Source organism: Macaca nemestrina, chromosome 6, assembly GCF_043159975.1.
Source record: "Macaca nemestrina isolate mMacNem1 chromosome 6, mMacNem.hap1, whole genome shotgun sequence".
Classification (NCBI taxonomy): Eukaryota; Metazoa; Chordata; class Mammalia; order Primates; family Cercopithecidae; genus Macaca; species Macaca nemestrina.
Window position 1 is genome coordinate 118,230,521 of NC_092130.1, and position 144,179 is coordinate 118,374,699.

At 41.6% G+C, this 144,179-nt stretch overlaps 1 protein-coding gene, 1 long non-coding RNA gene and 1 pseudogene across 6 annotated transcripts; 1 reads left to right on the plus strand and 2 right to left on the minus strand.

Moving 5' to 3' along the window:
* Positions 1-1,685: 1,685 nt before the first annotated feature.
* Positions 1,686-89,947, minus strand: LOC105499412 (GC-rich promoter binding protein 1). 5 transcript variants are annotated; one of them, XM_011771970.2, is made up of 13 exons: positions 89,813-89,947; positions 87,338-88,289; positions 52,847-52,966; positions 35,072-35,195; positions 34,717-34,940; positions 30,522-30,588; positions 29,384-29,443; positions 20,423-20,607; positions 19,688-19,828; positions 17,343-17,510; positions 15,609-15,796; positions 5,082-5,184; positions 3,455-3,759 (listed from the first exon to the last, which is right to left on the minus strand). In XM_011771970.2, the coding sequence occupies exons 3-13, from the start codon at positions 52,907-52,909 to the stop codon at positions 3,601-3,603; spliced, it is 1,482 nt and encodes a 493-aa protein (XP_011770272.1). In that variant the 5' UTR covers positions 52,910-52,966; positions 87,338-88,289; positions 89,813-89,947; the 3' UTR covers positions 3,455-3,600. The 5 variants fall into 5 exon arrangements, with proteins under 5 accessions (XP_011770273.1, XP_011770275.1, XP_011770272.1 ...); XM_011771968.2 differs by lacking the exon at positions 89,813-89,947 and adding an exon at positions 89,529-89,697; XM_011771969.3 differs by lacking the exon at positions 89,813-89,947 and adding an exon at positions 89,426-89,697.
* On the minus strand, positions 64,184-70,725 carry LOC139363875 (putative uncharacterized protein encoded by LINC00596; annotated as a pseudogene).
* Positions 89,948-90,071: 124 nt separating the features above from the next.
* Positions 90,072-91,549, plus strand: LOC139363876 (uncharacterized). Its single transcript, XR_011624992.1, has 2 exons — positions 90,072-90,577; positions 91,200-91,549. It is a non-coding gene; the product is annotated as an uncharacterized lncRNA (long non-coding RNA).
* The last annotated feature ends 52,630 nt before the right edge of the window (positions 91,550-144,179 follow it).

Genomic DNA, 144,179 nt, shown 5'->3' on the forward strand with positions numbered 1-144,179 from the left:
CGAGTAGCTGGGATCAGAGGCATACACCACCACACCTAGCTAATTTTTGTATTTTTAGTACAGAGTGGGTCAGATGGGGTTTCACCATGTTGGTCAGGGTGGTCTTGAACTCCTGACCTTAGGTGATCCTCCCGCCTCAGCCTCCCAAAGTGCTGGGATTACAGGCGTGAGCCACCATGCCCGGCCCCCCAGTTAAATATTAAGTTCAAGCATTCAGCCCTGCCTAAAGAAAGGAAATAAAAAACAAACACCAGCATCTGAAGCATCTCTGCAGCATCTGGAGGCTTTCAGCGATTTTTCTATTGCTTGAAATGTCCTGTCATTCCCCTAACAGCCAAATCACTTTTATAACCTCAGGAAACATATCTGAAAGTTAAAATACCCAACTCTTAGTGATAATCATTTAAAAGCTCTAGTAACACATCCCTTATTGTGTAAGCCAAAACAAAAATCTCACTTTATAGAAATATTTCACGTGTGTATCCTTTTTTCCTTTCTACCCTAGTTATCTATTACTTTTATTTTATTTTTTTTGAGACGTAGTCTCACTCTGTTGCCCAGGCTGGAGCACAGTGGCACGATCTCAACTTACTGCAACCTCCAACTCCTGGGTTCAAGCGATTCTCCTGCCTCAGTATCCTGAGAGTAGCTGGGATTACATGTGTACGCCACCACACCTGGCTTATGTTTGTACTTTTTTTTTTTTTTTAAGTACAGACAGGGTTTCACCACGTTGGCCAGGCTGGTCTCCTGACCTCAGGTGATCCGCTGGCCTTGGCCTCCCAAAGTCCTGGGATTACAGGTAGGAGCTACCGCACCCGGCCTACCCTCATCACCTAGATTCAACTTAGTTTGCATGATTATGGAGCATGTATGTAGAATCTAATATCAGATTAGGGATGATGACGGATGGGGTGTTAGAACAAGTTATTTAACAGATTCCTAAAAGGTTTATATAACCACATTTTAACAGTATACATAAACACTAGCAAAAAAGGACAAAGTATTTTGGGGGGAACCAGATCCTTTAACATACTGAATTTTGTCTATATGAATCTGATTTTATTGTCAATCTGGTTTTTAGATTAACACACTATTTCAATTTTAATAGAAATTATCTGCAGAAATTAATATTCTAATCCTTATACTAAAATCAAGCAAATAGTTTTTGAAATGCTATTTTAAATCACCACCTTAAGAATTTTGCTCATGAATTACATTTTATAACAAAATAAAATAAGGGGGGGGGGGTAGAGAATTAGTAGTGACAGGGACTTAAAAGGAACCAAGAAATTCGGGGGAATAGATTATGTTCACTTAGTTGTAGGTCAAGACACTGTAAACTGTATGCTTTACCTGTGTGTTCAAGTCAATTTATACCTCAATAAAGTGTTAAAAAATATATAAAAAAGCTGCAGAAAAAATGAGTTTGAAATGGCCAAATTTGCTTTTCAGACTTCCATAGCCTAGTTCTGAGTTCAGCAATTCCACCTTAGATCTGTAACTAGTTTCTGTGTTTGTAGGCTGTCTTTACAACAATATGGTCCAAGCTGTTTACCAGCTGCCTGTTATTTAGACAGCAAGCTAAAACTATGTTAAACTTTATAACTGTTCTCTTAAATTATGTGTATGGCTCCAACCCCTCATAACCAAGCTTATTAATGTCATTAACTTAATGCATACAATAACCATACCACTGTACTTTACCATTTTTATAAAGAGTAAATTACTAAACACATTCCATATCACAATGCATTAAAGCACAATAAACATGAGTTAACTGCTGGTAAATGGGAATTAAGGCAGAAAAAATTGTCTGAGTATAAGACAGATGCCAAAAAACCAAAATTACAGAATCTTTTTTGAAAGTAGAAAACACAGTAAGGTAGATCTCAAATGTAAACCACGTTCCTCAGGTTCCTTCTAGCTTGTTTTTGAAAATACAGGTTGCATCTGACAGATTTCATTAATCTATTAAGCAAATAGTACAATCTAAGAGTCTCAAAGACATCAATATGTGATACCGATAGCTTTGTCAAAGCATGCTTTACATTCTCCTGTGGCTAATTCTAACTACATTTAACTTTAGCTGATTAGATTGAATTGTGACAAATCATATAGTAAAACCTCATTTTAAGTATAAGGTCTATTTAATATTTTATTACCATTCTAACTTCCTCAAGTTTTGTGGGAGTGTGCTAGTGTGTTGTTTTTAATTTCCCCATCACCACCAGTCTCAGTGGGAACAAAAAAAATACAGTTTCCGGTGAAAGCTAGGGAGTCCGGGTAGGGTATTTATGTAGAAATAGCAAAATACTGCAGCCATCTGAGAAAATACCGTTTTAAAAAACAACAAACACTTAGGAATAGATCTGACATAAAACCCCAAATATTTTTGCTCTAAGATTATGCTCTTTACAGTTAGAATATATTTAAACATGAGGGGGAGCTAAAAGGAAATGGGGGTAAACAAAACCAGAAAAATCAAAATACAAATATACACAGAGCCAAAATACTTTCAGTCAGCAGCAAAACAGAAACAATTCCAAAGTTAATGTGCAAATGAAAATAAAGTAGTTAACAGTCATTCATTTAATAAGCTTGTGTATTTGATAATGAAAAGGCTTAGCTTTCCTTTTCTCACCTCGGAAAGTAATCATCATCTTTAGTAAGGTATTACTTTTAAAAGTATGACTTTAACAAGTGAATAAAGCATGTTTAGAGTATGTTTATGTTTAGAAACAATACCTTGAACACTACAGAAAACAACAATATTCTGAAAATCCAGTTTATTTTCCATGTTGTGGACAGATCCAGTCAGTGTGATCAGTTTTTCTGCGTGTGTAATAATTTATCAAAATAAGTTTTCCCACAAGACTCTTTTCCATCAACTCTGAAAACCCTGGTCTGACAACATACCCCAATAAAGCTTTTGAAAATCACCTCTTAAAATTTGGAAGAAAATGTGGCAAGTCTTTTCCTGTAACATTTACTGCACTACAAATGGCTAAAGAGCAATTTATGTTTTAAAAGGTGAATAGTACAACAGCTGAGTTCAGGAAATTGTTTTAGTGCACTTTGCTCCAGTTTTAGCCAACATGCTACATTTTCCTTTTTGGTTTTTTTGTTTGTTTTTTGGGGGGAGGAGAGGGGGACCGCACAAAGTGGACTTAAGGATTTCCATTGTACGAAAAAGATATGACTCTGCAAGCAAAACAGTGTAAGCTGCCTTTTTTCTTAAGACCTGGACATTTTAAGACAGAAGCTTTGCAAAACATTACACAATTTTTTATTATTAAATGAGAAAATCTCATTTGTTACATCGTCACATTGCTAGTCAGAGAAATGTTGCAGTGATGAAGAAAGTCAATGTTGGACCAACCCAAGTCCTCATTCCTACAACATTCATTTACAAAGAAATAATGTTCAACACAGCCCAACAAAACATTCTTGGTTTTCTTCGTATTGAAGTCCCCCAAAAAATCCTCTTCTAAATGGGGTATTTCACTACATAAATTATAGTTCTTCATTTTTACAATTCACCCCAAACTGTATGAGAGATGTATCACACTAAGATTTCTAAAGCTGTTAGGAAATCCTTCACACATCGTCATCATCTGATGTGTCACTGCTACTTGTCTCTGTGTCATCATTCTCAGTTGTGGGTTTGAAAGTGCTGTTCTTCCAAGGTCCAAACTTGAAGTCACAGATCAGGCCGTTTTTCAAAATACCATTTTTTCTCAGACCATTCTTCTGTAACTAAAATGTTAAAGGCAAAATAAATAAATTATCCCTCAAGAGTTACAAACCTACTGTAATAAATATAAGCATGAATATAATAAAATTGTATCTTATCCCCAAAACTCCACAAGTAATATGTCTGAAAAAATCCTGGATCCGGACAAAGTAGATGTGAGTAATAATTGTCACATTGATTAAGGTACTAAACTTTTCCACATTTTTACTGCCTCAAGTGACAACTGTGATAAATACCTTCAGGGACTTCCCAGAATATAATCAGAAACTATTAACCTATATCTGTTATTTTTATTATTCTAACCTAAATTAATACACTCCCCCACAGTCTGCTTTGTTCATAGTTTGTAAAGTAGAATGAGGTATATAAAGTTACAAATCCCTTGCTTAACCGGAGATGAAGATACTAGAAAAAATATAGTTGTCTATTTCTGAAAATGAGAAATCATAACTAAAAGGTTAGTTGGTAATAAATAAGAATTGGGTCAAAAGATCATCAAAGAAGAAAAAAGATAGTTGGCCCAAATTAGAAACAATGTAAAGACAGAAAATAAGCCCAGTGTAGTGGCACAAGCCAGTAGTCCCAGCTGCTCAGGAAGCTGAGACAAGAGTATTGCTTGAGCCCAGAGATTTGGGGATGCAGTGAATTTAAGTGGCCACTGCACTCCAGTCTGGATGACAGAGTGAGACCCCAACTCTTTAAATAAACAAATAATGGATTTGAAAAAAGCATCTCAACTTTCCGATGCTCTAACAAAAATTCCCTAATACTCTTTCAGAAAGGTAACTAGGGAGACATTAAGCAAGATGTTTTAGAATATGAAATACTCTTGTGCAAGAAAAGGATAAAAGGTGAAGTTACTTATGAATCTACTAACACTCTCTACTTCTTATCACTCTTGCTCCTCCCCCAAAAAAGTCAAAAAAACAAAACAAAAAAGGTCCAGAAAATGACTAATCATAGACATCACTTACACTAATTCCTAACTATTGCACACCCAATAGTTTAAAGAAGCCACTATTGCAGATTTCTACAAAGTCAATTCAACCAGGTGCAGTGGTTCCTGCCTGTAGTCCCAGTTATTCCAGAGGCGAAGGTTGGAGGACCACTTGGAACCCAGGAGTTCTAGAGGCCAGCTGGACAACACAGCAAAAGCCTGTCTCCCTCTCTCTTTTTTTGTTTGTTTTAAAAGCAATTCTGACCTATCGTGATAAATTCCTAAATAAAACTTTTAAAATCTCCCCCATTCCATGCTTGCATATAATTATATTGTTCTAAATAAGGGCAATTTAAAAGTGAAGTTGTGTGATTCAGGTTTTCTCACCTGTTCACTAATAACTTGGAATTCTCTCATTTCATCCTCAGTTAAGGGAGCACATGTTTCATCATTTTCACTGTCTTCCTGCCAGCCCATTTCCTTTAACAATCTGAAAAGGAGAGGAAAGGAAGTTTAATTTAAAGCTTACCCTGTGCAGGACAGTTTCATTTTTATTATGTATAAGAAAACATGATCTAGGATCCATTATACAAAGACCCCAAGATACATCAAAAGGATTTTTGAGCTCAGGCTTTGAATATCTTTCTGAAAATGAATAAACAGGTAAGATTAACAAACTGATATTAAAATTAGAATGAACTCCTTGACTGCTTAATCTTTGGTGTCAAAGGCTCTTCAGGCTGGAAACTTTTAACAGACGGGAAGCAAATCTGCTAAATTCTTATACTAAAAGTAACAGCAATAGCACTCCTCTTTTTCTTCAGTACCACCATATTTCTGACTACTCATTAGGTTTTCTACTTGGGCAATCATAAACACTGTAGCAATAGCTACAGAATTTGATTGGGAAATCTCCAAGCTTGTTTCTTATATGGCCACGTATCTTGTATTGATATGAAAGGGTTTTTACAAAATGAAACCCCTAAGTACCTCTGTTACTCCTACAAGGAGTCTTCAAAAAGTTCATAAAAAAATGTATATCATGGAAAAACTATGCAAGAATTTCAAGAAAAAAAACTCTGCACCAAAATAAACTTGTGCTAACTTGTGATAACATGTTTCAACAGAATCTTGTTTAAGGCACCACAAAGGGTAAGATTTGGGAAAAGCCCCTATCAGATCAACATGAATTCTGCTAAAATTGGAGCAAGAACAAATACCAAATTTATAGTGAAACTTGGAAGAATAATGAAATCACTGATGCTTTACGAAAAGTTTATGGGAACAATACCCAATGGAAACCAACAATTTCAAATAGATAACTCATTTTAAGAAGAGATGAGGTGATTCTGAAGATGAAGCCCTCACAGAAGCAGCAGCAGACCATCCCCATCAATTGACAAGGAAAAAATTAATCCTGTTAGTGCCCTAACTGAAGAGGACTGACGATTAACAACAGAAACAGCCAACATCACAGACATCACACTTGGTTCAGCTTACTTAATTCTGTATGAAAAATAAAGCTGAATAAACTTTCCACTCAATGTGTGCCCAGATCATCTGCAGACAAAAACAGAGCTTTCAATGGAAAGTTTAAACAAGTGGGATCAAGATTCTGAAGCATTTCTTCAAAGAACTGCACATGGCTTTACCAGTATGATCCAGAAGACAAATCACAATCAAAGCACTAGCTACCAATAAGTGGAAGTGATCCGCTCAAAGCAAAAGAGGACCAGACAAGAGCAAAGGTCACGGCAACAGTTGTTTGGAAGGGATAAAGAACAGTAACAACTGCTTATTATGAGTGTTTTGAGAAGGCAACCTAAAGCTTTAGCGGAAAAATGCCTGGGAAAGCTTCACCAGAGAGTCCTTAAAACACAACAATACTCCTGCTCATTCCTCTCATCAAACAAGGGCACTTTTGCAAAGTTTCAATGGGAAATCATTAGGCATCCACCTTTCAGTCCTGATTTGGCTCCTTCCGACTTCCTCATTTCCTAACCTTAAATTTTAGAGTGGGCCCATTTTTCTTCAGTTATTGTAAAAAAGACAGCACTGATACGGTTAAACTGCCAGGGCCCTCAGTTCTTCAGGGATGGTCTAAAATGGTATCACTGCTTACAAAAGGGTCTTGAACTTGATGTAGTTATGTTGAAAAGCAGAGTTAACAGTTTTTATCATTTAATTATATTGTTCCACAAACTTTTAAGTCCCCTCTCATTTACACCTACTCATCTTTAACTTGCGCCTGCTACACATTAGCTGCTTATAGACTTTTAGACCTTTTTTCAAAGAGTCTCACAGAATATCTGAGACCTTGAATAAAACATTAATATGATATCCACATTTTGCAGATGAACAATAAAGATCACATAAGTAAAGTAACTTGCTTACTTGATGGCAAAGACAAATAGAATTTTGGTTTTCTGTCTTCCAAATCAGTATGTATTGCACAGCACCTTGCTGCTTTTGAACAAAAACGTCACAGTCAGCATTAATCATTTCTTCTTTCATTCCTTTTAGCCACGACTTCTTCCAATGCACTGTCTTTACTCTTTAATTTGGATGGCCTCCTTTTGAAATAGCATTTCCACTCACTTTTACCATTCAATGTCACCTAATACAGAGGCTATTAAATCTAGACCAGCAAAACAATCTGACTGCTCTTTTGCTGGATCTAAACTTTTACCTGTTTTACTTTTAAAAACTGAATCGTAACTAAGCAATGCAGGTGGAAAAAACTATCAACTATTATGAAAGAGAATATAACAGAAGGCAAGTATTTCTACTTCTCCACCAGAGGCTGTAGCTTTTAACTGTTCTTGAAATAGCTTTCAAAATAATCTAGTCGGGCGTGGTAGCTCATGCCTGTAATTCCAGCACTTTGAGAGACCGAGGTGGGAGGATCACTTGAGCCCAGGAGTAAGGCCAGGCTGGGCAACAAAGTGAGACCCCATTTCTACAAAAAATAATAAGAAAAATAAAAACAATCTGTGTTTCCCTTTCCCCCATAAACATACAAACATGTGCCACATAACTATATTTTGGTCAGATAACTGATGCATAATCCCATGAGACTGTAATACCATTTTCTTACTGTACCTTTGTATATGTTTAGATATGCTTAGATATACAAATACATACCACTGTATTATAATTACAAATACTGTACAATATTCAGTACAGTAATATGCTATATAGGTTTCTAGCCTAAAAATAAGAGTCTATACCATACAGCCTAGGTAGGTAGCAGGTTATACCATCTAGTTTGTGTAAGTACACTCTGAGTTTCACGCCATGACAAAATCACCTAACGACACATTTCTCAGAATATATCCCTGTCATTAAGCAAAGCATGACTGACTGTATTACCGTAACCCTCACCTGTACTTTGCATTTTCATTTAAATTATTCCTTCCCACTCTCCTTCAAACTATTGCCACATCATTCTGATACCAGTTTCACAATTACCATCTCTGATAAATATTTTCGGTGGTTTCTCACTTTCTAAAGAACAAACTCCTTAACTGTGTTTGTGCCATAGTCACAAATTCAAATTCCTCAGTAGAGGAAATCTAGGATTAGAAGTTAGAAGACCTGGGTCACAGTTCCTACTTTATCACAAACCAAGTATAAGACATCTCTAAAGTCCTGCCTTTTCAATATGATCGTTAACTTCAGGGAGTAAATTTCCCATTCCTGTCAAAATATTCCACTGAACACCCTTAAAACAAACTAGGTATATACACCATTCTAACCATGTCTTTACATCCCTTCTTTTTCCAAACTACTACCTAGCACGCTTGCCCTTATTTATGTCTAACCCTTTCAAGATTTAATTTAGGTCCCAATTAAAACTTCCTGACTAGGGCCAGGCGTGATGGTTCATGCCTGTAATCTCACCAATTCAATAGGCCAGCTAGGAGTTCAAGACCAGCCTGGGATATAGTGAGACCATGTCTCTAAAAAATAAATTTTTATACAAATAACTATTTTAAAAAGAAAGGAAAGGAAAGGAAAAGGAAAGGAAAAGAAAAAGAAACCTTTGACTTGTACCCAAGTCACAATGATCTCCATCCCCAAACCCTCTGAATTTCTTTGGCATTTACTTCCACTAATTCATTTGGTGCTTGCTTAAATAAGTTGACAACTGTATCCCTTTGATGTTGAGGCTACCCTCAATACTCTGATAAAGTTGCTAAAACTTGACAACTAAGAATGATTTACGTGCCTGAGTATTTAATATTTCTTATTTTAATATTTGAAAAGTATTATTAAAAAACCTATCACTGGCCAGGCACAGTGGCTCACGCCTGTAATCCCAGCACTTTGGGAGGCCAAGGCAGTGGTTCACCTGAGGTCAGGAGTTCGAGACCAGCCTGGCCAACATGGTGAAACCCCATCTCTACTAAAAATACAAAAAATTAGCCCGGCGTTGTGGCGGGTGCCTGTAATCCCAGCTATTCTGGGAGGCCAAGGCAGGAGAATCACTTGAATCCGGGAGGTGGAAGTTCCAGTGAGCAGAGGTCACGCCACTGTACTCCAGCCTGTGTGACAAGAGTGAAACTCCATCTCAATAAAAAAAAAAAACCACATACAAAACTATCACTGCCCTGTGATTATTAAATTCAACTAATATGAGTATTTATATGTATAAAACTTAAGAAGTCACAAAGTTTACAGAAAATATGAAGCAATGGAAAAGAAGTATCATTCCACTTTGACAGGAAAAAATAACCCTAAAATCTGAAAGAAGCCATGAACTCTCTTAGCTTAGAATGGGGAAAAGGGTATTGATATATGTCTTTGAAAAATTTACAAACACATATTCTACTTAAACAGTCAAGAAAACTGAAGCTAAGAAATTTAAATAAAAAAGTTCCATATCAAATAGCACCTTTACTCTTCTTCCCTTTTCTGTCTTAGGATCTTTTTTGCCTTGTGCAACATTTCTATAAAACTATCCCTCCATTCCAACTAGCTGCTACCAAATCTGATATCTTGAATCCACAATTTTATCATATTCTTTGCAAATAACAAAATGTTCTTATTGTTTGCCCCCTTCACCTTCATGTCCACACTAGAAAATGGTATTCCTATGCAAAACCAATTCTTTTTATAGTTTAAACTATATGGTTTAGGGGAAAAAAATTGGTTAAAACTTTTACAGTAACCTAAATATAAAAGAAAAGTATCCATTGTTTTAAAAAGACAAACACAATGTAATCTATAAAGTCTCAAAAAAAATTAAAACATATATACTAATCATTCAAGTAGTAATCATCAATCATTCACTGATACGATCTCTTCATGCAGTATCGGGTTTTTTCTTTCCCTCCCTCTACAGCTTACTCCAATTTAGGATGTTTTTGTATTTTTTATTTTTTACTTTTTGAGATGGAGTCTTGCTCTGTCATCCAGGCTAGAGCGCAGTGGTGCAATCTCAGCTCACTGCCACCTCACCTCCTGGGTTCCAGAGATTCTTGTGCTTCAGCCTCCTCAGCAGTTGAGAATACAGGCACATGCCACCACGCCTGCCTAATTTTTGTATTTTTAGTAGAGATGGGGTTTCGCCATGTTGGCCAGGCTGGTCTCAAACTCCTGGCCTCAAGTGACCCACCTGCCTCAGCCTCCCAAACTGCTGGGATTACAGGCGTGAGTCCCTGTCCCCAGCCGAATGTTTTCATCTTGATTTGCCTTAGTTTCTAAATCTCATCCTCTCCATTTTCTCCTGTTAGTAGTCACAGAGAACCAAATTCTGTCAAGTTATGAAACGAAAGTCTCTCTTTCATAAGTCTTCCTAAATGGAACAAGAAGCCACCAAAATGCTTCCTGCACTAAATATCTGCTCTGCAGATTAAAAAATAAAATAGTTAAAACATTCAATATGTCTGTTAGGGGTTATAAGAAATACTTTCTAAAGGTATGGGCCAACTTTTTTTTTTTTTTGCTACTAAAGTACTGAAGGGAAATCGGATGACAAGATATTAGGTGACAACTTTCTCACTATGGCCATTTCTCACTATGGCCTTAATGAATAGATTCTGTGAGTTAAAAAATCTTTTATCTGTATTCTTTTACTGCCTATGCTCTCTCTCTTTAAGAGATAACTCATCTTTTACAATCATTAGAATATCTGATATGTTTGTGTCATTATTCTCCTTTCTACACACAGGCCTTTTCCTTTTCTACCAATTGTGTGACTAGAAATATTTCAATCATTATTGGTGAGAGTGTAAATTACCAGAATGTTTTGGGATAACATGGCAGTAGCTGATTATTTTAAATATGTATGGCATCTGACCAATCAAATTCACTCCTGGTAATCTGTTACCTACACATTTATACAAATATTTAAGAATATAAATACAAGGATGCTGATAACAGCATTATTTGGAATAAGGGGGGGAAGAGGAAAGGAGAGGAAGAAGGGAGTAGAGGAAAGGGTAGAGAAAGGGAAAGAGAAGGGGAGACAAAAGAGAGAGGGGATGTGAACACACATAAATCTGGATCACAGGAAAATAGTTTCACAATTTATATCCATACTATAGAATAGTGGCTTCAAATGGCAGCAGGGGAAAAACAAGGTGATTCATTAGAATGATGGGAAAAAATCCTGAAATATCTATTTATGTTCATCTTTTTTAAAAAGAATTCATGTTTGCTAAATTTTTTCTATATTTGCCATTTCAGCCATCACTCAAGCCTATCAGTCACAAGTTGTAAACCGTATAGCGTGAAATTCCACAATTTGGGAGGCAATAAAAAGAGTGTGGTGACTTATTCATCCATTCACATTAAATGTACAATAAATTATATTTTGTCTAAACAAGTGAATTTAAAGATATTATCTGGCTAAATTAGTTATAAATTAATCTAGCTAAATTCTCAAATGCAATTATCAGCCCAATAAATTATTTTAGAAGAAAGTTAGGTACAAATACAAAAATTACTGGGTTTTTTTGTGTGTGGTTTTTGTTTTTGTTTTTTTTTGACAGTCTCGCTCTGTCGCCCAGGCTGGAGTGCAGTGGCACGATCTTGGCTCACTGCAACCTCTGCCTCCTGGACTCAAGTGATTCTCATGCCTCAGCCATCCGAATAGCTGGGATTACAGGCAGGCACCACCATGCCCGGCTAATTTTTGTATTTTCAGTAGAGACAGGGTTTCACCATGTTGGCCAAGCTGGTCTTCCATTCCTGACCTCAAGTGACCCACTCACCTTGGCCTTCCAAGGTGCTGGGATTACAGGCATGAGCCACCACGCCCAGCCTACAAAATTAAATGCCTACACATTCACATACAATAGTTACAGCCACATTTAAGAAGCAACACAGGACATGATTTGGAGAAGGGAAACAAAAATAATCACGAAGATAGTATGATTAAAGACAGAAAGATAAAGATTTATTCTGAAGGAGCAATCTAAGGGAAAAAAAGCGGGGGGCATCGGGCAAGGCTGGGCATGGCGGCTGTAATCCCAGCACTTCGGGAGGCCGAGACAGGAGGATCGCTTGAGCACAAGAGTTTGAGACCAGCCTGGGCAACACGGCAAAACCCCATCTCTACAAAAAAATACAAAAGTTAGCCAGGCACGGTGGTATGCACCCGTGGCTGAGGCAGGAGCATCACCGGAGTGCTATCAGTGAACTGTCACTGTGCCACTACACTCCAGGCTGGACAATGGAATAAGACCCTGCCTCAAAAAAAGAAAGAAAAGAACAAAAGACAATCCAGCCAGGTGTGGTGGCTCACGCCTCTACTCCCAGCACTCTGGGAGGCCAAGGCAGGAGTATCACTTGAGTCCAGGAGTTTAAGGAAAGCCTGGGAGGCCGGGCGCGGTGGCTCACGCCTGTAATCCCTGCACTTTGGGAGGCCGAGATGGGCGGATCACGAGGTCAGGAGATCGAGACCATACTGGCTAACACGGTGAAACCCCGTCTCTACTAAAATACAAAAAAAAAAAAATTAGCCGGGCGCAGTGGCGGGCGCCTGTAGTCCCAGCTACTCGGGAGGCTGAGGCAGGAGAATGGCGCGAACCCGGGAGGCGGAGCTTGCAGTGAGCCGAGATGGTGCCACTGCACTCCAGCCTGGGTGACAGAGTGAAGACTCCGCCTCAAAAAAAAAAAAAAAAAAAAAAAAGAAAAGCCTGGGAAACACACTGACATAGTGAGAGCTCATCTCTACGTTTTTCTTGTTTTAAGGGGGCGGGTATAACCTTTGGCAGGAGAAATATAAACTAAACTATTAAACATCTGAAAAAATTAGAAATAAAAAAATTAAAGTATTCCTCAAAATAAGTACAGATTTACAAAACAGAAAAATACTGCAATATTTACTTCACTCACTCATTCGACAAATTCAAGCAAAGTAATGTGCCAAGCACCATTCTAGGTGCTAGATACAATAGTGAACAAAATGGACAAAACGTTTGGCCTCATGTAGCTTATGTTCTTAATTGAAATAGAAGTTGAAATTATAAATAAATTCTACAAAAGTTATTAAAGAGGAGAGATAACCCAGTTTTCCACTGTCTTAGAATTAAATGAGGTTCTAGAAGAAACTGGGAAAAAGTAAAGTCAATCAACTGGGCTGTTAATAAATGTAACTTAGCCCTAAGCTTGTCTTAGAAGGTATTTTTAAGTTAAAAAAAAAATTCAGTTTATACAAAGCAATTACAGAATAATAATATAATCTAAGAGTATAAACTATTAACTTTCTTTGCTTTCGTAGTTTTTAAATCCTTTAGTTATGCCGAACCATGTGGTTATTTAAGGAATACAGTAAGGGTGTGTCATTTCTGCAAAAACACCTGCTTTTAACAACAAAAAACAAAAGTAAATTCTAGATATAAAGACTCTTCAATTCTAAGACTAAACCACTTAAGAGGTTACTATTTTTTAAAATGCTTAAGACTATACTGACGGAAGCAAAAAGTGCTGTTAAAGTTTACAACAGGCTCAGAGCAGTGGCTCACACCTGTTAATCCTAACACTTTGGGAGGCTGAGGCAGGTGGATCACTTGAGGTTAGGAATTCGAGACCAGCCTGGCCAACATGGTGAAACCCCATTTCCACTAAAAGACAAAAATTAGCCAGGTGTGGTGGCATGTGCCTGTATTCTCAACTACTGAGAAGGCACACAAATCTCTGGAACCCAGGAGGTGAGGTGGCAGTGAGCCAAGATCGCACCACTGCACTCCAGCCTGGGCGACAAAGCGAGACCTGTCCAAAAAAAAAATTTTACAATAAAAACTAAATTACAGGCTAGGCACTGTGGCTCATGCCTGTACTCCTAGCACTTTGGGAGGGCGAGGCAGGAGAATCACTTCAGCTCAGGAATTTGAGACTAGCGTATGCAACATAGTAAACCTTCATCTCTACAAAAAATACAAAAATTAGCTGGGTATGGTGGTGCACACCTGTGGTCCCAGCTACTTGGTAGGCTGAAGTGGGGGGATCACTTGAGCCTGGGAGACAGAGGTTACAGTGAGCTAGTATCGCACCACTGCACTCTAGCCTGGGTGACAGTGTGAGATACTGTCTCAAAAAATAAATCACATATTGGGACAATCCGCTATCCATGTGGGAAAGGATGAATTTGGACTCCTACCTCACATCATCCAGAAAACCTACATAAACCACGAGAGGAAAAAAAATGAACTAGATGAACCAGACTTCATCAAAATTAAAACTTTCTGCCCTTCAATAGGTACCACTGACGCCGTGCGTGGTGGTGCAAGCCTGTAATCCCAGCTACTCAGTAGGATCACTTGAGACCAGTCTGGGCAACACAGAAAGACCTCATCTCAAAAGGTGCCTGTGGGGTGGCGGTGGGGGCAGGGCAGAGGTGGGTGGGAGGTGGCTGTACTACTGAGAGAATGAAAAAACTCACAGGAGAAATTATCTGCCAATCATATACAACAGACTTATACACAAATATATAAAGAACTGTTACAACTTAGTAAGAAAATGTAATTTTAAAAGAGTAAAGTATTTATACAGTTATTTCTCTCCAAAGAGGATAAATGGCCAATAAGCACATAAAAAGACACTCAACACTATTAGTCATTAGGGAAATCATACTTCACACCCACTAGAATGACTTAATCAAAGAGAGATGGTACCAAGTATTGGTAAATCATACCACAAAAAGAAATCATACTTCAAACACACTAGAATGACTAATCAAAGATAGATGGCACCAAGTGTTGGTAAGAATATGGAGAAACTAGAACCTTCTATATTGCTGATGAGGAAGTAAAATGACATAGTCATTTTGGAAAATAGTTTGACAGTTTCTAAAAATGTGACACACAGAGCTATCATATGTCCCAGCAATTCAACTCCTAGGTATCTACCCAACAGAAATAAAAACATATCCACACAATAACTTATTTATGAATGTTCACAGCAGCATTATCCAAAACAGTCAAAAAGTAGACTGGACTAGAGCCTACTGTTTTAAAAAAAAAAAAAAAAAAAAAGAGGTACAAACAACTAATATTCATCAACTGATGAACAAAAAAGCAGTATAGTCACATAGTGTACTATTCAGCACTAAAAAAGGAATAAAATACTGACATGTGCTTACAATGCAAATAAACCTTGAAAATATTATACTTAGTGAAAGAAGTTAGACATCAAAAATCACATACTGTATTATTCCACTTATATAAAATACACAAGGCAAATCTATAGAAAGAATAGTAGCTGCCTAGGACAGAGTGCAAATGAAAAGTAAATGCAAATGAACAAAGGGCTACTTTGAATATATTAAAAATCATCTGTATATCATAATGGGTGAAATTTATGGCATTAGTTGTATCTCAAACCTGTTAAATCACACAAAAACTCTATAGTATTGAAATCTTGAATACAGAAAATGCTGAGGAAAAAGTAAAAACAAATACTAGCCTGTGTTCTGCCTCAAGTGAACTTGAAAGAACATCAGTTTGTGGGAAGGTTGAAGACCGAATGATCTGCTGGGAAATCACCGAGGCATTGCCATTCTCTTGAGGAATTTCATTTTCATCGAAGTTTCGGTTTATATCCCTTTCTTGGTGAGTACTATTGCTGTTATGTAAATTAAATGAGTCGTCATCCTGATTTTCAGAGAGTTAAAAAAAAAAAAAGATTGAGTTCTAAAGAATACAGTTATTAAAAACTTTTAATAGATCCTAACTAAGCTTCCACTGAAAATACATCAATGTGGCCGGGCGCAGTGGCTCACCCCTGTAATCCCAGCACTTTGGAAGGCCAAGGCAGGCGGATCATCTAAGGTCAGGAGTTCCAGACCCACCTGGCCAAATTGGTGAAACCCTGTCTCTACTAAAAATACAAAAAAATTAGCTGTGCGTGGTGATACACGCCTGTAGTCCCAGCTGCTTGGGAGGCTGTGGCAGGAGGATCGCTTGAACCTAGGAGGCGAAGGTTGCAGTGAGCCGAGATCATGCCATTGTACTCCAGACAAGAGCAAAACTCTTATCTCAAAAAAAACCAACAACCATAAATGTAATACTTATTAAATTAGGAATGAAAAATTAATTTTTCATATTTTTCATTCCTAATTTTGGATGGATATCCAAAGCTTTCTTACCCTAATTATTCCTATCTATACAACAAAGGTAAAACTAAAAGCATGAAGTCAGGCAAGATGAGAGAAGCACAAGAAAGCAGATATAAACAAGAACGCTTTTTAAATGTATTTTTCCACAGGAACTACAGAATGAAGTAAGTCTACTTTAGAAATGAAGTCATGGCTGGGCACAGTAGCTCACGCCTGTAATCCCAACACTTTGGGAGGCCAAGGCAGGTGGATCACCTGAAGTCAGGAGTTCAAGACCAGTCTGGCCAACATGGTGAAACCCCGTCTCTACAAAAAATGAAAAAATTAGCTAGACGTACAAAAATACAATAATTAGCCAGGTGTGGTGGCACACACCGATAGTCCAGCTACTAGGAAGGCTGAGGAACAAGAATCGCTTGAACCTGGGAAGTGGAGGTTGCAGCAGCCCAAGATGATGCCATGGCACTCCAGCTTGGGTGACAGAAAGAGACTTCATCTCAAACAAAGGGAGGGATGGGGGGAAGGAGAGAAGAGGAGGGGGAAGAGAAGGAGAGAAGAGGAGAGGGAAGAGGAGGAGAGAAGAGGAGGGGGAAGAGGAGGAGAGAAGAGGAGGGGGAAGAGGAGGAGAGAAGAGGAGGGGGAAGAGGAGGAGAGAAGAGGAGGGGGAAGAGAAGGAGAGAAGAGGAGGGGGAAGAGGAGGAGAGAAGAGGAGGGGGAAGAGGAGGAGAGAAGAGGGGGAAGAGGAGGAGAGAAGAGGAGGGGGAAGAGGAGGAGAGAAGAGGAGGGGGAAGAGGAGGGAGGAAGAGGAGGAGAGAAGAGGAGGAGAGAAGAGGAGGAGAGAAGAGGAGGGGGAAGAGGAGGAGAGAAGAGGAGGAGAGAAGAGGAGGAGAGAAGAGGAGGAGAGAAGAGGAGGGGGAAGACGAGGAGGAAGGGGAGGGGAGAACAGAGAAGTTATTATTTATGCACATGGCTTTCCAAGTTACTTTCCAAGGAGATGATTCAAATGTATTCCAAAGTCCTAACACATGCTCAAATATTTCAATGACACACCAATGTCAAATTAATTATTGCTATTCAATTACCTTCTCTGAGCCAGCACGGCTTTCATCTTCATGTTCCTCTTCTACTCTGTCTCTTTTCAATGCTTTCAAAAATTCACTCTTCTTATCAGTGCGCATTCGTGTCAGTTTGGTTAGACGAGGCTGCTGATTAAGTTTGTCAACAGGAGAAGAGGAATTTGAGCGATTACACTAAGAGGAAATTCAGAAATACTGATAAATATGTAGCCAAGGAATCAATGTCAACATAAAATTCATTACTACCACAGCTTCCTATTTTACCTTTATTTACAGAAAACAAAATTGATCACAATGTCTATGTTAAAGTCTAGTTCTCTCTATCCCTGTATTTTCCCCTACTCAATGAGTCAACAAAAGATTTTTCTTGTCCCACAAACAATGAAGGTCTAATAATACTCAGAACTACGATTCTAAATTAGGCGTCTAAATATTATTTTATAAATGCATCCTAGGATTGTTTAAACTTTTCTATAATACACAGAAGAGCAGCTTTTCAAACCGTGTTACACAGAGCTCTACAGTTCAGTAACAGCTCCAGTAAGATCTATTTTATAATTATTTATACACATACATAAGGTTTATCCGAGTGAATTTCACCCGGGAAATGTTTGAGAGACAGCAGGGAGGAGAGGAGAAAGAATCCTTTTGTTTTTGGTTCTTTGGTGTTTTGACAGTGGAACATAAAACAGAATGTTAAAACTCTGTGTCATATGGATTATCAGTCATGGAAACAAACCATAATAATGCTTACTTGTTGGCATTAATGTTTGTATAGCTAATCTTAGCAGAATTAACCAGCTAGGAATGCTAGTCCTTCCCTCAAAGTTCAAAAATTCTGTGTCTGAGATCATAAATAATAGTATATGAGGGGTTCCAATACAGTACACAAAGCAGTTTCAGGTATAATAAGTGTTATGGGTGTCCTCTGACACTAGACTGGTCAGAGAACTCCCTGTTCTGGGAGTTTCAAAACCTCGATCAAATGAGAAAGAAATACCTGAACTACCATCCTGGCTAACACGGTGAAACCCCGTCTCTACTAAAAAATACAAAAAACTAGCTGGGCGAGGTGGCGGGCGCCTGTAGTCCCAGCTACTCGGGAGGCTGAGGCAGGAGAATGGCGTGAACCCGGGAAGCAGAGCTTGCAGTGAGCCGACATCCGGCCACTGCAATCCAGCCCGGGCGACAGAGCGAGACTCCGTCTCAAAAAAAAAAAAAAAAAAAAAAAGAAATACCTGAACTACCAGGTACTCACAGTCAGTACAGTAACAATACGTACATTTCTCTCTTGTTCCTCCTTTCGCCCCACTATTAACAGTAATAAAACGTCCACCATCCCCAAAAGAAGACATTATACAATACAAATCCTCATTAGTTAAGTTCAATACTACAACGTAATTATCACAAGTATCAAATAACAATGCAATTTTCATAATTATTTTCTTAAAAATTACTCTTGGTCCAGGTGTGGTGGCTCATGCCTGTAATCCCAGGAACTGTGGGAAGCTGAGGAGAGAGGATCACTTGATGCCAGGAGTTTGAGACCAGCCTGGACAACATAACGAGATCCTCATCTCTACAAAAAATAAAAAATTAGCTGGCCCAGTGGCAAGCACCTGTAGCTGTAGTCCTAGACAATCAGGAGACTAAGATGGGAGGATTGCTTGAGCCCAGGAGGTCAAGGCTGCAGTGAGCCACAAATGAGCCACTGTACTCCAGCCTGAGCAACAGAGACCCTGTCCCTCCCACCACCCCCAAAAAAATTATTCTTTGTTTTTTAGGATGTTTGGAATTCCCCGCCCCCCACATCTCCAACCTGCCACCACCACTTTTGAGACAGGGTCTCACTCTGTTGCCCAGGCTTGAGTGCGGTGGCATAATCACAGCTTGCTGCAGCCTTGACATTCCCAGGCCCGGGTGTTCCTCCCACCTTAGCCTCCCAAGATCTGGGATCACAGGCACATACCACCATGCCCAGCTATATATATATATATATATATATATATATATTTTTTTTTTTTTTAAAGTAGAGACAGGGTTTCACATATTGCCCAGGCTGGTCTGAAATTCCTGGGCTCCAGTGATCCTCCTGTCCCACTTCCCAAAGTACTGGGATTATAGGCATGAGCTACCACACCCAGCTGGGAATTTTCATTTAAAATATTTTAAATGATTCCTACTTTCCCAAAGTGCAAAACTGGTTAACAAATGAAGTATATGAATCCAGTTTTCTGAAGGAATGAAACTCATTTTAATGTATTCATTTAATGAATGTCTACCTTTTATTCACTGTTAAATTATCAAAATTAAAATGTTACATTCCTCAAGAGTAATTTTTAATGTCATACCTCTTTCACTGAATTTGTTGATGGGCTAAAATTCTTGGCAGTTGATTTAAAAGCATTAAAGTTGCCAACACCATATGTGGACTCATGAGGGAAAGAAGTTCCAACTTTATTTTCTTTTGTTTGGCTTTTCCATTGTGTAGGCTAAAGAAAAACACACAAACATTAATGGCTATCAAAAACCGGTTATAGGAGAAAGACAAAAACCATCAATATTATAAAACAAGAAAGACTACACTAGGCTCATAAAAACAACTATTTTTGTATCACACTGCATTATTCCTACACAGTTCTCTGTTCCTTTTTCTACAAATAAAATCAAAACTGAGCATTTAGGTATCTAACTAATCTGCTATTTTTCCAAAGTTACATAAAGTTGGGTTTCTTTCACTTGAGAATAAGAAAACATGTAAGTTTCCAAAACCCAAAACTGAGCACCAGGTAAAACAGCATTATATATTATCATTAAGCAAATATATCACAAATACATCTAGCAAAAAAAAAAAAAAAAAAAAAATTTGTAGGTTTCACTTACTACTGCTAAAACAATAAAACCACACAAACGCACACACCACATCAAAGATAATTAAGAGCACATATGGGTCAATTCTTGCCACCTAGAACTCAGCACCCTACGAAGTACCTTCATACACATTTTAAATTCTTTAACATTTTCCCCCATAGTATATAAATTGGTTATCAACTCAAAATTTACATTTGTGGTAATTTAGAACTTACTTTTGTAGGTGGAGCAGCAGGTTTAGGGACTAAACCTTTATAAACACTTGGACCAGTTCCATTCTTAACTGGCTGCGACGGAAGATTTCCTACTACTGGGAATCCAGATAGCTGTAAGTCTTTTGTATTACCTTTCTTAATGACCAGCATCCTTGGGGCTCTAGATTTAGGATTCGGAGGATATTCTGCATAAATAAAGCACGAACAACAGTCACTCACAATTTCAAATTTTAGTATAGAATAAAACCACCAAAAGAACAGTATATTCCAAACTTTTTTTTTTTAAACTAACAGCTACCTCCTGGGTAAAATAACTAAACTAAGTAAGTATAAACTATATCCCAACTTAAGAAGTAAAGCTAAAACATTACCCCACAGAATATAGAAAGAACTGGGCAATGTCAAGTAACACAGATAAATTTTGCTAGACAGTGGCTCAGAATGTTAAAACCAAGACAAATTATATTCTAACATGTCTTGCATTAACTATAAAAAATTGCAAATTTCAACCTAATGACTCTTAAGATATAGAATTTAAAATACACTTCTATTTTCCCTTATCCGTTTGAAAAGAGAATTAAAATTTCAATTTTTTCATTTTACTCCACTTACAAAATTATTACCAATAAGAAATTACATTCCTTTTATTTCTAAATACTTCAGTTATGACTAAGAATTCTATTTCACAATATCAATTCATGTATTTATTGACCATTTATCTACATCCAATGCATTATATGAATGCAGAACAACCAACTCAATCCTGATTTCTGAAAATAAGTACTACGAATAATTGCTAAGGGCAGACTTTTCTCAAGACTACTACAGCTGCTAAAAATAAATATTATTTCTATAATCAATGTGTGTGTATAATCAAACAGACATTGCAATGAAGTCTTTCTATCCTTACAAAAACTTTGAAAACATCAGTTTCATAGCTGCAAAGTTTAGAATAAATAAAAATGAGTTCTGCACATTAAATAAGATCATGTGAATTAGTGAGTTGGGTAGATATTTGTAATGATTCCCTCCTCAAAAACTAAATCAAGCTTCCTCAAGGATCATCTCAAAACCCAAAACTAAATATGGACTCCTAGGGAAACCTGGAGGGACTCTTCAGTTCATGGGAGGGTTCAAGCTCTCCAAAAGATAAAGCCGGTATGGTGCTTCACCTATTGAAATGCTAAAGGATAAAAAGAACAAGGGCTTACAATAATCTGAGAAAAGGTTCATCTTTCCAAAAATTAAACACGTTGACTTAAGTAGGGTAAATATTCGAACTTCCTGACAGTCTAAAAAAAGCCCAATATGATGGGTTTTTTTCCTTCTGGCACACAAAAACACACAAAGTATTATCACCAAAGGATACACAATAAAGGTAACAGAACAAAAACAAATAAAGATCTCAAACAGGCCAGGCGTGGTGGCTTAAGCCTGTAATCCCTGCACTTTGGGAGGCCAAGGCGGGGAGACCATGAGGTCAGGAGTTCAAGACCAGCCTGGCCAGCATGGCGAAACCCAGTCTCTACTAAAAATACAAAAAAACTTAGCCGGGCATGTTGGCACGTGCCTATAATCCCAGCTACTCGGGAGGCTGAGGCAGGAGAATCTCTTGAACCCGGGAGGCAGAGGTTGCAGTAAGCCGAGATCACGCCACTGCACTCCAGCCTGGGCGACAAAGCAAGACTCCATCTCAAAGAAAAAAAAAAAAAGATCTCAAACAAAGAAGAGTAAATAATATTAGGAGTGTACTAACAATGTAAGATTTCCAATTATTTTTGGTAAGCAGATGATAATGGCATGGATAAAGGATAAAAAAAAGATTCTTGCTATTAATAAAATGTCAGAGAAAATCTTAGCATTTAACTCGAAATCTAAGTTAAGTAAAGCCCAGGAATCTGAGGAATGATCAGTGCTACAAAATGTAAAAGGTAATCTCATCCGAGAGGAATCCAGGTGTTAAAGCAGAGGGCAGTTCTACCACTATACCACAACTAAGTTTAAACATGGCTAACAGAGACTTCTAGTTCAATGTGGTTGACTAAGCACGTAAGTTTATTATCTTCTTCTAGATTCTTACATTAAAATTACTATAAGGGAGGAAATCAAACACAACTATATAAGATAGGAGTAGAGTCATCAGCAAGAAAATGATTTCAACACACATTTCTAGAGAAGTAAATAAAAAGTTTCAATTTAGAGTGTACACAAAAGAACCTAACAGCTGAGGAGGATCTAATCTACCAAGTAGAGCCTCAAAGAGATCGGGACTTGAAAATGCCAGATATGGCAGAGGGCAGAAATGCAACTTTGACAAATAAAAATAAAATAATTCAAGAAAAGATCCTTACTAATTCTAAAGAATGTACTTTAGGCAGACGGAAAATGATCCGATGTGGAAGGCTGAAGACATGAGAAGAAATAAAAATTTGTATAAATATGAATGTATCAGATCCAGGAAGTAGGCTGGGTATGGTGGCTCACGCCTGTAATCCCAGCACTTTGGAAGACCAGGGTGGGAGGACTGCTTGAGTCCAGGAGTCCAAGACCAGCCTGGGCAATACAATGAGTGAAACTACATCTCTACAAAAAATTTTTTTTAAATTAGTCAGACATAGTGATGAGCACCTGTAGTCTCAGCTACTTGGGGGGCTAACATAGGAGGATCCCTTGAGCTCAGGAGGTTAAGGCTGCAGTGAGCTGTGATGGCACCACTGTACTCCAGTCTGGGCCACAGAGTAGGACCCTGTCTCAAAACAAAAACAAAGAAGCAGAAGAGATAACAACTAGATAGGCAAGTAGATATACTGTCTTTAAGCCTCAATATAGTTCCTGAGTACAAATTTCACCTTTCCCAAAACTGGATTCCTAGACACCTAGGAGTAAGATATTCTGGCTAGTTCCTCAATGAGGTCTTCAGTACAAAGAATGATGAAATATCCTAAAAAGAAGAAAAGTGAAAGCTAAGAAATCACTCACAAAAGAGTAGGTGACAGAGTAAGAGATGACAAAAGTCCTTGAAGAAAGACGATAGAGACTGAGAGGGAAGGGGAGGGATATACCGTTATTGTGCTAAGAATTCGTATTAGGCCAGGCGCAGTGACTCATGCCTATAATCCCAGCATTTTTGGGAAGCCGAGGTGGGTGGATCACGAGGTCAGGAGTTCAAGGCCAGCCTGGCCAACATGGTGAAACCTTGTCTTTACTAAAAATACAAAAAATTAGCAGGTGTGGTGGCGGGCCCCTGTAATCCCAGCTACTCGGGAGGCCAAGGCAGGAGAATCACTTGAACCCGGGAGGCAGAGGTTGCAGTGAGATGAGATCACGCCATTGCACTCCAGTCCAGGTGACAGTGTGAGGCTCCATTTTTAAAAAATAGTAATAATTCATATTTAGGCCAGGCATTGTGGCTCAAACCTGTAATCCCAGCACTTTCAGAGGCCAAGGTGGGATGGATCACTTGAGCACAGGAGTTCAAGACCAGGTGGGGCAACATAATGAGACATCATCTCCACGAAAACATTTTAAAATGAGGCAGGAAGATCGCTTGAGCATAGGAGGTTGCGGCTGCAATGAGCCATGATCGCACCACTGCACTCACGCCTGGGGGACAGAGCAAGACCCTGACTCGAAAACCACAAAAAGAATTCACATTTAAATACTACACAAGAATATGTACTTTTGTACCAGATTTATCAGAATTTGAATACTAGTTTCAATCTTACCAGTTGTATCATCTTATATAAGTTACTTAATCTGTCACCTATAAAATGAAAAACAATAGCTCGTCTGGGATTTACTGTGAAATGTTTCATATTCAAATAACTACTAGAAAAAAATACAGAAAAGCTATACACTGTCACTAGCATAGGATTCCAATTACAATTCAAAATTAAAGGTGCCCTTTTGCAAGAATTTCAGGTTACTTAACCTGGAATTAGATAGCAGGGGGAAAAAAGAATTTTAGGTTGACACGTAAGAGTAAGAAAAAGAAAAACTTAAGATAGACATGATAAAACCAATCTATGTCCTGTGTAACAACTCTGAATAATCGACATAAACCTGCTTATTTAAGAAAAAGAAGTGTTCTTAATGGTAACTATAACCTCTAAGTAATGGAAGAAGTGAAGTGGCACTAAAAGGCAAGAATTAATTTGCGTCATGTATCCCCATTTTATATTATTTAAAAATTGGCTCATCTATTCATAGATTTTATCCACAAATTCTCCTAGGAAAACCTTGCTAAGTAGTTAAGCTCTTAGAGTCAAACATTATCCAATGTTTGCTTTGTGACTTGGTTAACTATATGAATAAGACCCCAAATATTTACCTTTTAAAAGAGAAAACATATATTGACGAAAGACCTTAACGCCTATATAAAAGAATGAGAAAGTAAGTGACTACCTTCTGTAAGTTTCATGTGCTTATTACCTCAACCTCACCTACACAGGTATTCTCATGTTCAAATTTAAGTTCAGAACAACTGAAGGCAAGTATGACCTTTGGATTTTCTTAACATTATTTCCCTCTATCCTCGCAAATAACTGTAGCCTGACAATAACTGACCTTTTTATTTTTGTAGAGACAAGGTCTCACTATGCTGCCCAGGCTGGTCTCAATCCCTTGGCTTCAAGTTATCTTGCCACCTTAGCCTCCCAAAGTGCTAGGATTACAGACCTGAGCCACGAATCCTGGCCCTATAATTGACTTTATCATTTTTACTGTCTTGTTATTCATGCTCTCCCCATACCTATGAATGTAAGAACTAGTCTTCTATAAATGCAGTGATGACGGGGAACTGGCCCAATTCTCAGGAAGACAAATTAGAACCAAAATACTGCCACATATAATACAAAGTAAATTGGCCACACAGATAATTCAAAGCTGACGTTTCAATTCCTCACCTCTTTTCTTTCACTACAATCTCCATATAGCTACCTTCTACATACATGAAGTTTCTGACTCAATGACTACATTTAACTACTTCATTCTTTGGCCCACTACCTAGAAATTCATTTTTGCCTTCTAACAAATCTACGAGAATCTCCTTCATTTATTGGATTTGAACAACATAATTAGCTGACATTTATTAAACACCTGTGACATGACCAAAGATTTTTACACAGTAGACAATTTAACCTTAACAGTGCTTTTCTTTGTTTTTTTGCGGGGTAGACAGAGTTTCGCTCTTGTTGCCCAGGCTGGAGTGCAATGGCGCGATTTTAGCTCACCACAACCTCCGCCTGCCTCAGCCTCCTGAGTAGCAGGAATTATAGGCATGCGCCACCACACCCAGCTAAATTTGTATTTTTAGTAGAGACAGGGTTTCTCCATGTTGGTCAGGCTGGTCTTGAACTCCCCACCTCAGGTGATCCACCTGCCTCGGCCTCCCAAAGTGCTGGGATTACAGGTGTGAGCCACCGTGCCCGGCCCAACAGTGCTTTTCTCATTATAATTTTTGTGGTCATCCTCACCTCACAAATGAATAAATTCAATCAGATTAAGAAATCTGCCCAAAATCTAAATAATCAATAAGCAAAAGATCTAATGTTAGAGCCACATCTGATTCTGAACTCAATACTCTCCCACTATTATCTTAATGAAGCAAATGGAAATTGTTCCCGTGGCAGGTTTTCAAAATGCTTACCAATCCAACTCCAATAGTAAACCTACACTGAATGGTTGGGATAAGAGGCTTGCAAGTCTGCACTATACCAAGTGACGTCAAGAGTCATCATCACATTGATGCCAGTTAATAATTTAGTTTCCTATTATTTTGACAGAAGCAGCAAATTTAATGTATAAACAAAAGCATGTAGCCAAGTGAAGGGTAATTATTAATCAAGTTTTCTTTTTGTTTCTTTCTTTGGAGAAAGGGTCTTGCTCTGCTGCCCAGGCTGAAGTGCAGTGGCACAATCATAGCTCAATGCAACCTGGAAATCATGGGCTCAAGCAATCCTCCCACCTCAGCCTCCCAAGTAGCTAAGACTACAGGCGCACAAAACCACGTCCAGTTTATTTATTTTTTACTTTTTTGTAGAGACAAGGGTCTCTTCTGTGCGAGCTCCCGGCCTCAAGTGACCCCTGCATCCTATGCTCCAAAAATGCTGGGATTACAGGCATGAGCCACTGCACCCAGTAAGCTTTCCAATTAATTTGAAGAGAAAACTTGACACTAAGTTTTGATCACTAAGACAATAGTATATACACAGACCAAATGCAAAGACTCTATAACACAGCAATTTCAACAAATTCCTATTATGAACACTAATTTCAATACCAAAAAAATATGTTAAAGATCATTTTTATAACAATCGGTGCTGTTTGAATTTTGTTGGTTTTTAATGTTTGTTTGTTTGGAGATGCAGTGTCTCTTTGTCGCCCAGGCTGGAGTGCAGTGGCGCGATCTTGGCTCACTGCAACCTCTGCCTCCCCGGTTCAAGCAAATTCTTGTGCCTCAGCCTCCCAAGTAGCTGGGATTACAGGCACACAGCACCATGCCCAGCTAATTTTTGTATTTTTAGTAGAAACAGGTTTCACCATGTTGGCCAGGCTGGTCTTGAACTCCTGACTTCTGATGATCAGCCCACCTTGGCCTCCCAAAGTGCTGGGATTACAGGCACGAGCAACCACACCCAGCTGATTAACATCTTTATTAACAAATCTATTTTGGTTTATAATACTATGAGTTTTAGTCAAATGAGTTTCACTAACTGTGATAACTTATATCAACACCAATCGATATGGTATTTCCCTTTAATGGGGGCTCTCAACATTGTTCATATAAAGAACATGCTTAAAGATACGCACTTCACAAATATCAACAATTTCCATGGTGAACAAGTAATTCAGACCAAATAAAATGTACTTGGGTCAAGCTGTATCAAGCTGTCTACTCGAATCCTATTAATTTTCCCTTTTCAACCTTGAACATGTGTTGCACTACTTTTTTCTTAAAACACTATAATTTTAACAACTGTTTTCATGTTAAGACAGATACTCAAAAGTCATTTCAACACACAAAGCAATTCATCAACAGAATACTGTCAAAAAAATTCAATGAAGAATTTTCCCTTCCCTTAATTCTGTTTATCAAAGTTCCTATTAATAAAATCAATCCCGTTGGCTTTCATCATAATTTACCTCACTGAATGCAATGATGTCAACCTGTATGCTTGTGGCAAATATTGGAATTATCTAGAAAACAACCCATTTATATTAACTGGTCACTAATTTGCTTCGATTTAGAATGCTCAACGAACCAAAAGAACTCTGAGCAATGAACCTTTATGTTCTTAAGTAGCATATCAAATATGAGCTAAAATCAAGAAAGCTCATCAAATACCAAGGAGCTGAAAAAAATATATAAATGCTGAGTTGGAAGAAGACCATGCTTAAGCTAATTACTAGTCACTGAAATTTCTCATTATTTAATATCTTAAGTAAATGTTAAGCTCTGCCAATAATATGTTGCTGACATAGTCACTGACACAAAAACAGTCCTCCATAGAACTTCTGAAAACACACGATCAGTAGCCACTAACTTTTTTATTATTTTTATTTTTTGAGACGGAGTTTCACTCTTTGTTGCTCAGGCTAGAGTGCAATGGCGTGACCTCGGCTCACTGCAACTTCTGCCTCCCAGGTTCAAGCAATTCTCCTGCCTCAGCCTCCCGAGTAGCTGGATTACAGCCATGCGCCACCACATCCGGCTAATTCTTTATATTTAGTAGAGACAGGGTTTCTCCATGTTGGTCAGGTTGGTCTCGAACTACCAACCTCAGGTGATACGCCCGCCCTGGCCTCCCAAAGTGCTAGGATTACAGGAATGAGCCATTGTGCCTGGTCGCCACTAATTATTAATGCAACTCAACTCAATTGCACACTAACACTTGAACATACACCACTCTTTCTTCCTCACTCACCAAAGAAATCAAACAATTGTATTATTTTTAAATTCTCACAGGCAGCTTGAATTCCTGTTTTACTTTTAAATTATTAAGAGCATGGAGATAGAATATTTAATAACCATTAATTTCATGTAACAAACCGCTACAATCCTGGTTAAGATAAAAACACTACTGAAGTCACAGATATAAGCTGCAAGAAGGTGTTTCCAGTAAAGCCAACTAGGTTCTAAGCAGAATTCAATTTATGTAGTTATATTACAAATGGCTTAATTACCTTCCCCGCAGGGTATCCCTCAAATTGGGGCATCATGTTTAAGTCTGCCAGTTTTTGATCTACAAAATTATAGTTTCAGGGACAAATTGCTTTTTCTTTTTATAAATATTATATTTTTGTTAGTAAATTTTTACTTACCTGGAAGGAAGTAGCACTAGAAAAGTTCTATTGAAGTCTTTCCTAAAATTCTCTTGTCTTCCTCAGGAACATAGCTATTTTAAGTGTTGCAATAGGGAAAACAATACTTGGGAACCCAGGGGGGAAAGTGAGAGAGGAATAGTAAAGTGTGATACAATGAGAGTTTCATTGTATTCCTATGGGAAGTACTGGGAATTTAACAATTAACCATTCCACAATTAACCATTTTCTTTTTTTGTTTATGCAGACACATTTTCTTAGTTTACCTAAACACAGTAAAGAGTACATCTTCCTTTTGAACATCTTTTCAACTAGTACTCAAAATCCTTAGACCAACCCTGAAACAGTAGAACCAAAATCTTTATATTAATACATTTTACTCTCATTATTTTCAAATATGTCTTTGTCTCTAAATCATTTCTAAGATTATTAAATCAACCCAGGATCAGTACCAATAGTATCTATAGTTTTATATGACAAACGCTCACTGGCATTCTTGACTTTTTAAATTTACTTTCATTCTAATCAAATCCAAATTATTCCTAACTTCTTAGAGATTCTATTTAACACCTTCCAGGTGGTTCTATATTCTTATGCAATCAGTTGTTCCCAGAAAAACTGAATAATAAGGAAACATACCTAAGAGAGGAGCTTGGGAGATTTTTTTGGTTGGGTATGTGTGTGTCTGGGCGTGTAGGCCTGGGGAGAGTGGTAGAAATACTAATTTGCAATACAGAAAAAACAATGCCATTCACATGGTTCTAACAAAAGTGTCTGACCACCCCCACCCCCACCCTCAAAAAGCCCTTAAATAAAGAGGGAGATCAAAAGAAAACAAAATAATTCCCGAATTTCACCTCATACATACAATACAGCACAGGAAGTGGCAAAGTTTAAAATAATGCCTTTACTGTTAGGACTAGTATGCAGTCATAAGCCACAATCCTTTTGTTTTAGTGAGTTGATTTTCAATAGAAAAATACAAATGAACATGTGTTTAAGTTCCAACATGGATTGAGCACCTCTGAATTTAGTATCAAATAATTAAATTTATTTTTCAGATGTCAAATCTTAGTATTATAAAATTTTCCATTATTTTAAACTTCACTTGAATCTTTAAAAAGCTGTCTAAATTGTACTATATGAGTTCAGTTTAATCTTCTGTAAAATTCTATCAAATTGAACTGTCAGCAGTCTTTTAAAAAAAAATGGGGGCTGGGTTATTACTAGAAGAACTCTCATTAAGCTTTGAAAATCAGAAATCAGAGACAAGTAATTTCAAATATAGACTAGCTCCACAAGCAAATTTATACAATTATCTGTGACAGTCTACACATATATGTGTGTATATATATACATAACCATTTTCATAGGTAAAAATATTAACTTCATGTCACACTATGATCAGAAGTACTTTCACAGTTAACTTTGAACAACTAAAAATTAATTTAAACTCAGTTTTTGTTTCTTTACATTATCCAGCTGCTCTCAAAATTGTTTCAATTCATTACACTATTACCATTTAAGTCATATTCAAGTTGAGTATGTTTAATGATACTAGCATGTGCAAATCAACTACTTCAAATCAAACTCTTCTATTCCAAAACTCCTTTTTAAAGATGAATGTTACCTTTTTTGTAGCTAAGTACATCAAAAACAAATATTTTAAAAAGAAAGTTTTATTCTAGCCTGCTCTCTATTTTAAAAAACGCAAAAAGTGAAACCTATAAATATCAACATTTTTGTGCCCCTCAAATATAGATAAAAAATTACTTACCCCACACACCTGCAGCTAAAGATTTATTGTGGTTTGGTTCTCTCTCATATTCAGGATTTAAAGATGGCTGGAAGAAAGTTGGAATAAACATTTCACATTTTAAAAATAAATCCTTTGAAAGCAATCTCAGAATCATACATGTTGTAACTGATGAATCAAATATGACCAACTCTTAGCTACAGGTTGAATAACCCTAATCTGAAAAGCTATAAAATCTGAAACTTTTTGAGTGCCAGTGTAACGCTCTGTCTACTCATTGAAGCACTTGGATTTTGGATTTTCAGAAAAAGGATGCTGAACTACTAAATGTAAAATCCGAAAAAATCCAAAATCCAAAACACTTCTGGTCCCAAGCATTTCAGATAAAGGACATTGAGCCTGTATTAAAGATGAATTACTCATAAACCTTACTCTCAGCTTACTCTGCTAGCCATTAAAATAGTTACTATCTATACTAATTGCTGGTCAGAGAAAACAAGAGTGTGTTTAAGTTTCATTATCCATAACTAAGAAAAAAATCAGGATTAAAAAACAGGCTACTCTGCCTATGGAGTAGTCATTCTCTTATTCCTTTACTTTCTTAATAAACTTGCTTTCATTTAAAACAAAACAAAGAAAAACTCAAGAGAATGTCTTTGCATCAATCTAAGAAATAATCCCTCCTTAGCATAAGGTTGAGATCAGAGAAGAGGAAAATCAGACTAATTTTTTAAAAAATAATTTAATCTTTTTTGTTGTTGTTGTTTTGTTTTTTGAGATACAGTGTTGCTCTATCACCCAGGCTGGAGTGAAGTGGTATGATCTCAGCTCACTGGAACCTCTGTCTCCAGGGTTCAAGTGATTCTCCTGTCTCAGTCTCCCAAGTAGCTGGGATTCCAGGTGAGCAGCACCATGACCAGCTAATTTTTGTATTTTTAGTAGAGATGGAGTTTCACCATGTTGGCCAGGCTGATCTCGAACTCTTGGCCTCAAGGGATCCACCTGCCTAAGCCTCCCAAAGTGCTGGGATTACAGGAGTGAGACATCACATCTGGACTAAAAATAATTTTAACTTTTTAATAAAAACTCTGTAAATAATGGGTCTTGCTATGTTGCCCAGGTTGGTCTCAAAATTCGTGGCCTCACTTGAACCTCCCACTTCAGCCTCCCAAAGTGCTGGGAAAACAGGCATAAGCCACTGAACCCAGCCTCCAATTCTTAAAGTTGTCATCACTAGTTAACACACTCACTATCAAAGCCAAGTTCAAATCTGTATTTCAACAAGTGATGTTCAGGATTATTAAAAACAAAAGTGAGATAAGCATTGAATGAGTACTCTAAAGCTAATGTTGGTAGATGCATTTATCCTCTAAAATCCTAAATTTCCAGTATTCTTTCAGGTATTTTTCATATTCCTAGCACACAAACTGCCTTATTTAAAGAAGGTACTTAATATATATTAAATAAAATGAATTTTAATATAAATATTTTAATCACCTAAAAAAATGAATGATTACTAACATTGTACTGAGATTACTGTAAAGCAAATATGCATGCATATCACCATGATTCCTTCAGAGATACAAACTAAGCAGAATTAAGATTTTGGCAGTGATTATGTGTGCATAGCATCTTTAAAGTATACTATTAGAAATAATACTCTGCCAAATCTAGGATTATCATAGTCAATGACAACCACATCTTGAGAATGGGGGTGGGATATGACAGTACTATTACCATTCCCAGAGTTTGTTTATACAGTTGATCCTTGAACAACACAGGTTTCAACTATGCAAATCCACTTATATCTAGATTTTCTTCCATCTGTGCCACCTGAGACAGCAAGACCAACTCCTTCTCTTCCTCTTCAGCCAACTCAACATGAAGACAAGAATCAAGACCTTTATGATGACCCACTTCCACTTAATCAATAGTAAATATATTTCCTCTTATGACTTTAGTAGCAGTTTTTCTCTAGCTTATTGTAAGAATACAGTATACAATACATATACAAAATATGTGTTAACTGTTTATATTATCATCAAGAGTTTGGTCAGCAGTAGGCTACTAGTAGTTAAGTTTTTGGGGGAGTCAAAAGTTATAAGCAAATTTGACATCAAGGGGGGATCAGTACTACTAACCTCTGTGTTATTCAAGGGTCAACTATACTGTAAAATTTCAATGTTATGATTATTAAGTGGAAAAAACAGATCACCAACATGAGAATACAGAGTAATTACAAAGTTACTTGGTAACAGGACCTAAGAGTAATCTTTTATTTTTCTATTTCCCTCACCACTCCCTGCCCTAAATTCAATCTATCAAAGTTTTCCTCTTACTGAAACCTTCCATCCAAAATACTTCCATATGATATCCAAAAACTATTTTCATTTATCTCAACTACCCAGTTCAAGCCATCATTTTCTCCTGAACTATTCTCTTTTGCTATAACCCGTTCAAGACCTAAGAAGTGTAAAAACTAACATCGCATCACATGACTCCTCTCTAAACAAGCTTCTCATTAACCTTGTAATTAAACCAAAATTCTGTACTTGACCTGCAAAAATTCCATTTGATTTAAATCCTTTCCTCTCTCTCTAACCTTGTCTAATACTAACTACTCTTTACCCATACTAGCCTAACTTTTATCCCTTAAACATAACAAGATTGGCTGGGTATGATGACTCATGCCTATGTTAGAAATGCTTGTTCTTTGGTGCCATAAAGAAATAGCACTTGAACATAAATTTAATTTCCTCAGCAAGGAAATTTTTACTTTCTGCAGAAAGGGTACACTCGCCAGCAGTTTTGCCACGAGAGTACACCGAACAAAGGAGACAGAGTCATTTATAACTTGACACATCTACTTTACTGCTGTGTCCAGTTTCTACTGGCTGAAACAGGACTTCATATTCTGTATTTGTCCTGATTGGCTAGCAACTTAAAACTTTTTAAAAGTTTTTAAACTTTTTAAAAGAGGCAAAGGCAGAGGAGAACAAAGGAAGGAGGAAGTAACTTCTGGAATGCTGAGAAAGGTAAAAACACCTCCAAATAAGGAAGAACAGGCTATGACTTAACGCCTGCTTGGACTAGTATAAGCATGCCAAGGCAAATATTTAGGCTAAATTGTAGGAGCTAAGAACATAAAGTACATTGATTTATTACGGCTAGCAGATAAATTAAGAATGTTAGCACAAGTGTTTGAATAAATTCTGCTTCTAAGAGAAGTTACTAATTATTCCTAATTAGACAAGGAAGAAAGTCTCTTTGAAGAACCTCTACTTTACTTTTTACACCTATAATCCCAGCCCTTCGGGAGGCTGAGGTCGGAGGATTACTTGAGGCCGGAAGTTCAAGACCAACCAGGCCAACATAGTAAGCTGGGTGTGGTGGTGTGCATCTGTAGTCCTAGAGCTAGCTACTCAAGAGGCTGAAACAAAACAGGACTGCCTGAGCCCAGAAGTTTGAAGATGCAGTGAGATATGATTGGGCAACTGCACTCCAGTCTAGGCAAAAGAGTGAGGCCCTGTCTCAATACCACCACCAACCCCCACCCGGATACACATGAACATGAAAAAAATAAGATAAACCAAGGATGATCGCATCTTGGCATGAGCTCTCCCTCTCTTCCTTTCAGTCTTAACAAAAGTTCGCTCCTTATCAAGTATGTCCCAAATTAAATGTCACTTCCTATCTAAATTCACTACAAAATATTACTTGCTTAGAGAACACAAACTTGGTAAGAGTAAGGGCTTTGCCTATCTCAATCCAGTACGTATTGTGTGTGCCAAGAACACCAGCTGACTCAGTGACTCATATACTGAATAAGAATTGACAATGAATATATAAAAAAGTAAAGTACAAATTCTACCTAGCTTTTAAATTATCAAGAATGAATCAAAAGAACTAGATAAATGTGACTGTACACTAGGTCAGTTTTTCTGTAATTTAAGAAATACAGTATTTTGGCCGGGCGCAGTGGCTCACACCTGTAATCCCAGCACTTTGGGAGGCTGAGGCAGGCGGATTACCTGAGGTCAAGAGTTCAAACCAGCCTGGCCAACGTGGTGAAACCCAGTCTCTACAAAAATATAAAAATTAGCAGGCCTGGTGGTGGGTGCCTGTAATCCCAGCTACTGGGAAGGCTGAGGCAGGAGAATCACTTAAAATAGCACTTATAGAAGCTTCATTTGTATAAAAGTTATAAAAAACTTACAAAATCCTCAGCTTCAAACTGTTTACGTTCTCTCTTGTCCTCTTTCCTCCCGGTTTCATTGTCAGGTATGTTGTTTTCATGTAGTCCTTGGCTTTTTCCAGAATGGAAAATACTGCTACGAGAACGGGAACTTCCACCATGGTATCCACCTCGATGATTTATGTTTTCTGTACCATTTCTTCCATGCGTACGCCATCCATTTTTTTCTTTCCTTCCAAAGTTACCTTTATTTGATAATAGTAAAGTAATATAAATTAAAAGAAGAGAGTTAGGCTTAAAAATCGAATCACATCAAAACATTCTTTAAAAATCATAAAGAAAATTAGTCATCACACCATTCCTTAGCAAATTTTACCTCCATTAGGACGTCCAATAGCAGAATCAAAGCCATCTGAAGAGTTGTGTCGTCGACGATTCACATCATAACGATTCTCTGTCCATGCAAAGTTTTCAGAATGCTTCTCAAAATTCAATGACGACTGAAACAAATTATAAAAATACAGGTAAATATTTATGAAACCTAAATATAACTTAAAAACTAGTAATACTCCAACTTATTCCCAATAATTTTAAATGGTTAAGAAACACATATTGCAGTTATTTTCAAGGTTTTTCAAGGTATTTGATAATTGGGTAACTCTATGTATAATGGATTCACCAATGGTCCATTTTCTTCTATCTAATGGAAACAAGCACACGTTCTTAGAGTTCAACATCTTTTTTTCCAAAAAATATAAAAGGCAAAGTGCTATTGTATGGAAAACAAGTTAAAATATGATATGTTTCTTGTATAATGAAACATTAAGTCTGTATCATACATTACCTGATATAAACGTTTTCACTACAGCTCAGTTTCCTTCTACATCAGAGAAAAACTGTCAAATGAATCTTCAGTTTTAAGTCCCTTAAATTTATTTCCATATTCCTCTTCCCCAAACCAAGTGTTTTTTTAAAAGATCAAAATAAAAGAATGTACAATAACTATTCCAAAAAATTAGAAACACAGAAAAGTTCTAACAATGTATAAAAGTCACTAGCCCCAAATATATTAATCTACTAATCAGATAAAACCACAATCAAAACTTCCAACAGTTTTTTTTAAAGAATTTAATTTTGGGCCAGGCGTGGTGGCTCACACCCGTAATCTCCAGCACTTTCAGAGGCTGAGGCAAGCGGATCATCTAAGGTTGGGAGTTCGAGACCAGCCTGACCAACATGGAGAAACCCCCGTCTCTACTAAAAATACAAAAAAATTAGCCGGGCATGGTGGCGCATGCTTGTAATCCCAGCTATTCGGGAGGCTGAGGTAAGAGAATCGCTTGAACCCAGGAGGTGAAGGCTGCGGAGAGGGGAGAGGGGAGAGGGGAGAGGGGAGAGGGGAGAGGAGAGAGGAGAGGGGAGAGGGGACAGGGGAGAGGGGAGAGGGGAGAGGGGAGAGGGGAAGGGAGAGGGGAGAGGGGAGAGGGGACAGGAGAGGGGAGAGGGGAGAGGGGAGAGGAGAGAGGAAGGGAGAGGGGAGAGGGGAGAGGGGAGAGGGGAGAGAATTTTAACAGGTGGTCTCAGTAATCTAAAAAGAAAATGCATGAAAATTATCAAAAAATGTTTGGTGAAAAAGGCCAGGCATGGTGGTTCACACCTGTAATCCCAGCGCTTTGGGGTACCGAGGTGAGCAGATCACCTGAGGTCAGGAGTTCGAGACCAGCCTGGCCAATATAGTGAAACTCCATCTCTACAAAAAATACAAAATTAGCCGTGTGTGGTGGCACACGCCTGTAGTCCCAGCTACTTGAGAGACTGAGTCAGGATAATTGTTTGAACTCGGGAGGCAGAGGTTGCAGTTGCAGTGAGCTGAGATCACACAACTGTACTCAAGCCTGGACGAGACAGAGTGAGACTGCGTCTCAAAAAAAAAAAAAAAAGAAAAAAAGAAAAAGAAATAGAGCTCTGTAAGTCAATATAAATAAGGACAACCCAATAGGGGAAAAATGAGCAAAAAGCCAGTTCTCAAAAACATGAAGAGCCACAAATCACATGAAAACACAGCCAGGTTCTCTTGTAATCAAAATGGAAGATTAGAATGAAGCTGACACTTCTTGCCCATTGGCCAAAATATAATGACAGTAAGGGTTGAGAAGACAGACAACTCTTTTTTTTTTTTCTTTTTTCTTTTGAGATGGAGTCTCGTTCTGTTGCTCAGGCTGGAGTGCAGTGGCACGATCCTGGCTCACTGCAACCTTCACCTCCTGGGTTCCAGTGATTATCCTGCCTCAGCCTAGTGAGCAGCTGGGATTACAGGCACCCACCACCATGCCCGGTTAATTTTTATAATTTTAGTAGAAACAGGGTTTGGCCATATTGGCCAGGCTGGTCTTCAATTCCTGACTTCAAGTGATCCACCTGCCTTGGCCTCCCAAAGTGCTGAGATTATAGGCGTGAGCCACTGCACCTGGCCCAGACAATTATTTATTACTGGGTTAGAAAACATACACATACATATATGCTTACTTATTTATCTCAGTAGGGAGAGAAATGCACATGTGTATCTGTACTTATATTTGTCATCTTTAAAGTCTTTATAGTTTTTTTTAGTCTTGCATGTATTTCAATAGATTTATTCCAGCACCTTACAGTATTTTTAACTTTTTTTGTATTATGCCCCAGAACTGAGCAGATGCCATTTATACTGCAAATATTTTTCCACAGCTTAATTTTTTTTTTTTAATTTCCTTAAAAAAAAATTTCCCCCACTGAAATCTGGGTAAAATAAAGAATGGGGGGATCTTTTTCCCCCTTAGAGACAGGATCTATGTTGCCCAGGCCAGACTCGAACTCCTGGCCTCAAATGAAGCTCCTGCCTCAGCCTCCTGAGTAGCTGAGACTGTTCACCACTGTGCCCAGCTTTGAGATACAGATATAGATATAGTTGGTTTTTTTTTTTTTTTTGAGACAGAGTCTCACTCTGTCACCCAGGCTGGAGTGCAATGGTGCAATCTCAGCTCACTGCAACCTCTGTCTCCAAGGTTCAAGTGATTCTCCTGCCTCAGCCTCCCGAGTAGCTGGGACTACAGGCACCCGCCACCACACCTGGCTAATTTTTGTATTTTCAGTAGAGACAGGTTTTCACCATATTGGCCAGGCTGGTCTCGAACTCCCAACCTTGTGATCTGCCCGCCTTGGGTTCTCAAAGTGCTGGGATTACAGGCGTGAGCCACTGCACCAAACCAGCTTTGATATTCTTAAAAAGACTATATTGGTGGTTTTAATGAAGTATTTAAACATACAAAGAAATAAACAGGCCCAGTGCTTGTTACTATTTTAAATCATATTTTTTAAAGCCTTCTTAAGTCTTTGTTGCACTTACAATTCTATCTTGTTTTAGTCTTTTATCTAGCAACTTTATTTCTAGTAACCTTAATTCTTACTTTGTAGCATATCTGTTGGGATTTTATATGGACAGTTACTTTTCATAAATAATACCAATTTTCTATCTTGCTCTTTAGTCCTGTTACCTGTATTTCTTACTCGTACTTTACTGTGCTGGCTATATGTCAGAGTCTTTCAAGAGTCTGGGATTTTATCATCTCTGCAAGTTATGAGCTAGCCTGGATACTGTTTTATGTATGCTGGCAAAAGAAATGAGACAAAAAGACTTTACTACTCATGGCACAGCAAGCAGCATAAGCATGATGTTAGCACTGGTTCTGTACAGCTCCCAAAGACCTCTGGGGCTTGACATGGAGGGGGCCTAGGTGGATGCTGCCCTTGCACTGAGTTTGGCAAATCAACCACATTTATAAAGAGCTTGGTCTTTGTCCCTCAATGTTGCTTACTACAACCAATCAAGAAATGGCCCATGCAAAGTGTAGTCAAGATCTTGCATACAAGCAAGAAGGTGCAGGGGGCTGGGTGCAGTGGCTCATGGCCATAATCCCAGCACTTTGGGAGGTTGAGGCAGGTGGATCACTTGAGGTCAGGAGCTCGAAACCAGCCTGGTCAATACAGTGAAACTCCGACTCTACGAAAAATACAAAAATTAGTCCAGGCGTGGCGGTTCACGCCTGTAATCCCAGTACTTTGGGAGGGTGAGGTGGGCAGATCACCTGAGGTCAGGAGTTCGAGATCAGCCTGGCCAAAATGGTGAAATAGCTCACTAAATACACTAAATTCACTAAAAGTACAAAAATTAGCAGGGTGTGGTGGCGGGTGCCTGTAATCCCAGCTACTCAGGAGGCTGAGGTAGGAGAACTGCTTAAACCTGGGAGGTGGAGGTTGTGGTGAGCCAAGATTGCACCACTGACTCCAGTCTGGGCAACAGAACGAGACTCCATCTCCAAAAGTTAAAGAATAATTTCAGAAGAATACAGGCCGGGCGCGGTGGCTCACGCCTGTAATCCCAGCACTTTGGGATTTTGGGAGGCCAAGGCGGGAGGATCACGAGGTCAGGAGATCGAGACCATCCTGGCTGACACGGTAAAACCCTGTCTCTACTAAAAATACAAAAAATGAGCCGGGTGCAGTGGTGGGCGCCTGTAGTCCCAGCTACTTGGGAGGTTGAGGCAGGACAATGGCGTGAACCCAGGAGGCGGAACTTGCAGTGAGCAGAGATTGCGCCACCGCACTCTAGCATGGGCGACAGAGCAAAACTCTGTCTCAAAAAATATATATATATATATATTAGCCAGGCGTGGTGGTGCACACCTGTAATCCCAGTGATTTGGGAGGCTGAAGCATAAGAATTGCCTGAACCCGGGAGGCAGAGGCTGCAGTGACCTGAGATCGCGCCACTGCACTCTGGCCTGACAGAGCAAGACTCAATCTCAAAAAAAAAAAAAAAAAGCAAAAATGCTCAGAGCCCAGGATGAATTGCCTCTCTCAATGATCTACACATCAGCCCTATACATTCTTGGCTGAATCTGAATTTTCCCATCATTATTCCACTGTCAGTAACTCATATTAATCTTCCTGACAGAGACTAGAAGCAAATTAATTTAACTGGTCTTATACAGCATTTCATGAAGTCTATTATCAACATCTCAAGTGAGGTCAGGACCCAGCCAACTGAATAAACCCTGGAAGAAGGAACACTGGTGAATGTTGGGGACCACCAATAAATAATTTTGCCAGAATATGGTCTATGGCCATGATTATCCATTACAGTTCATTAACAGGAATTTAAACTGACCTGATTGTTGGTGTCACTCTAACAATTACAGGGACAACAAATGGGCCAAAAGTTACCCCTCATTGTCAATAGAGACCTCCTGTATCTCATTCTCTCTCACATAAAAGCTAGCCACCCCAAGGGACACAGGTCACTCCAAGATCTGCTGTTAAACTTGATTTGGATTACTGTTAATAGCTTAGTTCAGAAACATGAACGATGTCTCAAAGTAACTGGAGCCTCAGTTGCTACACATGTCGTAACTATTCAGGTATCTGGATAAGCATATGAATTGTTATCGATCATAATGAAACAAGGTTGTATGGATCTGAGTGTTCAAATGCAGATTCAGGAGCTGCCATTGATGGCATCAGGAATAGCAGGATAGTTGACTGCCCACGTCCACATGAATTTTTCCAAGTTCAAAGTATGTGGACAGAGGTGGCAAATCTAGCAGTGTGTCAGTGTCAACTCCTCCAGCTACTGTTTGACTCAGGCAGTGATGCTGGTTCAGCGTACAGAGAGGGCATTAATTGTTCACCTTTCTGCACCTCCTTGGGTAACATGTTCCTCAAGTGTTGGGGTATGTTTGCTCTCCTCCACCGCCATGAAATTGGTTAGTCTTGTGTCTAAGCAATCTTAATTCTTACTTTGTAGGATCTGTTGTTTTTTCTTTTTGTTTTTTATGGACAGTTAATTGTTCACAGACATCAGTTTTCTTTCCTTTTTTTTTTTGAGACGGAGTCTCGCTATCTCCCAGGCTGGAGTGCAGTGGAGCGATCTCTGCTCACTGCAAGCTCCGCCTCCCGGCTTCACGCCATTCTCCTGCCTCAGCCTCCTGAGTAGCTGGGAGTACAGGCGCCCGCCACCACGCCTGGCTAATTTTTTGTATTTTTAGTAGAGACAGGGTTTCACCATGTTAGCCAGGATGGTCTCGATCTCCTGACCTCGTGATCCATCTACCTCAGCCTCCTAAAGTGCTGGGATTACAGGTGTAAGCCACTGCTCCCGGCCAAATAATACCAGTTTTCTATCTTCCTTTTTAGTACTACTGTATTTCTTACTCATATTTTACCGTGCTGGCTATATGTCAGTCTTTAAAGTACAAGAGCTGTGACTTCACTTAAGAAAAAAAGAAAATCTCCTACTTGAACCTAGACTTTTCACCTGGGGGGGTAAGATGTTAATGAGATGGGGGCATTTTTATGTAATTTGTAGTGATCCACTGTGTCCCCTACCTTGGTCCTCAATGGATTCTGTAGGGGGAGACTAGGTGAGCAGTTCACTCAAGCAAATGGTCATTGTCTTCATGATCTAGGATGTCAACCCAAGAGAATCTAGTAAGTTAGAATTACTTAGATTCCATTTTGGCCACATTATCACCCTGGGGTATGGCCCGGACTTTACTCTTAGAGGAAAGCAATGTCATGTCCAAGGACGGTCAGGTCATAATCCCAAATTTTAAAACTATAAACTGGGTACGGTGGCTCTTGCCTATAATCCCAGTGCTTTGGGAGGCCATGAGTTCAAGACCAGTCTTGGCAACATAGCAAGACCCCATCTCTACAAAAAAACTAGCTGGGCATGGTGGTGTGCACCTTTAGTCCCAGCTACTTGGAAGGCTGACTAGAGATGATCACTTGAGGACGGGCACGGTGGCTCATGTCTGTAATCCCAGCACTTTGGGAGGCTGAGGCAGGTGGATCCTCTGAGGTCAGGAGCTCAAGATCAGCCTGACCAATATGGTGAAATCCCGTCTCTACTAAAAATACAAAAATTAGTGGGGCGTGGTGGCGTGTGACTGTAGTCCCAGCTACTTGGGAGGTTGGAACAGAAATGCTTGAACCTGGGAGGCAAAGGTTGCAGTGAGCCGAGATTGTGCCACTGCACTCCAGCCTGGGCAAGAGAGAGAGACTTAGTCTCAAAAAAAACACAAAAATAAAAAAAAAAAAGAGGATCACTTGTGCCCAGGAGTTCCAGGTTGCACCAAGCTATGATCACGCCACTGTACTCCAGCCTGGGCCATAGTCTGAGACCCTGTCTCTAGAAAAAAAAATTTTAATTAAAAATATAATTTTAAAAATATATATATAATTAAAATGTCTACATTCTCACAATTTCTCATTTATTTTATACCAATTATACCCAGGAAGTGACTATGAAGAGGTTTTAGTTATGCTGTATTCAATGACCAAACAGCCTCACGGAGGTGTGAGGAGGTAAGGAAGGTAGAGTTTTAACTTGTTTTGAGCTGAATTTTGAGGATGTTCTTCTAGTACTTCACAATACCAGATGTCTATGGATGGTAGAGAGCATGGAATGTCCACTGATTATACTGAATATTGACCCTGCAAGGCATTCTTGAAAAAGTTTCAACCATAGTAAGGTACCATTGATAGCACCAAGAATTGGAGCTCATCTGACAAACTTCTGGCAAGAGTATAAAGAAAATAGTTATAGAGGCCGGGCATGTTGGCTCACACCTGTAATCCCAGCACTTTGGGAGGCCGAGGTGGGAGGATCAGGGGGTCAGGAGACAGAGACCATCCTGGCTAACACAGTGAAACCTGTCTCTACTAAAAACACAAAAAATTAGCTGGGCATGGTGGCACACGAGTGTAGTCCTGGCTACTCAGGAAGCCAAGGCAGGAAAATCACTTGAACCTGGGAGGCAGAGGTTGCAGTGAGCCAAGATCGTGCCACTGCACTCCAGCCTGGGCGACAGAGTGAGACTCTGTCTCAAAAAAAAAAAAAAAGAAAAAGAAAAAAAGAAAATAGTTACAGATAGCATATGGAGTAAAAATTAGACCACCACAAGGGAAAGAATGTGGCAATATCTAATCAAGTCCCAGCAATTTTACTTCTAACTATAGCTTAGAGTACTGCTATTCATAACGTAGTCCACAGACAGGCAGCATCAGCATCACTTGGAGGTTTATTAGAATTTGGGACCCTACCAAAGACCTACTGAATCAGAAACTTAATTTTAACAAAATCCCAGGTTGTCTTAATACCTATAAAAAGTTTTGAGAAGCAGTAGCCTTAAAAATTCTTACACATATGGACAAGGAGAAATTACAAAAGCATTCAATGCAGTACTGTCATAGCCAAAAGTTATAAACAATCTAAGGCTAAATAGACAAACAAAATGTGGTGAGTGGACACAAAATAGAATATTAGTCAACGTTCAAGATAACTACACTAAACCTATAGATATCAACATGAAAAAAATTTCAGACATAATGAATATAAAACATGTAGACATTTAAATAATCATTTATGTAAATTTTAAAACATATAATACTATCTATTGGCATTTACACATATAGTAATAAGAATATGCATTGAGAATACCCGTGGGAAAAAAATAAAAATGGAAACAGGATTGTGAATAGTGGACTCTGTATATGTAATACTCTTATTTCCAAAAAGAAATATAAAGCAAATATAGTGAAATGTTTAAGATATAACTATGTTGAGTGGTAAAATTTTTTTTTTTTTGAGACAGAGTCTCGCTCTGTTGCCCAGACTGGAGTGCAGTGGTACGATTTCTGGCTCACTGCAATCTCTTCCTCCCGGGTTTGAGTGATTCTCCTGCCTCAGCCTCCTGAGTAGCTGGGATTTACAGGCACGTACCATCATGCCCAGCTAATTTTTGTATTTTTAGTAGAGACAGGGTTTCACCATGTTGGCCAGGCTGCTCTTGAACTCCTGACCTCAGCTGATCCGCCTGCCTCAGCCTCCCAAAGTGCTGGGATTACAGGCATGAGCTACCTACCATACCTGGCCTAAATTTTTTTGTTTGTTTGAGACAGGGTTTTACTCTGTTGTCCAGCTCTACTAGCACACTCATAGCTCAATGCAGCCTCAAACAACTTCTGGGCTCAAGTGATCCTACTGCCTTAGCCTCCAGAGTAGCTGGGACTACAGGTGCAAGCCACCATGCCTGGCTAATCATTTTTAATTATTTTGTATAGACGAGATCTCATCAGGTTGCCAAGACTGGTCTTGAATTTCTACCCTCAAGCGATCCTCCTACCTCAGCCTCCCAAAGCACTGAGATTACAGAAGCGAACCATTGCACCTGGCCTACTTAATTACCAGGGTGGTTAGTAAGTGTTTACTTACTTCTTTGTACATTTAAATACTTCATTAAAACCTTCTACATAGTGTAGAACTATGTACAACTGGGTACAGTAGTGTGCACCTATAGTCCCAGCTACTCAGGAAGCTGAGGCAGGAGCATCACTCGAGGCCAGGAGTTCAAGACCAGCCAACACAGTGAGACCCTGTCTCTAAGGGGGAAAAATTTTAAGGAAATTTTTAAAATATCAAACAAGCTGTAGAAAAACATTTGCAATATAAATGGCATCTGCTTAGTTCTGGGGTGCCATACGAAAAAAAATTTTAAATAAAAAATATAGTCAAACATAACCCAATATGAAAGGAGCTATAAGTCACTAAGAAATAGACTACATAAGCAATTCTGAGAAAAAATTTCTAACATAAAAATATGCTCAATCGTAATTAAGTGATGCAAATCAAAACAAAGTATTATCTTTTCATCTAATTTCACAAAAACGTAAAAATGAAAACATCCAGTATCTCCGAGACTGAAAAGCTGCCTCCCTTCCCATAAAACTGTAACGGGATTATAAGTAGATGAGAACTTTTTGGAGAGGAGTTAAGCATTATCTACCAAAATATACACACCTTCTGACCCAGCAATTCTGCTAGAAATTTACCTTACCATTATATTCAAGAAATGCCCAGGTATTTCTACAGTCTAATCCATTAATAGGTAATTACATAATTCACGTAGATCCACTCAACAAAAGTTTATACAGCCAAAAGAGATGAATTTCCTATGACTGACTATAGGAAGATACTAGAGATGGTATCCTTGAAAAAAAGGGAAAAAACAATTATTTCATGTTTCTCCAAACTGGGATAAAAACATATTTTGGTGTATGCATAAAAGTATCCTATTATTTCTCTTCTGAAACCTAGTCTACTATCCTAATAATCACGAAAAGAAAGTTATTAAACGGATGAATTTTAAAGTCTGATACATACGGCTTCCTATTCCAGCTCTAGTACGTCTCAGCAAATTAATCTCAACCTGAGTTCCCTCATCTGTAAATGGTGGGGCAGGGGGAGATAAGAGTGTCTACCATCTTAAGATTTTTGTTACCTTTATATAAAGTGTTTTATTACAACAAGTAAAGCAGAGCCCATCTCCATCCATTTCCTCTTACACTGCCTTTATTTCTGGACTGTTTTTAAAAATAGTTTTAAGGCCAGGTACAGTCGCTCAAGCCTATAATCCCAGCACTGATTTCAAGACCAGCCTGGGCAACATAGTGAGACCCTGTCTCTAGAAAAATTAAAAAAATAAAAATAAAAATAAAAAAATTTTTTAAAAAGTTTCATTTAAAATTTTCTCTAAATCCCAGAATACCTAAATAAACAATAAACCAAAAAAATCTACACAGTAAACCTTCTCCATAGAAGTTTCAATGAACTCTGCCTATGTGCCTTCAGAACAGCAAAAATCAAAATAAAAGTTTCAATGAACTCGACTAGCAGTCTGATTGAATTTTCTGATCCTTTCAGCCTAAAAGTATAAATAGCCTACATTTTCATCGCAAGCTGACATTGCTTACGTTGTCAAAGGAAAGTTTTGGTACAGTAATACTAATCTTTTTAACACTGCCATAAAAGAATCAAAAAATATTACTATTATACACTAGTTATAGAGATAACTACAGATTATTGAATACAGATATGAAAATGTATTCATCATAGTAAAGTTCCACCATAACACATTTATTTTGTTTAAAAAGAAAAAAATTCTCCAACTTTGTTTCTATTTCATACCATTCATCTACCCTTTTAATACCACAGCCCTGAAATCTTTCATCAAACAATTACGAAGATACAGCATCCTGTTTACAGGGATTGTTTTGTCATCCTTCCTAGCATAACAAACAGAATTTGCTAGTTATCTAAGTTTTTCAGTATCTGTTCAACATTCATTCAGTAATACTTTCAAACTGCTGGTCAGGACCTATTAACAAATGATGAGATCAGTCACAATTAGCATTTTTTAATGGAATTTTTAAAAAACCAGAAAACTACAGAAGAAAACATTAGTGTGCCATAGATATATGAAATTTATTTGTTATATCTACGTGGAAATGAAAAGAGTGTGTAAAATATCCTTCTCACTACAGGTCACAACTAACACTCCAAAAGTCACTGCCCTAAATAAGAGAGTTATACTCAGCCACATGCAGTTTAAATTTTTACCACATGATGGGGCTAAAGTTCTACACATTTCAAAACTACTGCCACACAGTTCTGAAAACATTTTTACCCTTAATTCAAATCTTCATGTCATCTTTTCAAACAAAAAATAAATACTGTCATTTACTTTAAATAGAGAATGCAATACTAAATGTATGTTCCACTTACTCAGAACAATATTAAAAAGAGAAAAATGATGTGGGTAAACAAAAGACAATGGCAGAAAACAAGAGGTTAATTACAAATAGAATTCATAAATGAGGATCTGACAGAGGGAAGAATAAGACAGAGAAGGTATAATAAAAGTATCACTAGAAGGTATTTTGTTTGTCAAAACCACTATAGGCAAAGAAACAAATCTCAAATACTGCTAGGTGAGAGTTTAAATTGGGTGGGGTGCAGTGGCTCATGCCTGTAATCCCAGCACTTTGGGAGGCCAAGTCAGGTGGATCACCTGAGGTCAGGAGTTTGAGGCCAGCCTGGACAATATGGTGAAACCCCATCTCCACTAAAAATATAAAAATCAGGTGGGTGTGTTGGCAGGAACCTATAATCCCAACTACTCAGGAGGCTGAGGCAGGAGAATCGTTTGAACCCGGGAGGCGGGGGTTGCAGTGAGCAGAGATCACACGACTGCATTCCAGCTTGGGTGACACGAGTGAGACTCCATCTCAAAAAACAAAAACAAAAACAAGTTTAAATTGTCAACTATTTTCTAAAGCTAATTTTCAATTAGAAGAATTCAGAATTTAGAATTGGCATTCCAAATTCTAAAAATCAAAATCATCATCATTATGAGGGCCTATACAAATTAATCCAGAGTCACGTCCCAAAAAGCATTAAGAATTTCAATGCATGATAACAATTATCAGCCAGGCTCAATGGCTCACATCTGTAATCACATTTTGGGAGGCTAAGACGGAAGGATCTCCTGAGCTCAGCAGTTCAAGACCAGCCTGGGCGAGATAGTGAGACCCTGTCTCTATTTTTTTAATTTTTTAAAGTACCAATCTTAACTTCAAGTTAACATTTAAATGAAGACAAAAAATATTTACAAGTTTTTTTTTTTAATGTTTTGTTTATTCCAGATTTTTTTTTTTTTTTTTGAGACAGGGTCTCACTCTTGTTGCCCAGGCACGATCTCAGCTCACCACAACCTCCACCTTCCGGGTTCAAGCAATTCTTCTGCCTGAAGCCTCCCAAGTAGCTAGGATTACAGGCATGCGCCACCAAGCCCAGCTAATTTTGTATTTTTAGTAGAGACGGGGTTTTTCCACAATGGTCAGGCTGGTCTCAAATTGACCTCAGGTGATCCGCCTGCTTCGGCCTCCCAAAGTGCTGGGATTACAGGCATGAGCCACCGCACCCGGCCCAGATGCTAATTTTTATTACTGTGCTTTATGTTAGCTATGAAATCGCTTAAAAATTACAAGAAGTCTTACATTTATTTCAGAGAAAGTGACAAAAAAAGGAAAAGTAAACAAAGACAAAAGCAGGAAACCCATATGCATCCAGGCAGGACTGGGGAAAATGCTGACTTAAAAGACAAATGAGAGCAGCTCGGCTGGGATGAATTCCAGGGACCCACACAAGAATGAGAAGGTGGCAGTCAGTAACAACTAGTGATTTCAGTGGCTTAATCAATAGAGGTCTCCATTCCCCAACAATTTCAAGTACCTTTTTTTTTATTTTAATTATTTGTTTTGTGTGTGTGTGTGTTTGTTTGAGACAGTCTCACTCTGTCATCCTTGTTTGTTTGTTTGTTTGAGACAGAGTCTCACTCTGTCACCCAGGCTGGAGTGTAGTGGTGGGATCTGGGCTCACTGCAACCTCTGCCTCCCGGGTTCAAGTGATTCTCCTCCCTCAGCCTCGCCTCCTGAGTAGCTGGGACTACAGGTACGTGCTACCACACTTGGCCAATTTTTGTATTTTTAGTAGAGACGGGGTTTCACCATGTTGGCCAGGCTGGTCTCGAACTACTGACCTCAGGTGAACCACTAGCCTTGGCCTCCTAAAATGCTGAGATTATAGGCGTGAGCCACCACACCCGGCCTCAAGTCCCTTTTTTACAGTCAATGAAATTTTTACTCATTTTACAGAATTCCAAAATGAGTCCTATAGAAAGACCGCAGAATAGCAGATGCATCCTGGATTCCAATCTAGGCTCACACTAATCAGCAATGTGAAGGCAATTCAACTAACCTTCCAAAATCTGTATAAGGTTTAGATGATCACTAAGATCCATCTTCAAACCCCAAAATTACAATCTATAGGAAAATTCTGTAATTTCAATGTATCTTTTTCAACACATATGGCAAATTTATTAAGACCTGGTAAGTCCTTATGGGAGAAGAAAATTCCAAATTATAAAATTGTTTCCGGGCCGAGTGTGGTGGCTCATGCCTGTTACCCAGCACTCTGGAAGGTAGAGGCAGGCGGATCACTTGAGGTGAAACCAAGTTATCAGGTCCCTGTGATAACTCAAGTTTATGTTAATGGTCACTTAGACTGGGGACCCCCAACAGTCTCAGCATAGGGCAACAGCAAAAATCAAGTGATTAGAGAGTATGAACTTTCAGCCCCACCCACAGACCAACAATTGCTGAACACATGAAACTGCTGGGAGGGTAGTATACCCAGACAGGACATCGAAGCTCCACACACCACCTCTCCATACCTCACCATTATCAATCTATTCACCTGTATCCTTTATAATAAATCAGCAAATGTGTTCCCCTGAATTCTTTGAGCCATCCTAGGAAATGGTTCAGACCCGACGGGGGTGGTTGCAGAAACCCTGCTTTGTAACCAGTGAGAAGTACTGGTGACTGGGACTGGCTATTGGCATCTGAAGTGAAGGCAGTCTTGTGGGACTGAACACTCAACCTGTGGGATCTGACACTATCCCAAGCAGACAGTGTCAGAACTGAAATGCATTATAGTATACCCAGGTAGTGTCTGCTAGAAAACTGCTTTGAGGGGGAGAATCCAAAATATGTGGTTATAGAAGTGTTCTGTGTTGAGAGTAGAAAGGAAAAATAGTTTTTTGTTTTGTTTTATTTTGTTTTCTTTTACACAGATCTTAGAGTCTAGAAAAGCCATAACACCTAAAGGAATTACTTTCCATCAAAATGAACACAACTTGGCTGAACCAAAAGTATACATTACTATAAAAAATTTCATAAGTGATAAGAAATTAACTAGTATTCATGAGAAAGATATTTTTAAATAAACTCTTAAATCTGTGTGAAAATTTTCATTTATTTACTTTTGTAGAGAGGCAGGGTTTCACCATGTTGCCCAGGCTGCTCTCAAACTCCTGGCCTCAAGAGATTCTCCAGCCTCAGCGCCCCCATAGTGCTGGGATTACAGGTGTGAGCCACCACGTCTGGCCCAAGAGAATCAACGTGCTTTTTCTGAAAATGGTTATATTCTTAATTATACCAGCTCTTTGCATTTGCATTGTCTCATTATTTAGAGGCAAGTATTTAGACAGTTACAGGTGGATCTTTGACCACTTACAGTTTTGTGTGTGTGTGTGTTTTGAGACAGCATTTCACTGTTCTTGCCCAGGCTGGAGTGCAACGGCACAACCTCCGTCTCCCAGTTCAAGCGATTCTCAGCCTGGATTAAGGCATGCAACACCAAACCCTGCTAATTTTGTATTTTTAGTAAAGACGGGGTTTCTCCATGTTGGTCAGATTGCTCTCAAACTCCTGACCTCAGGTGATCCACCCGCCTCAGCCTCCCAAAGTGCTGGGATTGTAGGCGTGAGCCACTGCACCCGGGCCGTAGTTGTTTTATGTCTACACACTAGATCGTGCTGGAAGAAAGGCCCATCAAAAAGCTCCCCTAACACAATAACTTGACCAAAAAATGTGTATTATGACTTTTTGTCAGAATATGCCGCTATTTTCCACTTTGCAGACTATTAAATCACTATCTTTTTTTTACATAATCTATCAAAAAAGCCCATTTCTAGCATCTGCTTCAAAAATTTATTCTTAGCACATCTTAAAAACAATTTTAATAATTTGCAATCTCCTTGAATGTCTGTAAATGTATCTGTAAAAAACTATTCTATTTTTATTTATATAAGTTAAATGAACATTCCTTAGTGAGTCCTAATGTATAATGATATTGCAAAGTTCACATTATTCCTGAAATTTTAGTCATGAGCCATTCGAAAGTCGTATTTATGTGGGGAAAAAAAAGGGTTCCAGATATACGAAAAGGCTTTGAAAAAATGTTTATAAGGAAAAAGCAGGTTATCAGAAGAATAGTACAGAAACACAAAGTTTTCAGATTTTCTTGAATAAATGTTTCTTCATTTGCTATGTGCCCTTAGAATAATTTTCACACTTTTAGTGTTTTGTTTTGTTTTGTTTTGTTTTTAAGACAGAGTCTCGCTCCTTCACCCAGGCTGGACTGCAGTGGCGCGATCTCAGCTCCCTGCAACCTCATGCCACCCCACCTGGCTAATTTTTGTATTTTTAGTAGAGACGGGGTTTGGCCATGTTGGCTAGGCTGGTCTTGAATTCTTGACCTCAAGTGATCTGCCCGCCTGTGCCTCCCAAAGTGCTGGGATTACAGGTGTGAGCCACCACACCCAGCCACAGTGTTTTGTTTTTTAATTGTTTTTCCCAGTTATACTTGTTCAAACTAAAACTCAATTATTTAAGAGTCCGCAGCACTTGAGCTACAACCAACTACCCCTCCTGCATCCAATCTGGGCAGCTATAATCAAGAGAAGACAGGTTTCTTCCCCCGTCTCATCTCCTAAACAAGGGGTACACCTTACTGGGAGAGGCAGACTGCCAACATTTCTCACCCGCTCCAACTCGAATTGAAGAAGTTAAATTCCTGATAACTCCAGTCAAGAAATCTGAGGCTCCTTTATTCCACCCAACCCCCACTCACAGAATGAAGGCTCTAACCCAGGTTCATCAGCCCAAGAAAACTGAGCCCTAATTGCTCTTGCTCCAGCTATCTAACAGGGCAGTAGTTTCACTCTGGAAAAACAAATTGAGAAGATTCAGGCTATTGCTCCACCTAGCATGAGGAGTAATGACTCAAAGATTTTGCCAAGGGTAAGAAGCAATCTCTCAAAGGAACTAACTTTATTCAACACTAACAGCCCTCTCAGAAACAATGGAAATACTGGTAGTAATAAGAGGCTGGTAGCTCCTCTCCATGAAGAGCAATAAGCTGAATCACAGGCCAGTTAGTTCTGAATGAATCTGAGAAAGAGATACGTTAAGGAGAGCCCTACTACGGTCAGAACCAACCTCAGGAGGCTGGGCCTCAAAACTACACCTGCCATAACTAAATTGGATCAGAGCATGGATCATAATGTAGGCCCCCACAGGCATTAATGAAAACAATAGAGCAATTAGCTGGGAATTAATGGAGCCTGACAGATGGGTTTGATACCAAATGAGACAAACAGTTTTACAGAAAGATGGGGAAAGACACAGAGAACTCAGATAAATCGTCCTCATCCCAAAGTGACTGTGCACAAACGCTTTTCTCTGCACCTCAATGATTTTACTTTCCCTCATAGAAAAAGGAGATCAATATTTAAAATGAGTACAGCAGGGACTAAGAATAATTCTAAATCACCACATTCATGGAATTATGAACAAATTACATAATGTTCAGAAAAGCACTTTGCAAACTGAAGTACACCACGTCTGGTGGGTATCATTATGAACAAGTCAACCTATGTAACAGTAAAAAACAGTATAGAAAAAGATGCTCTGTTCAACATATCTGACTAGTAAGAATTAAAATTTTTGAAACTGATTACTACAAAAGACAACTTTGAAATAAATGGCTTAGTGCACTGATGGTATAATAAAAACTGACTTGTTAACTAATAGAACAGGCAGGGCATGGTGGCGCATGCCTGTAATCCCAGCAATTTGGGAGACCGAGGCAGGCAGATCACTTGACGTCAGGCATTAGAGACCATCCTAGCGAACATGGCAAAAACCTCACCTCTACTATTAATAAAAATATAGAAATTAGTCAGGCATAGTGACCCACCCCTGTAATCCCAAATACTCAGGAGGCTGAGGCAGAAGAATCGCTTGAACCCAGGAAGCGTAGGCTACAATAAGCCAAGATCATGCCACTGCAATCCAGCCTGGGTGACAGAGCAACGCTCCGTCTCAAAAAAAAAAAAAAAAAAAAATTAATACAGCCAACAAATTAGATAACTTAGATGGTAATATAAACGTTTTGGGTTTTTGTTTTTGTTTAGTTTTGAGACAGTTTTGCTCTTGTTGCCCAGGCTGGAATGCAATGGTGCGATCTTGGCTCACCACAACCTCCACCTCCTGGGTTCAAGCAATTCTCCTGCCACAGTCTCTTGAGTAAATGGGATTACAGGCATGCACTACCACGCCTAGCTAATTTTGTATTTTCAGTAGAGACAGGGTTTCTCCATGTTGGTCAGGCTGGTCTCGAACTCCCGACCTCAGGTGATCCACCCACCTCGGCCTCCCAAAGTGCTGAGATTACAAGGGGTGAGCCACCATGCCCGGCCACAAATGTACTTCTCTGCAAAGATATTATTACTTCTCCATGACTTAATTACATCTGTGTAAAAAACGAATGCAAGAGAAGCAGACAGAAAGAGAGATGCAGAAAGAATACCTTTGTTGATGATGGTGGAGTAGGGAAATTAAGCCAGGCTGGAGCAAAGTCATGCTGCGCCATTTAGGTCCAGTCTCTCCAACTCAGTGAAACAAGGCTTCAACACCTCATGGCAAGTCCCTGTCATATAAAAATGGAAGGAATTAGACCTGCAGCTCCTGGCCAAAATTTATCGCCTTTATATTACAATGATCTTACTACTTACTACTATAGGATTCTATTTATAATGAAAATCCAGAAAAGACAAAACTACGGTGATAGAAAATAGATCAACTTGGAAGGGGGATGACTGCAAGAAACAAGAGGGAATTTTCTGGGTAACTGAGTATTATCTTGATTACGGTGGTTATTACTACAGTACACATTTGTCAAACCTCAAATTATAAACTTAAAACTGATTTTTTCATAAAGTATACCTCAGTATAGCTTTTTTAAAAAAATCAAATAGATAACTAGACATCAAGTGTTTCCTGACATAACCCAAAATGAAATACGGAGTACCATCTATGACATAGTCTTGTGCCCACCTAAAATAAAATTAGAAATCTGATTTAACTACCAATTAGCAGGACATTCAAGATGGAGAACAAGTTAAAGGACATCTGGGGGAAGTAATAAGTCAAATCCAGATCATGGGATAATTTAAAGGTTAAATGAGCTGGTTTCTACAACAAACAGTGGCTTTTAATGGGCAGATGAACTAAGAATCCTTTATGTGAACAAATCAACCTTAAAAAAAAAGAAAGAAAGAAAATTATGAAACAATCAAAACTTTGAACACAAGCTGGATATTATTAAATGGCACTAAGGAATAATCACTTTAGATGTGATAATGGTATGGTGGTTATGTTTTAGAAGGAAGACAGGCCAGGCGCAGTGGCTCATGCCTGTCATCCCAGCACTCTGGGAAGCCAAGGTGGGAGATCACCTGAAGTCAGGAGTTCGGAACCAGCCTAGACAACATGGTGAAACCCCATCTCTACTAAAATAAAAAATTAGCTGGGCATGATGGCGGGTGCCTGTAATCCCAGCTACTTGAGAGGCTGAGGCGGGAAAATCACTTGAACCTGGGAGGCAGAGGTTGCAGTGAGCTGAGATCATGCCACTGCACTCCAGCCTGGGCAACAGAGCAAGGCTCCCTCTCAAAATAATAATAAATAAAAAAGACATATACTCAAATCTTTACAACTAAATTGATGATACATCTGGACTGTTTTTAAACCAGGGAATGGGCCTGGCACAGTGGCTCACGTCTATAATCCCACCACTTTGTGGTGCTGAGGTGGGCAGGTGGATCACTTGAGGTCAGGAGTTCAAGACCAGCCTGGCCAGCATAGAGAAACCTGTCTCTACCAAAAATACAAAAAAAAATTAGCCAGGTGTGGTGGCATGCGCCTGTAATCCCAACTGCTCAGGAGGCTGAGGCAAGAGAATTGCTTGAACCTGGCCCGGGAGATAGAGATTGCAGTGAGCCGAGACAGTCACTGCACTCCAGCCTGTGCAACAAAAGCAAAACTGTCTCAAAAAAGAAAAGAAAAGAAAAGAAAGGTTAAGAGTAACCAGATATAAAAAGCAAATACAACTAGTTAAAACTGACAATGTAAGCGAAAATGTTTAAATGCTCATATTGGCTGAGGGAGAAAAACTCTGATACAACTTGAAAACCTTAAGAGGAATTCCAATAAAACACTCATGAAACAAAATACAGGTTTTGAGACTGTCTAACCAAAATATAGTGCACATCACAAAAATCCAGGTATTCAGAATCCTATTTATTTCTATTTGCATTAAATTTCAAAGTCTTGTGGAATAACAATGAAAACTAACGTGTTTTAAAATTTATAAAAGATTTTTTTCTTTTAACATGAAGTTAAATGCTAAATGGTGCTTTGTGATACACACTTTTCCAACAACTCTGTTGAAAACTCTTAAAATTGTAGTTTCAGTAACTCAGTGGGAATGAAAAGCTTGTACCAAATAAAAATTCGTAAGAAACTTCAGAGAACTGAACCAAAAACTGGCAGGGCTCACGCCTACAAAAAAATTTTAAAAATAGCTGAGTGTGGTGGTCTATGCCTGTAGTTTCAGCTACTAGGGAGCCTGAGGGAAGAGGATTGCTTGAGACCAGAAGTTTGAGGCTGCAGTGAGCTATGATCATGCCACTGTACTTCAGCCCAGGTGACAGAGAAGATCCTATCTTAAAAAATAGAAGTTAACTCATGTTCTGAAAAAAGCTTTAAAAAAAAAAAAAAAAAAGCAGTATTGTTATGGCAGTTACACAAGTATATAAAGGTTAATTAAAGTTTCACAAGTTCCACACCACTCATCTTAACTGCATTGTGCCATCTGATTTTGTCTCATCTTCCTTTCCCTGTGTATGTTATGGGTTGAACTGTGTCCCCCCAACCAATAAGACGTATGTTGAAGTCATAGCCCCCAATACCTTAAATGTAGCAATATTTGAAGATAAGGTCTTTAAAGAAGTGACTAACTGCAAATGAGGCAATTAGAGTGGGTTCTATTCCTACAAGACTGTGCCCTTATAAGAAATTTGGACACATGCACAGATAAAAGGACCATGTGAAGAGGCAGCAAGCAGACAGTCATTTGCAAACCAAGGAGAGAGGTCTCAGAAGCAATCAACCCTCTGCTGATGCCTCTATCCTGAACTTATAACTCCCAAAACTGAGAAAATAATTTTCTGTTGTTTAAGCCACCCAGTCTGCAGTATGCCCTAGTAAACTAATGGCAGCCGTAGTAAACTAATACAAACAACTTTAGAAATAGACCAACTAAAATGTTTATGTATTATTTCCTTTACACATACACAACCACCAAGTACATACAGAAGACAACTACCCTCCCCCCCAAAAAAGGCAAATCAACAGTCCTACTAACAATCCAGGAGTCAGCATTCCACAACTCATTAGAAATCTTCCACTGGCCCCCCACTGGTAAATTTGACTGGCTTAAGAAAAAACTATTTTTTAAGAAATCTACTGGATTCTGTTATATGTGAAGGTCCCACGTGGACATAAAGAGTTTAAGATACACAAACAGGTCTGGCACGGTAGATCCCGCCTGTAATACCAGCACTTTGGGAGGCCGAGACGGGCAGATCATGAGGTCAGGAGATCAAGACCATCCTGGCTAACATGGTGAAACCCCATCTCTACTAAAAATACAAAAAAATTAGCCGGGCGTGGTGGTGAGCGCCCGTAGTCCCAGCTACTCCAGTGGCCGAGGCAGGAGAATGGAGTGAACCTGGGAGGCGGAGCTTGCAGTGAACCGAGATTGCGCCACTGCACTCCAGCCTGGGCTACAGAGCGGGGCTACAGAGCAAGACTCTGTCTCAAAAAAAAAAAAAAAAAAAAAAAAAAAAGATACACAAACACTGCTAGTATGAAAACCCTAATTTTTTTTTCTCTGTCACCAAATTTACAATTTATTCACGACATCCATGTAGAATACAAATTTCCCCAGGAGAAAGCTGGTTCTGAAAAAAATAAAACCTAAGTGTACATCTTTAAGTGCACATGCCTGACTTTAATTTTTTAAAAAAGATTATTCTTCAGACTGAAAAATAATACACTTTGGCAAAAAATACACAAATAGATGAAACTTTTTCTCTTTTTTGTTATGTTTTATTTCTGACCCTACCAAATTTGTGCTGTTTTCAAAGAAAAACTTACTCAAATTGATTCCGTCAGAATAACAAACTTAGTCTTTAAAATGATTTCGGAAAACTTTAAGCTTTAAAATCACAAAGACCATCAAAAACACCCAAAATCAACCAATAGCTAAGGAATTCTAACTACAACCAGAGTAGAGTAAAAATCCTCAACAAAATACCAGTAAACCAAATCTAGCAGCATATAAAAAGGATCAAACACCGTACAAAGTAGTATTTTCCCAGGAATGCAAGAGTGACTCAACATACAAAAATCAATCAAAAATACACCACACTAATAACATGAAAGAAAAATACCAAATGATCATCTTAATTGATGCAGAAAAAGCATTTGACAAAATCTAGCACCCTTTAATTATAAAAATACTCAACAAACTGGAAACAAGAAGGAAACTTGCTCAACCTGATAAACAGCATCTATTAAAAAAAAACCCACAGCAAAGCATCCTCAACTGTGAAAGACTGAAAGCTTTCCCCTTAAGATCAGGAACAAGACAAGAATGCCCTGCTTTCACAAGCTCTATTCAACACTGTAGCAGATGTTCTAACCATAGTAACTAGGCAAGAAGAGAAATGAAAGCCATCCTGAGCCAGCACAGTGCAAAGCACCTTTAGTCCCAGATACGTGGGAGCCTGGGACAGGAGAAGTGCTAGAGCCCCGCAGTTCGAGGCTGTAGAGTACTATAACGGCACCTGTGAAAAGCACTACACTGCAGCCTGGGGAACATAGTGAGACAGCGCAAATTTTTTTAAAAGCATCCAAATTGGAAGGAAGAAGTAAAATTATTCCTATTCACACATTACATGATCTTATACAAATTCTAAAGAGTCCAAAAAATATGTATTAGAGCTAATTAAATTCAGAAAACCTGCAAGATACAAGACCAACACACAAAAATAGCTGTGTGTATATACACTATTAACAATCCAAAAAAGAAATTAAGAAAACTCAATTTGCAGTAAAATCCAAAAGCATAAAATACCTATAATAAACATAATGAAGAAAATGTGACACTTGTACACCAAAAACTATTAAGACAATGCTGAAAGAAATGTTAAAAGACCTAAACAGACATTCCTGGCCGGGCACAGTGGCTCAAGCCTGTAATCCCAGCACTTTGGGAGGCTGAGGCAGGTGGGTCACGTGAGATCAGGAGTTTGAGACAAGGCTGACCAACATGGTGAAACCCCATCTCTACTAAAACAAACAAACAAACAAAAAAATTAGCTGGGTGTGGACGCAGGCGCCTGTAATCCCAGCTACTTGGAAGGCTGAGGTAGGAGAATCGCTAGAACCCAGGAGGCGGCGGTTGCAGTGAGCCGAGATCACGCCATTGCACTCCAGCCTGGGAGACAGGGCGAGACTCTGCGTCTCAAAAAAAAAAGAAAAAGAAAAAGACAAGACAGACAGCCCTGAGGAATGGGAAACTTAACATTGTTAAGACAGCAATACTACCCAATCATCATCTACAGATTCAACGCAATCTCTATTAAAATTCCAACACTCAGCCAGGCACAGTGGTTCACGCCTATAATCCCAGCACTTTGGGAGGACGAGGGGAGGAGACTGCTTGAGCTCAGTGGCTCAGAACCAGCCTGGGCAACATGGCGAACCTCGTCTCTACCAAAAATAAAAAAATTAGCCAGGCATGGTGGCTCGTACCTGTGGTCCCAGCTACTTCGGACAATGAGGCGGAAGGATCGCTTGAGCCCGGAAGCAGAGGATGCAGTGAGCCAAGATCACACCACTGCACTCCAGCCTGAGCGACAAAGTGAGACCCTATTGATACGGAAGGAGAAAAGGAAGTGCTGGGAAGAAAAGGGCATGATCCCTGGCTAGGGCTCCACCTCCATGAGATCCCTGGCTAGGGCTTCACCCCCCTGAGAAAGAGTAACACCACACTGATATGGAAGTGGGCAGACAAGTGCTGGAAAGGGAAGGGCATGGTCCCTTGCTAGGGCTCCATCCCCGGGTCTGTGCCCACGGCATTTCTGTTTTCCTGCCCAAATGCTGCATTTCCCAAGACCACTCTGCCAGTCACACCCCCAACGTGTGCCTATAAAACCCTCCGAGACTAGTAGGCAGACATACAAGTGGCTGGACGTCATTAAGAGAGACATATCGGCAAAAGAACACACAAACAGCTGGACGTCGAGGGGAGCATGCCAGTGGAAGACCACACGTCAGTGGAAGACCACATGCCGGTGGAAGACCACACTGACAGAGAGCGGGCTGGCAGGCCATCGACCAGTGGAAGGGCTCGAAGTTTCGCTGAGTTTGGCAGGTGCAGTCAGAGGAGAGCCCAGGTCGCTGAGCTGCAGGACTCCAGGAGAAAACCACCCTCCCACTCCATCTCCCTCCTGGCTTCCCATCCATCTGCTGAAAACTTCCACTCAATAAAACCTTGCACTCATTCTCCAAGCCCAAGTGTGATTCGATTCTTCCCATACAGCAAGGCAAGAAAGCCCTCTGCCCTTGCGATAAAGCAGGGCATCTAACTGAGCTAATACAAGCCGCCTACGGATGGCTAGACTGAAAGGGCACCCTGTAACACATGCCCACTGAGGCTTCAGGAACTGTAAACATTCACCCCAGGTGCTGTAGTGGGGTCGGAGTCCCACAGCCTGCCCTGTCTGCATGCTCTGCATAGAGATTTGAGCAGCGGGGTGCCAAAGAAGCAAGCCACACCCCCATCACACGCCCTGCAAGGGGGATAAGAGAACTTTTCCATAAGTTTCACTATTTCAAAAAAGAAAAAGTCCAACACACTCTTTCGTGCAGAAATAGAAAAGGCCATTCTCAATTTCCTTTGGAAGTGCAAGGGGCCCTAAACATCCAAAAACAATGCAGAAAAAGAATAAAGTTACAGAACTCACACTTCCCTATTTCGAAACTTACTGCAAAGTAATAGTGAGCTGGCCATTTGTAGATCTTCTTAGGAAAAATATTCAAGTCCTTTGCCCATTTTGATTATTTATTTTTTGAGACGAAGTCTCACTCTATCACCCAGGCTGGAGTACAGTGGCACTACCATGACTCAATGCAGCCTCCACCGCCTGGGTGCAAACAACCCTACCACCTCAGCCTCCCAAGTGGCTCAGAATATAGGCATGCCCCAACACACCCAACTAATTTTAAAAATATTTTTCATAGAGATGGGGTCTCACTATGTTGCCCAGGTTGGTATCCAACTCCTGGAATCAAACAATCCTCCCACCTCGGCCATAGTGATCAAAGCAGTGTACTACGGCCTAAGAACAGACATATAAACCAAAAATAAGCCCACACATCTATACCCAAGTTATTTTCAACAACACTGCTAAGATCATTCAATACGGAACTGTCTTTTCAAAAAACAGACTGGGACAACTAAATAGCCACTGGACCCCCCCTACCCAAACCACATACAAAAATAAACTCAGCTGGGTGCAGTAGCTCACGTCTGTAATCTCAGCACTTTGGGAGGCCAAAGCAAGTGGATCGCTTGAGGTCAGGAGTTCAAGACCAGCCTGGCCAACATGGCAAAATCCAACATGGCACGGTGGTAGGTGCCTGTAATCCCAGCTCCTTGGGAGGCTGAGGCAGGACAATAGCTTGAACCCAGGAGGCAGAGGTTGCAATGAGCTGGAATCGCACCACTACACTCCAGCCTGGGTAACAGAGCAAGACTCTGTCTCAAAAATAAATAAAATAAACTCAAAATAAAGCAAATACCTAAATATAAAAGCAAAAACTATAAAACTCTTAGAACAGGGAGATATAGCTTCTTGACCTTGGATTTAGCAATGAATTCTTAAATATGACACCAAAACCAAGAGTATTAAAAAAAAAAAAAAAAAAAACTTCATGAACATTTAAAACACGTGCAAAGAATATTATCTATAAAGTAAAAAGACAACTGACAGAATAGAAGAAAATATATGCACCTCATATCTAATAAGGTCTAGTATCCAGAATACATAAAGAATTCTTCCAACTCAACAACAAAAAGACAACTCAATTTTAAAATGTACAAAGGACCAAACGCAGTGGCTTGTGCCTGTAATCCCAGCACTGTGGGAGGCCAAGGCAGGAGGATCACTTGACCCAGGAGTTTCAGACTAACCTGGGCAACAGAGTCCTCATCTCTACAAAAAATTTTTTAAAACTTAGCCAGGTGTGGTGGGGCACACCTGTATTCCCAGCCACTCAAGAGGCTGAGGTTGGAGGACTGCCTGTGACCAGGAGGTGAGGACTACAGTGAGCCTTGATAGTGCCAGTGCACTATAGCCTGGGGAGCAGAACAAGATCCTGTCTCAAAAATAAATAAATAAAATAAGTAACAAAATAAAAATGGGCAAAGTACTTGAATATTTTCCCAAGATAAACAAATGACCAATAAGCACATAAAATATACTGAATATCATTAGGGAAATGCAAACCAAAACCACAATGAAATACTACTTTGCTCCCACTAAAATGGCTATACTCAAAAAAAGAAAAAAACAGAAAATAAATGTTACCAAAGACATGGAAAAACTAGAACCCCTGTATATTGTTGGCGTGAAGGTAAAAGGGTTCAACAACTATAAAAGTTTGGCAATTCCTTAAAAAGTCAAACACACGATTACCACATGACTCAGCAATACCATTACTAGGTATATATACAGAAGAACTGAAAAAGGGTGCTCAAATTCTTGTACACCAGTGTTCAAAACAGCACTACTCACAGTAGCCAAAAGGAAGAAACACCCCAAACGTCCATCAATAGAAAATGAACAAAATGTGGCATATACAATGAAATCGTAACGATAAAAAGGAATGAATTACTAATACATGCTGAGTATAAACATCAAAAACAAAGAGAAGCCAGACACAAAAGATCACGTTGTATGCCTCAAGTTGTAAGAAGTATCCATAACAGGTAAATTCATAAAGGCAAAAAGCAGATTAGTGGCCGGGCGCGGTGGCTCAAGCCTGTAATCCCAGCACTTTGGGAGGCCGAGACGGGCGGATCACGAGTTCAGGAGATCGAGACCATCATGGCTAACACGGTGAAACCCCGTCTCTACTAAAATACAAAAAAAATTAGCCGGGCGAGGTGGCGGGCGCCTGTACTCCCAGCTACTCGGGAGGCTGAGGCAGGAGAATGGCGTGAACCCGGGAGGCGGGGCTTGCAGTGAGCTGAGATCCGGCCACTGCACTCCAGCCTGGGCAACAGAGCTAGACTCCGTCTCAAAAAAAAAAAAAAAAAAAAAAAAAAAAAAAAAAAAAAAAAAAAAAAAGCAGATTAGTGTTACCAGAGACTGTTGGGAGGGTGGAATGGGGGTGACTGCTTAGAGACAGTTCTCTTTCGGGTTGATGAAAACATTCCAGAACTTGACAGAGGTGGAGGTTTGAAAACACTATGAATGTACTAAATGCCAATGAATTGTATACTTTAAATGATTAACTTTATGTGATGTTATTTTTACTTTAATAAAAATAAGTAGAGTACTATATTATAATCTCTTGAATAAATTAAAAAATCGTAAGTCCAGATAAATACAAATAAACGAATGTAAATTTAAGAAAGAGGCTTTTCTATAATTTCTAAGTACCTCATCCCCCCAAAAAATTAACTGCAGCTTTGCAGTGAAATAGCCTGGCAAATGTGCCCTTAATTGACACATCAACATCAGTGACAGAACGAACTGATAGTGTGCCTGAACAAGCGCCACTTACTTCCGTAATATTCTAGACCAAATAACCTGAATCTAAACATAAGAAAAGCCAAACCTGAGAGACATACTAATAAAACTGCCCCCAAATTTTCAAAAGTGTCAGGTTTAAATTCAAGGAAAATAATTTTTAAAAACCAATCAAGTCAGGCAAAGTGGCTCATGCCTACAATCCCAGCACTTTGGGAGGCCCAGGTCGGGGGATCGCCTGAGCTCAGGAGTGTGAGACCAACCTGGTCAACGTGGCAAAATCCAATCTCTACCAAAAAAATACAAAAATTAGCCAGGTGTGGTGGTGCAGGCCTGTTGTCCCAGCTACTCAGGAGGCTGAGGCGGGAGGATGGTTTGGGCCTGGGAAGTGGAAGTTGCAGTGAGCCAAGACTCAAGATTCAACCACTGTACTTCAGCCTGGGCAACAGAGCCAGACTGACCAAAAAAAAAAAAGGTGTAAAACATATTTATTCTATTTTTGAGTCATGGTTTTAACTTTAAAAAACTATGACATTTTTATTCCACTGAACTGTTTGCTTCGGTTTTAACATAACGAAACTTTATTAATATTTAGTAGACATCTACTGCAAGCACAGTCATCTACAGACTTCCCTTGTTGATTCTCATTCAGTGGTACTTAAGCATTGCACAGAACTCTTTTAAATAAATACTAAGAGTTACGGGTCATCAGATAAGGATGGTAAATGCCCTACTACTCAAAGAAGAAAACACCTAAGGAACATGGCCTCTACAGGTAGCAAAAATTGCCGCTTCCCTATTTTTTAGATGTTTGGTCCCGAAAGAAGTATCCAATGTCTTATCTGTTATCAAGCTATCTGTTTACAGATCAGATCAGATGATCTGAAACATGAAACTGCATTCATAAATTTTTAAGAAATCTGGGTTATTAGAAAGTCCCAACATTTGAAAACTTCCATTTTAATGTTCCTCTTATCTGAAATTTGTTAGACTCCATCCTCTTCAGTTTACCTCTTAAGCTGTCAGCACCTTTCAATGCTTTTTCTTTTTTGTTGTTGTTGAGACAGAATCTTGCTCTGTCACCTAGGCTGGAGTACAGTGGTACAATCTTGGGTCACTGCAACATCCCCCTCTTGGGTTCAAGCAGTTCTCATGTCTCAGCCTCCCAAGTAGCTGGGATTACAGGTGTGTACCACCACGTGGGCCTGGATAATTTTTTTTTTTTTTTTGGTATTTTTAGTAAAGACAGGGTTTTGCCATGTTGCCCAGGCTGGTCTCGAACTTCTGCCCTCAAGTGATCTGCCCGTCTCAGCCTCCCAAAGTACGAGGAGTACAGGTGGGAGCCACAGCGCCAGACCCTTTCTATGCTTTACTTGCATTTTTATCATAAAAATCAAAACAGGAAGCTATAAAAATTATATTTGTTAAATTATTCCATATGAAAATTGCTATACATGTATTTAAGTACATACATATACATAAATATGGTGCATTCAGCCTCCTAAAAACAAATAAGGTGAAAAAAGCATTATATTCTGGAAACAAGATGCTTTTAATTCTCAATTTTTGAGACGTATTAAAGACGCAACACACAAAATATAATTGAACTTGAAAACTTACAAAGAACTTTTATATAAACTTCACTACCACAAGAAAATAAGCTTTACTCTCCATAAGGTAAACAAATTTCTACTTACTGAGCTTCTCTTTCCTCACAAACTGAAACCAACTGAATAATCACTGAAATTTATTCTAACAGCCTATGGAATCCTTTTTTGTTTTAAAGATTGGCAAGTTTTAATTTATAAATATATTGCAAACAGTATGAACTCATTGGGATAAAATTTAACTTAAATCAACTCATTTATTTATTTATTTTTTTTTTTAATTTTTATTTTTTTTTTTTTTGAGACGGAGTCTCGCTCTGTCACCCGGGCTGGAGTGCAGTAGCCAGATCTCAGCTCACTGCAAGCTCCGCCTCCCGGGTTCACGCCATTCTCCTGCCTCAGCCTCCCGAGTAGCTGGGACTACAGGCGCCCGCCACCTCGCCCAGCTAGCTTTTTGTATTTTTTAGTAGAGACGGGGTTTCACCGTGTTAGCCAGGATGGTCTCGATCTCCTGACCTTGTGATCCGCCCATCTCAGCCTCCCAAAGTGCTGGGATTACAGGCTTGAGCCACCGCGCCCGGCTCAACTCATTTATTGAACAACTATTAATAATATGAGCAATATGGCCTAAGCACTGGAAGATATGAGGCATAAGAGAGGGCAGTCCTGCCTCTAACAGCTTACAATCTAATAGCATTAACAAATAACTGTAATACAAGGCTGCTGCCTCAAATCCTCTTAGAAGTGTAGACACAAGCAATTTTTTCTCTGAAATATTTACCAAAAAGTGTCATCACTTCGAGTGTTCAAATGATAGATAAGCTTTTTTAAAAAAAGTATGCTGCTGGGCATGGTGGCTCACGCCTGCAATCTCAGCACTTTGGGAGGCCGAGGAGGCTGATCACTGCAGGTCAGGAGTTCGAGACCAGCCTGGCCAACATGGTGAAACCCCATCTCTACTAAAAATATAAAAATTAGCCAAGTGTGGTGGCATGCGCCTATAATCCCAGCTATACTCAGGACACTGAGGCAGGTGAATCACTTCAACCTGGGAGGTGAAGGTTGCAGTGAGCCAAGATCAGGCCATTTGCACTCCAGCCTGGTGACAAGAGTGAAATTCCAACTCAAAAAACAAAAACAAAAACAACGCTGGAGCCAGGCCCAGTGGTTCACGCCCTTTGGGAGGCCAAGGCAGACCGACTGCTTAGGCCCAGAAGTTTGAGATCAGCCTGGTCAACATGGTGAAACCTCGCCTCTACAAAAACTAGCCAAGTGTAGTGGCATGCACCAGTAGTCCCAGCTACTAGGGAGGCTGAGGTGGCAAGATCACCTGAGCCTGGGAAGTCAAGGCTACAGTGAGCAATGATCGCTCCACTACACCCTAGTCTAAGCAACTGAGACTCCATCTCAAAAAAAAAAAAAAAAAAAAAAAAGGCCAGATTATCTTACATGAAAAAAAAAGGCAGAATTATAAAAGATTTAAGTAATTTGCCCCTAGGCTACAAGAGCCAATAAATGACAGAAGCTAAGCAATGTGAACCCAGGTCCCCCTGCCTCAAAAGCCCACTCTTTCACTACAGTATCGCTAACTTTCCCACAGCAATTATTGAATGTTAACAAACCCATTCTCCTAAGACATTTTTTAGAAAGTAACCAAATAACCTGTCTTCAAGACCTGTTTAACAAGTTAATGAAAGGTCTGCATTGCACTACAATATCCATGTGTTTTAATATAAAAAAGAATGTTTACTGTCAAGTAAAATAACCTTACAGCAAGCGGCTACCTTAGGTGTCGGCTACCCTAGGTGTTTCTTAAGCAATTTATATTTAAAAACACTGCTGAACTATGTAAAATTCTAGAGATGGCTTAGTCCAACATGAACAAAAACAAGGCTACATGACTACAGTATTATCAAAAAGAACTATCTGGCCAGATGCAGTGGCTCACGCCTGTAATCCCAGCACTTAGGAGTTCAAGACCAGCCTGGGTGACACAGTGAAACATCATCTCTACTAAAAAGTTTTTTAAATTAGGAGATCGATTTGAGTAATAACTCCATCTCCCACGTGGCATGGGCAGCAATGCATGAATTAAAGTCTGTCTTTACTGGGAAAAAATTAGCTGCACATGGTAGCACACACTTGTAGTCCCAGTTTCTCAGGGGGCTGAGGCAGAAGGATCGCGAGCCTGAGCAACAGAACAAGGCCCTGACTCAAAAAAAGAGAGAAATACCTGACAATTACCTCATATGATACAGAATTTAACTTTTTAAAAAATAAGGTTCGGCCAGGCGCGGAGGCTCAAGCCTGTAATCCCAGCACTTTGGGAGGCCGTGACGGGCGGATCACGAGGTCAGGAGATGGAGACCATCCTGGCGAACACGGTGAAACCCCGTCTCTACTAAAAAATACAAAAAGCTAGCCGGGCGAGGTGGCGGGCGCCTGTAGTCCCAGCTACTCAGGAGGCTGAGGCAGGAGAATGGTGTGAACCCGGGAGGCGGAGCTTGCAGTGAGCTGAGATCTGGCCGCTGCACTGCAGCCCGGGCGACAGAGCTAGACTCCGTCTCAAAAAAAAATAAAATAAAATAAGGTTTATGGCCAAGCGCAGTGGCTCATGCCTGTAATCCCAGCACTTTGGGAAGCCAAGGAGGGAATATTACCCGAGATCAGGAGTTCGAGACCAGCCTGGCCAAGATGGTGAAACCCCGTCTCTACTAAAAATACAAAACTTAGCCAGGAACAGTGGTGGCCACCTGTAATCCCAGCTACTCAGGAAGTTGAGAAGAATAGCCTGAGCCCAGGGGGTGGAGATTGCAGTGAGCCGAGATCACGCCACTGCACTCCAGTTGGGCAACAAGAGTGAGACTCTGTCTCAAAAACACAAAACAAAAAACAGGCTTCATACACTAGAATCAATAATTATCAAGGAGCTGCTAATGTACCATACCTTAAAATACAAAGGTAGGTTTTGTTATTTAAAGTTTTCAGGCCAGGCGCACTGGCTCACGCCTGTAATCTCAGCACTTTGGGAGGCCGAGGTGGGCGAATCACAAGGTCAGGAGTTCAAGGCCAGCCTGGCCAACTTGGTGAAACCCCGTCTCTACTAAAGATACAAAAAATTAGCCAGTCATGGTGGCGCATGCCTGTAATCCCAGCTACTCGGGAGGCTGAGGCAGGAGAATCACTTGAACCCAGGAGGCAGAGGTGGCAGTGAGCACAGATTGTGCCACTGCACTCCAGTCTGGGAGACAGTATGATACTCTGTCTTTAAAAAAAAAAAAAAAAAAAAAAAAAAAAAAAACTTATTTACTCAAGACACAAACACTACAATGCTTTATATTTTGTTTTAATTACGTAGAAAATGAAATTACCTTCTCAAGCACTAACATAGAAAGAACATGGAATTTATCAGTTTCTCCCTGCCTGCGTCCATGCCTTGGCCAGCAGCATAATTCTAAAACGAAAGAAAGAAAAGGAAGGAGAGGAAGGAAAGGGAAGGAAGTGGGGTGAGGGGGAGGCAAGGCAACAAAGTCACTTTAAGAATTTCAAGTAAGGGCTGGGAGCAGTGGCTCACTCCTGTAATCTCAGCACTTTGCGGTGGCTAGATCACTTGAAGTCAAGAGTTCCAAAAGAAAGAAAAAAAAAAAAAAATGTTACAAATACATCTGGAACCACCAGGTCTAGTCGACCAAACACCACTTAATATATTCCAGGTACACCTAAATTCAAGTAGTATGGGGACAGTAGGAGGTCTTGAACAGCACACAGCAGTATGAGAAATCAGCACTTAATCCAGCAGGTAAGGGAAGTATTAAAAGCAAGTTTTAAAGTGACAATTACATGTCTGGAAGTATGCTTTCAGAAAATAAATCTCGTAGCAACGTGTAAAAGGAAGGGGAAGAGTCACCTTTCAATTCTTATCTCCTTCAGCCACCTTCCTTTCCAGGGCTAACCCAATACACGACATTACTGGTTTCCCCTGTATTCCTATGGCTACTCCTCCTCAGTCTCATCAGGTTCCACCCATCCCTAATGTTCATATATCCCAATGTCTAGCCCTAGTTCTAATATTAGTAATATAAAACTGAAAGTTAAAAACTATAAAAAAATAGTCAGAAACTAAATACTATGACACTGCTGACTTTTGTTGTATCTACCAAACAGGAATATCACTAGTTTTACTTCACAGGAGTATGATTACATACAAGTATTTTGTATGTTAAAAGAACATAAATATTGTGGAATTGATATAGTATTCTGAAAGAACACAGAAAAGAACTGTACTAAGCGTACCCTGCCATTGTAAATGTACTCTTTGATTTTGTTTGAGAAATATTTATTGGAGTCCAAATCATGATTAATTCATATTAAATCCCACTTTATCATGAGATATAGTAAGATTTTTCCTGTTTAACAGATGCCTATTACCTAAAGAAACAAATTTTAAGCATAAAATTATTGCAACTGCAAAGCCAAACAATATATTCATAACTGGAAAAAAACAAAATGTGAAGCAAATGACATTTGGAGTACCAAAAAGTTAAATAATTACTAATAAACATTTATTTAGAGATAGTCTCACTCTGTCACCCAGGCTGCAACCTCCGCCTCCCAGGTTCAAGCAATTCTCCTGCCTCAGCCTCTCGAGTAGCTGGATTACAGGCATGTGCCACCATACCTGGTTAATATTTGTATTTTTAATAGAGACAAGGTTGTACCATGTTGGCCAGCTGGTCTCGAACTCCTGACCTCAAGCAATCTGCCTGTCTCAGCCTCCCAAAGTGCTGAGAATACAGGCATGACCACGGCCGGCCTAATAAATATTTATTTATTTTTTATTTTTTTTTTTTTGTTGAGATGGAGTCTGGCTCTGTCGCCCAGGCTGGAGTGCAATGGCCGGATCTCAGCTCACTGCAAGCTCCGCCTCCCGGGTTTACGCCATTCTCCTGCCTCAGCCTCCTGAGTAGCTGGGACTACAGGCACCCGCCACCTCGCCCGGCTAGTCTTTTTGTATTTTTTAGTAGAGACGGGGTTTCACCGTGTTCGCCAGGATGGTCTCGATCTCCTGACCTCGTGATCCGCCCGTCTCGGCCTCCCAAAGTGCTGGGATTACAGGCTTGAGCCACCGCGCCCGGCCTTAAATATTTATAAAGAACAATAGAAAACTAAGAAACTATGATAATCACTACCATAACAGAAATATAAAAATACTCAATTTACACAAGATACTGAACTTGTTTATTCTGTTCATTAGTACCCATTACAAATACAACAGGATTTCAAATTCATGATGGCATCGTGACTTCAAAGATCCTATTTAAAAGGCAAAAAAGAACAAAGGAGTTGAAGAACAATAAAGGAATAAAACTGTGATAATGAAAAGGCCATGAGCCACTTCATGAAATTTTTGGAATGACATAAATGCAAGCATAATAACTGATGAAACAAGACAATGAAAGCCAAGGCCTAAAAGACATGTGGAAGGTAGAATACAGTGGGAAGCTGATCTGCTCCCCAGAATGCTGAAATGGTTTAGGATTACAAAACTGCAGATACAAAGGAGGGCAGAGCGGGAAATGGGACTGAAAAGAAGTAGCTGAAAAACCTGAATGCACAATTGTCTACATGAATATAAGCAAACACAATAACATAACGATGACACCAAAACAAAAAGGAAAGGTAGATTCTCTCAAACACAAATAAGGAGCTAATATGGGTTCTGGCACCAAAAGATATTTGGCTTTTCAGGGTCCTACAACATTGACAGCTGTTCAATAAGCACTGCTAACATACACATTAACTCTCAAACAACTTTTTATTGCCTCATTCTTAAATATGAACTAATAATCATCAAACATTTTAAGCAAAGTAGCAAGTGAAAGAGATCATTAAAAAAAACTATCAACAAAAAGGAAACAAAGAATTTAAGAGATAACTAGCAAGATAAATGAATTTTTCAGAACCAAGGACAAACAACAACTTCTAGAAGGAAAACAATACCTGCCTGCAAATGAAGAAAAAAATGAGACATTAAGCAAAAAAATTTTTAAAGCAAAAAAAACTGAAGCAGGCCGGGCGTGATGGCTCACGCCTGTAATCCCAGGACTTTGAGAGGCTGACATGGGTGGATCACCTGAGGTCAGGAGTTCTAGACCAGCCTGGCCAACATGGCAACCCCATCTCTACTAAAAATACAAAAACTTAGCTGGGCATGGTGGTGGGCGACTGTAATCCCAGTTACTTGGGAGGCTGAGGCAGGAGAATTGCTTAAACCAGGAGGTGGAGGTTGCAGTGAGCTGAGGTCGTGCCACTGCACTCCAGCATGAGCGACAGAGCAAGACTCTGTCAAAAAAAAAAAGAAGCAAAAGATTTTCTTTTACAATTCTGGGAAGCCTAGGGACTGCTTCAGGAGAGTTCCTGCTCTGAGCATGGAAATAAAGATTCTATAACAATTCTTCTCCTCAAATGGAGGAGGAGAATATGTAAGAAAGTCTTGTAAACTGTAAACTACTATATAAATTACTTAAAAAAAAAAAAAAAAAACGGGCTAGGCGTGATGGCCAGGCAGGAGGATCACTTGAGGTCAGGAATTTAAGATCAGCCCGGGCAAGAGAGAGAAACCCCGTCTCTATTAAAATTCAAAACAGGCCAGACGTGGTGGTTCACGCCTATATCCCAGCACTGTGGGAGGCTGAGGCAGGTGAATCACTTGAGGCCAGGAGTTTGAGACTAGCCTAGCCGACGTGGTGAAATCCCATCTCCACTAAAAATAAAAAAAATTAGCCAGGTGTGGTGGCGCACACCTGTAATCCCAGCTACTTGGGAAGCTGAGGCAGGAGAACTGGATGAACCCAGGAGGCAGAGGTTGCAGTGAGCCAATGTCATGCCACTGCACTCCAGCATGGGCAACACAGCAAGATTCCGTCTCAAAAAAATATATAAAATAATAAAATAAAATTCAAAACAATTAGCCAGGCTTGGTGGCACATGCCTGTGGTACCGGCTACTTGCGGGGGGGGGGGGGGGGGGCTGAGGCAGGACAATGGCTTGAGCCCAGCAAGTCGAGGTTGCAGTGAGCCCTGATTGTTCCACTGTACCACTCCAGCCTGGGCAACAGAGCGAGACCTTGTCTCCAAAAATAAAAATTAATAAATAAAAAGATTATGACAATTGCATTTAAATCCTAGTTCTTCTAGCACCATGAAAGCAAATTTGTTCAGTGGTTATTTGCCATTTATAGCATCTGATGCTATACAACACAAAATAGGTGGAAAACAAAGGTGCACTAAGGTAATGCTTATCCTGAAATTACCAAATGTGAAATCCACCAGACTAAATTTCTCTACTATTAATTTGATAACAAATTAATTTCATATCTGGTTACTTTGTGTTGAAACTCCACATCAGTAAAGAACAGTCAAAAGAAGTCTTGACTCTGAGGCCACACATGGTGGCTTACACCTGTAATCTCAACACTTTTGGGGAACTCAAGATGGGAGGATCACTTGAGGCCAGGAGTTCCAGACCAGCCTGGGCAAATAGAATCTAGTCCTTGGCTCTACAAAATATTAAGAAAATAAAAAAATAAATCTTGACTTTAAAAACTGAAAGTAACTAGGCAGAGATAGAAAACGCTGACAAAAAGTAACCATCATATAGAAGGAAAAGGAAATACTGAGAGACTATGTGCAGATATCATACTGACTTTTACATATCTTAACCACTGCAAAAAAAAAAAAAATTTTTTTTTTTTTTTTTTTTTTTGAGATAGAGTTTCGCTCTGTCACCCAGGCTGGAGTGCACTGGCGCAATCTCAGCTCACTACAACCTCCACCTCTCCGGTTCAAGAGACTCTTCTGCCTCAGCTTCCCAAGTAGCTGGGACTACAGGTGCACGCCACCATACCCAGCTAATTTTTGTATTTTTAGTAGAGACGAGGTTTCACCACATTGGCCAGGAGGGTCACAAACTCCTGACCTCAGGTGATTCGCCCGCCTCGGCCTCCCCAAGTGTTGGGATTACAGGTCCTCATGAGCCACTGCACCCAACCAAAAAACTTATTTTAATATTCATTTCACAAATAAAAAACTTTTGGGCTTAAAAAGGTTGTCCCTAAGTCATCACAGCTAGCTCCTAATGAGCTTCAAATACAAGCAAATACATCTTACTCCAATGTTTTTTCATCTACATTATGGTACAGAATTCAGTTTCAAAACTGTAACTTCAGTAACTACAACAAAATAGGCTTTATAATTTGCATGTTTCAGGCTAATCAACTTCCTAGAATTAGAAAGTAAATAATTAAACAAAATGTTAAGAATAAAATTTCTAGGTCAGACGTGGTACACTTTGGGAAGTCAAGGCAGAAAGACCATTTACGCCCAAGTTGGAGACCAGCCTGGGCAACACAGGAAGACCCCATCTCCACAAAATATACAGGCATGGTGGCATGTGCCTGTAGTCCCAGCTACTTAAGAGGCTGACATGGGAGGATCACTTGGGCCCGGGAGGTCAAAGCTGCAGTGAGCTGTGATTGTGCCACTGCACTCTAGCCTGGGCAATAAACTCTGTCTCAAAAAGAAAAAAGAACTCAATAGAAAAATCAGCAAAGGATATAAACAAAGTTCAAAGAAACTAATCTTATACATGGAAAATTTTTATTCTCGTTGCAAAAAAAAAAAAAAAAACCCCATCCTCAAAAACCTAAAACCAGAACTACCATATGATTCAGCAAGGCCACTGCTGGGGATGTATCCAAAAGAAAGGAAATCAGTATATGGAAAAGATATCTGTATTCGTATGTTTACTGCAGTAATATTCACAACAGCCAAGATACGGAATCAACCTTACTGTCAATCAATGGATGAATGGATACAGAAAACATGGTATGTACATGGCTATGGAATATTATTCAGCCATAAAAAAAGAACAAAATCCCGTCGTTTCCAACAAGGATGGAACTGGAGGACAGTATGTTAAATGAAATAACAGAAAAATAAATACTGCCACATTCTCTTGTGTGGGAGGTTAAAATGAACTCACAGAGATAAAGGAGAATGATGGTTACTAGACGCTGGGGAGTGGGAAGGTTGGGGAGATAAAGAGCGGATAGTTAGTGGGTACAAAAACAGGAGGAGTAAAATCCAGTATTTGGTAGCACAATAGGGCAACCACAACCACAGTTAACAATAATTATATATTTCAAAGTAACTAAAATGGAGTTGGAATGTTCCTAAGACAAAAAATTACAAATGCTTGAAGTGATATTCCCACTACCCTGATTTGATCATTACACACTGTATGTACCAAAATATCATGAGCTCCTTAAATAAGTGTAACCATTATGTATCCATAAGCAGAAATATATATTTTTTTTACACAAGGCAAAAATGCCCAAGAAAAAAGTCTGATACACCTCATTAACACTAGAAATTTACATTGGTACACCTATATGGAGAACAACTAGGCATTATCCCAAATTACACTCAGAAATTCACTTACAGGAATTTGCCTTATATTTACGAGAACTACTCACTAGTGCTACTCATAATAGCAAAAAAGAAACAAAAACAAGAAACAGCCTAATGTACGTTAATAGAGGTCTAGTTATACTACCATGCAGCCAATAAAAAGAATGAGGTAACTTTACACATATTAACATGCAATAATGTTCTAAGTTCATTAAGTAAAAAAAGACTGCACAGCAGGGTAGACATGATGCTACTCCTTGTATTAGAAAGCAAAAGAATGTGGTTTTATACACATCTCTAAAATACATAAGAAACTAACAGCGGTTTCCCCAGAGGGGAACTGCTGAGAAACAGGATTAAAGGGGTGACTTTCCTCTAAACCTCTTGTGGTACACACCTTTTGTAATTTGTGTGCATAAATTCAAAACAATTTTAAATCTTTTTTAGTCTGACTCAATTTTACTGTTTCCTGAATAAAGTTTTTTTAAAAAAAATCCTTAAACTCTTAATCCATTTTTTTTTTTTTTTCCTGAAACTGAGTTAGGCTGAAGACCAATCATCCCAAGCACAGGAAACAAGTTCCAACAAATTAATTTTTTAAATGAGCCCAACCTATGAACCAGATAGCACTAACAAAGAATACTTTCCATATATATATATTTTTTGAGACAGGGTCTCACTCTATTGCCCAGGCTTGAGTGCAGTGGCATGATCTTGGCTTACTGCAACATCTACCTCCTGGGCTCAAGCGATCTTCCCACCTCAGTCCCCCAAATAGGTGGAACTACAGGTGCAAGCCACCATGCCCAGGTAGTTTTTCTATTTTTTTGTGGAGATGGGGTTTCACCATGTTGCCCAAGCTGGTCTCAAATTCCTGAACTCAAGTGATCTCCTACCTTGACCTCCCAAAATGCTGGATTACAGAGTGAGCCATGGCACTCGGCCCAGGCTGTTTCTTTTTGAGGCGGAGTTTCACCCTTGTCACCCAGGCTAGAGCACAATGGCTCGATCTCAGCTCACTGCAACCTCAGCCTCCCAGTTCAAGCAATTCTCCTGCCTCAGCCTCCTGAGTATCTGGGATTACAGGCACCCGTCACCACGCCCAGCTAATTTTTGTATTTTTAGTCAAGACAGGGTTTCACCATGTTGGCCAGGCTGGTCTTGAACTCTTGACCTTAGGTGATCCACCCGCTTTAACCTCCCAAAGTGCTGGGATTACAGGCCATGAGACACCGTGCCTGGCCAGCAGTTTCTTTAGATTTCATCTCATTTAGTCCTCATCCCATCCCCAGAAGGCTGGTGTTACCTTCTTTTCAAAACAAGAAAAATAAGTGTTCATATAGATGAGAAGTCCATTTTAAAGTTCCCAAGGTCAAGTACTAGACAGTAGTAGCTGAATTAACCACTCTGGATACGCATACATACTATAAGTAACATAGGATACATCAAGCAGAGATCTTACCTAATACAAAACATTAGCCTTCACAATAGACATAAGTAACTCCTTTTTTTTTTTTTTTTTTTTTTTGAGATGGAGTTTCGCTCTTGTTGCCCAGACTGGAGTGCTATGGCATGATCTCAGCTCACCGCAACCTCTGCCTCCCGGGTTCAAGCGATTCTCCTGCCTCAGCCTCCTGAGTAGCTGGGCTTACAGGCATTCACCATCACGCTGGGCTAATTTTGTATTTTTAGTAGAGATGGAGCTTTCCCATGGTGGTCAAGCTGGTCTTGAACTCCCGACCTTAGGTGATCCACCTACCTCAACCTCCCAAAGTGCTGGGATTACAGGCGTGAGCCACCACGCCCAGCCAACTCCTAAATTTTAAGTTTTACTCAGGCACTGTCTTACTACTGCTATGTCAAAAAGTACAAAATACAGATCTCGATCACATAGACAAGTAAAAGATGAGCAGTTTGAGCTATCACTGCAATCTAGCGCTATCCCCAGACTACTGTCCTCTCAGCAAATTAAGTACTCGAAGTACTGAACAGGAAGAACCAAAGTGAAAACATTTTCATTCACTTTTCACCATTTCCATTTGTCCTTACAAAAGGAACTCATTTCAACCAGAGACACAAGAATAATTCATGTAAAAAATGTGAAACCACCAGTCAAGTTAAAAGAAAAAAATTAAGGAACCCTGCTCAGGTGAGTGCATTTTTCAAGTAGTTTTCAAGCCAGTGTTCCAGAAACAATTTCATCACTCTCCTGAGGATACTCACCTGTAACAGCCTCAAGTTTAGCATCCTTCTAAGAGCTTTAGTAAACAAGGTCCTTGCAAGGGATCTATTAACATGCTTTTCTTACACAGAACGAAAACAAGATCACACAGGTAAACTTTGTACCGACAAAAATAATTTAAGTTCTGTGGATATTTATCTGCATTAGTTTCCTCCTCAAATAAAGACACTACAAATGAACTATCATGGCCTGATTTCTGAAAATGAGAAGTCTTAAATTCTGCTGATAAATTTCAAAGCCACTCCTTAAAACCTAGATAGGCTGGTGTGGTGGCTCACGCCTGTAATCCCAGCACTTTGGGAGGCAGAGGCGGGCGGATCGCGAGGTCAAGAGATTGAGACCATCCTGGCCAACACGGTGAAACCCCATCTCTACTAAAAATACAAAAATTAGCTGGGTGTGGTGGTGTGCGCCTGCTCAATCGCTTGAACCCCGGAGCCGGAGGATGCAGTGAGCCGAGATCACACTACTGCACTCCAGGCTGGTGACAGAGAGACACTCGGTCTCAAACAAATAAACCCCTAAAGATAAATGTATTTTGTTTCTTTGAACCTGAGAGCAAAAATAACCTAGGTTTCAAGCCTTCTGACTCAACAGTTCAAAATTGGGGAAATTTTTAAAGGCAAGGGTCATAGTAAACAAATCTTGATGAGATGAGGCAGTCCCTTCAAAAAGCTAAGAGCAAGGCTGGGCGCGGCGGCTCACACGTGTAATTTAAGCACTTTGGACAGCAGAAGCAGGCGGACCACTTGAGGTCTAGAGTTTGAGACCAGCCTGGCCAACATGGCGAAACCCACCTCTACTAAAAATACAAAAATTAGCTCAATTAGCTGGTCACGACAGCAAGTGCCTGTAATTCCAGCTACTTGGGAGGCTGAGGTACAAGAATCACTTGAACCAAGAAGGCAGAGGTTGCAGTAAGCCAAGGTCGTGCCATTGCACTCCAGCCTGGGTGACGAAGTGAGAATGCCACAAAAAAAAAAAACAAAGAAAAGAAAAGAAAAAAAGAAAAAACAGCTAAGACCAGCCAGGCACAATGGCTCACACCTGTAACCCCAGCACTTGGGGAGGCCAAGGCGGGCAGATCACTTGAACCCCAGAGTTCGAGACCAGTCTAGGCAACATGGCAAAACCCTGTCTCTACCAAAAAAATACAAAAATTAGCCAGAGATGGGGTACGCACCTGTAGTCCCAGCTACTCGGAAGGCTGAAGCGGGAAGACTGCTTGAGCCCAGGAGGTCAAGGCTGCAGTGAGCTGTAATCACGGACCACACTCTAGCCTGGGTGACAGAGCAAGACCTTGTCTCAGGGGAAAAAAAAGGCTAATAGCAAATCCAAAGCCAGTCTTGAATCTAGTGGACAAAAATCTCATATAACAAATTATTTTAGCTTGAATAAATAGGTAGCTGGTGGAGCCATACTGAAATGAGAAATAGAGAGAGTATGAGGCTAGGAAGTAAGACTGCAGTTTGCCTTTTATTTTTTGAGACGGAGTCTCGCTCAGTTGCCCAGGTTGGAGTGCAGTGCCACAATCTTGGCTCACTACAACCTCCGCCTGCCGTGTTTAAGCGATTCTCATGCCTCAGCCTCCTGAGTAGCTGGGGATTACAAGCACCTACCACCATGCCCGGCTAATTTCTGTATTTCTTTTAGTAGAGACAGAATTTTGCCATGCTGCCCAGGCTGGTCTCAAACTCCCAAGCCATCCACCTGCCTCAGCTTTCCAAAGTGCTTGGATTACAGGCATGTGCCTCCATGTCCAGCCTGAGTGTAGCTTTGAACGTTAAACTTGACATGTAGAGAAGTCAAGGTGGCAGTTAAGTTATAAGCCTAGAATACGGGGAGAAGATCTGAACTGGAAATTTAAACTTGGGATCATTTGCATAAATATACCTTTTAAAGCTATGATATCGTATCACAAATTACACAAATATTATCCTGAGAGTGGAATGCATGTGCTTCAACAATTTTTTTTTTTTTTTTTTTGAGACACAGTCTCGCTCTGTGGCCCAGGCTGGAGCAGTGGTGCAATCTCAGCTCACTGCAACGTCCACTTCCTGAGTTCATGCGACTCTCACACCTTAGCCTCCTGAGTAGCTGGGACTACAGGCATGCACAATCATGCCCGGCTAATTTTTGTACTTTTTGGTAGAGACGGGGTTTCACTATGTTGACCAGGCTGGTTTCAAACTCCTGACCTCAAGTGATCCAGCCGCCTCAGCCTCCCAAAGTGCTGAGATTACAGGCGTGAGCCACCGAGCCCAGCCTCAATAATTTTAAATGTCATATATACACATATGTATTACATACACACAAATACATTATATGTACATAGATACATATATATCTTTGTTGTGTGTGTATATATGTGTATCTCATTTCTGCTGCTTCTGTCCCTTCAATGTATACTTACCTATGTCCTCCAATTCACAATCTCTCCCTCCTGGTTGATCATACGGTCTTCAACCACTACCACCTGTGACCAGCCACACCACCATTGTCTATATTTTACAATTTCAAAGCATTTAGCATTCATTTTTTCACTTGACTTTAATAGCAACAACTCTGTGAGGCACTATTTTATACAGCAAGAATTAAGTCATAAAGACTATGTTGGTCAATATCACATAGCTATTATATAATGTAACAGATGGCATGAAACCATAATTCAAAGTCAAGGACTCTTTTTATCCTGTATTCACAGAACTTCACAGCAAACTACATGGACAGAGGAATCTTACATTTTTGCCTTGTTCACTAGAAAATCCCAGCACCAATGATACCATAGGCATTCAAACATTTCCTGAGGCAAAGGAAATCTCCAGCACATAATTAGCACTCAAGAGAGAAGAGTCCCAAATCTACTGTTGAGATAATATATTATAGTAAATAAGTTGATACTTTTACATCCTACTTTCTTATTTCCAGTATAGAAATGTTGTCATTTTCTAAGTATGCTCAAGTATGAATTAGATACCTAACATTTCAAGCCACTTAAAAGATTGATACACGAATTCAAGATGTCATTATTTTGCAACAGGTTTTACTTCACACACCCACAAAAACAATTTCCTTATTACTCTAAATTTCCTATAAAAGATTTTTTAAAATGTAAGACATCCAATGTTAAAGCAGAAAGAAAAATCAAATACTATTTTATTTATGGACTAGTATTCCATGGAATCAGCATAATACATACACACACACACACGCACACATCTCCCTCTCAATGAGTCCAGAAATAGACACACATAATTTGATTTTCATCATAGAAATTTCAAGGTGATTCAATGGGAAACAAAATCTTTTCAACAAATGAAACTTGCACAACTGGACATTTATATGGAAAAAAAATGGGGGGTGGTCACCGTAGCTCTCGCCTGTAATCCCAATACTTCGGGAGGCCAATGCAGGAGGATCCCATGAGTCCAGGAATTTGAGACCAGTCTGGGCAACACAGTGCAACTCCGTTTCCACAAAAAAATTTAAAAATTAGCCAGGTGTGGTGGCACACACCTGTAGTCTCAACTACTCAGGAGGTTGAGGCAGGAGGATTGTTCCAGTCCATGAAGTCAAGGTTGCAGGGAGCTGTAATTACGCCACTGCACTCCAGTCTGGGCGACAGAGCAAGATCCTGTGTACCCCACCCCCCAAAAATTGGACATTTTTTTTATCACACCACATGCAAAAAATTCAAAATGAATCAAAGACCTAAAACGTTAAGAACGAAATTACAAAACTTCTACAAGATAGGAGAAAACCCTATGACCTTGGGTTAGGCAATGATTTCTTAGGACACAAAAGCACAAACCATGAAAGAAAAAAAAAAATTTTTTTTTTTTTTTTAAGAGGTAAGGTCCCGCTCTGTCACCCAGACCAGGGTACAATGCTGCAATCATAGCTCACTACAGCCTTGAACTCCTGGGCTCAAGCAAACCTGCCACCTCGGTCTCTCAAGTAGCTGAGGTATGCCACCATGCCCACTTGATTTAAATTGTTTGGAGAATAAGCATCTTAGTATGTTGCCCAGGCTGGTCTTGAACTTCCAGCATAAAAGGATTCTCCAGTCTCAGCCTCCTGAAGTACTGAGACTAAAGGCATGAGCTACCAGGCATTTTATTTCAGTATTTAAAATTTTTGCTCTTCAGAAGACACTGTATTAAGAAAATGAAAACAAACCACAGTCTGAGAGAAATTATTTGCAAAACATGGATCCAAAATACATAAAGAATTCTTACAATTCATTAAAACAACCCAATTTTTTTTTTTTTTTTTTTAAGACAAGGTTCACTCTCATTGCCCAGGCTGGAGTGTAATGGCTTCATCTCCACTCACTGCAACCTCTACTCCTGGGCTCAAGCCTCCAGAGTAGCTGGGACTGCAGGGGGCATGCCACTGTGCCAGGCTTACTTTTATACTTTTTATAGTATATTACTTCTATGATTTTGGAAACACTTTTTGTAGTGCCACCATGTTGCCCAAGCTGGTCTCAAATCTCTGGGCTCAAGCAATTCACCCACCTTGGCCTCCCAAAGTGCTGGCATTACAGGCATGAGGACCGCGCTTGGGCCCCCGTTTTTGTTTAAACAGGCAAAATATTTGAACAGACACTTCACCAAAACACACGAAAAGATGCTATCATTATTAGGGAAATGCAAATTAAAGACACAATACTAATTCCAACTATACACAATGGTTAAAATTTAAAAGACATAACCAGCCGGGCGTAGTGGCTCATGCCTGTAATTTAAACACTTTGGGAGGCTGAGGTGGGCGGATCACCTGAGGTCAGGAGTCCCAGACCAGCCTGACCAATATGATGAAACTCCGTTTCTACTAAAAATACAAAAATTAGCCAGGCATGGTGGCATGTGCCTGTAATCTGAGCTACTCAGACGCTGAGACAGAAGAATCACTTGAACCCGGTAGGTGGAGGCTGCGGTGAGCCGAGATCGTGCCATTGCATTCCAGCCTGCGTAACAAGAGCAAAACTCTTGTCATTAAAAAAAAAAAAAAAAAGACCAAAGATGGTTGCCAAAACAAATTTTAAAGAGTGCTGGTGATAACAACATCCATTGCTAGTGGGAAGGCACACAATTCACATGACCCGGGCAGTTCTGCTAGAGATTTTCATATGAGAAATTAAAACTTAAGTCCACACACCCCGTATCAAAAATAAGAATTAAAAAGAAGAAGCCGGATGCGGTGGCTCATGCCTGTAATCCCAGCACTTTGGGAGGCCAAGGAGGGTGGATCACAAGGTCAGGGGTTTCAGACCAGCCTGGCCAACATGGTAAAACCTCATCTCTACTAAAAATACAAAAATCAGCTGGGTATGGTGCCGGGCACCTGTAATCCCACCTACTCGGGAGGCTGAGGCAGAAGAATCACTCGAACCTGGGAGTTGGAGGTTGCAGTGAGCCGAGATCGAGCCACTGCACCCCAGCCTGGGCAACAGTGTGAGACTCCATCTCACCAAAAAAAAAAAAAAAAAAAAAGGCCAGGCACAGAGGCTCATGGCTGTTATCCCAGCACTTTGGGAGGCTGAGGCAGGCAGACAGCTTCAGGTCAGGAGTTCGAGACCAGCCTGGCCAACATGGTAAAACCCCATCTCTACAAAAATACAAAACTTGGCCAGGCCTGATGGCAGTTGCCTCTAATCTCAGCTACTAGGGAGGCTGAAGCAGAAGAAGCGCTTGAACTTGGGAGGCAGAGGTTGCAGTGAGCTGATATCATGCCACTGCACTCCAGCCTGGGCAAGAGGGAGACTCCATTTCAAAAAATAAAATAATTAAAGGGAAGAAAATGGAAAGACCAAAAACACTGCACCCACCAAGCTGTGAACAAAAGAATAACTAAAGAACAAGAAACTAAATGACATATCTTGTACATAGAAAGATGCAGAAACTAGCAATTATTTGCAGGGTTATACGGCAAATCTGTTAACTATTCTGATGGGTGGGACAGCTGACAAAATGGGAAAAGCAAGCAGGTAAAACTGAAATACAGAGTCACAACCACAAAACAGTTTACCAGTAACTATGAACATCTTGTTTTTCAACATTTCTGTTGAAGGTAATGGACCTACTTTCCAGAAAAATGCACTGAAATGCCCACAAAAGTATCAATTTCGGAGAATTCTCAGAAACCACCGTCTCGGCCTGGCATGGTGGCTCACATCTGTAATTCCAGCACTTTGGGAGGCCAAGGTGGGTGGATCACCTGAGGTCAGGATTTTGAAAAGAGATGTATTCCCTGGCCCCCCCAACCCCCAACTTTTTATTTATTTATTTTTTCTTTATGTTCCCTAGGCTGGTTTCAAACTCCTGGGCTCCAGCGAGCCTTGTGCCTCAGGCTCCCAAAGTGTTAGGATAACAGGCATGAGCTACCATGCCCTGCCCCCTCACCCCTTTTTTAAACAGTATTTTATATGTCAGAGGTTTTTTTTTTGTTTTTGTTTTTTTGAGATAGTCTTGTTCTGTCGCCCCGGGCTGGAGTGCAGTGGCGAGGAAAAACACCGAGGCGCCTGGCCTCTTCTCTTTAATTCTTATTCATTTAAGAGACAGGGTGTCACTCTGCCACCCAGGCTGGAGTGCAGTGGTGTAATCACGGCTCTCTGGCGTCTCTACCTCCTGGGCTCAAGCAGTCCTCCCGCCTCAGCCTCCCAAGTAGCTGGGACTACAGGCACATGTCACCATGCTTGGCTAATTTTTTTTATGTTTTGTAGAGAGAGTCTTGTTACGTTTCCCAGGCTAGTCTCGAACTCCTAGTCTCAAATGTTCCTCCTGCCTTGGCCTCCCAAACTGTTGGGATTACAGGCATGAGACACTGCGGCCTGCCCCCTTTAATTCTTAATTCAGTTTTCAAATTATACTTTAAAGCCATATTTAAATTTCTGTCGAGGTAGGTGGATCACCTGAGGTCAGGAGCCTTGCAGACCACACTAACCAACATGGGGAAACCCCATCTCCAATAAAAACACAAAAATTAGCTGGGCATGGTGGTGGGCACCTGTAATCCCAGCTACTTGAGAGGCAGAGGCAGGAGAATCACTTAGACCCAGGAAGCGGAGATTGCAGTGAGCTAAGACTGCGCCATTGCATTCCAGCATGAGCGACAGAGCGAGACTGTCTCAAAAAAAAAAAAAAAAAAAAATCTTTACATCTGTATTACACTTCACAATTTACAAAAACCCTCCGTACACATTTCCATCAGTTTAATGAAGAAACTATGGCCAAAAAAAGTTAGGTGAACATACAGTCACACAGGCATTTTTCTAGATATTCCATAACCTAAACCAAGTTCCCTTCCAAAGTCTCAGCCATGACCCTTTTTCTACATCACCACCTTACCTGGATCTAAACTGTTACCTAAACATTGATAGATCTAAATACTGTTATCTAAACATTTTTATCAAAAAAGAAACAAAAAAGATGGTTTGGTTAAACAAAGTTAAATAATCTGACCAGGTGCAGTGGCTCACGCCTATAATCCCAGCACTTCCCAAGGCTGAGGCAGGTGATCACCTGAGGTCAGGAGTTCGAGACCAGACTGGCCAACATGACGAAACCCCATCTCTACTAAAAATACAAAAAATTAGCTGGACGTTGCGGTGGGGACCTGTAATCCCAGTTACTCGGGAGGCTAAGGCATAAGAATCACTTGAACCCGGGATGTGGATGTCACAGTGAGCGGAGATTGTGCCACTGCATTCCAGCCTGGGTGACAGCAAGACTCTCTCTCAAAAAAAAAGAAGTTAAATAATCTGGTCTGGTTTTAAGATCTATCCTCACTTGCTTATTTTACCTTCAGATTAGAAGTCCTCCTCTATCCCTTTCTTGAAACTCTCCCCATTTTTTTTTCTGTTCACTCTTCCTGTTCTTTCTCCATTACTCTTCTCCCTTCCTCAATTTTAATGTATCAGCAGCTTCTACCATAAAAATTCATGTAACTATTTTAATTCAAAAACAAAGACAAGGGGCTGGGCCCAGTGGCTCACTCCCATAATCCTAGCACTTTGGGAGGGGGAGGCGAGCAGACATCTGAGGTCAGGAGTTCAAGAACAGTCTGACCAACATGGTGAAATCCTGTCTTCTAAAAATACAGTATCAGCCAGGCCTGGTGGCACATGCCTGTTATCCCAGCTACTCAGGAGGCTGAGGCAGGAGAATCGCTTGAACTGGGGAGGCAGAGGTTGCAGTGAGCCGAGTTCATGCCATTGCACTCCAGCCTGGGCAACAAGTACAAAACTCTGTCTCAAAAATACCCAAAAAACAAAAACAAAAAGACTAGGTAAAACAAAGCTATGCATTTAGCTCCATGCCTGTGGAAAGAGGTTACGGGTGAAAGAAAAATACAAGGCCAGGCACTTGTGGCTCACACCTATAATCCCAGCACTTTGGGAGGCCAAGACAGGAGGAACCCTTGACCCCAGGAGTTCGAGGTTGCCTGAGCTACAATCCCACCATTACACTCCAATCTGGGTGAGAGAGCAAGACCCTGTCTCAAACACACACACACAATTTAATTTTAGCTAACCAAAGATATCACTCAAATAGTTACTAGCAAATAGCAAAACAGTAGTATCTCTTAGTTTATTACCAAACTCCATCAGTAGTCTGTAATCGACATCAACCAGAGAGAAGCAGTACATGAAAAGAAAAACAAAAATATCAAAGATAATGTTCAAATAAATGAATTAGCAAAGTAAAATCCCCAAGAAAGCAGTGTAAGTATGGCATAGTGCTGAGTATGTGCTCTGGAGTCAGACTGCTTGAACATTTATTTGGTCAAGATTACAATTCTAACAAAGTAACTTTCTCCCAGTCTCAGCCTCCCTAAATCCTAATTTTCTCATCAGTACCACAGTGACTATAATAGTACTTTCCTTACGGGATTAAGAATTAACTAAAATATGCCACATAAATTACACAGCAAAACATATGACACCATCATCATCTATAAATGTTAGCCACTATGATTATTATTTTTAGAACTACAGTTTACAAAGGGAGAAAAAAGGAAAATATAAAGAGTAGGAAAGAAAAGGAAAAGTGGTGTAACTTCTGGGGAAAAATCAGCAGTCCAGCAATAGTTCCAATTACCAACGGGTGGAATTACTTATTTCAATCTCCAGAAAATAAAATACTGAAGATATCTGTCAAAATGTTCAAGTAAATCTATCCTTGAAGAACTGCTGTAAGCTAAGTTCACAAATGTTAAGACTATTCACAGATTAAAGTTAATTGTTAAAAACTCTGATCTCTGGAGTAATCTTTATTCTGACATTACTGCTTAGGGGTAACAATACCAATAACGGCAATTTAGAAGAAAACAAGGCTGGACGCAGTGGTTCATGCCTGTAATTCCAGCAGGAGTTCAAGGCCAGCCTGACCAACATGGTGAAACCCTGTCCCTACTAAAAATACAAAAAATTAGCCGGGCGTGGTGGTGGGCGCCTGTAATCCAAGCTACTTGGTAGGCTGAGGCAGAATCGCTTGAACCCAGGAGCGGAGGTTGCAGTGAGCTGAGATTGTGCCAATGCACTCCAGCCTGGGCACACGACAGAGCAAGACTGTCTCAAAAAAAAAAAAAAAAGAAAAGAAAAAAATAATCACGAATAAATATTATACAGTTTTCTAGGAATAATGATCGTCTGACTCCAGCTCAACTTCTTAATCATATTTAAGATGTATATTCTTAAGTAACTTGAGAAGTCACTGAATTGAGGAATGAACAAAATACAGGCTCTCCCAGGTGAAAAGGTGTGGAATGTTCTCACCAATTTTATAAATCAAGGTAGACAATTAGAACTACTACACACAGGTCTGACCGAAAACACATATAACCTAATCTACTATGACAAAGGGAATTACTGAACTCTCTAACATCAATTTCAAGGGGAAAAAAAACTGTATTTTTTACTACCACTTTTGCTCCATGGGGACTAGCAGGATTCAACAGTTTAAGCAAAAAAAAAAAAAAAAAAAATTCGTTCAAAATAAGCAACTGACAAGTTATTAGGTTAGGCCATTCTGGTAAAGGGTTCAAAAATTACAATTTCGGCCTGGCACATGGGCTCAGGCCTGTAATCCCAGCACTTTGGGAGGCCAAGGCACAAGGATCACCTGAGGTCAGGGGTTCGAGGCCAGCCTGACCAACATGGTGAAAACCTGTCTCTATAAAAACAAAAACAAAAAATTAGTCGAGCCTGGTGGCGGGCTTCTAAATTGCCGTTACTGATATTGTTATTCCTAAGCAGTAGTGTCAGAATAATCCCAGCTACTTGGGAGGCTGAGGCAGGAGAATCGCTTGAACCCGGGAGGCGGAGGCTGCGGTGAGCCAAGACCATGCCATTGCACTCCATCCTTGGCAACAAGAGCAAAACTCCGTCTCAAAAAAAAAAAAAAATTGGCCGGGCGCGGTGGCTCAAGCCTGTAATCCCAGCACTTTGGGAGGCCGAGACGGGCGGATCACGAGGTCAGGAGATCGAGACCATCCTGGCTAACACGGTGAAACCCCGTCTCTACTAAAAAAAAAAAAAAATACAAAAAACTAGCCGGCGAGGTGGCGGGTGCCTGTAGTCCCAGCTACTCGGGAGGCTGAGGCAGGAGAATGGCGTAAACCCGGGAGGCGGAGCTTGCAGTGAGCTGAGATCCGGCCACTGCACTCCAGCCTGGACCACAAAGCGAGACTCCGTCTCAAAAAAAAAAAAAAAAAAAAAAATAGTCTTTCGTCTCAGAAAGACAATTGAAATAACCCTCTAATTTGAGTTATACTCATGTGTTCACTAATATTAATTGCCTAAAAATTAAATTTTGTCAGTAGTCAAAGAGGAAAAAAATTAAATTTTAGTGTATCTCTTTAAAAAACACTAAATGCCTGTGATTCACTGAAAAATTAAACGTAGTAACTAATGGTAACTAAAAACACCATTTAATCCTGAAAAATACAAACATTAAAAGATAACTCTCCCACCTGTCAAAACAATTTCTATTATAGCAATTAATATTCACAACATTTTTTTAAAAAAAAGCTTTATTTATAAACTTAGGCCAGCATAACATCGAGTGAAAAAAAAGTATACTCATATTTTCTTAAGTTACTTAAAGGTTCTTAATTCAGCTTGCTCAGTTCCTCTGAGCTGCTGGTCCTGGTAATACCCTCCTTTTTTGAAAGTAAAGTCTTAATTAAGAAATAATCTGAAATACAAAACCATTTCAACAAAACTATTTCAAAAACGTAATTTCTATAACGGATTAATATGTTAGGAACAGTTATGCCTTAAAACAAGCTAGTTCATGAAATACATTAAAAACTACTACCTGTAATATAACCAAACTATGTAACCCCAAATGCAACACTAAACAGCAGTTCGAATGCAGTCTAAACTCACATTTGAAAAGTAAACTGGCTATCAAGGCACATGCATTTAGAATGCAAACTGGCTAAAAAGGCACGTGGTGAATTATTTGTTGCATTTTTTCCTACCTTTCTACCACTATGAATGAATCCTCAAAGCCTAAAGCAATACATACTGGCCAGACGAATTTAGCTTTTTACTTAAAAAGCACAAAAACCTGTAGCTCAGGACTGTTTGAATCTGAAAAATTCCTAAGCTTTAAAGGTTTTTTCTGAATTTCAGTTTACTCAGACAATGGTTAATAGCTGTTTTCAGACTGTCAAGGAAACTGAAACCAAGCACTATTACTGCAAGAAACTGAAAGGCTTCCAAGAATAACATAGGATAAACTCGACTCCCATTACAGTTTACAAACGAACATTTCATTTGCTCACCATAAAAGTACTTACAAATTCCAACAGGACTGCACAGGAAGGTGTTGGTTTTTTCTTTGTAATCTTTGTTTTCCAGTTTGTATTTTTATTTTGTATCCTCTGAAATAATATCGAAGTTCTTTGAAGATACTTAACCTATGACTATTTGACATAGAGTTACTTCAAGTCAGCTACCCATACTTCTGTTTTAAAGTTTTCATATGGCTATCTCCCGAATTAGCCAAGTTCTTTAGATTTAAGATCAAAGTCTTCTTTATTATTCCATGTACTTGCCACTGTTGTACTTGTCCACTCCAGATGAAATATCCAATTTACGAGCCAAAAAGCAAAAACAAAAAGAAAATTTCACATCTGAAGAGCATTCCTAAATATCAGCATATACAGACACACATAGCTATCTCAACACTACCATGCTGCCGGGAAACTGCAACATCTTAAATTTCTACGTAAATAAAAGATAAAAGGAAAAAAATTCGGTATTCTTTTAATGTCTTCATTTAGAAAAAGTGTCCCATTGTAACACGAAAGAGCTGAAGTCAAAAATTCCTAAAACTTTCAATAAAGGTAAAAATAAACTGCCATGAAACTTCAGCAATACTCAGTCATTTGAAACTGCTGAAACTACTCAGTACACAAATCAACGTCTCTCAGTTTCGGCTGAAGAACCCCAACAACGGGGTGGGGGAGGGGGAAGGCAAAAATTACCACCAGCTGAAATACTGTAACCAGTTATATAATCCGTTTGAACCAAAATACTGAAGAAATGCTGCCTGGGTCTCTTTTTAAGTAGCTTGCTGAATTGTTCACTACTATCAATTCACTTCATAGACGATTCTTGCCAATTTTAATAAACTTCTGGGGCAAAATTATCCAAAAACATTGTAAATCCAAAATGGCCACTTAAAATATCCGGGGCCTTCTACACAAAACCTAGAAGATGATCTTCATATCTGAGTAATTCATTCACCTGTAAAAGTTATTAAAAAAAAATTATATACTGAGTTTTGATTTTGAGCTAAAAAAATCAATCCCCAACTTAAAAAGTCAACCTCTGGAGAGAAAATCACTTCTGTATAACCTTACAGGAGCCTGGAAAACGGCTTTACCCAAGCAAGCACCCGATAAAAGTCTACTGAATGAAAAAGACATCGGAGTAGAGGGAGGTAAAAACGGTAGGTGACGGTATTATGGAGGGCAAGGGCAGATTTCACCTGGGAAGGGGTGCAGATCCAATATTGGGGAATTATATAAGCAAACCCTCTTATACTTCTTGAATACATTTGAAACTATGAAACCGTCACTTAATCTTACAAAAGATCTTCTCCAACCCTCTTCGATGTACCAAGGAAAACGAAGACAGGTGTGTTGCCACGGAGCATTAGCAAATGTAACTCAGAGAATAACAAATGTAAAGAAAAGAAGGCTCCCTCCAAATTAGAACGTCTACCAGAGGAGGCATATTCCCCCAGTAAGGCCAGAAAGGTGAACTAGAAGTAGGGCAAACCCGCTCCTTAAATTCTCCCGAGGAGACTTCCCCACTTCTGAGGGAGCAGAGGGCTAGAAGGTGTAGGTTTCCACTTCCTCGAATTAAGAAAACAGCTTTCTCCCAAAACTGAGGGGGTGGAAGGTACAGGGCCCTTTTCGTAAACCACAGGGAGAATGGTTCTCTCCCAAAAAAGCACATGTCCCCTCAGACCCCACAAGACTCGGAGGAACAAAGTAGCCTTCGCCCCAGTCCACGGCAAGTGCCACGGACCTGGGAGAGGCGGGGAAAGCTAAGGCGCTGCTGAAGAAACCGCCGAAGGCCACAAATCGGCCTCGACTCCCTCAGCCCTGAGAGGGGTAGTGGTGCAAAAGCAGGCGGGCGTGTGCGAGAGGCCGGGGGAAGGCCGAGCACGGAAGGCGTCGGACCCGCTCCCAGCCTCCGCCAAACGGCAAACACCCCCCAACCAAGCTGCCGGAGCTAAACCACCCACCCCCTCCTCACAACCGCCACCTCCGCTCCACCCGGGCCGAGTCAATAGCTACAGGGGCCTATCCGCGCCTCCCTCCCCTCTCACTCCTTGCCCCTCGCCGCCCCTCCGTCCGCGGGCAGCCTCTCACCTCGCGCCGCCAACGCCGCTCCCGACCCCTCAAACCCCAACACGGACACGGGCACTCCCCTTCTCCCCCGGACTCGAGCGTGGAGCCTAGAGGACGGTGTTACCTTCTGCCCCACCAGAGGTGCCCCTGGCCTGGGGGTGTCGACGCGCCTGATCCCGGGAGAAGGTTTTCGGTACTTTGAATAATCCCCTTTTGCCGCTTTTCCCTCCCCCACAACCAGTCTCAGTCCCAAAATGGCGCCGACCCGATCCGCAATGTTCTGGGCCAAGTCTCGCGAGATCGTGGACAGTGGCGAGGCGGGGAAGGAACTAGAGGGGTTGAGAAGAGGGGAAGGCGGGGCGAGGAGAAGGAGGGAGAAAGGGTGTGGAAGAAACGGTGCGAACGAACCTACTGGGCGGGACACCAGGAAGAGCGCCTCCACCAGAGAACCTTCTGGCCCAAGCAACCGCTCACGCCGCGGTCAAAAAAGCTCCGCCCTCTACGTCGGGCGCCTGGGGGGAGGGGGAAGAAGGCGTGGCTAAGCCTGGGGGCGGGGCTTTGAGGAGGCCCCGGAGCAGGGGCGCGCGGGGGGCGGTGGCTCCACGCGGTGACGTCAGGAGCAGCTGGAGTCGGGGATTACCCCCTGCTGCTGACGTGAGGACGGTGAACAATCGGGAACGTTCGGTGGAAGGGGGAATTCCCCGCCGCTCTGTGAGGCGCCCCTCCTCCCGCACTCCCCCGCCCTGGGCTGCTTCGGAGTCCGGGCTGTTGGGGCCGCGGGGAGGGCGAGAGAGGAGTGCTGCGCCCGGAGGCGGCCGCGCAGGCTCGAGTGGCGCGCGGCGCGGCGTCTTCTCCAGTTCTAAGCTCCCGAAGCCGCGCCGCAGCTTCTCCGAGCTTCAAGCTGCGGAAGACGCCGCGGCGCGCGCCTTTCGCCGGGTACCCCGCTCGGGCTTCGCGCTCGGGCCTGGGTGAAGCGGCGCTCACACCGCGCCTATGCCCAGCCCTGCGCAGGCGGAACGTCTGCCGAGCCGGCGCCGGAGCGATAGGGTGGACTGAGGGGATGCTCCACCGTGGCGTGCGAACGCGGAGTGTGTCGGGCGTGAGAGGAGCACACGGGAGCCCTACGGCGGAGGAAAGCAGACGTGCTGGGAGCCAAGCCCAGACTCTCGGAGGGTAGAAATGGCTACTAGATATAATTGTGCTAATTATTTTTCTTTCTACTAAATTTACAGTAGGTGAATTATTCCAACAGTCAGAGTATCAGAACCACAGAGCCCATTCGAGATTTTAAAAAATCAGTATTATGGTGTTCACAGTCGTTTATCTAATTGTGACACCTTTTCGCCTTATAATCGTAGCCTCACTTTAACACCTGGGAGGTTGGCATTCCAGGGGAAAAAGTCACATTTGTTTAGAGGGAGGGTGGGGGGAGGTTGTCTCAAAAAGGGAAAGTCTGGAAAATAAAAATATTTGGCTTTTCGCCCTCCCCTAAGCCACAAGGACTTCATAACGTAGAAACTTTATGGTACTTGTATATGCATTACTGGGTTTTTAGTTTAATGGAATGTTTCTAAAAGATACCTGAAAAACGGGTGGAGTGTAAACTCACCAAAATTTACCGTCGCCAACCTTTTGTTTTAATCTTTATCGGGAATTAGCCACTTTGAGCAATTAATAATGGCCCTCTGCGGGGCAAAGGAAAGGGAATTAACATTTGCTGGATGCCTTGCCCTTGCCAGGCATTTTAATGCTTGTATCACCCTCTGGGGTGGGTACTATTTTGCTCATTTTGCAGATAAGGAAACAGGTTGAGATTGACGTGTTTAACAGTACGGAATATTGAAGTTGGGCACCACGACTTGGCTGTACCACATTTAAACAAGTCTATTAGGGGCTTGATCCACTTTGTTTTCTCTACACCACGTTGTTTCCGTATAAGCGACTTATGTATTGGGAGAGGACCTGCTCGTGCTTTTATTTGTAAGCATGATATCAAACCAAGAAAAAGTAAACAAAAAAAAGATAAAACTGATAACTTGGAAACACAATGTGGGCCTTTCATGTGACAGAAGACACTATAAAGTCGAAGAACTAGTAGTGAAACAGAGAAACAATTGTAATAAATTACAAGCAAGTTGATATTTATATATATTCGGTTACTATCTTTAGCGTATGTTTTATTTGCATAATAAAATATAAAGAGCTGTACAAATTATTAAGAAAAAGATAACACCCACTCTTTTAAAAAGTTAAGGGTGGACCGACTGTGGTGACTCATGCTTGTAATCCCAACACTTCAGGAGGCTGAGGCTGGAGGATCACCTGATGTCGGATGAACACAGCGGAAACCCCTCTCTACTAAAAATACAAATATTAGCTGGGCGTGGTGGCGGGCATCCCTAGTACCAGCTACTAGGGAGGGTGAGGTATGAGAATCGCTTGAACCCAGGAAGGAGAAGTTGCAGCGAGCCAAGATCGCGCCACTGCACTCAAGCCTGGGCCACAGCGTGAGACCCTGTCTCAAAAAAAATTAAAAATCGCCCGGGTGCGGTGGCTCACACCTGTAATCCCAGCACTTTGGGAGGCCGAGGCGGGCGAATCATAAGGTCAGGAGATCGGGACCATCCTGTTTAACACGGTGAAACCCCGTCCCTACTAAAAATCCAAAAAAATTTAGCGGGGCGTGGTGGCGGGGTCTGTGGTCCCAGCTACTCGAGAGGCTGAGGCCGGAGAAAGGCGTGAACCCGGGAGGCGGAGCTTGCGGTGAGCCGAGATCGTGCCACTGCACTCCAGCCTGGGCGACAGAAACTCCATTTCAAATAAATAAGGCCGGGCGCGGTGGCTCTGGCTCAGGCCTCTAGTCCCAGCACTTTGGGAGGCCGAGGCGGGCACATCACCTGAAGTGAGGAGTTCAAAACCAGCTTGACCAACATGGTGAAACCCCATCGCTACTAAAAATACAAAAAATAGCTGGGCTTGGTGGTGTACGCCTGTAATCCCAGCACTTCGGGAGACTGAGGCGGGCGGATCACTTGAGGTCAGGAGTTTGAGACCAGCCTGGCCAACATGGTGAAACCCCGGCTCTACTAAAAATACAGAAAATTAGGTCAGATGCGGTCGCTCATGCCTGTAATCCCAGCACTTTGAGAGGCCTAGGCAGATGGATCACCTGAGGTCAGGAGTTCGAGACCAGCCTGCATAACATTGGCGAAACCCTGTCTCTACTAAAAATACAAAATTTACCAGGCTTGGTGGTGAGCGCCTATAATCCCAGCTACTTGGGAGGCTGACGCAGGAGAATCACTTGAACCCAGAAGATGGAGGTTGCAGTGAGCTGAAATCACGCCATTGTACTCCATCCTGGAATTGCACTCCAGCCTGGGTGACAGAGGAAAAAAAAAGAAATACAAAAAATTAGCTGGGCATGGAGGTGGGTGCCTGTAATCCCAGATATTTGGGAGGCTGAGGCAGGAGAAATGCTTGAACCTGAGAAGCGAAGGTGAAGGTTGCAGTGAGCCGAGATCGCGTCACTGCACTCCAGCCTGGGCAGCAGAGCAAGACTCTGTCTCAAATAAAATAAATAAATAAATAAAAGTCGAGGGCATGGACAAGCTAGTCATGTGTGTGTGTATACATACATAACATATGGGGGGGATTTAATAATTTTATGAAAAAATGTCCCACCTCACTAGAAATCGGAAAAACTGAAAATAAAATTAACAGTGATATACCAGTTTCACATAGCAGACTGACAAAGATTTTAAAAAGACCAAAAACCTAGATGAGGATATAAGGAATCGGCCAGGTGTAGTGGCTCACACCTATAATCCCAACACTTTGGGGAGGCCGAGGTGAGTGAATCATTTGAGGACAGAAGTTGGAGACCAGCCTGACCAGCATGGTGAAACACCATCTCTACTGAAAATACAAAATTAGCCAGGCGTGGTGGCGGGTACCTGTAATCCTAGCTACTCCGGAGGTTGAGGCAGGAGAATCGCTTGAACCCAGGAGGTGAAGGTTGCAGTGAGCCGAGACTGGGCCGCTGCACTCTAGCCTGGGCAACAGCAGTGAAACGCTGACTCAAAAAAAAAAAAAAAGAAAGAAAAAGGATATAAGGAATAGGCATTTATTTGCATTAACCATATCAAGAATGAAACTTGATATGTGCAAGCCTTTCTGGAAGATAGTTTGGCTTTCGTAAAAATGTAAAAGCCTTTAAGATACCCTTTAAGCAGTTATTTTATGTCTTAGAATTTATTTTAATAAAATAATAGGAGGCCAGGAGCAGTGGCTCACGCCTGTGATCCCAGCACTTTGGGAGGCCAAGGTGGGTGGATCACGAGGTCGGGAGTTGGAGACCAGCCTGACCAAGATGGTGAAACCCTATCTCTACTAAAACCACAAAAATTAGCGCGGGGGCGGTGGCTCACGCCTGTAATACCAGCACTTTGGGAGGCCGAGCCAGGTGGATCACCTTAGGTCAGGAGTTCAAGACCAGCTTGGCCAACATGGTGAAACCCCGTCTCTACTAAAAATACAAAAAATTAGCCGGGTATGGTGGTGGGCATCTGTCATCCCAGCTGCTCGGGAGGCTGAGGCAGGAGAATCGCTTGAACCCTGGAGGTGGAGGTTGCAGTGAGCCGAGATCAAGCCATTGCACTCCAGCCTGGGCAACAAGAGCAAGACACTGTCTCAAAAAACAAACAAACATAAATAAACAAACAACATAAAAATAAACTACAAAAATTAACCAGGCGTGGTGGTGGGCGCCTGTAATCCCAGCTACTTGGGAGGCTGAGGCAGGTGAATCAAATCGCTTGAACCCAGGCAGCAGAGGTTGCAGTGAGTCCATATCACGCCACTGCACTCCAGCCTGGGCGACAGAGCAAGTCTCCATCTCAAAGAAAAATAGATAATAATAATAATAATAGGAAAGGTGTCCAACAATTTATGAAGCTGTTCATTGATAACTTGTTTAAAACTCCGCACAAAAAAATAGGTTGGTCCGAGTGCAGTGGTGTGTTTAAATAATAATAGGAGAGGCATCCAACAATTTATGAAGCTGTTCATTGATAACTTGTTTAAAATCCCCCACAAAAAAATAGGCTGGCCCAAAGGCCGGGCATGGTGACTGACGCCTGTAATCCCAGCACTTTGGGAGGCCGAGGCGGGCGGATCACGAGGTCAGGAGATTGGGACCATCCTGGCTAACACGGTGAAACCCCGTCTCTACTGAAAATATAAAAAATTAGCTGGGCATGGTGGCGGGCGCTTGTAGTCCCAGCTACTCGGGAGGTTGAGGCAGGAGAATGGCGTGAACCTGGGAGGAGGAGGTTGCAGTGAGCCAAGATCATGCCACTGCACTCCAGTCTGGGAGACAGAGCGAGACTCCGTCTCAAAAAAAAAAAAAAAAAATAGGGTGGTCCAAATGCAGTGATGTTTTCAACTAATTGATGACAACTGGTTACAGATTTCTTTGTTCCTTCTCCACCCCCAGTGCTTCACTTGACTAGCCTTAAAAAAAAAAAAAAAAAAAAATGAAAGAAGAAAACCACACACAAAAAAGAGAAACAACCTAAATGTCTACAATAAAGAAATTGACAAAGTAAATTATATTACAACCATAGAGTGGAATATGAAACCATTAACAATGATATTTATTAAAAGATGGTCACATGAAAAGATGCTCACAGCATACTGTTAAGAAAAATGGGCTGGGCGCCGTGGCTCATGCCTGTAATCCGGGCACTTTGGGAGGCCAAGGCAGGCGGATCACAAGGTCAGGAGTTCGAGACCAGCCTAATCAATATAGTGAACCTCCATCTCTACTGAAAATACAAAAATTAACCAGGTGTGGTGGTGTGTACCTGTAATACCAGCTACTCAGGAGGCTGAGGGAGGAGAATAGCTTAAACCCAGGAGGCAGAGGTTGCAGTGAGCCAAGATTGAGCCACTGCACTCCGGCCTGGGTGACAGAGTGAGACTCAGTCTCAAAAAAAGAAAAAAGAAAAGGAAAATGAGAGGCAGATTACAAAAATGTATATGTAATATCCCATTTTTGTCAAATAAAAAAGTATAATCAAATGAAAAGTTTTGACAGACTAGAAACAAAATGTTAACAATGTTTATTTCTACATGGCAGACAAATAGAGGATCTTAATTCTTCATACTTGCTAAGAGCATATATTACTTTTCTTTGAGATGGAGTCTTTCTATCACCCAGGCTGGAGTGCAGGGGCAGGATCTCAGCTCACTGCAACCTCTGCCTCCTGGATTCAAGCGATTCTCCTGCCTCAGACTCCTGAGTAGCGGGGATTACAGGCATCTACCACCACGCCCGGCTAATTTTTGTATTTTTGGTAAAGACCGGGTTTCACCGTGTTGGCCAGGCTGGTCTTGAACTCCTGACCTCAGGTGATCCACCCACCACATCCTATCAAAGTGCTGGGATTACAGGCGTGAGCCACCGTGCCCGGCCTACTTTTCTAATTATAAAAGAAAAAAAAAAAAAAAAAGCTACATCTGTGCCCACTCTGAGGGGACTTAAAAAAAATTTTAAGAAAAATTTTAAGAAAAAAAGCTACAGCAGGGCATGGTGGCTCATGCCTATAATCCCAGCACTTTGGGAGCCTGAGGTGAGCAGATCACAAAGTCAGGAATTCGAGACCAGCCTGACCAACATGGCGAAACTCAGTCTCTAATAAAAATACAAAAATTAGCTGGGCATGGTGGCGTGCACCTGTAATCCCAGCTACTCAGGCTGAGGCAGGAGAATCTCTCGAACCCAGGAGGCGGAGGTTTCAGGGAACCGAGATCATGCCACTGCACTCCAGTCTGGGTTACAGAGGGAGACTTTGTCTAAAAATACACAAAAAACAAACAAACAAAAACAGGTGGGGGCTGAGGGGTTGATGTCACCATGTTCTGCTTAGTTTTGAAATTTTTATCTTACTTTTTATTTTTATTTATTTATTATTTTGAGATAGGGTCTTACTCTGTTACCCAGGCTGGAGTGCAGTGTTGTGATCTCAGCTCACTGCAATCATCACCTCCCAGGCTCAAGGGATCGTCCTATCTCAGTCTCCTGATTATCTGGGCCTACAGACACATGCCACCACACTCAGCAAATTTTTTTTGTATTTTTGGTAGAGATGAGTTTTTCCATATTTCCCATGCTGGTCTCAAACTCCTGAGCTCAAGCAATCCACCCACCTCAGCCTCCCAAAGTGCTGGAATTACAGTCATGAGCCACCATGTCTGGCCAAATTCTTTCTTTCTTTTAGAGATGTAGGTCTCTCTCTGTTAGCCAGGCTGGTCTGGAACTCCTGGCCTCATGCTGTCCTCCTGCCTTGGCCTCCCAAAGGGCTTGGATAATAGATGTGAGCCACTGCATCCATCCCTTTAGGAGTTTTTATATTAACTGCTGGAGAATTTACTACACGCTTCCTTTAATTTAATTTAATTTATTTATTTATTTATTTATTTTCGTAGAGACAGGGTCTTGTTGCCCAGACTGGTCTCAAACTCCTGAGCTCAAGTAATCCTCCTGCCTCAGCCTCCCAAAATCCTAGGATTAAAGGCGTGACTCACCACACCCAGACTTACTACATGCTTCTTAATCCAAAGAGATGCATGGGTTGACAAATATTCCTCCCTGCTCCAGTTATGGGTGGCCCAGTTTCCCTAATTGGCACTTCCACCTCTCTGCCTCTCCCTCTGTACTAGGAGGTATACAAGAACATACAACATGATCACAACAGCAAAATTTTTAAATTTTTCTTTCTAATAAGTGACTTTCAAAATGCTGCCTCTATAAATGGCATTTATTATTTTAAACCTACAGCAAGAATGTAAACATGTAAATTCTTGTAGGTAAGGTGAAGAATGTATTTTGTAGTGTTTCAAAAGAGTGATCTGTTTCAATAGGTTGTATCCTGTGTCTCTAGAAATGGAAAAGAATATAGGGAACCCTGGAGGTGTAGTTGACTCCCTGCAACTACAATTCTCTGCAACCTTGTCAAAGACTGGGTGACACAAGAAGGAACCCAGTCCAGCGCTGGGCTACTTTGCTCATTCCTGATTCTATGTACAATGAACAGATGGGACCGTGGTTAGGAGTATTCTGTTTGTTATGTCCTCTAGGTATGGTAACATGCTGCAAACCCAACTTCCTGTTCCTGTCTAATATGCTCTGGAGTGAAAGGAATGAAGTATGGCCAATGAATGGTCGAAGAGAAGGGCAAACACAGGTCGTGGAATTTCCCTATTATTTATCCTCTTAGGTTTGTTTCCAAGTTCATTTTTGCATAGCATGCTCCACTTTTAACTCTGGTTACCCATTTTAGGAAAGGAAATCCATCACATTTTTCCAAAACTTGATTGAATCTGTAGTTTCCCAGTGTAACTAAGTGGCAACCCTCCCAAACACTCTACTTGAATGAATTAATATTTCTCATAATATTGAGTCTAATTGTCTAATGAGCATATAGGGATGCAGATAAGCTAAATGACATGGTCAAAAGCCAATCAAAGGAAATGGAGATAGAAGTAAAACTAAAGATTTCTCATTTGGGCTGGGCTGGGTGGCTCACACCTATAATCCCAGCACTTTGGGAGGCTGAGGCAGGAGAATCCCTTGAGCCTAGGAGTTTGAGACCAGCCTGGGCAACATAATAAGATACCATCTCTATTCTAATAAACATTTTTTTAAAAAGACTTCTCATTTTGGTGTCTAGTATTGAGCTTTTAAATTTCACAACTAGAGTAGTCATAGATCACTTCAGCTTTAGTGAAACTAGGACCTGTTTTCACACTGATCAGCTTTTTAAAAACTCCAGTCCAGGAGTGGTGGCTCAGGCCTGTAATCCCAGCACTTTGGGAGGCCGAGGCTGGCGGATGGCTTCAGCTCAGGAGTTCGAGACCAGCCTGGGCAACATGGCGAAACCCTGTCTTTACACAAAATACAAAAATTAACATGGCGTGGTGGCCTATGCCTGTAGTCCCAGCTACTTGGGGGACAGAGGCAGGATTGCTTGAACTTTTGGAGGTCAAGGAAGCTGCAGTGAGTGGAAATCATGCCTCTGCACTCCGGCTTGGGTGACAAAGCGAGACCCTGTCTCAAAAAAAAAAAAAAAATGCAAGCAAAAGTATATGTTAGAAGTAAGGTCCTACTCTACTTCAAAATTAAACTTTATTATTATTATTATTATTATTTTGAGACAGGGTCTCACTCTTACCCAGGCTGTGAGTGATTTTTGTATTTTTTATAAAGACTGGGTTTCACCATGTTGCCCAGGCTGGTCTCAAACTCCTGGGCTCAAGCGACCCACCGCTTAATAAATTAGATATGATCCATGCTACCCTACCGTTTGTCTTAAGAATGCTACTATTTTCACTTTAATAGACTTAGATTCATCTGGTTTTCACATAGCAGTGGAAAGAGCATGGGCTTTGGAGTTAGACAGACCTAGGCTTGAACCCTAGCTCAATTCAGATTTATTTCATATTAGGTGCTGTTGCTGTGCTATCTGTTGCAGATACAGAAATGATTAGGATATAGTTTCTGCCTCCAAATTCCTACCATCTGAGGGATAAAACTGACATAATATCTACACTTACTGCTCTACCCTACAGTACCTAGCAATAGTAGCCATTCAATAAATATTTGTCAAGTGAAAACATTTCAAAACGTTTTGCTGGGTGCTATGTTAGAAGCATGTACAGGGTGCTGAGGGATGGCTTTTCAAGAAAAAGCTTTAAAAGCTGAGTCTGGCAAATTGGACAGAATTCCAGGAGGCAGGGGCCTTCCAGGTAGATGCTGTTGCACAACTAGAAAAGCACAAGGATGAAAATAAGCCACAAAGGGGCCAGGCGCGGTGGCTCACACCTGAAATGCCAGCACTTTGGGAGGCCGAGGCAGGCAGATCACCTGAGGTCAGGAGTTGGAGACCAACCTGGCCAACATGGTAAAACCCCATCTCCACTAAAAATACAAAAATTAGCTGGGCATGGTGACGCACTCCTGTAAGTCCAGCTACTCTGGAGGCTGAGTCAGGAGAATCACTTGAACCCAGGAGGTGGAGGTTACAGTGAGCCAAGATCATGCCACTGCACTCCAGCCTGGGCGACAGAATGAGACTCTGTCAAAAAAAAAAAAAAAAAAGTCACATCAAGGCATTTCCAAAGATGCAAAGAGAAATGACTGTTACCACCCAGGCTGCTGGGAACCCAGAGAGGGTTGAGATTGCATCACAAGGGCCTCAGCACTGTGCTAGGAAGATTAGATGTTTATCCTGGAGGCTTTGGAAAGTCTTTTAAGCAGGAGAGAGGCATGATTGGATTCATGCTTTCAAAAGAGCCTTCTTGTGATCCCGTGAAAAAGAGAGAAGGAAATGAGGCTACAGGAAGATAAAGAAGCTATGAACCTATTGTGGTAAAATAGGAGAAAGATGATGGTGGCTGGGACTCCGCTGGCCTCCTTTCAATTTCTCCCACACACTATGATTCTCCCTGATGAAAATCATTACGCAAACTGTTTCTTCTGCCTGGAACATGTGTGCTCTCCCACTTTCTGTTACCAGCTCTTACAAGGTTTTAAGTCTCAGCCTAAATGTTACTTTTATAGACAGCTGCACTGACTACCTACCTAGTTTCCCTACTCTCCCTTATTGCATAATTATAATTTTTAATTATAAATAATTATTTAAATTAAAAATTAATTATAATTTAAAGGTACTAATAATTATAAATTAAAGGTATTAATAATTTATAAATTTATTTAGCTGGGCATGGTGGTTCACGCCTGTAACCCAGCACTTTGGGAGGTCATGGCGGGAGGATTGCTCAAGGCCAGGAGTAGAGACCAGCTTGCTCAACATAGCGAGACCCTGTCTCAAAAAAAAAATTTTTTTTTCGCCTAGCGCAGTGGCTCACGCCTGTAATCCCAGCACTTTGGGAGGCCGAGGCGGGCAGCTAACCGGAGGCCAGTAGAGACCAGCCTGGCCAACATGATGAAACCCTGTCTCTACTAAAAATACAAAATATAGCTGGGTGTGGTTGTGGGTGCCTGTAATCCCAGCTACTCAGGAGACTGAGGCAGGAGAATTGCTTGAACCTGGGAGGCGGATTGAGCCATTACACTCCAGCCTGAGCAACAAGAGGAAGCTCCGCCGCAAAAAAAAAAAAAAAAAAAAAATTAAAAAATAAGATTATTCAATATCTGCCTCACCCACTGCACTCTAAGTTTCATGGGGAATTGAATGAGTGAATAAATGAATGAGCAGAGAGTGGTGGAGCAACATAAACAGATTCAAGAATAGGATATAAAACTCAGAAAATGTGATGTTTCAATGTTTGTGTAGACAAGGCAGAAAAAAAAGTCAGCGATGACACCCAGTTTCTAATTTAGGCACTTGGGTGGCTGTTAATGGCATTCCCTGAGTTAACTGAGGCCCAAAAACAAGTTAGATGGAAGATGGAAATCATGAGTTCAGTTTGGGACCTTGTGATATTATGAAATACATATTTGGTCTTGTCCCAGCTTCCTGGCATGCAACTCTTAAAATCCTTGACATCTCTAAACTGATAAGTGTCTTTTTGTATGCTAGTAAATTGACTGATGGCTGGGGATTCCTGGATAGCCTTAGGATAGGGTTGGTTGCCTGGAGAACCAATCTTGTGATTAGAAGGTTGAGATTTTCCAGCCTCACTCACCAACCTCCAGGTTGAGATTTTCCAGCCTCACCCACCAACCTCCAGGTTGAGATTTTCCAGCCTTACCCACCAACCTCCAGGGAGGCTAGAGGTCAAGTTGATCACCAAAGCAGTGAGACGGAGTTTCACTCTTGTTGCCCGAGCTGGAGTGCAATGGCCTGATCTCGGCTTACCACAACCTCCACCTGGTGAATTCAAGCGATTCCCCTGCCTCAGCCTCCCAAGTAACTGGGATTACAGGCGTGCACTACCACGCCTGGCTAATTTTGTATTTTTAGTAGAGACGGGGTTTCTCCATGTTGGTGTTAGAAATGCTTGTTCCCTGGTGCCGTAAAGAAATAGCACTTGAACATAAATATAATTTCCTCAGCAAGGCCATTTTTCACTTTCTGCAGAAAGGGTACACTCTCCAGCAGTTTTGCCACAAGAGTACATCCAACAAAGGAGACAGAGTCATTTATAACCTGATGTGTTCACCCTACTGCTGTGTCCAGTTTCCATTGGCTGGAACAGGACCTTACATTCTGTATTTGTCCTGATTGGCTAGCAATTTAGAACTTTTTTTTTTTCTTTTTTTTTTCCGAGATGGAGTCTCGCTCTGTCACCCAGGCTGGAGTGCAGTGGCGTGATCTTGCCTCACTGCAAGCTCCGCCTTCCGGGTTCACGCCATTCTCCTGCCTCAGCCTCCCGAGTAGTTGGAACTACAGGCGCCCGCCACCAAGAACTTTTTAAAAGAGGCAAAGGCAGAGGAGAACAAAGGAAGAAGGAAATAACTTGTGGAATGCTGAGAAAGGTAAAAACACCTTCAAATAAGGAAGAGAAACAGGCTATGACCTAATGCTTGCTTGGACCAGTATAAGCATGCCGGGGCAAATATTTAGGCTAAATTGTGGGAGCTAAGAACATAAAGTACATTGATTTCTTTATTACAGTTAGCACATATCTAAGAATGTTAGCACAGGTCTTTGAATAAATTTTTCTTCTAAGAGAAGTTACTATTTATTCCTAATTAGATGGGGAGGAAAGACTTTGAAGAGGAACCTCCACTTTACTTTTTACATTGGTCAGACTGGTCTTGAACTCCCAACCTCAGATGATCTGTCCGCCTCGACCTTCCAAAGTGCTGGCATTACAGGCGTGAGCCACTGCACCTGTAATGATTTAATTACAGAAAGTCAATGATTTAATTATTGCCTGTGTAGTGAGGCCTCCATAAAAACCCAAAAGACAAGGGTTTTTTTTGTTGTTTGTTTGTCTGTTTTTATTTGTTTTATCCAAAAGGACAAGTTTGGAAAAGCTTCTGGACAGCTTAACATGTAGAGGCTCCTGGAGGGTGGTATGTACAAAGAGGACCCTGAAGCTTCTTCCCTGTTACTGATTCCCATGTAATAGCCTTTATAATAAACCAGTAAACATAAGTGTTTCCCTGAGTTCTGTGAACCACTCTGGCAAATTAATCAAACTCAAGGAGAGAGCCATGGGGACTCAGATTTATAGCCAGCCAGGAAGTCAGAAGCACAGATAAAACAACCAGGTAGATAGCATCTGAATTGAATTGAAGGATGCTGGTGTCCCCTGAAGATTCCACCACAGAACTGATTGGTTGTTGGTAGGGAGAAATCCCCACACACTTCTTGATGATCAGAGGTCACAGAAGTTTTTAGTCAATGTTGAGTGAGAAAACAGAAAAAACACCTTTTTTTTCTGTATCTATGGAGACACGTAGTATGAATCTCAAACCACAAACTCAAGTTGGCAAGAAATGAAACTCAGTGAAATTTTCACAATAAGCCCTATCTAGCGTTAACCTCAGTCAATTTAGGATTCCCCTTTGCCTCCAGTTGTCTTATTTGGAGATGGATAACTTATGTATGCTAATAATTCAGGGAAGGATAGGGTTTCATGTCACCTGGGAGTCAACGTTGGAATCTGCTGAGAGATTTTTTTTTTTTTTTCTGCTGAGAGACCTTTATGCTGAATACTTATTTATTTATCTGAGACAAAGTTTCACTCTTATTGCCCAGACTGGAGTGCAATGGTGTGATCTCAGCTCACTGCAACCTCCACCTCCCAGGTTCAAATGATTCTCCTGCCTCAGCCTCCCGAGTAGCTAGGAATACAGGCATGTGCCACCACACCTGGCTAATTTTGTATATTTAGTAGAGATGGGGTTTCTCCATGTTGATCAGGCTGGTCTTGAACTCCCAACCTCAAGTGATCCACCCACTTCTGCCTCCCAAAGTGCTGGGATTACAGGCATCAGCCACCGCACCTGATCTTCATGCTGAATTAATGCTGATCATTGGCTCAAAAAAGTTCCACTCTTGAGTCTTCCCTTCGTAATGGCCCAGGAAATTAAGATTCCAATAACATACAATGGAAAAATTTGGAAGAGAGAACAGCAATAAGAGGTTGAATCCAGAGAGAAAGAACACAGGAGAGACACAATTAGTAATAGCTTACAACATGGATGGGGATAAAAGATAGGAAGGTAAAACAGAGTGGGTGAGACTCCTGGTCTTAACAGATCTTTATGCTATTAGAAGTAATTTTGACTTTTTTCTATATAAGAGAAGGAGCCTTTGGTTAATTAATTATTTTTTTTCTTTTTTGAGGCAGAGTCTCACTCTATCGCCCAGGCTGGGGTTCAGTGGCCTGATCTCAGCTCACTGCAACCTCCACCTCCCGGGTTCAAGCGATTCTCCTGCCTCAGCCTCCCGAGTTGCTGGGATTACAGGTGTGTGCCACCATGCCCAGCTAATTTTTGTATTTTTAGTAGAGATGGGGTTTCACCGTATTATCCAGTGGTCTTGAACTCCTGAATTCAGGTGATCTGCCTGCCTTGGCCTCCCAAAGTGGTAGGATTTTAGGCAGGAGCCACCAAGCCTGGTCTGCCTTTGTTTATTTTTTTTATTGTTATTAAATTAATTTTTTTTTTTGAGAAGGAGTTTTGCTCTTATTGCCCAGGCTGGAGAGCAATGGCACGATCTTGGCTCACTGCAACCTCTGTCTCCTGGGTTCAAGCAATTCTCCTGCCTCAGCCTCCTGAGTAGCTGGGATTACAGGTGCCCACCACTGCGCCCAGCTAATTTTTGTATTTTTAGTAGAGACGGGGTTTCACCATGTTGACCAAGATGGTCTCGAACTCCTGACCTCAGGTGATCTGCCCGCCTTGGCCTCCCAAAGTGCTGGGATTACAGGTGTGAGCCACCGTGCCCAGATAGATGCCTTTGGTTAATTTAGATGGAAAAGTGACATGATCAGATTTACATTTAATAAAAATACTCTGGAAATAAATTGGAGGATGAATTGAAAAAAATTGAGGCTGGAATCTGGGAGACTGCTTACAAGGTTATCAAAAGAGTCTAGCTGGCTGGGTGCGGTGGCTAATGCCTGTAATCCCAGTATTTTGGGAGGCTGAGGTGGGCGGATCACTTGAGGCCAGCAGTTAGAGACCAGACTGGCCAACATGGTGAAACCCAGTCTTTACTAAAAATACAAAAATCAGCCGGGCATAGTGGCGTGCACCTGTAATCCCAGCTGCTCGGGGGACTGAGGCAGGAGAATCGCTTGAACCCGGGAGGCAGAGGTCATAGTGAGCCGAGATCCCACTACACTCCAGCCTGGGTGACACAGCAAGACTGTCTAAAAAATAATAACAAATATATCCATCTACATGAGTGGTGTCAACCTGGGCAATTTTGACCCCCAGAGGGTATTTGGTGATGTCTAGAGGCATTTTCGGTTGGCCAACTGGGTGGATGCTGGTGAGTAGACACCAGTGATACTGCTAAACATCCTACAATGTTCAGCACAACAGATAATTGTTCATCCCAAACGTTCTGTAGCGTAAGATTAAGAAACCCTCATCCAGATGGGTGATATAAAATTGGGATCATGGTCTAATAATTTTACATATATATATATATATTTTTTTTTTGCTTAGCAATACACTGTTACCATCTTTTCAGGTTAATGATTGTAAATCTGGCCAGGCATAGTGGCTCACACCTGTAATCCCAACACTTTGGGAGGCTGAGGTGGGAGGATCACTTGGGACCAGGCATTCAAGACCAGCCTAGCCAATATGACGAAACTCCATCTCTATTAAAAATTCAAAAATTTGCTAGGCATGGTGGCTTGCTCTGTAATCCCAGCTACTCAAGAGACTGAGGCAGGAGAATCACTTGAACCTGGGAGGCAGAGGTTGCAGTGAGCCGAGATTGCACCACTACACCCTAGCCTAGGCAACAGAGCTAGACTCTGGCTAAAAAAATAAATAAATAAATAAATAAAGCAGGGCATGATGGTTCACACCTGTAATCCCAGCACTTTGGGAGGCCGAGCTGGGCAGATCACTTGAGGTCAGGAGTTCAAGACTAGCTTGGCCAACATGATGAAACCCCATCTCTACTAAAAATGCAAAAATTACCTAGTCGTGGTGGCACACACCTGTAATCTCAGCTACTTGGGAGGCTGAGGCAGGAGAATCGCTTGAACTCAGGAGGCGGAGGTTGCAGTGAGCCGAGATAGCACCACTGCCAGCCTGGGTGACAGAGCGAGACTCCTTCTCAAAAAAAAAAAAAAAAAAATTGTAAATCTACATTATTACTTGTAATGGTACAGTTGCATCAATATTGATTTAAATAATTGATCTCATATCAATGGACATTTAGGTTGTTTTTAATTTTTTGCAATTAAAGCTAATACTGTGATGAATATCCTTATACCTAAATCTTTTACAAAAAAAGAAAAATAAGCCAGGCACAGTGAATCACACCTGTAATCCCAGCACTTTGGGAGGCGTAGGTGGGCAGATCACCTGAGGTCGGGAGTTCACGACCAGCCTGACCAACATGGAGAAACCCTGTCTCTACTAAAAATACAAAAAATTAGCTGGACGTAGTGGTGGACGCCTGTAGTCCTAGCTACTTGGGAGGCTGAGGCAGGAGAATGCCGTGAACCCAGGAGGTGGAGCTTGCAGTGAGCCGAGATCGTGCCACTGCACTCCAGCCTGGGCGACAGAGCGAGACTCCGTCTTAAAAAAAAAAAAAAGGGCCGGGCGCGGTGGCTCAAGCCTATAATCCCAGCACTTTGGGAGGCCGAGGCGGGCGGATCACAAGGTCAGGAGATCGAGACCACAGTGAAACCCCGTCTCTACTAAAAATACAAAAAATTAGCCGGGCGCGGTGGCGGGCGCCTGTAGTCCCAGCTACTCAGGAGGCTGAGGCAGGAGAATGGCGGGAACCCGGGAGGCGGAGCTTGCAGTGAGCCGAGATCGCGCCACTGCACTCCAGCCTGGGCAACAGCGTGAGACTCCGTCTCAAAAAAAAAAAAAAAAAAAAAAATTAGCCAGGCGTGATGGTGCGTGCCTGTTAAATCCCAGTTACTTGAGAGGCTGAGGCATGAGAATCACTTGAATCCAGGAAGTGGAGGTTCTGGTGAGCTGAGATTACTCTCCAGCCTGGGCAACAAGAGCGAAACTCCATCTCAAAAAAAAAAAAGAAAAAAGAAAAAGAAGAGAAAAAGAATAAAGTAAAACTTGTATGTAACACTACTACCTAATTATATATAAAATAACCTATAGATCACTAAACCTCCACTTTATTCAAAGCTTTTTATAGTCATCTCACCCTCCCCCAGCTATATGCCCTATTCTTTTTTCAGCAGCAATCCATTTAGTGAACAGTAAAGGTTCTTAGCTTTTCTTTGTTTTGTCTTATACTACCCTAATTTGAGACATTTCAATTTTTATTAGCACTTATGTCTCAAAATTGGCAGGGAAAAAACAGGAATTGAAACTCAAATATAATTTTTTTAGTGCTTATCAAAATTTTGATTAAAGACTTGGGAAAAAAGCTGGAAGCATGATTAAAGTGAAATGCTTGGATTATCTGTGGATTTCCTACTCCTGGTTTGGTGTTCCAGTGAGTAATTAAGGATTGCTTCCTTTGCTCATCAGTATTATTCAGTGTTACTATGGAAGTCTTCGTCCTACATTGCTGGCACTTACTCTAATGATAACTAAGGCTACCGATTGTCACTTCTTCATTTTTGCAGCTACTTGGTATCTGATTTATTTGTGTGTCTTCCCTGTTTCTTTTTGCTTTCTAGTTTTCTGTCTTTCCAAGTCATAAAGTTACTAAAGTTTGTCACAACCGTGTGATAGCTCCATCAAGATTCCAGACTGGGCATGGTGACTCACGCCTGTAATCCCAACACTTTGGGAGACTCAAAGTAGGAAAATCACTTGAGCTAAAAAGAAAAAAAAGAAAAATTCCAAAAAAAGGAAATGTTTAAAAGTGTTTGTAAGCTGGGTGCAGTGATTCACACCTGTAATCCCAGCATTTTGGGAAGCTGAGGCAGGCAGATCACTTGAGGTCGAGAGTTCGAGACCAGCCTGGCTAACATGCTGAAACCCCGTTTCTACTAAAAATACAAACAAACAAACAAAAATTAGCCGGGCATGGTGGTGCATGCCTTTAATCCCAGCTACTCCAGAGGTTGAGGCAAAAAAAAATTGCTTGAACCCAGGAGGTAGAGGTTGTAGTGAGCCAAGATCATGCCACTGCTGCACTCCAACCGAAGCAACAAAACAGACTGTCTCTGAAATAAAGAAATAAGGCCTGGTTTGGTGGCTGATACCTGTAATCCCAGTATTTTGGGGGGCCAACACAGGTGGATCACTTGAGGTCAGACGTTCAAGACCAGCTTGGGCAACACGGTGAAACCCTGTCTCTACTAAAAATATAAAAGTTAGTCGGGTGTGGTGGCACGTGCCTGTAGTCCCAGCTACTTGGGAGGCTGAGACAGGAGAATCATTTGAATCTGGGAGGTGGAGGCTACAAGTGAGCTGAGATCTTGCCACTGCACTCCAGCCTGGGCAACAGAGCAAGATCCTATCTCAAAAAATAAAATAAAATAAAAATAAAAAAGTTGAAAAGTGCTTGCAAATCAGAGTATTAGTAATTTTTACTAGAAATAAAAAGATAATTTTAGGCTGGGTGCGGTGGCTCATGCCTGTAATCCCAGCACTTTGGGAGGCCAAGGCAGGTGAATCACCTGAGGTCATGAGTTCGAGACCAGACTGGTCAATATGGTGAAACCCCGTCTCTACTAAAAAATACAAAAAATTAACTGGGTTTTGTGGCAAGCGCCTGTGATCCCAGCTACTTTGGAGGCTGACACAGGAGAATTGCTTGAACCCAGGTGGTGGAGGTTGCGGTGAGCCAAGATCGTGCCATTGTACTCCAGCCTGGGCAACAAGAGTGAAACTCCATCTCAAAATTTGAAAAAAAAAAAAAAAAATTATCTTTCTTGCTTGCTTTTTTTCTTTCTTCTTTTTTTCTTTCTCTCTCTCTTTCTTTCTTTTTTGATTCAGAGTCTCAAGAGTACAGTATTTCCATCATAGCTTACTGCAGCCTGGAGCTCCTAGGTTCAAGCAATCCTCCTTCCTCAGTCCCTTGAGTGTCTGGGACTACAGGTGCACACCATCATGCCCAGCTAATTTTTTAAAAACAATTTTTAGTAGAGGTGAGGTCTTTCTAAGTTGCCCAGGATGGTCTCAAACTCCTGGCCCAAGTGATTCTTCCACCTAAAAAATGGAAGAATTAGGTGGGGCACTGTGACTTACACCTGTAATCCCAGCACTTTGGGAGGCAAGGCGGGCAGATCACTTGAGTTCAGGAGTTCAAGACCAGTCTGGACAACATGGTGAAACCCTGTCTCTACCCCTGAAAAATACAAAAGTTAGCCGGGTGTGGTGGTGCTTGCCTGTGGCCCCAGCTACTTGGGAGGCTGAGGTGGGAGGATTGCTTGAGCCTGGGAGGTGGAGGTTGCAGTGAGCCACTATCATGCCACTGTACTCCAGTCTGCATGACAGAGTGAGAGTCCATCTCAAAACGGAAGAATCAAGTGATTCTTCCTCTCAAAGTGCTGGGATTATAGATGTGGGCCATCGTGCCTGGCCCAGAGATGATTTCTGATAGAAGGGAATTTTTTAAATTTTTTTTCCTTTTTTTTTGATTTTTTGAGACAGAGTCACTCTGTCGCCTGGGCTGGAGTGCAGTGGCACCATCTCAGTTCACTGCAACCTCTGCCTCCTGAGTTCAAGTGATTCTCCTGCCTCAGCTTCCTGAATAGCTAGGATTACAGGCATGAGCCACTGTGCCCTGCCTTTCTTTTTTTCTTTTTTCTTTTTTTTTTTTTTTTTTGCCATCTCAAAGGTCTAGACCTCCACAGAGAGTGGAATTTATTAAATATTAAAATAAGGCTGGGTGCAGTGGCTCATGCCTGTAATCCTAGCACTTTGGGAGGCCAAGGCGGGTGGATCACTTGAGGTCAGGAGTTTGAGACAAGCCTGACCAACATAGAGAAACCCCGTCTCTACTAAAAAAATATATATAAATTTAGCTGGGCGTGGTGGCACATGCCTGTAATCTCAGCTACTTGGGAGGCTGAAGCAGGAGAATCGCTTGAATCCAGAAGGCGGAGGTTGCAGTGACCCGATATCACACCATTGCACTCCAGCCTGGGCAACAAGAGCGAAAGTCCATCTCAAAAATAAAAAATAAAAATAAAAATAAAATAAAATGGGTACCAGAGTAGTCTGAGGAATTGCTATCTTTTAAATCCTCAAACTTGGAAGAAGTTTAAAGTGGAGACTTTACCAAAAAAAAAAAAAAAAAAAAAAAAAAATTGGGGGCACTGACCAATACATCTTTGCTGCTTCTGAAAACAGAATGCTGAGGGAACCCATTCTGTGTATTAGTGGGACTGACCCCACCTGACTACCAATTTCTCCCACCTCCACTCCAATTCAAGATGTTGAGGTGTGTATTCGACCTGCCTAATGAAAATATACCATCTTCGACTGGGCATCGTGGCACATGCCTGTTACAAGAGCATTTTGGGAGGCTGATGTGAGTGGATCATGAGGTCAGGAGTTCGAGACCAGCCTGGCCAGCATGGTGAAACCCCATCTCTACTAAAAATACAAAAAAATTAGCCGGATATGGTGGTTCACACCTGTAATCCCAGCTACTGGGGAGGCTGAGGCAGGAGAATTGCTTGAACCCAGGAGGCGGATGTTGCAGGGAGCTGAGATTGCACCACTGCACTGCAGCCTGGGAGACAGAGTAAAACTCCGTCTCAAAAAACAAATTCCGTCTTCATGGCCAAAGTGTCTATTTGAGGATGTGACTCAAGCTTAACCAATTATAACCTTGTCTGGGACTTTGCCACAGACGCTATCATAAAGACATTCTCTTTCTACTGGGGTTACTAAAACTGAGAGGATGTAAATCTGGGATTGCCAGTGGACAAAATCTGGGATTTCTATTCTGTCTGCCATGTAGCTCTCAGAAACAATTACAATCAGAGCCCTGACATTTTTTTTTTAGTCCTTGAATCTAGTCTTTCCTTTCTGAAGCAGTGATCAATCTCTGGACTTCACAGTAATGGAAGCAAACACATTTTCTTTACTTCTTTACCAGTTTGTATGGGATTTCTGTCATTTTCATTCTAAGGAGTACCTATGAATTCAAGGTCTTTGTCCTGTAAGGTGACTGATACAATGCAGTGTTTTCTTTCATCCATGATCTCCAGTCTATTGAGGAAGACCTTCAGCTTTTGGTAAATAAACTGGCCATCTGAAACAACCCATAAACAACCCAATTGTGGTGTTTTTCTTTCTTTTTGTGTCAACAGCATGGCTAGCCCAAAGAAGAATCAGATTCACTGGCTCTGTCTATAAATAAGTTTCCCTTAAAAGCAGGATCCCTTTTGTGGAGTATAATTGAAAAGGAAGCAATTTATCCTATCCAATTTTCCTCTATCACCCAAAGCAGAGGCTCTTTTCACATCAGCATAATGAAAGGCAATCTGAGAAAGACTCTGGGAAGTCTCCTTGCAGTTAGCATTCTTTTCTACTGCAAAAGATGAATCCAGCCAAACTTCTAGAAGTGTAAAATGAATAAGTGAAAAAAGACAATCAATTTGAGGAAAAAAAGTTGGTGAATCAAAGGTTGACAGAAAAGTGGAATTGGAATGAAAAAGTAAAATTGGAGGATCAGAAAAAGAAAATGAAAACAGAAAAATTACTTAAGATTTTGTGTGTTGTTTTTTGCTTTAACTTACATGCAGAAAACTTAGTTACTAATGGCATAGTAATTCGTCCATTAAACAATTAGTCACATACAACCTCCTCTGACTTAGGAACTGGGCTAAATGCTGAGGATGCAACAAGGAGCAAGATACCCATGGCCTTATCTCTGTTTATAAAAGTCAAAATTTGGTTCTAAGTAGGAAATAAATGAATCTCAGACACACACTATATTAGTGTGGTGATGTTCTTTCTCCCCACTAGCCAAATGCCCTGGGCAATGGGCAAGGGGAGGCTAGAGCTTAGCCCCTTCTCAAGCTAAGCCTCCTGTTTAAAGGGCTTTAGAAGAACAAGTGAGCTAGGTTCACATTTTCCCCTGAAGCTTGGAAGCCACACAGCACCTGACTCAGCAAGGCTGTGTTGACCTGCTTTTCTGACAAAAGAGCTAAGGGAGAGGACTGTGTTGGGAACGGTCTGCACCCAGTGGTTGGTGGGGTAGAGGATGCATGAGTTACTCATAAGCCAAAGCCAGATATGGACTTGGGTAAGGCAGATGGATTTGTACCAAGAAGACCACTTGTAAGGATGTGGTAACTCCAGCAGAGAGGTGGATCACTAGAAACTCCTGGAAACCAGGGGCCAAGGGAAGACCACACATGGCCAGCTGGAAGAATCATTGCTTTACATAAAAAAGAGGTTTTTTCTTTGTTTGTTTGTTTTTGAGATGGAGTTTTGCTCTTGTTGCCCAGGCTGAAGTGCAATGGCATGATCTCAGCTCACCGCAACCCCCATCTCCCGGGTTCAAGCGATTCTCCTGCCTCAGCCTCCTGAGTAGGTGGGACTACAGGCGTGCACTAGCGTGCCCAGCTAATTTTTGTATTTTTAGTAGACACGGGGCTTCACCATGTTGGCCAGGATAGTCTCAATCTGTTGACCTCGTGATCCGCCCACCTTGGCCTCCCAAGTGCTGGGATTACAGGTGTGAGCCACCACGTTGGCCTAAAAAAAGGCTTTTAACATTAGAAATTCTCAAAGTGGCTGGGTGTGGTGTCCTACACCCAGGACACCACAGCCACTTGGGAGGTTAAGGCAGGAGGATTCCAGCTACTTGGGAGGTTGAGGCAGGAAGATTCCAGCTACTTGGGAGGTTGAGGCAGGAGTATACCTTGAGCCCAGGAATTCGAGGCTGTAGAACACCAGGATCCCATCTCTGAATAGCCACTACACTCCAGACTAGGTAACATAGTGAGACTTCATCTCTACAAAGAAATTCTCAAAGTGGGACAGTATCTAGAAAAGCTCTCTATGGGGAAAAAATCAGCATTTAAAATCCGCTCAATCTAGAGGACACCAATACCAGATTATAACTGTGTAAGACCTTTCTGTTCTTTATTTATGCTTCCTCCCTTCCAACCAATAAAACATGAAATATATTTGAGCTTGAGGGAAGGAGAACTTGAATTGGTGACAGTTTAGAATGTGGATTATTCAACTGGGCTGGCCTTTTTCTTATCTAAAAGTGACAGCAAAAAAAACTACAAAACATGCCTAAGATTTTGTCCTGGGACGGGACAAAATTATAGAGAAAAGATTTAAATGTACAAACTGAGAAAGAGTAAAACAGTTTTCTGTTATTAAACTATTTACATGCCTTCCTTCATTACCCCATCTTCCAACTATCCCCAAGAGTGGGCTTATTTGCATAAAATACAGCACAGACTGTTTATGCAAAGGTTTATGCTTATGTGTAGATGGGATTGTTAGTAATTTTCATTCTATCCTGAAAGGGGTCTATTGGTCCCAAAGTGAAAAATTGTTACTCTAGGCCAGTGGGTCTCGACTCTACAGATCTTTGTTTTTTTCTTTGAGACGGAGTCTTGCTCTATCACCCAGGCTGGAGTGCCGTGGCTCGATCTCAGCTCACTGCAACCTCCACCTTTTGGGTTCAAGCTATTCTCTTGCCTCAGCCTCCCGAGTAGCTTGGATTACAAGTATGCACCACCACGCCCAGCTAATTTTTGTATTTTTAGTAGAGACGAGGTTTCACCATGTTGGCCAGGCTAATCTTGAACTCTTGACCTCAAGTGATCTGCCTGTCTCGGCCTCCTGAAGTGCTAGGATTACAGGTGTGAACCACTGGGCCCAGCCAGCTCTATAGATCTAATACCTCCCTTTTCTTTCAATGATAAACATTTTGTGTTTATTACTTTACTATAGTAAATAAACTGGAAGTAATTGATAAAACACACAACTCGATGTGTAAATGTTTAGTCAGGGTTTCACTAGAATGCATAATGGGATAGTCATACATCTGTACATATATGTGGAATCACTGAAAAGCTACAAGTGCAGAAAAGCAGGTATATTGTACTGACTTAAATAAAATTAGCTGACATGTTATTACTGGTATTCTTTTCTCTTTTTTTGAGATGGAGTTTCGCTTTTGTTGCCCAGGCTGAAATGCAGTGGCGTGATCTTGGCTCACCGCAGCCTCTGCCTCCCAGGTGTAGAAAGTAAAAAATTTCCTCTTCAAAGTTTCCCTTCTTGTTAAAGAATAAATCATAAGTGTTAGAAATAATAGTTTATTTTAAAGACTAACTTTCTTCAAGCCTCCTTGCTTTGTGTTAATGACTCTTTGTTAAGCTCTATCCTATGTAGCTGTTGGACACAGCCTATGCCCCTTCTTTATTTGAAATTGTTTTTGCTTCTTTAAATCTTTTGTAAGCAACTTCCTCCTTTCCTTAGTTCTCCCTTGCCTTTACCTATTTAAAAAAGTTTTAGGTTGTTAGCAAATCGGTTATCAGTTTAGACTGTGAGGTTCGGCTCCAGCCAATGGATGCAGGAGACAGCAATAGGGACAACCCAAATGCATAAGGGATAAATATGTCTGCTTTTTCTTTGTTCAGTGTACTCTCGTGGCAAGACTAGCTGGCAAGTGTACCCTTTCTGCAGAAAGTAAAAATTGCCTTGCTGAGAGATCTTTTGTCTCTGTGCTGACTTTTCTTTGCAGCACCAATTATCTATTTCTTTTTTTTTTTTGGTTGTTTTTTGTTTTGAGCCGGAGTCTCGCTCTGTCGCCCAGTCTGGAGTGCAGCGGCGCGATCTCCACTCACTGCAAGCTCCGCCTCCCAGGTTCACGCCGTTCTCTTGCCTCAGCCTCCCGTGTAGCTGGGACTACAGGCGCCGGCCACTGAGCCCCGCTAATTTTTGTATTTTTAGTAGAGACGGGGTTTCACCGTGTTAGGATGGTCTGATCTGCTGACCTCGTGATCCGCCCGTCTGAGCCTCCCAAAGTGCTGGGATTACAGGCGTGAGTCACCGCGCCCCACCCAATTATCTATTTCTAACACAGGTTCAAGCCATTCTCCCACCTCAGTCTCCCGAGTAGCTGGGATTATGGGTGCACACCACCATGCCCAGCTAGTTTTTGTATTTTCAGTAGAGATGGGATTTCACCATGTTGGCCAGGCTGGTCTCGAACCCCTGACCTCAGGTGATCCTCCTGCCTCAACCTACTGATATTATTTTCTGAAGCTCTGAATGTTTCTTGGTAAAGTTTCCCATAAGAGGAAGTACGATTCTTCAGTTTATTCAGTAGTTGGCATTCTTAGAAAATTCAGTGTACGTTTAAGACATGCCAGAAACACTTAGTGTTTATATATTAAACAAAGTTGACTAAATTTAGATTCCCTATCTTTGTAACAATAAAAAACACCTTCACAAATTCCCAGATTACCCTCAGGGGAAGATTGTACCACTCAGCACTGGGTAGGTCTGTGAGGTCATCCATTCCCACTTCTCTTCGGCTGTCTCAGTTCTTGCTTATCCCTTCCTCTTACCTTTCCTCACTTCAGGGGAGTTCCTAGGCTGATGAAAACTCTCTTTACAGTATTTTTTTTTTTTTTTTAGAAATGCTAATAAATTGAGAAGATCACTAAAGCTGATTATCTCATCATAACCAAATCTTGATTGAATTTGGATGTTCTAAAACTCCCTAGTCTGTCACATACTCATTATTATAAATGACTGTTCTCAACCATTCCTTAATAATGGTTTTGTCTTCAGAGGATTATCTCTCTACATTTGGGGGTTTTTCTGTAGAAAAATCCCAGAATCATGCTGATTGGTCCTATTCCACATTTACGATCTCCAATTTCAGTTTTCACGGATGTGTACTTTTCTTTTCTTTTTTTTTTTTTTTCTTTTTTTTTTTCTTTTTTTTTTTTCTTATTTTTTTTTTTTTTTGAAACAGAGTTTCCATCTTGTTGCCCAGGCTGGAATGCAATGGCACGATCTCAGCTCACCGCAACCTCTGCCTCCCAGGTTCAAGTCACTGTCCTGCCTCAGCCTCCCAAGTAGCTGGGATTACAGGCATGCGCTAATTACACTCTGGGCTAATTTTGTATTTTTAGTAGAGACAGGATTTCTCCTGTTAGTCAGGCTGGTCTCAAACTCCTGACCTCAGGTGATGTGCCTGCCTTGGCCTCCCAGAGTTCTGGAATTACAGGCGTGAGCCACCACGCCTGGACCCTTTTTCTTTTCTTTTTTTTTTTTTTTTCTGAGACAGGTTCTCTTTCTGTCACCCAGGCTGGAGTGCAGTGACATGAACACGGATCACTGCAGCCTGGATCTCTGAGGCTTAAAAGATGCTCCTGAATAGCAGGGACCACAGGTGTGAACCACCACATCCAGCTCATTTTAAAATTTTTTGGTAGACACAGGGTCTTTCTTTGTTGCCTAGGCTGGTCTCAAACTCCTGGGCTCAAGGGATCCACCTACTTCGGCCCCCCAAGGTGCTGGGATTACAGGTGTAAGCCACCGCGCCTGGACTCTCTCCAGGTATTTGAAGGGACTTGGGTATTACTATCTAAGTTTCTGGTCATTGCAGCTATATCTGTATTAGGGGGCACCCCAAGCCCAGTAATGCTGTCATCCTTACAGACTTGTAGAGGTACCCCCTTGGTGATCTTGAATAAGATCTAAAAAAATTATCTGGATTACCAGGCAGAGACTCTTGTTCTTTCCCCTGAACAAAGAGTTTCTCTCTCTTTGCTGAGCTTCCTGGAGCTGGGGTTGGGGTAACACAAGCAACTCTGCAGCCACCACCACTAGGACTGCACTGGGTCAGACCTAAAGCTAGCACAATCACTATCTGGTTATAACCACTATCTGGCTACTGGCTATGTTTGCTTGAGACCCCAGGGCTCTACAATCAGTAGATGGCAAAGTCAGCCAGGCTTGTGTCCTTCACTTCAGGGCAACAAATTGCCCCAGACCATGGATGGGTTCAGAGATGCCATCTGGGAGCCAGAGCCTGAAGTTTGAAACTTCAGGAAGGACGTTTAGGAATCTACCTGATGCTTTGCTCTACTATGGCTGAGCTGGCATCCAAGGTCCAAGACAAAGTCCTTCCTACTCATCCCTCCTCTTTCCCTAGGCATGAGGTGTCTTGCCATGTCCATAACTACCACAAGCACAGGGTGAGTACTGCCAGGCTACTGCTAATGTAGAAGTTGGTATTCCTATGGGGAAGACGATCAATGGAAGCTTCTGTTCCATCATCTTGCTCTGCCTCCCAAGAGATAACTTTATTACTAATAAAGTAGGTGAATAAATAAATTTACAAAAAGTATTCTGCCACCTATACACCTGAAGGAAAAGTTAAATTGTTTATGCAAGTGGGTATTTTATAAAATGAATGGTTTTGTCGATGCAAATAGCAAAGTTCTGAAACATATTTGTATGAAATTAAAAGTGTGCTGTATATTATTACTTTTGTAATGTTCTGATTTGTTTATAATTTTACTCTTCTGCCTCTGTGCTAACTATCCCATTGTGACACCTGACTTAATTTGAAGGCTCTGATATTGGTTTTTTTCACATGCCCTGTATTAAATAAAACTTAAAGGAAGCCATTGGATTGGACTGAGTTTCTGTACTAGGCCCATCAGATCAAATAAAAATGGAGTTACTCATGTTCTAGTTCCATGCCACTAACCAGAAACTAAGTTGTTTATTTGACCTCAGAAATCAGAAAAGAGAGAGAAGAGCTGAATCCCCAAGCAAGCCAGTTTTAGAAGATAAAGTTATCTCTGCTTTAACCTTTCCAAGTAAAATAACTTTGAAATGGCCTATCTACTTTTTGTTCTGTTTCTCTTTCCTTCAGCAGTTTTCTGCTTTTAAGAACAATCTCGGGCTTCGCACAGTGGCTCACGCCTGTAATCCCAGCACTTTGGGAGGCTGAGGTGGGGGATCATGAGGCCAGGCATTCGAGACCAGCCTGGCCAACATGGTGAAACCCCGTCTCTACTAAAAATATAAAAATTAACCAGGCCTGGTGGCACGCACCTTTAATCCCAGCTACTCAGGAGGTTGAGGCAGGAGAATTGCTTGAACCTGGAAGGCAGAGGTTGCAGTGAGCCGAGATCATATCACTGTACTCCGGCCTGGGTGACAGTGCGAGACTCCATCTCAAAAAAGAAACAAAAACAATCTCCTCTGCTCAGCTTCTCAGAATACTCATTCTGTTTTTTAGAATTACAAATAAAAGCCAATGACATCTTTAATCTGAATTTGTTGTAATTTTGTCTTTGGACAAATATTTTCCTGTGCTTTCAGATGCCGCTGTCTCAATCTTCATACAATCTCTGGAAGATCGGTACATTTTCCCTTCAATATTAAGTTGATATTGATATTTTACTATTAATTGCCTCCAGGCTGTGAAATTATAGGTGACTGTTTCACTACTTTATATTTCCCAGATTTTAAATTTATTTTTAAATTTCTTATATTTTTTACTTTTGTTTTTAACTTTGAGAGATGTTAACATACAGAAATGTGCAGAAAAAAACATAACTAATACCTGTATCCTGTGTTCCCACAATCCAGAGTTCATCTATAATGTTATAATTAACAAAATAATACAAATTTTTTTTTTTTTTTTTTTTTTTTACATGGAGGAGTCTCTCGCTGTCACCGAGGCTGGAGTGCAGTGGCATGATCTTGGCTCACTGCAACCTCTTCCCTCACCTCCCAGGTTCAAGTGATTCTCCTGCCTCAGCCTCCCAAGTAGCTGGGATTACAGTCATGGGCCACCACGCCCGGGTAATTTTTGTATTTTTAGTAGAGACAGGGTTTTGCCATGTTGGTCAGGCTGGTCTTGAACTCCTCACCTCAGGTGATCCGCCCGCCTCAGCCTCCCAAAGTGTTGGGATTACAGGCGGGAGCCACTGCACCTGGCCATTTTCTTTTTTTTAGACGGAGTTTTTGAGACGGAGTTTCACTTTTGTTGCCCAGGCTGGAGTGCAATAGCACCATCTCAGCTCACTGCAACCACCACTCCTGGGTTCAAGTGATTCTCCTGCCTCAGGCTCCCAAGTAGCTGGAATTACAGGCGCCCACCACTACGCTCAGCTATTTTTTTGTATTTTTAGTAGAGATGGAGTTTAGCCATGTTGGCCAGGCTGGTCTTAAACTCCTAACCTCAAGTGATCTGCCCACTTTAGTCTCCCAAAGTGCTGGGATTATAGGCATGAGCCACGGCTCCCAGCCTCATTTTAATAAATTAATAAATTCCACTCTCTCAGGAGGCCTAGACCTTTGAGAAGGCTTAAAAAAAAAAAAAAAAAAAAAAAAAGAAGGCCAGGCACGGTGGCTCACACCTGTAATCCCAGCACTTTGGGAGGCCAAGGCACTGCACCTGGCCTCTATAACCTTTGTGCTGCTGATTTTTTTCACTTTTTTCTGATAATAACAAATAAGGTAAAACATTGTCTTATAGAATATAAAGAGGTAGACTGATCACAGAGTCTGAAGACAGAGAAAAATGTGTAAAAAGTAAAATATTTTCTCAAGTCCAGCTACTTTGGAGAGAGTAAAATCACAAGTAAGGGATAATTTTAAATGATAAAGATACCCTTGCTTTGAAAATAATAATATAGAGGCTACTGCCTACTATGTGCCACAAACTGTTCTGAATATGATATGGATGTTACCTTCTTTTTCTTTTTTTTAGTAGAGATGGGGTTTCACCATGTTAGCCAGGATGGTCTCCATCGCCTGTCCTCATGATCCGCCTGCCTCAGCCTCCTAAAGTGCTGGGATTACAGGCGTGAGCCACAGCGCCCGGCAATATTTGTATTTTTAATGGAGACGGGATTTCACCATGTTGGTCAGGCTGGTCTCAAACTCGTGACCTCATGATCCACCTGCCTCAGTCTCCCAAAGTGCTGGGATTACAGGCGTGAGCCACCGCGCCCATCCAGATGTTATCTTCTTTAACCTTGGCAACAATGTGAAATATTGTAATTATATCCCTATTTTACAGATGAAGAAACTGAGGTATAGAGAGTATAAGTGGCTTGTGTACAGTCATACATCTGGAAGGCAGTAGATCTGGGAGTATTAATCTTGATAGTATAACTCCAGGGTCTGTGTGCCTAACCACTATACTGAGCTCTCATAGGTAGAAATGCTAGAACCCCAGCCCCACATCAAGTCTGTCTTCCCCCCAGTAGAATTCAGGGAAGTGTATTAGTTATCTGTTTCCTCATAACGAACCATGCGAAAACTCAGTGGCTTTAAGCAACAGTCAGTTACTTGATGCATCAGCCTGCAATCTGAGTAAGGTTCAGCAGGGAAGGTTCACGTCTGTTCCATGTATTGTCAACTAGTTGAGCTCAGCTGAAAGCTGAAAGATCCACTCCATGATGGCTCACTCCCATGGCTGATAACGTGGTGCAAACCATTGCTGAGAACTCAGCCAGGGATGAAGACTCTGGGGACATAGTTTCTTTCTATGTAGTCCTTTTAACAACTGCTTAATTTCCTCATGGCATAATAGATGGATTCCAAGGAACACTATCTCAGAGGGACAGAAAGTGGAGCCTGCTAGTGTCCTAATGTGTGGGGATAGAAACTGCTGTAGCATCACTTCCACCATATTCTATTGGTCAAGCAAACCCAGAGTCCAAATTCAGAGGAGGCCTCATGCTCCACCAGTGTCAGCAGTGGTATTAGGCCCTAAACTTAGATCGTGCTTCCTGCCACTTATAATAGTCCTCGTGTTGTAGGACTTCTCTAAACCACCCTTTTAGTTTCTCATGATGTCCCACTTGGAGCCATCATCTTGTAGGCCTGATCAGAAGACACTGGAAGAAGCAGCACACAATACAACCTTAAATATCAAACTGCCCTGCTGACTATCCACTGTCATTCCTTGCCTCTGCCTGTGCTCTCCAACTCTCCTACATCAGGATGTGTCCCTTTGGCAGCCAGGACACTATGAGGTCTATAAGGTTAAAAGGACCTCCTAGGTCCCTGCCCTACCCATCTCCCTATTTTCCTCACTGCTCCCCTCTTTCCTAAAAACACAATTTGTTTGAAAGCTTCCATTCAAGGCAACACAGGCTACATCATTTAGGAGGCCCAGTGCAAAATGAAAGTTGGGTTTCCTTTTTCAAAAAGCAAGAAAAACGTATCCTTAGAGACACAAAAACATAATTTTTTCTTTTCTTTTACAGTCTTTTTTAAATTCTATTTTATTTATTTTATTTTTTTGAGATGGAGTCTTGCCCAGTTGCCCAGGTGGGAGTGCAGTGGTGTGATCTTCGCTCATTGCAACCTCTGCCTCATGAGGCAATTCTCCTGCCTCAGCCTCCCAAGTAGCTGAGACTACAGGTGCAAGCCACTATGCCCAGCTAATTTCTGTATTTTTAGCAGAGATGGGGTTTCACTATGTTGACCATGCTGGTCTGGAACTCCTGACCTCAAATGATCTGCCAGCCTTGGCCTCCCAAAGTGTTGGGTTACAGGCGTGAACCACCACACCCGGCCTTAAAGTCTCTTTCTTGACTTCTCTTGGTATTTTGTTGTTCTAAGCAAAGAACAGTAGGTCAGGTATTTCACAGTGGAAAGCAAACTGGGCTGAATTCAGCTGACACCCACAGAGGGAGCATTTAGACAAGTCCTAGCTGAAGGAGTATCACCCACCCCAGCAGTTGGAACCTGAGTTTTAGCAAGTGTCACCATCACGGGATAAAGTGTTCTGGGGCCCTAAATAAACTTAAGCAGCAGTCTAGGCCATGAGGACTGCCACTCCTAGGCAAGTCCTAGTGTTGAGCTGGCCCCAGAGCCAGTGGACTTGGGGGGAATGCAACCTACTGAGATACCAGCAGAGGTGACTAAGGGGTTGTGCCACCCCTCCCCCAACCCCAGGCAGCACAGCTCATCACTGAAAGAAATCCTTTCCTTTCATGTGAGGAGAGGAAAGAGGACTTTGTCTTTCAACTTGGATACCAGCTAAGCCACAGTAGGACAGGGCACCAGTAGTCTTCCAGACAAGATTTCTAGACACACTCTGGGCCAGAAGAGAAACCACTGCCCTGAAGGGATGGATCAAGCAGGAGCCATCTCCTGCTAACTAAAGAGCCCTTGGGCCCTGAACAACCAGCAACAATACCCGGGTCATAAGTCATGGGTCTTAGGTGACACTGAGATGTGCTGGCTTCAGGTTTGACCCAGCACACTTCCAGCTGTGGTGGCTATGGTGAGATACTACTTCTGCCTGAGAAAAGAAAAGAGTAAAAGGAACTTTCTCAGTTGGGCAGGGCTGCTCACGCCTCTAATACTAATACTCTGGGAGGCCGAGGTGGGTGGATCACCTGAGCCCAGGAGTTCAAGACCACCCTGGGCAACATGGTGAAACCTCGTCTCTACAGAAAAAAAAAAAAAAAAGCCAGACATGGTGGTGTGCACCTGTGGTCCCAGCTACTCAGGAGGCTGAGGGAGGAGGATCACTTGAGCCCAGGAGGTCAAGGCAACAGTGAGCCATGATTGCACCACTACACTCCAGTCTGGGTGTTGGGGTGAGAGACCCTATCTCAAAATAAGCAAACAAACAAAAGGTTTGAGGAGGGGCAGAACTTTATCTTGCAGCTTAGGTACCAGCTCAGCCACAGTGAGGTAGAGCACTAAGTGAGCTCTAGGGGTCCTCAATTCCAGGTTTTGGCTCTTGGATGATATTTCTGGATCTGCCCTGGACCCACTGCCCTGAATGGTGAATACCAGTCCTGGCAGCATTCACCACAAGCTGACTGAAGAGCCCTTGGGCCTTAAGTAAACCTCAGTAGTAGTACTCCCTATGGGCCTGTGGTGGTGGTGGCCATGGGGTGAGGCTCCCCAAGAAGGGACAAGTGGGAAGAACTGTGTCTCATTGTTTGAGTGCCAGCTCAGTCGCAGTAGAAGATCAGGTAGATTCCTAAGGTTCTTGACTCCAGTCCCTAATTCCTGGATGGCATCTCTGGACCCACCCAGGGTCTGGGGCAACTCACCACCCTGAAGGGAACAACACAAGCCTGGCTGGCTTTGCCATCTGCTGATTGCAGATCCCTAGGGTCTTGAGTGAACATAGCCAGTAGCCAGGCAGTGGTTGCAGCGTGCCTTGGGCAAGACCCAGTTCTGTGATAGCTTTAGGTCTGACCCAGCTGCTTGTGTCACCCTACCCCCAGATCCAGCCAGCTCAGCACAGAAAAACTCTTTTTGTTTTTTTGTTTTGTTTTGTAAGAGTCTCACTCTGTTGCCCAGGCTGGAGTGCAATGGCCCAGTCTCGGCTCACTGCGGCCCCCACATCCCAGTTTCAAGTGATTCTCCTGCCTCAGCTCCCTGAGTAGTTGGGATTACAGGTGCCCATCACTATGCCTGGCTAATTGTTGTATTTTTAGTAGAGATGGGGTTTCACCATGTTGGCCAGGCTGGTCTGGAACTCCTGTCCTCAAGTGTCCACCTGCCTCAGCTTCCCAAAGTGCTGGGATTATAGGAGGCCACTGCATGCAGCTGAAACGTTTTTTGTTTGGGAGAACATAAGGGAAGAGAACAAGAGCCTCTGCTTAGTAGTCCAAAGAATTCTTCTGGATCTTATTCAAGACCACTGTATTAGTCAGTTCTTGCATTGCTATAAAGAAATACCTGAGACTCAGTAATTTATAAATAAAAGAGTTTTGTTTTTGTATTTGTTTTTTGTTTTGACAGAGTCTTACTCTCTCGCCCAGGCTGGAGTGCAGTGGCAGGATCTCAGCTCACTGCAACCTCTACCTCCGGGGTTCAAGTGATTCTCCTGCCTCAGTCTCCTGAGTAGCTGGGATTACAGGCACGCACCACCACACCCGATAATTTTTGTATTTTAATCAGGGACAGGGTTTTACCATGTTGGTCAGGCTGGTCTCGAACTCCTGACCTCATGATCTGTCTGCCTCAGCCTCCCAAAGTGCTGGGATTATAGGCATGAGCCACTGTGCCTGGCAAGAAAAGAGGTTTAATTGGCTTGTGGTTACACAGGCTGTACAGGAAGCATAGCAACTTCTGGGGAGGCCTCAGAAAACATACAATCGTGGAAGACAAGGGGGGAACCAGCACTTCACAGGCCAGAGGAGACAGAGAGAGAGAAAGGGGTGGTGCAGCAAACTTTTAAGCAACCATATCTTGTGAGAACTTACTATCATGAGAACACCACCAACTGAGAAATCTGCCACCATGATCCAATCACCTCCCACTGAGTCCCACTGCCAACACTAGGGACTACAATTTGACATGAGATTTGGGTGGGGACACAAATCCAAACCATATAAACTACCAAGGCAATACTTCTATGAGTCTGCAAGAAATATAGTGTCACTGGGCTTGGGGTGCCCCTTTATGTAGATAACGCTTAGATCACAACACCAAAGTCTTTTCAAATACCTGGAAAGTCTTCTCAAGAAGGATGGGTACAAACAGGCTCACTCTGTGAAGACTAAAATCTATACCTAACTTTCAACGCCCATACACTGACAAACAAGCATAAGCATCAATATCATCCAGGAAAACATGACCTCACCAAATAAACTAAATAAGGTACTCAGAGACCAATCCTGGAGAAACTGAAATATGTGCCCTTTCAGACACAGAATTCAAAATAGCTGTTTTGAGGAAACAAATTCAAGATAAAACAGGGAAGGAATTCAGAATCCAATCAGATAAATTTAACAAAGAGATTGAAATAATATAAAAGAATGAAGCAGAAATTCTGGAGCTGAAAAATGCAATTGACGTACTAAAGAACGCATCAGAGTCTTTTGTTTTTGCTTTTTCTTTGAGATGGAGTTCCTCTCTGTCACCCAGGCTGGAGTGCAGTGGCGCAATCTTGGCTCCCAGCCTCAAGCGATTCTCCTGCCTCAGCCTCCGAAAATAGCTGGGATTACAGGTGCCTGCCACCACGGCCTGGCTAATTTTTATATTTTTAGTAGAGACGGGCTTTCATCGTGTTGACCAGGCTGGTCTCGAACTCCTGACTTCAGGTGATCCACCCGCCTAGGCCTCCCAAAGTGCTGGGATTACAGGCATGAGCCACCACACCTGACCTGAAGCTCCCTTTCCAGGACTTCTGTGAAGTCATGTTCTCTTGCGTTCCATCCTACTTATTTGGCCACTTAATCTCCGTCTTTTTCTACGAACCTCTTCTGCTGCCTATCTTGGGAATGTAGGTGATCCCCAGGGTGCTGTCTGGCCTTCTTCCCTTCTCTACTGAATGATCTCTACCATGTCAATGAGTGAAAAACAATGAAGCATGTCTATAAGATCTAGAAAATAGCCTTAAAGGGATAAATCTAAGAGTTATTGGCCTTAAAAAAGAAGGTAGAGCCGTGTGCTAAAAATACAAAATTTCACTTTGAGAGGCCCAGATGGGCGGATCATGAGGTCAGGAGATCGAGACCATCCTGGCTAACACGGTGAAACCCCGTCTCTACTAAAAAATACAAAAAAAAAAAAAATTAGCCGGGCGTGGTGGCGGCGTCTGTAGTCCCAGCTACTGGGAAGGCTGAGGCAGGAGAATGGCGTGAACCCGGGAGGCAGAGCTTGCAGTGAGCCGAGATTGCGCCACTGCACTCCAGCCTGGGCGACACAGCCAGACTCCATCTCAACAACAACAACAACAACAAAATACAAAATTTAGCCGAGCGTGGTAGTGCATGCCTGTAATCCCAGCTACTCAGGAGGCTGAGGTAGGTGAATCACTTGAACCTGGGAGGCAGAGGCTGCGGTGAGCGGAGAACACACCACTGCACTCCAGCCTGAGCAACAAGAGCAAAACTCCGTGGAAAAAAAAAAAAAAGGTAGAGAGAGAGAAGAAGGTAGAGAGAGAGAAGAGAGAGATAGGGGTAGAAAGTTTATTTGGCCAGGTGTGGCGGCTCGCGCCTGTGATCCCAACACTTTGGGAAGCCGAGGCTGGGGAATCACCTGAGGTCAGGAGTTCAAGACTAAAAATACAAAAAATTAGCTGAATGTGGTGGCAGATGCCTCTAATCCCAGCTACTGGGGAGGCTGAGGCAGGAGAATCACTTGGACCTGGGAGGCAGAGATTGCAGTGAGCCAAGATCATGCCATTGCACTCCAACCTGGGCAACAAGAGTGAAACTCAGCCTCAAAAATTTAAAAAAAAAAAAAAAAATTAGAATAATTAAAATAAAGAAAGAACGTTTATTCAAAAGAATAACATAACTTTTCAAACCTAATACACGATATCAGTATCTAAGTACGAGAAGGTTGTAGAACACCAAGCAAATTTAATCTAAAGAAAACTACCTCAGGGCATGTAATAGTGAAACTCCCAATGGTTAAGGTTAAGGAAAGAATCCCAAAAGTGAGAGGTGACAACACGCTAGCAGCCCTCGCTCTCAGTGCCTCCTCAGCCTTGGCCTGCACTCTGGTGGTGCTTGAGGAGCCCTTCAGCCCGTCCCAGCACTGTGGGAGCCCCTCTCTGGGCTGCCTGAAGCCAGAGCCGCCTCTCTCTGCTTGCCAGGAGGCGCGGAGGGAGAGGCGCCCGTGCCAACCAGGGCTGCTGCAGCCCCAGTGCAAGTTCCAGATGGGCGTGGGCTAAGCGGCCTCGCTGGTAGCAGCCGGCCAGTAAGGCCGGCCTGGGGCAGTGACGGGCTTAGCACCTGGGCCAGCAGCTGCAGAGGGTGTTCCAGGTCCCCCAGCAATGCTAGCCTGCTGGCGCTGTGCTCCAATTCTCACCCTCTGCCCCCTGCACCATGGCGCCCGGTCCCATCGACCACCCAAGGGCTGAGGAGTGTGGGCAGAAGGCACTGGTCTGGCGGGCAGCTCCTCCTGCAACTCTGGTGCAAGATCCACCAGGTGAAGCCAGCTGGGCTCCTGAGTCCAGCCGGGACTTGGAGAACCTTTATGTCTAGCTAAGGGATTGTAAATACACCAATCAGCACCCTGTGTCTAGCTCAACATTTGTAAACACACCAATCAGTGCTCTGTGTCTAGCTAATCTGGGGAGGACTTGGAGAACTTTTATGTCTAGCTACAGGATTGTAAATGCACCAATCAGCACTCTGTGTTTAGCTCAAGGTCTGTAAATGAATCAATCAACTCTCTGTAAAATGGACCAATCAGTTCTCTGTAAAATGGACCAATCAGCAGGATATGGGTGGGGCCAGATAAGGGAATAAAAGCAGGCTGCCCTAGCTAGTCAGGGGCAACCTGCTCCAGTCCCCTTCCACACTGTGGAAACTTTGTTCTTTTGCTCTTTACAGTAAATTTTACTGCTGCTCACTCTTGAGGTGCATGCAGTTTTCATGAGCTGTAACACTCACTGTGAAGGTCTACAGCTTCAGTCCTGAAGCCAGTGAGACCACGAATCCACCGGGAGGAATGAGCACCTCCAGACATGCTGCCTTTAAGAGCTGTAACGCTCACCGCTATGGTCTGCGGCTTCATTCTTTTTTTTTTTTTTTTTTTTTGAGACGGAGTCTTGCTCTGTCACCCAGGCTGGAATGCAGTGGCCGGATCTCAGCTCACTGCAAGCTCCACCTCCCGGGTTCACGCCATTCTCCTGCCTCAGCCTCCCAAGTAGCTGGGACTACAGACGCCCGCCACCTCGCCCGGCTAGTTTTTTTGTATTTTTAGTAGAGACGGGGTTTCACCGTGTTAGCCAGGATGGTCTCGATCTCCTGACCTCGTGATCTGCCCGTCTCGGCCTCCCAAAGTGCTGGGATTACAGGCTTGAGCCACCGCGCCCGGCCTACGGCTTCATTCTTTAAGTCAGTGAGACCAAGAACCCACCAATTCTGGACACAAAAGCAGCAAGAAAATAGAAACCAATAACATACGACAGAGATCCAATATGTCCCTTAGAGAACTTCTCAGTGGAAACCTTCCAGGCTAGGAAAGAGTGCCGTGAGATATTTACAGTGCCGAAGGGAAAAAAATGTTACTTTAGAGTAATATATCCAGTGAAAATATTCTCCAAACATGAAGGAGAAGTAAAGACTTTCCTGGACAAACAAAAGCAGAGGGCTTTTATCAACATCAGATCTGTCCTACAAGAAATGCTAAAGGGAGTTCTTCAATCTGAAAGAAAAGGACATTAACAAGCAATAAGAAATTATCTGGGCCGGGTGTGGTGGCTCAAACCTGTAATCCCAGGCTTTGGGAGGGTGAGGCAGACGGATCACGAGGTCAGGAGTTCGAGACCAGCCTGGCCAAAATACTGAAACCCCATCTTTACTAAAAATACAGGAAATTAACCAGGTGTGGTGGTGTGGGCATGTAATCCCAGCCACTTGGGAGGCTGAGGCAGGGGAATTGCTTGAACCCAGGAGGCAGAGGTTGCAGTGAGCTGAGATCCCTGTGCCATTGCACTCTAGCCCGGGTGACAGTTCCAGACTCTGTCTCAAAAATAAAAAAAAAAAATCTGAAAGTACAAAACTCACTGGTAATAGTAAGTACACAGAAAAATATATAATATTACAATAGTGTTGCTGTGGTGTGTAAACTACTTTTTTAAAGTAGAAAGACTAAAATATTACCCAATCGAAAGTAGTAACTATCGGCTGGGTGTGGTGACTGTAATCCCAGCACTTTGGGAGCCCAAGGCAGGCAGATCACTTGAGGTCAGTGGTTCCAGACCAGCCTGGCCAACGTGGTGAAACCCCGTCTCTACTAAAAAATACAAAATATTAGCTGGTGTGGTGGCGCACGTCTGGAATCCCAGCTACCTGGGTGCCTGAGACACGAGAATCACTTGAACCTGGGAGGCAGAGGTTGTGGTGAGCCAAAATCATGCTACTACACTCCATCCTGGGTGACAGAGTGAGACTCTGTCTCAAACATAATAATAATAGTAATAATTATGGGCCAGGCATGGTGGCTTATGCCTGTAATCTCAGCACTTTTATGAACACACTTTTATGAGAGGATGAGGTGGGTGGATCACCTGAGGTTGGGAGTTGGAGACTGGTCTGACCAACATGGAGAAACCCCGTCTCTACTAAAAATACAAAATTAGCCAGGCATGGTGGCACCTGCCTGTAATCCTACTTACACAGGAGGCAGAGGCAGGAGAATCACTTGACCCCAGGAGGTGGAGGTTGCAGTGAGCCAAGATCACACCACTGCACTCCAGCCTGGGCAACAAGAGCAAAACTCCTTCTAAAAAATAAAATAGTAAAAATACTAATAACTATAGCTGGGCGTGGTGGCTCCTACCTGTAATCCCAGCATGTTTTGGGAGGTTGAGGCAGACAGATCGCTTAAGTCCAGGAGTTCAAGACCAGCCTGGGCAACATAGAGTAACCATCTCTACAAAAATACAAAAATTAGCTAGGTGTGGTGGTGTGCACCCGTAGTCCCAGCTACTTAGGAGGCTTAGGCAGGAGGATAACTTGAGCCTGGGAGACAGAGGTTGCAGTGAGCCGAGATTGCACCGGTGTAATCCAGCCTGGGTGACAGAGTGATACCCTATCTCAAAAGAAAATTAATAATAATAACTACAACTTTTCAAGACATAGTACAATAAGATATTAATGGGAAAAACAAAATGTTAAAAAGCATGGAGATGAAGTAAATATGTAGAATTTTTATTAGTTTTCGTTTTGCTTGTTTGTTTCTGTATGCAGGCAGAATTAAGTTATCAGCTGAAAATAATGGGTGATAAGATAGTATTTGCAAGCCTCGTGGTAACCTCTAATAAAAAAAACATACAATGGACACACAAAAAATAAAAAGCAAAAAATTAAATTATACCACCAGAGAAAAATCACCTTTACTAAAAGGAAGACAGGAAGGAGGGAAAGAATAGAAGACCACAAAACAACCAGAAAACAAATAACAAAATGAATGGCAGGAGTAGGTCCTTACTTATTAACAATAACATTGAATGTAAATTGAGTAAACTCTCCAATCAAAAGACACAGAGTGGCTGAATTGATTAAAAAAAAAAAAAAGACCCAATGATCTCTTGCCTATGAAAAACACACTGCACCAATAAAGACACACATAGAATAAAAATAAAGAGACATGAAAAGATAGTCCAAGCCAACGGAAACCAAAGAAGAGCAAGAGTAGCTACACTTAGACAAAATAAATTTCAAGACAAAGGCTTTAAGTAGAAACAAAGAAGGTCATTATATAATGATAAAGGGATCAATTAAGCAAAAGGATATAAATAACCATTGTAAATATATATGCACCCAGTACTGGAGCACCAAGATACATAAAACAAATATTAAATCTAAAGAGAGAGATAGACCCCAATATAATGAAAGCTGGAGACTTTAACACCCCAGTTTCAGCATTGAACAGATCTTCCAGGCAGAAAGCCAACAAAGAAACATCGGACTGAATCTGCACTATTGACCAAATGGGTCTAATAGTTATTAATAGAATATTTCATCCAGTGGCTGCAGAATACTTTCTTTTCCTAAGCACATGGATTATTCTCAAGGATAGGCTATATATTGGGTTACAAAACAAGTCTTGAACATCCAAGAAAATCAAAATAATATCAAGAATTTTCTCTGAACACAATGGAATAAAACTAGAAATTAATAACAAAGAATTTTGGAAACTATAAAAACACATGGAAATTAAACAATATGTTCCTAATGACCAGTGGCTCAATGAAGAAATTAAGAAGGAAATTGGAAAATTTCTTGAAACAAATGGCAATGGAACCACAACATACCCAAACCTATGGGATACAGTGAAAGCAGTACTAAGAGGGTAGTTTATAGCTTTAAGTGCCTACATCAAAAAAGTAGAAAAATTTCAAAGTTGGGCACAGTGGCTCATGCCTGTAATCCTAGCACTTTGGAAGGTTGAGGTGGGCAGATCACTTGAGGTCAAGGGTTTGAGCCTGACCAACATGGCAAAACTCCGTCTTTACTAAAAATACAAAAATTATCCGGTGTGGTGGTGCATGCCTGTAATCCCAGCTACTACTTGGGAGGCTGAGGCAGGAGAATCCCTTGAACCTGAGAGGCAGAGTTTGCAGTGAGCCAAGATCGTGCCACTGCACTCCAGCCTGGGTGACAGAGCGAGTGCAGTGGCACAAGACAGATCGTCTGAAAAACAAAGAAAAAGAAAACAAAAAAAAGTAGAAAAACTTCAAATAAACAACCAACAACTTAATGATGCATCTTAAAGAACTAGAAAAACAAGAGCAAACCAAACCCAAAATTATTAAAAAAAAAAAAAGTAATAATAAAGATCAGAGCATAAACAAATAAAATTGAAATGAAGAAAACAATACAAAAGATTAGCAAAACAAAAAGTTAGGTTTTTGCTTTTTTTTTTTGGTTGAGACGGAGTTTCACTCTTGTTGCCCAGGCTGGAGCGCAAAGGCACGATCTCGGCTCACTGCAACCTCTGCCACCAAGGTTCAAGCGATTCTCCTGCCTCAGCCTCCCAAGTAGCTGGGATTACAGGCGCCTGCCACCATGCTTGGCTAATTTTTTGTATTTTTAGTAGAATCAGGGTTTCACCATGTTGGCCTGGTTGGTCTGGAACTCCTGGCCTCAGGTGATCCACTTGCCTTGGCCTCCCAAAGTGCTGGGATTACAGGCGTAAACCACCTTGCCTGGCCTCACTTCATTTTTGTATAAAGTGAGAGACACTGATCAAGTTTCATTCTTCTGCATATGATATCCAGTTTTCCCACCAGCATTTATTGAAGAGATTTTTCTGCAATGTGTATTCTTGGCACGTTTGTCAAAAGTAAGTTCATTGTAGATGTATAGATTTATTTCTGTATTCTCTATTCTGTTTCACTGATCTATGTGTTTGTTTTTCTGCCAGTATCATGCTGTTTTGGTTACTATGGCTCTGTAGTATGATTTGACATCCAGTAATTTGATTTTCCAGTTTTGTTCTTTTTGCTCAAGATATATTTGGCTATTCTGGGGCTTATGTGGTTCCATATAAATTTTAGGATTTTTATCCTATTTCTGTGAAGACTGTCACTGGTATTTTGATAGGAATTACATTGAATCTGTAGATTGCAACAATATTGATTCTTCCAATCCATAAACATAGAATATTGGAATAACAATATTGATACTTTCAATTCATGAACATGGAATATCTTTTCTTTTTTGTGTGTCCTCTTCAATTTCTTGCATCAAAGTTTTATAGTTTTCACTGCAGAGATTTTTCAATTCTTTGGTTTTGGTTAATTCCTTTTTTTTTTTTTTTTTTGAGAAAGTCTCGCCCTGTCACCCAGATTGGAGTGCAGTGGTGTGATCTTGGCTCACTGCAACCTCTACCTCCTGGGTTCAAGCAATTCTCCTGCCTCAGCCTCCTGAGTAGCTGGGACCACAGGCACACACCATCATGCCTGGATAATTTTTTTTGTATTTTTAGCAGAGACGTGGTTTCACCGTGTTGGCCAGGCTGGTCTCCAACTCCTACCTCAGGTGATCTGCCTGCCTCAGCCTCCCAAAGTGCTGGGATTACAGTGTAAGCCACCCGACCTGGCTGATTAACTCCTATGTATTCAATTTTATTTGTAGCTATTATAAATGGGATTACTTTCTTGATTTCTTTTTCATATTGTTTGCTATTGGCATATAGAAATGCTACTGATTTTTGTATGTAGATTTTATATCCTACACTTTTCTGAATATGTTTATCAGTTCTAGTCTTTTTCTGTGGAGTCTTGAGGTTTTTCCAAATATAAGATCACATCTGCAAATAAGGATAATTTGATTCTTTGCTTTCCAATTTGTTTTTTGTTTTGTTTGTTTGTTTTTGAGACAGTGTCTCATTCTGTCTCCCTGCCTCAGCCTTCTGAAGTGCTGGGATTACAGGCCTGAGCCACTGCACCTGGCCAGAAAAAAAAAATTTTTAAAAGATAAAATTAGCCATCAAAAATTAGCCATCTCAGAATGATGTGAGCAATTATTATTATTATATTTTATTTATTTGTTTATTTATTTTTGAGACAGAGTCTCGCTGTGTTGCCCAGGCTGGAGTGCAGTGGTGGGATCTTGGCTCACTGCAACCTCTACCTACTGGGTTCAAGCGATTCTTCTGCCTCAGCCTCCTGAGTAGCTGGGATTACATGAGCCCGCCACCATGCCCAGCTAATTTTTGTATTTTTAGTAGAGACGGGGTTTCACCATCTTGGTCAGGCTGATCTTGCACTTCTGACCTCGTGATCCGCCCGCCTCGGCCTCCCAAAGTGCTGGGATCACAGGCGTGAGCCACCGCGCTCGGCTACTGTTATTTTTTAAAAACACTTTGAGGTATTTATAGTGGTTATGGCATACAATCTGCATGTGACATTTTTAGATAAGATAATTTAATAGACAGTGCCAGATAATGTTATCTGTTTTTATTGAATCTGCTTAAGGTTTTATTATCTGAGAGGCCTCCAGATTTCTTTTTTCTTCCCAAGAAAATCTTCCTTGTTGGTAAAATAGCTAAAACATTTAAAAGACAAAAATATACATGCTGGCAGGGCAGGGCGGCTCACGCTTGTAATCCCAGCACTTTGGGAAGCTGAGGTGGGAGAATCGCTTGAGTCCAGGAGTTCAAGACCAGCCTGGGTTAACATAGTGGGAAGTGGGACCCATCTCTACAAAAAAAAAAAAAAAAAAAAATTAGCTGAGTGCGTTGGTACATGCCTGTAGTCCCAGCTGCTTGGGAGGCTGAGGCAGGAAGATAGCTTGAGCCCAGGTGGTTGTATTTATAGGTAAAAAATAGCACTGCTTAGATCCTATGGCAGCAGTAAAATAAGAAAGTCAAGCTGTACAGCTGTGATGGTCCCACCAATCCTAGCTCACAGGCAAGGTGGGACCTAAAAGGGTTGCTGGTCAACAGGAAGGGGTGGCTTGGAGAACTGATCCCAGAAGAGGGCAGCCAAGAGCTGCCTTAACAATTGCAGAAAGCATCAGAGGAGCCCTTCAAGGGTGACTTTAAAAGGGGTTCTGGGCCGGGGGAGGTGGCTCAAGCCTGTAATCCCAGCACTTTTGGGAGGCCGAGGTGGGCGGATCACGAGGTCAACAGATCAAGACCATCCTGGCCAATATGGTGAAACTTCGGCTCTACTAAAAATACAAAAATAGCTGGGCCCGGTGGCGTGCCTGTAGTCCCAGCTACTCGGGAGGAGAATCGCTTAAACCGGGGAGGTGGAAGTTGCGGTGAGCTGAGATTGCGCCATTGCACTCCAGCCTGGGTGACAGAGTGACACTCCATCACGAAAAAAAAAAAAAGCTGGAGGGGGACTCTGGTTCATTGTGGAAAGTCAAACTCGTGCCCCTTGGGAGGCTGAAGCAAGAGGATCCCTTGAGCCCAGGAGTTTGAGGCTGCAGTGAGCCATGGTGTAGTGCCATTGCACTCCAGCCTGAGTGACAGAGTGAGACCATTTCTTTAAAAAAAAAAAAAAAAAGTGTGTGTATATATATATATATAATTAAGGTCCACAAAAGGAACTTTGCTTATTTAAATATACACAATAGTTATGATACACTTGAAAATACAATAAAGGTATGCTCTAATGATGAGTTTGAGGGTACTTTCAGGGAAGCTGTGATATACCATTGTACTATGGCTTAAACCTCCCTTGGAGCATTCTTGGAAGTAAGGGCTAAAGCTTAAATGCTACCCAGGTGTTATCTGAAATCTCCTATGTGTAAGATCTAGACAGGATTGGCTTGAATGCTAGTTACTTACTATGGGAAGTCCAAAGTCTTCCCTAAGATTTCTGTGACTCTCTGGAGAGAGGAGGTAGATGTTGGGGAAGGTATGATAGTCTCATGGTCACATATATATGTATAAACAAAGCATTTAGGCTGGACTCGGTGGCTCAAGCCTGTAATCCCAGCACTTTGGGAGGCCGAGACGAGCGGATCACTAGGTCAGGATATCGAGACCATCCTGGCCAACGTGGTGAAACCCCGTCTCTACAAAAAAATACAAAAAACTAGCCAGGCGAGGTGGTGGGCGCCTGTAGTCCCAGCTACTCGGGAGGCTGAGGCAGGAGAATAGCGTAAACCCGGGAGACGGAGCTTGCAGTGAGCTGAGATCCGGCCACTGCACTCCACCCTGGGCGACAGAGCGAGACTCTGTCTCAAAAAAAAAAAAAAAAACCACAAAGCATTTAGAACAAATCCTGGCACGCCTTGTAAGTATTAGCTATTTTCACCTCTTCATTCTTCCTCCTCCACCTCCTCCTTGTCCTTCTCTGCTTCTGGTTTCCACTAAGCAGGGTCAGTTAATGGATTGTCACCTTGTTTCTTACACAGGTGTTACATTCTGCACCATGCAGAATCCATTGGTTAATTTCATTACCTGTTTCAATTGATACATACTTATAACACTAGTACTCACTCCACTGCTCACCTCCCACCCCATGCCCACCTCCACGGATGTTAGTCTCTGTTAACACGAAGCCTTTTTTTTTTTTTTTTTTTTTGAGATGGAATCTTACTGTGTCGCCCAGGCTGGAAGTGCAATAGCACAATCTTGGCTCACTGCAACCTCCGCCTCCCAGATTCAAGCAATTCTCCTGTCTCAGCCTCCTGAGTAGCTGGGACTACAGGCGCACATCACCACACCCGGCAAACTTTTGTATTTTTAGTAGAGTCGGGGTTTCACCATATTGGTCAGGCCGCACTCGGACTCCTGACCTCAGGTGATCTACCCGCCTCGGCCTCCCAAAGTACTGAGATTACAGGCATGAGCCACTTCGCCCAGCCAACGTGAGGCATTTTTGCTTTTGTTTTTTGAGACAGGTTCTTGCTCCATTGCCCAGGCTGGAGTGCAGTGGCAAGATCATAGCTCACTGCAGCCTCAACTTCTTAGGCTCAAGAGATCCTCTCACCTCAGCCTCCCAAGTCTGCTACCACAGACACATGCCATCATGCTCAGCTAATTTTTTTTTTGAGTCTCGCTCTGTTGCCCAGGCTGGAGTGCAGTGGTGCAATCTTGGCTCACTGCAGCCTCCGCCTCCCGGGTTCATGCCATTCTCCTGCCTCAACCTCCCTAGTAGCTGGGACTACAAGCACCCGCCACCACACCCGGCTAATTTTTTTTTTTTTTGTATTTTTAGTAGAAGCGGGGTTTCACTGTGTTAGCCAGGATGGTCTCGATCTCCTGACCTCGTGATCTGCCCACTTCAGCCTCCCAAAGTGCTGGGATTACAGGCGTGAGCCACTGCATCCGGCCCATGCTCAGCTAATTTTTTAACTTTTTTTTTTTTTTTCTAGAGACAAGGTCTCATCATGTTGCCCAAGCTGGTATTCAACTCTTGGCTTCAAGTGATCCTCCCACCTCAGCCTCCCAAAGTTTGGGGATTTAACAGTTGTGAGCCTCTGCACCCAGTACATTTTGTTTTGTTTTGTTTTGTTTTGTTTTTTTGGTTTTTTTTTTGAGACGGAGTCTCGCTCTGTCACCCAGGCTGGAGTGCAGTGGCCGGATCTCAGCTCACTGCAAGCTCCGCCTCCCGGGTTTGCGCCATTCTCCTGCCTCAGCCTCTCAAGTAACTGGGACTACAGGCGCCCACCACCACGCCCGGCTAGTTTTTTGTATTTTTTTTTTTAGTAGAGACGGGGTTTCACCGTGTTAGCCAGGATGGTCTCGATCTCCTGACCTTGTGATCGCCCGTCTCGGCCTCCCAAAGTGCTGGGATTACAGGCTTGAGCCACCGCGCCCGGCCGCAAATTCTTATTCTTTATACAGAACACAGCAGTTCTCACTACTGTCTACTTGCAAGCTAAGATCTGGACCCAGTTTTGCATATCCAAACACATCCAAATGCTCAGTAGAACAAAAGGCTTTTATTTACCAGGCTCTACCCTCTTTTGATGGACATTATGGTTGAAAATTTCATTTTTATCTCATCTTTGCACAGGCAGGTAGAATGAGAGAGATTTAACAGGGACCTACCAGAAAGAAGACAAACTGGGAGGGATGTGGAACTTCCTAGGGAGGGGATTAACATTTGGAGAGCAAGTATCAGCAGTAACACAGCAGTTTTAGGCTGGAGGCCAAAAACCTGAAATAATCTAGTTCATGGAAAATGAGGCATACTAAGAATTCAAATCAAGGGAATGGAAGAGTAGACACAAGCTCCTGCAAAATGGAGCTTGTCAACCAACTCCATACAATAACTAGGGTACCTGATTAAGGTCCCCCATATTCTCGGCACTTGTATTGTGGGGGTCTGAAGAATGGGCAAGGAAGAAACCCCATATGCGAAAAGGGCCGGGCATGATGGTTCACGCCTGTAATCCTAGCACTTTGCGAGGCTGAGACGGGCAGATCACCTGAGGTCAGGAGTTTGAGACCAGCTTGGCCAACATGGCGAAACCCTGTCTCTACTAAAAATACAAAAATTAGCTGGGTGTGGTGGTGTGCGCCTGTAATCCTAGCTACTCGTGAGGCTGAGGCAGGAGAATCGCTTGAACCCGGGAGGCAGAGGTTGCAGTGAGCCGAGATCTCACCATTGCACTCCAGCCTGAGGGACAAGAGTGAAACTCTGTCTCAAAAATAAATAAATAAATAAATAATCCATATGTAAAGGACTTAAGTAGGCAAGCACTCTAGGGGCTTGAGAGAGATCTGAAGAGATTCTGACACTCATGATATGACTAACAATTGTTCTATTCCTGCGAGAAACAAGTGTGATTAAGTTAAAACATTTGTTTTGGTTGGTTGGTTATTGGTAGAGATGGGGGTCCTGCTATTTTGCCCAGGCTGGTCTTGAACTCCTGGTCTCCAGTGATCCTCCTGCCTCAGCCTCCCAAAGTGTTGGGATTACAGGAGTGAGCCTTGATATTTGATAAAGGTAGCACCACAAAACAATAAGGAAAGGATGGATTGTTTCTTAGTTGGCATGATAAATCTGGCTTACAGTTTTACAGAGAAAAATCAAGCCTGAACTCTCTGTGTTTACCCTGTGTAAAGGGGACTCAAAATGGATTCTACTATCTACTAAAATAATATTAATAGAAGATGCAGGGGACTATGTTTGTGAATCAGGAGGAAAACTTGAGCAAGATCTAAAATACCAACATGAGATGAAAAAAAAAAAAAAAAAGATTAAGGACTGGGCAAGGTGGCTCACGCCCGTAATCCCAGCACTTTGAGAACTCGAGGTGGGCAGATCACCTGAGGTCAGGAGTTTGAGACCAGCCTGACCAACATGGTGAAACCCTATCTCTACTAACAATACAAAATTAGCCGGGCATGATGGTGTATGCCTGTAACCCCAGCTACTCAGCAGGCTGAGGCAGGAGAATCGCTTGAACCAGGGAGGTGGAGGTTGCAGTGAGCTGAAATTGTGCATTGCACCCAGCCAGAGTAAAACTCTGTCTCAAATAAATAAATAAATAGAAAAAGAAAAAAAATTGAATGTGACCGCATAAAATTTAAAGATTTGTGTTCAATGAAAGACAAACTTATGAGACAGTTGACTGAGTTGGAAAAGATAATAGCAATGGCTAAAACCTTCAGGGCATCAAAACTAGAATATAAATAACTTCAGCAAATCAGCAAGAAAAATTTGGAAACTCAATAGAAAAATAGGAAAAAGATATGACTAGGCAATCTGAAGCAAGAGAAGTCCAAACGGCTAACAAATAATGAAGACATAATCAGCCTCACTAGAAAGCAAATAAAAATTAAAGCAAAGATACTATACCGTTTGACACTCATCGGATTGGCAAAAATGATAAAGAATGATACATCTCAGTTTGGCAAATATATGGGGAAGCAGAGTAAACTGATGCAGGTATTCTAGAAAGCATTCTGACAGAATTCGGTGGAAAAAGTTAGTGTATACCTCTGACTCAATTATCTCTGAATATACTGTGCATATGCCAGGGAAATTCTTGCACAGGTCTGAAGAACAGTCATACAAGGATATTCATTCCAGTGTTAATGTTAGTGGTGGGCTGGAGGCAAATTAGGTACCCATTACTGGAAAGATGAGTACGTAAAGTGTGTTAGATATGTACTGTAGAATCTAATGTAGGTAGAAGCAATAAATTACACACACACACACACACACAGCAATATGGGTAGATCATACAAACACAATGCTGGCTGAGCATGGTGGCTCACACTTGTAATCTCAGCTCTTTGGGAGGCCAAGGAAGGAGAATTGCTGGAGCCTGGCAGTTGGAGGCCAGCCTGGGCAACATAGTGAGACTCTCATCTTTCCAAAAAAAAAAAAAAAGCCAGGTGTGGTGACACATGCCTGTAGTCCCAGCTACTGGAGAGGCTGATGGGCTGATGTGGGAGGGTCTCTTGAGCCCAGGAGGTGGAAGGGGCAGCGAGCTGTGATCATGCCACTGCATTCCAGCCTGAGCATCAGAGCAAGACTCTGTCTCAAAAGCAAAAACAAAAACATAATGCTGAAGAGCAAAGAAGTAAGAAATAGAACAAACAAGCCTGGGCAGCCTAGGGAGACTCCATCTCTATGAAAAACTAAAAAAATTAGCTGGATGTGGTGGTGCACGCCTGTGGTTCCATCTACTCCAGAGGTTGAGGCAAGAGGATTGCTTGAGCCTGGGAGTCCAGCCTGAGTGGCAGATTCTCTCTCAAAAAAAATTGAAACGAAGCAAACAAAAAAACACACCATATATCATTTATGTAAATTAAAACACATAGAAATGCAATACAAAGTTACACATTTTACAAGAACATATATGTATTTTATAACCTATATAAAACACATTAAGCTGGGCGTGGTGGCTCACACCTGTAATCCCAGAACTTTGGGAGGCTGAGGGAGGAGGATTGCTTGAGCTCAGATGTTCAAGAACAGCCTGGGCGGCATAGCAAGACCTCATCTCTACAAAAGAAACACACACACACACACACACACACACACACACACACACACACACACACATTAGAGGCCAGGCACGGTGTCTCACACCTGTAATCCCAGCACTTTGGGAGGCCAAGGCAGGTGGGTTACTTGTGCCTAGGAGTTCAAGACTAGTCTGGGCAACATTTCAAAACTCCATTTCTATTCTAAAAACAAACAAACAACAACAGCAACAAAAGAACATCAATGTGAGGACAAAAAAATGAGATTTGGGATTGGGGCATTCTTTATGCAGAACACAGCAATTCTCACTGGTGTCTACATTGAAGGAAACAAATATAAATTTAGAAATGAACGAGGTTGGGTACGGTGGCTCATGCCTGTAATCCCAACACTTTGAGAGGCCGAGGTGGGCGGATCGCCTGAGGTCAGGAGTTCAAGACCAGCCTTACCAACATGGTAAAACCCCGTCTCTACTAAAAATACAAAATTAGCCAGGTGTGGTGGCGCATGCCTGTAATCCCAGCTACTTGGGAGGCTGAGGCAGGGGAATTGCTTGAATCCGGGAGGTGGAGGTTGCAGTGAGCTGAGATTGCATCATTGCACTCCAGCCTGGGCAACAAGAGCAAAACTCTGTCTCAAAAACAAAAACAAAACAAACAAACAAACAAAACCCCAGTAGTAGGCATTATGTAGCTGACTTTATGTTAAGCAGTGAGTTGAGAGATGTGATTAACTGAATTCTCTACAACTGCCTTTTTTTTTTTTTTTTTTTTTTGAGACTGAGTTGCACTCTTGTCCCCCAGGCTGGAGTGCAGTGGCATGATCTTGGTTCACTGCCAAGATCATACCGCCTCCCGGGTTCAAGAAATTCTCCTGCTTCAGTCTCCTAAGTAGCTGGGATTACAGGTGTGTGCCATCACACCCAGCTAATTTTTTGTATTTTTTAGTAGAGATGAGGTTTCATCATGATGATCAGGCTGGTCTTGAACTACTGACCTCGGGTAATCTGCTCATCTCGGCCTCCCGAAGTGTTGGGATTACAGGCGTGAGCTGCTGCACCTGGCCCTCTACAACTGACATTTAATATAAAAGGAAAAAAGAGTAAATAAATGATAAAATGTATGCTTATCCATCAGCATTAACCACCTTGAAAATATTATGATAAAATAAATCGATAATTACCACTAAAAGGGCAAAAAAACCTTGAGAATATACTTAAGGTGCCAAGAAAGGGATACCAAAATAAAACAAAACAAACCAACCAACCACAAACAAACAAAAAACCCCAGAATATACTTAAGGAAAGATTGTATTACTGAGGCCAGGCACAGTGGCTCACACCTGTAATCTCAGCACTTTGGGAGGCTGAGGTGGGTGGATCACTTGAGGCCAAGAGTTCGAGACCAGCCTAACTAACATGGTCAAACCCTGTCTCTACTAAAAAATACAAAAATTAGCTGGCGTGGTGGTGCACGCCTGTAGTCCCAGCTACTTGGGAAACTGAGGCACAAGAATCACTTAAACCCGGGAGGCAGAGGTTGCAGTGAGCCTAGATCATGCTACTGCACTCCAGCATGGGTGACAGAGTGAGACTCCCTCTCAAAACAAAAAGAAAAAAAGAAAAGGATTGTATTACTGGAAATGTAAAGATGACATGAACTAAAGGGTTCTGGAAGGAGAAAAAAGAAAATATATTTTCAAATCAAGTTTTAACTAAACATCATTCCAATCAAAATACCAACATAATTTTTATTTTTTAAGAGTTTGAACAACATGTTAAACCAATAGGATTTTTCTTAGAAGTAGTTGAAACTGATATAAAGTTCACTGAATATAAAGTTCACTGGTCACAACTATGAATGAGAAAAAACAAAAAGTTCACTAGGCTGGGCACTGTGGCTCACACCTATAACCCCAGCAATTTGGGAAGCTGAGGTGGGAGGATCACTTAAAGTTCAGGAGGTGGAGACCAGCCTGGGCAACATAGTGAGACCTTGTTTCTACAAAAAACAATTTTAAAAAATTAGCCAGGTGTAGTAGTGCATGCCTTTAGTCCTAGCTCCTCAGGAGCCTGAGGCAGGAGGATCACTTGAGCCTGGGAGATTGAAGCTGTGGTGAGCTATGATTGTACCACTGCACTCCAGTCTGGGTGGCAGAGCAAGAGTTTGTCTCAAAAAATAAAAATAAAGTTCACTAAACAGATTAGGGTATCAAAAAATAGCTTTAAAAACGAGAGTAAAGAGGAGACAGTCTCTGTCAAGATGGCAAATGACATTACAATGCAACAATAATTTAAATAATGGAACAAATAAATAGATTCATGGGACTGAAATAAGAATCTCAGAAATATAACTTTATTACACATGATCATTTAATATATAACACAAAGACACTACTAAATAGAAGAAAGGATTATTCTATGAATGTTGAGACAACTAGTTGGCAGTCTGGAGAAAATTACCTAGAACCATACCTTATAGTTTCTTTCATTTTTTTTTTTTTTGGACAGAGTCTCCTCTGTCGTCCAGGCTGGAGTGCAGTGTCACCATCTTGGCTCACTGCAACCTCCGTCTCCTGGGTTCAAGCAATTCTCCTGCCTCAGTGTCCTGAGTAGCTGGGATTACAGGTGTGTGCCACCACGCCCAGCTAATTTTTGTATTTTTAGTAGAGACGGGGTTTCACCGTGTTGGCCACACTGGTCTCGAACTCTTGACCTCAGGTAATACACCTGCCTGGGCCACCCAAAGTGCTGGGATTCCAGGCATGAGCCCCCACACCCAGCTGAAAAATTTCTTTTTCTTTTTTCTTTTTATTTTCCAAACAGAGTTTTGCTCTTGTTGCCCAGACTGGAGTGTGATGGTGCAATGTCGTCTCACAGCAACCTCCACCTCCTGGGTTCAAGCTATTCTCCTGCCTCAGCCTCCCAAGTAGCTGGGATTACAGCCATTCACCACCACGCCTGGCTAATTTTGTACTTTTAGTAAAGATTTTTGTATTTTTTGTATTCTCCATGTTGGTCAGGCAGGTCTCGAACACCTGACCTAAGGTGATCCACCTGCCTCGGCCTCCCAAAGTGCTTGAGCCACTGCGCCTGGCCACAAACAATTTGTTTTTTAAAGCAACTTTTCTATGCTTTTTACATGTAATATTTCATTTTATTTTTCATTTTTTCAGATGGAGTCTTGCTTTGTCACCCAGGCTGGAGTGCAGTGGCTTGATCTCAGCTCACTGCAACTTATGCCTCCCGGGTACAAGCAATTCTCCTGCCTCAGCCTCCCGAGTAGCTGGTATTACCGGCTTGTACCACCATGCCTGGCTAATTTTTATATTTTTAGAAGAGACGGGGTTTTGCCATGTTGGCCAGGCTGGTATTGAACTCCTGGCCTCAAGAGATCTGCCTGCCTTGGCCTCCCAAAGTGTTAGGATTACATGCGTGAGCCAACACCCCCAGCCTACATGTAATATTTCATTTAACCTTTATAATAATTCTGTGAAGTAGATATGCTTGTTACTGCTATTTTGTAGATGAAAAATTGAGGCAGCTGGGCGCAGTGGCTCAAACGTGTAATCCCAGCACTTTGGGAGGCCAAAGTGGGTGGATCACCTGAGGTCAGGAGTTCGAGACCACCCTGTCCAACACCGTGAAACCCCGTCTTTACTAAAAATACAAAAAAAAAAAAAAAAGTTAGCTGGGCGTGGTGGTGGGCTCCTGTAATCCCAGCTACTCGGGAGGCTGAGGCAGGAGAATCGCTTGAACCTGGGAGACAAAGGTTGCAGTGAGCTGAGATCGCGCCATTGCACTCCAGCCCAGGCAATAAGAGTGAAACTCCGTCTCAAAAAAAAAAAAAAAAAAAGAGGTGGGGTCTATTACCCGTGAATTGCTCTCAAAAAAAAAAAAAAAAAAAAAAAAAAGAAAGAAAGAAAGAAATGATTGGTTTGAATGACTAAGTTTTGGAATAATTTGTTACACAGCCATAGATAATGAAAATTCTACTTATTATCCTGTGAGTTAGGAATCATTTTTGTTCCAAGTTTGTAGAGAAGGAACGAAGGTTCAGACTGGTTAAGTAACATGCCCAAGGTCATATGACCAGTCAGTAACTGAAGTGGGATTTGAAACCAGGTGTGTCTGACTCCAGAATGCCTGCCGTCAATCTCATGCCATTCTGTCTCTGAAAAGGGAACTCAACTCACACGGCAGAGTCATTCTGCTTCCCACTCAGAACTTACTAGTTTGTAGAGAAGAATTCCAGGCCTCTCAATTCCATACTGCTAGGAGGGTCAAGTTCCCAAATGAAACTTCAGGAACATATAGACATCTGGAGATTTAATAATGGTCAACAGCATCTAAAAAAGGAGGTATATGGGGGTTGAAGAAGTATTTCTTTTTTTTTTTTTTTTTTTTTTTTTTTTTTTTTTGAGACGGAGTCTCACGCTGTTGCCCAGGCTGGAGTGCAGTGGCGCGATCTCGGCTCACTGCAAGCTCCGCCTCCCGGGTTCCCGCCATTCTCCTGCCTCAGCCTCCTGAGTAGCTGGGACTACAGGCGCCCGCCACCGCGCCCGGCTAATTTTTTGTATTTTTTTTTTAGTAGAGACGGGGTTTCACTGTGGTCTCGATCTCCTGACCTTGTGATCCGCCCGCCTCGGCCTCCCAAAGTGCTGGGATTACAGGCTTGAGCAGAAGTATTTCAATCTCAGATATAGTTCTACTTTTTCAATATATGCAGTTCCTCAGCTGGAAAGGACAACTCAGGCACCGCCAGTGTAGAAATATGTCCCTTGTAGAATGATGGGCAAGGCTTTTGTTTATTTTCTGTGTTTTCTTCTTCTTTTTTTTTAATAGAGACAAGGTCTCACTA

Bases quoted from the DNA above. Each gene is read 5' to 3' on its own strand.
- LOC105499412 (XM_011771970.2), bottom strand. From the start codon at position 52,909: ATGGCGCAGCATGACTTTGCTCCAGCCTGGCTTAATTTCCCTACTCCA. The intron at 15,797-17,342 runs GTAATTGAATAG...TCTGAAAATCAG, and splicing joins GCCGTGCTGGCTCAGAGAAG to GATGACGACTCATTTAATTT. The intron at 5,185-15,608 runs GCTAGTATTTGT...TCTCCTTTTCAG, and splicing joins TCACTTGAGGCAGAACACAG to ATTGTTAAAGGAAATGGGCT.